This window comes from Falco biarmicus, chromosome 1 (assembly GCF_023638135.1).
Source record: "Falco biarmicus isolate bFalBia1 chromosome 1, bFalBia1.pri, whole genome shotgun sequence".
Classification (NCBI taxonomy): Eukaryota; Metazoa; Chordata; class Aves; order Falconiformes; family Falconidae; genus Falco; species Falco biarmicus.
The window spans coordinates 92863494-93007672 of record NC_079288.1 but is presented as its reverse complement, the minus strand read 5'-3'; the positions used below and the strand labels follow the sequence as shown (position 1 = coordinate 93007672).

Here is a 144179-nt window from a genome sequence, read left to right as displayed (position 1 = left end):
AATGGGAATAAAGACCGCTGAATAAGCATTGAATACCCTTGTGAATTTTGTTTGGTAGAATAGAAATACTCTCACTGTGCAAGCTACCCAATTCAGATGGGAGTCTAAGCACTTTCCACTGGAAGTGTTTTCTTTTATAGCCAATGGTAAGTGTATAGTAAGTGGTGATTCATAGAATCCGAGATAGAGACTTGAAGTCACACAGAATTATTTTTCTGTTAGTGATTGCTTACACCTTTGTTATTTTTAAACCATAATGAGTTGAAGCTGTTGCAGGGTTCTTTGTTCCCTATGTACAGAATCCCACCTCTGAGGTAGCTAACAGTATTTAGCTGCATCCTTTTTCCTTCCCCTTACACACAGCCAAACTTTCCTCCTCTTGACCATTACAGCTGCTTTTTTTTTTTTTTTTTTTTTTTTTAAGACCCTTTGAGTTAACCTTTATTGAATAAGGGTGACCAGAACTTAACTTTACACAGTATTAAATAAGGATTCACAATATCTGGCACATGGTTTTAGTTCTTGTATTTACTGGAAAGCTTCTTGCAGATATTAATAGGGTTGGATTTTCTACAGCTGAAACAACAAATATCTTGCTGTCATTCTGCAGTTGGCTGATATATCTTGATCTTTGAATAAAAAGCAAAGATCCAGTATTTGTAATGATTCTTTGACCAGTTCACTTTATAGAAAAAGCCTGTTGTGAAAAAATATTGCAGTGTTCTAGTGGAGTAGATGGTGACCTACCAGCCTCAGTATTCTCCACACAGAATTTAAGGCATGGTGTGGGCAGGGCAATATGTGAATAGAATAAATAATAAAAACCCCAAAACTAGCTGTTCTTATGACAAGAACTCATGTGATGCTAAAGAAGATGCAAATGCTAATAGCATTGTCCTCCTATAAACTATGCTTGCCAGATTTGTTGTACAGAAACCAGTAGGGAAGAAACGTCCTTCAGTGATCAGTGCCATTCAGAAATAAACATTCATAAGGTGCAAGAAAATGGGAAGGAGTTTCTTGACACTTTGAGACTGATTTTCTTCAAAAAAGGGGATAGGAACTCTACCCATTGTCTGAGACAAATATCTTGCCAAAATACAAAAACCACTAAGTAGCCATTCCAACCCTGCCCACCTCCATAGATCACATCTGAAGTAATTGTGTAAGTTCTCTGAAAGGAGAGGTCTAATGAAGTAACAGTTTTGAACATGTCTAAGAGGAATGAAAGGTGCTCAAAGTAAAGACTCAAGAGACTATGATTTCCTGAGATGAGTCAAATGTATTAATGAAGTATACCAGCAAGAAATATCCCAGGTGCAAAAGGAGTATACTGGGTATGGCACTCTGTAGACCCAGAGGAAGAAATTACTCCAGTCTGCTCACACCTGTGGTCTGGCCACTTTAATGCAATTTTACATAAGCAGAACTGGGATGCTTTCAAGAGAAGCCATGAGTAAAGACACTGCCTCCAGAACTGCACAGTCTTACATCAAAGCAGCTCCATCCAAAGACCATTAGGATATGTGATCATCAAAAGATGGGAAGAGGGAAGAAAAATAACTATGGGAAGCTGGGAGCAGCGGATTGTGGAATCCTACTATACGTTTGCTAATAATAATAGCAAATACTTAAATCAAGAGGTTAATTTTCATATCTTAAGATCATTTAAGTAGAAGCGTGTAAAATGATACCATATAAATTTGACTCTAAACTAAATGTTTTTCTATATGCATGTATACTTCCATTCACTATTCACAACTAGGAGCTCATTTTTATAATAAATTTAATGTGCAGGAGCTATTGAAACAACTAGAGAGAGACTACAGCAGTACCTATTCATATTTAATGGGTTAAAACTAAGCATCGCTTACGAGTACAGCTAGCTTATAGCTTCTGAACAGAAGTAACCTACCTGGATAAAATCTCCACCACTAGCCTGGATTCTTTAATTCAAGGGCATAAATCTACAAGTAAGAAATAATTTCCCCTGCCAAGTATGTAGCAGAAGACACCATAAGAAATCAGCATTAAAAAGCTTCTTCAGAAAACTGGAACCTTTTCTGCTGAATATTTTAACAAGTGAGACATAGCCTAAATATATACACTCCAGTCTTAAATGAGGTAGATGAAATTCAACATAAAACTAAATTTTTGTGCCAAAATGTATCTGGAGAAAACCAATACTAATTGTTCTAAAGTATCTGATGTAAGTAGGTAGGTTTCTATCACTAGCTACAGCTTCTCTTTGCTGAGGAAAGGACTCAAAGCTATCTTTGTGTTGGTACATTCACAGGCCATTCACCTCTCAGACACTACACTATAATTTTGTCCTATCTCCTCCTTCTTTCAGAATGGATTTACTGCATCTAAAAAAAAGTATGAGAACTGTAACAAGGACAATGAAAGACATACCATAGTCCCAATACAAGCAACGACTGGGATAGTGACACAAGAGGGTACCATGATAGTAATCTATAAAATCATTAAAATATAAAAATTGTAAACCTGAAAAAAGATCAAAATGAAGTGGAACCCAGAGAAATCATAAAGTAGCAAGTAAAAAAAAGGGGGGGGAAAGGAGTATTTTTTCACATAGTGTGTAAGTAAACTGTGGAATTTATTGTCCCAGAAAGGGAAAGACCAAAACTATGCGTGCAAAAGTAATTAGACTCATTTATTGAAGAAAAATAAGTCAGGAACTCCCTAAATTGCTTGAGCTGGAAGGTTATGTTTACTGTCTGTAAATAGAGCAACAGTATTACTCTTCCTTTTTTCAACTAAACGTTCGATATGGGTCATTTCCAGAAAGAGAATAGGGTTAGATCAAATCTTAATTTGACCTAAAGCAGCTGCTGGGCACATGCTACATGTAAATCAGGGTGGTTAACCTCATGGCCCAGCAAAAAAACTTCATAATTTCATCTCTGAGGTACTTCAGGTTTACTGTGTGGACCTATAAAGTACTCAGTACATTTCCATGGAACCTCATTTCACCAAGCCCCAAATCAACCCTTGTGTTTCAGTGGAAAATACGCAGCTCATACAAGTCCTAGGCTGTCATGGACTGTCATGGTTTAACCCCAGCTGGCAACTAAGTACCACACACCTGCTTGCTCACTCCCCCCACTGTGGGATAGGGGAGAACATTGGAAAACTGAATGTGAGAAAACTCACGGGTTGAGATAAAGACAGTTTAATAGGTAAAGCAAAAGCTGTGCATGCAAGCAAAGCAAAACCAGGAATTCATGCACCCCTTCCCATCAGTCCACATCTCCAGGAGAGCAGTGCTCCAGCACACATAATGTAACCATGACTTGGGAAGACAAATGCCATAACTCAGAATGTCCCCCCCTTCCTCCTCCTTCCCCAGCTCTACCCGCTGAGCATGGCGCCATACGGTACGGAATGTCCCTTTGGCCAGCCGGGGTCAGCTGTCCCGGCCGTGCCCCCTCCCAGCTGCTGGTGCCCCCCAGCCTGCTCGCTGCTGGGGGGTGAGGGGCAGACACGGCCTCGGCTCTGGGTCAGCGCTGCTCAGCAGCCACCGGCACCTCCCTGAGCCACCAGCGCTGGCTCCAGCACAGATCCAGAACATGGCCCCATACCTGCTACTAGGAAGAAAATTAACTCTATCCCAGCTAAAACCAGCACGTTTTTCACCCTTTATTCCATATCATTTATGTCATGCTCAGGTACCACACTATCCAATACAAGCTCATTAACCTCCACCTCCCTTTGCATGCTTGGATATAATACACAGATATCATTCCTTTAGTCTATGGGCCACCCCTGTGAAATATCTGTAAAATGTTTATAAATGTCAATAAATACCCACAACATGTCCACTGAGTTTATTTAGTCCGTGACTTCGGGTTCCATCTGTTATGGCGGTCACTCAGGACAGGAGAGATGGTGTGTGTCGCTACCCCAACCAGACCCAACACAATGAATTAACAAATTCCTACTGAACTGAATGGTTTCCTTCCAATTTGTGTAATTTTTGAGACCACTGAAATACTTTGTAAATCAGCTGTTCAGGGAAACTTGCCCTGTATATACATTTCAGAACTATTTTAAACTCTTGCCCATCTTTTGCATTGCTCAGTATCTGCACTGGTGTATAACATGATAGTGTTCAGGTATACTGCAATCATCAAACCACCATCAAATGCTTCTGATCTAGCTTTTTCCTTTACAGCTTTGCTAATCTTAAGGTTTCTGTAACAAAGGCTCAAGAGATTTTACAGGAAACCATATTTTCTTCCCTGCTCCCTGTCTTGTGCATTGCTTTGGGGACTGAGATGAGATAAGAGGATATCAGAAACAGCTGAAATCGTAAAAAAAAATTCAAGTGATTGGACAATTAAAACACCATGTGATTAATTTTATTTGATTTGGAAAACTGATTCCCTTGCATTCAATAATAAAATTCCCCATTGCGTTCATGTAGATCAGGAATTTACCTCTGATTTTCTGAGACAGAGATGAGCAGGTTTTATTACCAGGTTTGTGTAGCTGTTGAAAGGTTTTCCTAGTAGCTGACAAAATTAGGTATGCTTAGACTGTAGAAATTAATTCAATGTGAAACTTTGCAAAAGAAACAATGTCTGCCTATTTCCAACATTTTTTGCAACTAGATCTCTGCAAACCCATACCGATTTTCTGAAATAGGGTTTGTACCTAAAAGAGCCCAATTTTCCCAAGGTCAGATTGCTCTGTGAACTCGGATATGATTTATGCATGGTAACACAGATCAAAAGTGGTCAGAAGGACATAATTATATGAGACAAAATTGTGAAAAAATAATGAGGTCGTTTCCTATTCAGGTATCTGTATACAGGCCTTAATCCTTTCCAAGGAAAGGAAGATAAGAAACATGAGTGCAACAGGGTATTTCAGATCCAATTTCATGTCTTGTCTTCTTGATTCTGAAACAAGGGTTTTCTGCAAAAAAATAATTAAATTTTCGACAGCACTGACCTTTTTTCTCTGAGTTTAATAGGATATAAATTAAGCCATATATATACATATAATATAAAAGTATAAATATATGTAAGATGCAAATATAGACCCAATAGGATGTATTTGGATAAGCACAGCCTTGAGTACAGGAAGAGTTACTGAAATGTATGAAAACCTCAATTATATGTAATCATATGAGGATAAATAAGTAGACACCAAAGGATTTTGTTAACTCAGCTGAAATATATGCACTTTTTCATTCATAACAGTAAGTTACAGTGTAAGTATAGTGTAACTTTAAAATTAAGCTTTAATAACGCACTAAACCTTTAAAAAGAAGAAGCCAAGGACAAAGTCAGATTCAAGTTATAATAAGGCAAATATAACCTTTTAGTAAGACAAATCTGAAGAATTCCCAAATGTGATTAAAAGCTGAGTAATACTCAGTAATGTCACAGGTGAGAAGGAAACCCATAGTGGAATTGAATCGTGGGGTTTATTTAAAAGTGTGGGAGATTTATTTATAAGCCCCTCAGTTATCTCAGATACTTGCTCACTTGCTCCCACCACTACACTACATCCATGTCTTGAGTCCCCACCCAGGAAGTGGATGCTGACCATGGAAGCTGGGTAGAAAGTTGTATCAGTACATGCCATGCTGCTGCTTGCAGGTACCTGTCTTGGGCATCCCTCAGCATTTGTGTCCATGCAACTTTCTGATCTCCAGGACCTTTTTCATACTTCCCAGATCTTTCCTCCAGCCACAATCTTCACATTCTGCTTCTTGACCCACACCCGCACCCCTCCCCACCACCTCCCACCACCCCTTTTTTTTTTTTTTTTTTATTTTTCCAGAGACCACTTCCTTTTCAGAATCCCTCTTGTGAGCACCACCTCTTCTTTCCAGGACACTACACCCACAGTTTTCCCAATCTAGATAGTCTAGGTAAAGAAGAACAATACCTGACTGGACTTCTAATTGGTGGTTTCCACCCAAGTCTTTTACTCAACTGGAAGATTTGGGATGTGACAATTCTGTTTAGTCCAAGTGTTATAAAAATTTATAGCCAGTCCATAACAGCTGCAACTAGCAAGTAAGAAGCTTCTGCTCAAGAGTTCAAAAAATCAATTTTGGATACTTACTCTTCCCAAACATATACACCCAATTATCTTCTGCCTGGTAGCATTCACAATTTGAGCTATATTTTCACCTACGACCGCGCTCTTCAATTACTTTCCTGCTGAAGTTGAACAGCTAGTGCTTCTTTCCATAGTCATAAGACCTATCCAACTTAGAAGAAAGAACTGGAAGTAACAATAATATTTGGTATTGCAAGCATGTGCTATTCTATCATAACTGAATATATGGCACACCTAAGAGTTTGACTGTTATAGAATACATAAATCATATTAGACAGTATAAAATATATAGTCACAGAACATAAGACTTGGAAAGAAGGTTCATTTGTTTACCTAGTTCACCCTCACGGAAAGCAGAATTAAACCATATAGTCTCCTGAGCTTTATACAGACAGGTTTTTACATGTCTGTAATGATGAGATTTCCATTACTTTTCCTAATTATTTTTTTTCATAATCTAGTATCTTGGAATATACATCTGGCACTGATGAATTTTTTCCCCACATAAATACAGTGAAACCTATTGATAGTTGATGTTGCCCAGTAATCCACCTCTCAAAGCTTAGTTGGCTTTGGCTGATAGAATATATGATATTGAAAACTTAAATGTCTTTTTTTGAAGCAGATGCTCATTTTGCACTCAGACATAGCATAGCCAATTAGAATTGTCCTTTACAGAGTAAAGACTACAGAAATCTGTGAAAAAAATATAGTGGTTATCTTGCACAGTGAAGAGACAAGAACTGCAAGTGACTTGCTTTGTGCATAAATCACTCTTCAGACAGACTGAAATCATATAGGAAAGTTTGACAGACTAATTCTATCCTATCTGCTTATTACTGATAACTTAAAACATTAAAAATCTCAAAAAATAATTAAACTCTAAAAACTCTAATCACTGTCTGTCCTGGTTCCAGCTGGGGTAGAGCTTTTTGGATTTAGTATGAGAATAATGTTGACAAGACAGTGATGCTTTTAGCTGTTGCTAAGTAGTGCTTATACTAAGCCAAAGACTTTTCAGTTTCTTAGGCCCTGCCAGTGAGAGGGCTGGAGGACACAAGAAATGTGCAGGGGACACAACCAGGACAGCTGACCCAAACTAGCCGAAGGATATTCCATACCATTCCATTCCATACCATGCTCAGTATATAGACTGGGGGAAGTTGGACAGGGCTTGCCAATCACTGTTCAGGCACTGGCTGGGTACCAGTCAGTGGGTGGTGAGCAATTATATTGTATACCTCTTGTTTTTTCCCTTATCTTTGGATTTTAATCCTTTGGATTTCATTCCTCTCCCTTTCTCTCTTGTTGTTTTTGTTGTTGTTTTTATTATCAATAACTGTTCCTATTATTTCTTTTCTTTTCATTATTAAATTGTTCTTATCACAACCCATGAGTTTCACCTTTTTTGCAATTTTCCTCCTCATCCTGCTGGGGTGGGGCAGGGAGTGAGCGAGCGGCTGTGCGGTACATAGTTGCTGGCTGGGGTTAAACCAAAACACTGACAATATTTCATCTCTTACTATGAGCTACAGATAGTATCCAGTACACTTTTCTTTCATCACAAGGTCTTGAGATTCATGGAAGTTTTCATTGTGCCACTTATAGGTATCAATTCAGACATTTTAACATCTAAAAATTAGTCACCCAGCAGGAGACTTGGCATGCAAGCTAAATACTGCACACTGAGAAGGTAATTGCCTACAGCCAGGAAAAAGAAAATAATTTGCATAGGAGCTACTCTGAACTTTCACCCAAATTAGGGCTTCTCCACCCCTTGGAAATTCAAAACAAAGTTCAATTCTAAGAGTGCACATGTAGTAAAAGAGGAGATGACTTCTTGCATAATATCTACATAGTTAAAAAGATAGGAGAGCTTGCTTTCAGACAGCCTGCTCCTCCTAGAGATGTGAACTTGTAGTTTCTACTTCTCCAAAGCATCTCTTACTGATTATGATATTGAAAGTAGCCTGAACCAAGACTGACTGAGATCCTTGCAGCCAGTGAAAACTGCAAACATTTAAAAGCACTTCAAACATTTATTTCATGCCATTTACATATTTTTGACATATTGCCCAATTTGTAATGGAAAATAGTTTGGAAATCATAAACTTGGCTAGAAAGGAGTTTCAGTACTTTTCTTTCTAACAGTATGTTGTGTGTTACACAGAGGAGCCATCTTTTGACACATTATCTACAAATGTGTGCTGTCTTAATTCCTTCTCCAATGACTTCTGCCATCTGCCTGGAACTGCAAATATCATTTGGGACAGGAAAACAAGAAAAGAAGGAAAACCACTGAAATCAAAGTATCAAAAATTTAGATCATAATATCAATTTGAAAGAAGAAATTTTTAAAGAAATCAACAAACTTATTTCATTAGAAGAAATACATGAAACAAATTTAAGGAAAAATGAGATGCAATACAAGAGAAAAGAAATACTGAAACATCTAGTAGTGAAAAGAGCGAACAAGAAGTTAGGTAGGTGTACTTATATTATAGGGGCATTAAATTTACAATTAAAAAATCAGTTTCTGCCTTTTTTAAAAAAAAATGTAGTTCTTAAATCCAGGTAATTCTCCTTAGAGAAATGTTACCAGATCAATTTGAAACCTTATGGGAAGTCATCACAATAACTAAACAAAGTTGACAGCCTGCATCTTAAACCTTTCTGGAACTTCAAAAAAGCTCGTATGTTTGTAAAACAAGAACATATTGGCAATGGCTTTTTTTTTTAATCAAACATATCTTTGCAATTTCTGTGCCATAGCACATCACAGCTAATTATATCATATTACAGTATGTGTTGATGTAACCATAGCAATCATTAAATTCATTCTTGGAATTTGTAGGACACATGGATTCTCCAGACTGTTCAAACATTTGTTCTAAAAGTGCAACATTTTCTTTTTAAAAATTATTTATTTTTAAAGGAAATTCAGAGTTTTTATAGAAAGTTCAGATGCTAAATGAGTTGTTGTGCATATATAGTCCAGTCTAATATACTTATTTCATGCCTGCATTTTTCATTTGCTGTTAATCAATCTGAATTAAGTACAAACTACTGTGCTCGCTACACATGATGCCTGGCATTGATCAGTTCACTACACACTTACGTACTGTTTTAAATCTTGATCTGGAAGATATAAACAGTAATTTCCCAGGGAGCCAAGAGTCAGGACCCCTTCAAAGTACAACAGTAAGTGATAAATTAGATTGTTTAATTATAAACATGAGTACAGGTTATTTGTAATCTCAATAAATCATCCAACAATTTCTACACCTGGTAGAATTTTAATTCACCCTTTCAAGAGAGCCTGACCTATAATTTGCCTTTATTGAGCAGATAATGGAAAGACCAGATGATAAAGCTGGAAAGAGAATACTCAGATGTTAAGAATAAATCTTTTATTTTACTTTGCACTAAGAATTTTTACATGCCAGCATTTAGGATGTGTTGAACTGTGATACTAATCCATAGCAGTATAATTGTTGTAAGGAGTATAAGGACAAGTACGTAGGTACTTGTTAATTAGTGCTCAGAACCTCATATGGTAGCAGGCAAGATAACTACAAGACCTTTGGAAATGGAAATATGAGATAGCTTTCTAGAACATGCTTTAGTTTGGTGGGATAAGCAGAAGAGCAACCACAAAAGTTTTGGAGTCATTTCTCGTTTCTTTTTGTGGTTACAGCAAGTATCTCAAGCCGAATGTTAAACTGCATCTAATGATAATTCTTTTTATAAGCTTCTGTATGATCAGCAGCTGAAAAAAATTCTCGTCACATAAAGAATAACATGAAACTAGGTTTATTTATTCTGATCAAAGTTTACATGCAATTTATTACTTTCAAACGTAGCATTAGATAAGGAACACTTCAGAATGGGAAAGTATACAAGTTCTTTTGATCTTTTCTGTTTACTATCCAGACTGTGCATGAATCTCCAGGGTATTTTGATTAAAAACCCCTCTGGCCAAAATTTTCAAATTTCTTTTCTGAAGATCGGCTACTAAAATAATGGCCTAATTTTGACTAATTATAAATAATCCAAATTTCCCATTACCTTTCTTTGCAGTTTCAATGCTATTGATTTTTTTAACCACACTTCAAACAAAAACAACTCTATAAACTAAGTCTTGTAAAATATAGTAATGGCTTAGAGTATGTCACCCTCCAAGGAAGCTGTCTGAAATTCACAAGAGTAGCTTCCTTACACTCAATATCTGAGACATGGCCTTCATTATATAAATCATTTAAGTGGTTAAAAAGTGGTTTGCAGGCAGGGCAGAAAAATAAATAAATAATTCAGTGTTATTCTAAAGATAGTGCATCTTACAAGGCTAAGTAAAGGTGGTCTGTATCCATCACATAGTGACATTATAAATCTTTGTACCTTGCAGGGCAATGACATGAAAAATTAGACTGAAAAAAACAGAGATGCACTATTTGTAAGTCTCAAAGGAAAGGTTAATGCAAGTTAAATATTGACATGTCAGCAATAAGGATTATAGCAATTATAAATTTGCACTAATGCCAGCTGCTGTTTAATTATTATGTGACACTGACAGGTCAGACTGGTAGATTGACAGCTGAAGGCATTTGCCTTTTAAGAATTACTCAAAATCTTTGGAGTAGGCTCTGATCTCAGTTACATCAGTTTAATTTTACACACAAATCTCCTAGAGTCAGGGGAGTTAATTCATATTCCCAGTGGCAAGAGCAGAATCTGCTACTGTGTCACGTGTGGTATTCATTTTCCCTAGTGTCAGTAAAATGAATAATTAGCTATCATGTAAACATATAATAACACACATCCTCTTTTCTCTCCTTTAAGTCATTCTTCTAAGAACTAGACTAGAACATATGTAAATAACGTTAGCATCTGCCTGAGAAAAGGGGAAAGGGGGGGCGGAGGCAGGGGAGAAGTGGAATAAGAAATGTGAATTTCTGCTCTAAATGGGAATGTTTTCATTAATCTCAGTAATAATTATAAATCTTGAGCTTTTGAGAGGTGCTTAGAAAGAAAAAATATGTAGCTAGAGAAGGAGAATTTCATGTTTTCTAAGGAAAAATCAAGCACTGATTAAAACAGGAGTATTTGTGGTGTACAGGGAAAACAGTAGAATGAAGTTCTCTTCTGAAATATACTGGGTCTGATTAAATTACTCATCTGGGAAAATTCATTGACTGCCATTTTGCTGCACTTGTATTGTTCACTAAGAAATCTTGACATGTAAAAGCAAGCTGAAACTATGGCAGTAAAAGCCTGCAAATGACCAACACAAAGCCTGTGAATCAATTAAATTCTAATTAAACTTTAAACATACTGAATGAACAGGATTTAACTTGTGGAGAGATCTTAGTCCCTCCAAACACTGGTGAATTTCTAAAAGACTATATAAAACAGAAAATCAAGGCAGTCATACCTTTCCTCCTTTAAGTTGTATGAAAAAAACCCAAAACACTTACTGATTTCAAATGGAGAAGATTACAGCAAGTCTTGTGACTTTTGAAATTTCTAGATTGTACCTTTTCTATTTTAAGTATCTAAGTAAAACCAGGGACCTGTCCCAAAGCCCCGTAGAGTTATAAATTTAAAATTTTATGGAAAAGTATGTCTGGAGGCTTCTATATGCTTCTATTTCCATGTTTCCCCTCTTCTTACACCGAGTCTTATGAATTCACTAGTGGCGTGGAATCAAGGTTTAAACCTTCCATAGGATTCCACTATATAAGTTTAACTTAAATGTAAAATTAAATTTTTGGTAAGATGAAACACATAAGATCAGTGGCACATAACTAAACTGTAAAATATATGACCTGAAAAACTGTTTGCATTGTTCTTTCTTCATCAAAACCAGGATGTTTCACTTGTTAAAACATGTTAAAAGTAACCTCCAAGAAATTTCATATGCAAAACTATTTCATTCTAACATTTTACAGACACAGAAATAAAACAAATCAGAGGCAACCACTGCAGCACAAGAAGATTGTGGCTCCTTGCTCTGAACCAAAGCAGACTGAGTGGTGACAGTTAGTGGATTCCCTCAAAAACCACACTCCTGATCCAAATATGAAGAGAAATATTGGTAGGCACGTCCTGCAGCGTTCTTCACAATAAATGAACAGCTGAACTGAGACTACTTTATGGCAATATACTGAGGAGGCATACCATACTGCAGTAATTTTAAAACAGACCAAGGTGACCGAATTAGTGTCTTTTACCCAGAACTTTGTTGAGCTTTAGAGAGGAAATACTGGAGGTGTACCTACACTGCAGCAGTTTAACTGAGATTATTTTAAGAGCTTTCATGTGATCAAAATGTAACAGGCATTTGTATTATAAAAGTTTCAGTGTTAGTAATTAGCCTAATGTTTGCAAGTATGCTGATAGAATGAACTCAGAGTCCTCTCCAGATCAAAACCAGATTATTCAGATGGCAGCTCTTTTTCTCCTGCACCCAAACTAACAGCAGCAGCATTTGATTTAAAATAAATATATTTGTAAGTGTACTTTCAATTTAATAGGGCAGGGTGCATTTTAATTAGAATGCTTTCTCAACTTCAATCCACAAATCCAATTTCTGCAGAAAATGAAAGACATTTCTCCAGTTTGAGGGTGGAGTTGTAAGGGTATTATGGCACAAATTTCAAGGACAAAATCCTTTAAAAGATTGACCAATCTCAATTATGTTGTTAATTCCTGAGTGTGCTCATATGAAAAAAGTCATAACAAGATCCAAGGGGTTTGGCAACTGAGCGAGTGTTTCTGCACCTGGCATTGTACATGCTCTGCATCACAAGCAGGCAGAAAAATAGTATTCTGCATTTTTCTGGAGCACTTCAGTAGCAGTAAGAGTCATGATAAACTTTTCAGGGGAGGGAAGAGATTTCACTAATGTCCAGTTTGGAGAACAATTATTTAAAAAACTCAATTGTAAAAAAAACTGGTTACTGAATTTTGTTTGTTTGTTTGGGGTTTTTTTTTGTTTTTATTTTTATGTAAAGGTCATTAACCTCAAACAACCATAAGCACATCTTCACAGTTATTCTTTTAATCTTCACTCGGTTCCCCAAAGGTTAAATCTTTTTTCATTTGTTGATTAAAGACTTTCATGTTGTTTAAAGACTAAGCAGACCTCTGCTACCTGGTAGTTATAGGATTAATATAATTTCAAATCTACTTAAACAAATTCACACAGAGACAACATAACGATTTTTGCTGTCTTTGTGGTTTTAATTCCAAGTACACTTTTTTTTTTTAGAAAAGCATGAAAAGCTTTTAAAAACTACTAAAAATAATGGAATATATTTATAAATCTATAAAACACAAAAATGGGATTTGAAATGACCAGACACATTCCTTAAGATATTTTTTTTTTCTTTAGAAAAAGTGTTCTGCAGAAAGCTGGGAACTGCCAGTCTGGATCATACCTATCACATCTTTTATCTTGCATGTTGTCTGAAATAGTGTCCAACACCAGCTTGCAGATGTCGCATTATCTATTCTACTGCTATTTTCCTAAACAGACTAAATCTTCTCCTTCCCATTCAGACATCCCAACTCTGTGGGCTTTTTGAGGATGTGTCTCTGAGCAGAGACTCCCAGCACTCCTTCCTGAGTTGATACAATCCACATGTAATGTGCATAGGAAATTCAAGCAGTCCACTTCATTGTGGATTAATTAGTATTTTTTAGTTCTGTTTGCCGTTATGCTACCAAGTTACTATTCACATAATCCGCTAATATTTTCTTGTAGCTTTCTCTGGATTTAACTACTAACAAAATACTTTCTGATCTTCAATAAAAGTTTCATTGGTAATATTCACCCAATATTTAAAAACATTAACACTGGATTTGTCATGGAGACTAGAAACATTGTACTGTCAATCTGATGAGACAAAACTGGACCATTTACCATCTAGCTGGTTTCCTCTTGCCTTCTGTGAGAGAATTCTGGGTATAGACCTGTTCCTATATCCAATTATTACTTTACCAAAACATTCAAAGGACTCCAACAATGCATCACTTATCAAACTTTCTAGATCTGTTATCCTGGAAGAGATATTCTACTTCAAAAAGCAAAACTGTTAAAAACAAACTTCTTAAACTGACTTGCCTCCCAATAATGTGGATAGAAACCAGGTTCTTAGTTCCAGAGAGATTTTCAGCTTTATTGTGAGAAAAAATGAATATATTCCTGAAAATCCTTTGTGCTGTACAATGAGGTTAGAAAATCATTGAACTTCTCAGCAATATCCTTAACTTCCTCCAATGATCCCTCAATCACACTTAATGTACAAAAAAAGGCTCTGAACAATTTGGTCTGGCATTTACTGTGCAGTTAGAGTAATTGTTATGCACATGGCACTGAAATGATGAATAGAAGAGTTTTATTATCATTTACAACTTTGAACACAGCAGTTTAGTAATGTTAAAGATAAGAGCTGAGCCTGACAGGCAGCTGAAATCAATGAAAAGCAGAGGCAAACCATGAGCTGAAATGGGGTGGGGGGGGTGGGGGGGGTAGCTTTTCATGTCCCTTTATGTGTGAAAATCTCCCTCACACATATTATATGTTTGCAAATTATGGGATTCATAATGTTTCTGGGATCACTGTTGGAAAATGGAGAATAAGGCGGTGAGCAAATTTTCTCCTTTGTTGCATGATGTGGAGGCTTTCCTCAAGAGGGTAAGGAAAAGGTTCTGCATGCCCTTCTGCTTTCTTTCTAGCCTGTTAAGGCCTTGGGGACAAGGATTACCAAAAACTTATTTCTACCACAAAGGTATTTAAGGAAAATCCTCTTTCAGCATTCTCCTGTTAGGGTTCCCACCAAAGCAAGACAATAGTCAGTGGGGAGGTTCTATTACTGCCACTAAGTTCATCAATAAGCATGGAGTGGGTATTCTGTTTATTCCTAGCCACAGATTTTCACTGGTCAGACAGTATGTTTGTGAGGAGGGATTTATTCTGTGGGCATCAGAATGCCTGGATCACCAAGAGGTCTGGGTGGAGCATTTATTATCTATTTGCTATTTATTCTCTATTTATACTCAACAAAATAGGATTCTGTTTGCATGTCTAGAGTTCCTACATACTACAATAATCGTCATGATCACTGTTATAATGTCCCACTAATCTAAAAATAAAAGTAGGTTTGTTGAGCAATATATATTTCCCATAAATTCATGTTAATTGCCATGAACTGTTCTCCTCTATGTCAGTAAAACGGTAAAAGTTTATCCATTTTTTCATTATTAAGGATAGATGTTCTAGGCTTATAAATATCATACTCCTCATACCTGTAATTTCTGAGTATTGGCACACTGTAAACTGTCCTTCAGTCTTCTGGATTTTTTTCTGATATCTCTCAGATTTATTACAAATCAACACTAGCAAGCCAGAGATGTCATCAGCCAACTCTTTTGTATACAACTCTCCCAGCTTGATGATTTCAAATATGATTTTGAAAATGAGAAAGGGGAGAACTAGGCTGCATAACATCACAACCAGATGTTATTTAACATCTTTTTTTAGTTATTAATAAACAATATCTATCTATCTATACAACAGAAATATTAATTCTTTCCAAATGTAGGAGTGTTCCTAAACTCTTTGGCTTTTTTATTTCTTAAAACATCTTAAACTTCTCCATTTAGTGAATGACCTCTCTTTCCTAAGATTTCTGTTGTTCTAATGGACTTTTCTATATAAATCATAGCACAGAATATTTAATTTCACTATCAATAATGTACACTTAAAAATATCTATTTTTATTGGCTGAAACATGATTTAGCTTTTAACATTTTTTATATATTGTGTTTACCTTTTGAATTATGCTTTAACTTCATCACCATACAAAGATTAGGCATGCAGCCTAGTTGTCCACTTTCTCATTTTCAAAATCATATTTTGAATCATCAAGTAAACTCTGAAGCATTCTGAATTTTATTCAGATGGTCTTTTGTCTTCGGACTGCTGTCATATTTCTTACTGACAGTTTGCTTTCAGGTTTACTTAGACACTAGTAGGGCAGTATATACTAATGGGTTAACTTCTTTAAAAAGGAATAACACATTATTTAAATAAATTTAGAAGGGAAATGATTGATGTGATGTATAAAGGGAAATCACAGAGATGTGAAGGAAGGCAGTATCACCTGTCAGTTTTGACAATTATAATTCCCTAGTTTAAGTCAAACCTCATATGTTATTTGAATAAACCTTTTTCTGTGTATATCATAAATTTTTCCTGCCCAAGGCTAACAACTCAATAAATGTTGGACCTGGTCCATCTCTAGCATTCTGGAGCTGCTACTCCACAGTAGATTGTAAACTTCCGAGTGTTAAAACATGGAGTGAAAAGCAGCACATTCTATGAAGCACAATTACATCAAAATAAATATGGAATGGCTGCAGTGGTTATATCCTCTCCAAGGTGTTAAAAACTTAAAATTTTCTATGGTAGGGAGCCTGTATTTTTCTTTGATATTCTTAATATATTTTCCTGATCCTTATAAGCATGTATAAACTATGTAATTCATAGAGGCATGTGTGTGCATAGTCTTAAAGATCTGCTGAAACACTTCTGCAAGATGTCAAATTTGTAAATTACAATCTCATTCTTGCAGATATTTATGAGGATATTTAGTTTTACACTAAGTAAATAAACACTCTAAAGATAATAGGATCCATTACTGATTCTATTCACTGCACACTGAGACATATGTAACTTAATTTTTCATAAAGAAAGCATTACTGCTAATAGAGTTTTCTTTGATATTAGTCTTTCACACACAAGTGTTAGTTAAAGACTCTCCAATTTTTCTGACTGTCTAGGACACTCCTTTCAGACAGATGTGTTCTTAGAAATGTACACGTTCATCTTTTCTAGGCTAGAAACATGACAAAAAGTAGATGGGAGTGAATCTGGAAATGTGCAACAAAGTGTACCTTAAAATTCAGGAGAGTGCAGGTATTCAACATGAAAATTGAATACCTGGGCTGCAACCAGCATATCAGCTTTTTCTGTAGCTCTTCAGACTGCTGCCTTAAATCTCTCTTCCTAAGACAGTTGGAGGTGATAGAATTGCTCAGAATGAGAGAAATAATGGACAGTTCTGTTTATTAGGCAAAGTGGAGTGTTTTATTCTATCAGGATGGAAAGAATCTTCACCAGACTGATTCAAGAAAGCAAAAATTTCCAGAGTCTAAACCCCGTTTCAAACCCATTTTCTATGTCAATATGTGTTACGCTCAAAAATAAATTTACAAAATAATTAATAAAGAGAAAAAAAAAAAACAATTTCTCATTTTTTGCTAGAGTCTGTTTTAGGATGATTTAAGATAAATTATTCTTGGGGTGACCTACACAGATTTGGAGATAGACAGATCCCAACAGAAAAATAAGCAAATGTTACACACAACTTGGTAGTCTACATCAAACTTTCAAAACTTTTCTAGTAATTTATTGATGTGTGTACAAAGATTAAGTCATTCTAAATTGCTAACAGAGGAAACTCTGGTTTTAGATTAGTTTGGTTAATTTAAAAACAAGCAAAAAGAGTGGTAACCAGTCCCAAGACTATTTCAAATAGGTATACAGTCCATACTTCTGATCATGGATTTTAGCTGAAAACCAAAAGAGAATTAATTCCTGCTAGTATTATCAGGAAGGTAAAATACTAGCTTAGGACTCCTTCATAGTGTAAGCCCAAAGTCTGAGATTATTCTTACTTTTTAAACAGATAATACATACAAAATAGGAAGCTGAAGAGTTCCCTATACAATGCATATAGGCCTTTAATAACCTGTAAATTAACAAAATTGTTATAGTTACAGTAATTCACTCTGCTTGGAATGGGTTCCCTAAGACTAACAATGATATGTCCTCTCCCCTAGCATGAATGTGTATGGAAAGGCTCAGGGACACCAACATACCAGTCTACAAATCGAAACCTGCTTGCAGGTTTCTAATTTCTAATCCAACCACTAGTTTCTTGGCTGATGTCAATCAAGACAGTCCTGAGATGTTTATGGAGGGAGTATCCTGCTACTGGTGTTCAAGCACTGGTGGGGATCTCCAGCAGTGGTCCCGGGGCAAAAATGTGCTTCAGGAGTTCCAGACATTCAGGGCTGCTTAACACTTTCGTTTCAGAAGGGAAGTAAAGTTTTGCTTCAAAAGATCTCCTTTTCTAACAAAAAAGACATTGATTTTCCAAGATTCGTATTTTATGTGTTGATACAGAAGCTCATCCAGCCTTTCTCACTTCTCTGCAAATTAGCTTTAAGACTTTCATGCCAATGAACACAGAGAACAACTTCCTCTCTCAGTTACACACATCCACGCCTCAGCTAAGGTGTCCATACCTTATGTGGATTAGTGTTACCCTTTAGCCCAAGTGGGTGCTGAGAGGGAAAGACGAGAAACTTACAGCTGGAACTCCACCCGTCACCAGCCACTGTTGATCTGGAGATGAAGGTGTGTTTGTTCCCTCCATGAAATCTTTCTCATTTTACAAAATATAGGCTTTAAAATAAAAATAAAAATAAAATTTTAATTTAAATTTAAATTAAAACGAGTGCATATAGCATATGAACTCATGTAAACACGCATTTATAAATGTGTAGTGAAATGCCAATTCATCTGGCAAATGCAATTTTAACAGTAATATATTTTTTCTTATGAAAAGTTACATATTTTAAATATGTCTGGAGGACAACTCTTACTTTTCATTTCAGATCGATTATGCTATATAGAACATAATCTTTGCCATCTCATCCAACTCTGAAAATGCAGTGTGGCTTTTTAAAGAGGATAATTAATACCATGTTACTTCTAACAAAGTCAGAAACTAAGGGATTATATATATTCATGAGTATTTATAAGAAAACAATTTTCTTTGTAAAAGAACTTTTGACTATGTAGAATGCACATGAAAACTTCAGTATCCTACAATGAAAACATTTTTCTTTTTATGGGAATGCAGTGATTCTACTATTTCCCCAATGGGATTTGAATTAGTTTAGCAAAATGTAGTTTACCCATAACAGCTGCAGCCTGCACCTGTGCAGTATTTCAGAAAATCATTAGGAATTGTATATTACTTTTTCATTGCTGTGTTGTGGGGGAAACAAATGGGCAGAAAGTGGTTACTGAGACCTAATGAATAAGAAATTAATGCAGTATCAGTTTGAAAAGGTATTTATTTTTGGAGGTGTGCAACTAAATGTACAAAAGAATCTAGTTTGAGGAACAAAAATGCCATATTTTCACACTTTCTTCTGAACTGACACAGCAGCAAAGCTGGATATAGAATGTTTGATGCTCCTAATTTTTTTTTCAAAGTGAAACTGTAACCTTTTTTAAAAAAACATTTTTTTTCTTTTCAGAATCTGTGACAAAGGTCTTTACTTCATTCCAGATTTTAAAGGCATGGACATAGAGAAGCCTGATGTGTGGTAATTCAGTCAGTGAGTGAATTAAACTCCCACGATGCTGTATCAGCCCTCAGTGAATCAGACAGGGGAGGGTGCTACAAGGGATTTAAGCTTACTATTGCCAGATGCTGATCTCCCCAGCCTGCATTCAAAGTCATGGTGAGCTACAAGTACTCACTGCATTAAGTGAAATGCATTATGTATTTTAATATCTGTCAGGGTTGTAGTCACTGGTTTGAGAGGTGGGGACTTCCTCAGCATGAACCACAGCAGGTCAGAAAGTGCAGGGTGCACATTGCTGTTAAAAGAAGGGGACAAGAAGCAAACAAAGCCACTCTGTGCACCACGCCCCACACACACCCAGACAAATCCGTGTATGCCTGCTCTGTAACATGTTTTGTTAGCGACAATGTTAGATGGCACAAGCCATCTTGGAAATCCGATATTTTCCCTGAATTCCCAATCTCCCTTTTGGTGACAAAAACATGAGCCAATGACCATAAATTTCTAACAGTATTGTTGTAATTGCATTTACAGCATTTTAGCATTTCTTAAAGGCAGAAAATAAAAATAAATTAAATATACTTAGTTCCATCCATTTTTTAAAGAGGCCTATGGCAAGTTGCCCAGAAAATAAACATAAGTGCATCCCAGTTTAAAAAAAAAAAAAGAAGAAAAAAAGACAGTATATCTTCACATTACATGGAAATACAGTAACGATCTTATTTTAGTTTTTTTTCAAATAGCTACAAAGAAATCACTTAAATTAAAACATAAAAAGAATGAATGTTATTAGAGACTGTCACTAGGCTTGACAAGTTAATGAGGGTTAGATTATGAGAGTATTATTGTTTTAGCAGAGTATTATGTTCCACTCAGATTCTCCTCCTGACTTCATAGACAAAACTTGCTCAGAAATCTGTGCCAACTATTACATTAAGTTAATGGGACCCTGACATGCAAAACAAGGCAATGTAGCCCTGTTGACCTACCACATGGGAAAGGGATACTGTAGCTACAAAATTCAGGAGGGACACTAGACAGTTTTATTCTTTTTTTCTTTTGAAATGAGATAATGAGGGAAAGTGATTAAAATTATCTCTAATACAAGTAACAACAATTAATGAATTGTTGTACTCCAGCAAGGTACATCATTACACCTAAGTAAGATTTTTCCCCCCTTTAATTTTCTCGTACCTTTAAAAAAGGTAAAATACATCCTAGAAGACCAAGAAGCTGAGAAAGTCTCCTTAAGACAATATGTTCACTAGTAGTTTCCTAAGGATCCCAAAATGGATACCTTTGTTTTCCTTTCTCTTACCTTAAAAGATAAGTATAATGCTTTTGAGCCTAGGCACATGAACAGCACACCTAACACTTGCTAATTTGATTAAGTTCTGGACAAAACCGCCCCAATTACTTGAGCTTTACTTCAAAACCACACGTATGGCATTGTTGCTATGTTGTTAAATATAATTGTTCTGTGGCTAATGCATCCCCTTTTGTGCTGATTTTGGCTGGACTAGAATTAGTTTTCTTCCCAGTGGCCAGTTCGGGGCCATGTTCTGGATCTGTGCTGGAGCCAGCGCTGGTGGCTCAGGGAGGTGCCAGTGGCTGCTGAGCAGCGCTGACCCAGAGCCGAGGCCGTGTCTGCCCCTCACCCCCCAGCAGCGAGCAGGCTGGGGGGCACCAGCAGCTGGGAGGGGGCACGGCCGGGACAGCTGACCCTGGCTGGCCAAAGGGACATTCCGTACCGTATGGCGCCATGCTCAGCGGGTAGAGCTGGGGAAGGAGGAGGAAGGGGGCACGTTGGGCGTGATGGCGTTTGTCTTCCCCAGTCACGGTTACCCGTGCTGGAGCCCTGCTCTCCTGGGGGTGGATGGACCTGCTTCCAGTGGGGAGGGGGGAGTGAATTCCTGGTTTTGCTTTGCTTGCATACAAAGCTTTTGCTTTCCCTATTAAACTGCCTTTATTTCAACCCATGAGTTTTCTCACATTTACTCTTCCAATTCTCTCCCCCATCCTGTTGCAGGGGGTGGGAGCGTGTGAATGGCTGTGTGGTGCCTAGTTGCCAGCTGGGTTTAAACCGTGACACCCTTATACAGAATGCAGAAATTTACACTGAAATATCTTTAGCCTGATAGGATTTATAAGCACAATTTGAATTCCAGGAACTTTAAGCCTGAACTGTCTAGTCCAAGACCCACAGAACAGGCACAGCAAGTAACTCAGAACCAGGTATGTAGGAGGCATGTAGGACATCCTGGAAAGCAGTAGTAGACAGCAGATGACAGCATCACCAGACATGATCCTGTGGCAGGGATGGGCTGCACTGGGCATGCAGATGAGTTAAATGGGCAATTCCCTAAAGCAATTGCTAAAGCCCCTCCCAGCTCTCCTGCAGCTGCAGTGGATTCAGATCTCTCTTTGGTTTTGTTATACATATCCCATATCTAACTAAGATTTTTGACCCTTTTTTGAGCTTGCACTCAGCTGAAGAGTATCATCCAGGTCATATTTCTTTTGGCTATTTAGGAGGAAAAAAAATTATAAGGAAGTCGACCCCTCCCCCAGAAAAAAGGTCTGTGGGATCTGTCTTTATACATCCTATTGAGATTCATTGGCCCAGAAAGGAAAGACTCCCTAGCACTGCCAGTATGTCATTTGCACAGAAGAGGGAGACTGCTCTAAGTGGGGTTTCTGTATTTTATCATTTCTCTTTTCATTGTCACCTGGGTCTGTTTGTGGCTGCTGTTAGTGGGATGTTCTGCTTTTCTTAATGATTGCTTATAGCCTCTGTCCTATGCCTTCCCTCTATGTAGCTGCTCTTCTGCATAACTAATTAATAATACAATTTATATCCATCAATTCTGGTTTGGTCTTTACCTGGCTTAACCCCTTAATCATTAACCCTTCCAGCCTCTCTCTGGCACATAGCTTTACTTCTTTTACTTCTGTCTTGACTGCTGCACCTATTTGAACAGCTATTTCCTTCCCCCTTTTTGCCCGGCTATGCTCTCTGTCTCTCCTTTTCCCTCAGACACAAGTGGGCCTTTGTTGTCTTGTCATAGTTGAGATCAAGGGACCTGAGCCAATTCTGTCCTTAATCAATGACTTGCAGGACAGTTACTTGATTAAGGCGTGTGAACTTAGGATCTATAATGTCTGACAGCACATGTGAAGCTTGCCTGTATCCAGAAAGAAGGTTACACAATTCTTCCAGCTAACGTGACTGTTTTCTGATTACAAAATATATGTATTTTATCTATGCATCTTTTCCTACCCTTTTCCACATCCTGACAATTTTAAAATCTAATATAAGGAAATAAATTATAACTGTAATTTCCCTAAATAGTTAAATAAATTGAAGATCAGGTATGTAACCCTCTTCAGTTTACTTTACAATGATTTTGTACTGTACTGTATTTCTTCTGTGTACAGGAAGAGAATAATTCCTCTTTTGAAAAAGATTATTTTTATGAATGTATGCATATGGATATAGATTAAAGAGAGAGAAAAGTGACTTAGAATTGTAGAAAAAACTTTGGTAAAGGAGTATCATCTAACTTTTAGGTGAAGGCAATTATTAATGGAAAAAATTGACTGAACTACACTGAGCAAAGATTTATGAATGGAACTGTATGTGTGGCAAAACTAATTTCACCTGCCTTTGTAGGAGAGCTTAGACTTTCAAGCTGTGTCTGGGCCAAGAGCCATTTTGAAAGGCTTTTAAATCATGTTAACAGAATGCAAATCAAGCAAAAAATGTGAAACACTGGTATACTAGTTACAGCAAATGTTCAGGCTTGTGCAACATTCCATTTTATCATAACAGTAAATTTTTTCACTTACTGTTAGTATTTCAGAATGGTAGCACAAGTGCATGTGAACTTTTCTTATAAACTGCAGGTTGATCAGCTTTACCTCAGCAGCAGCATTTGTTTAATCAGCCTGCACTGACATTTTGTGAAAGATACTCATGCCATAGTGTCCTGAGAGCGTGGCCTCTCTGGATTTTATTCTTGTTTGATCATTCCTCAGATGTGGCCCCCACCCCATTACTCCTTAAGCTATGCTCTGTGGTTTTTTACTGATGGTATTTAAGCTGACATAGCAGCTGAAATGACAGGCAAACAAAGCCACAGAAGCCCCTCTGCTTACAGCCAGCCTCATCCTTGACAGTTTGACCTTGTCCTGCTAATTTTAACTGTCATGCCAATTGGATTTGAGAGCCAAAGCACAGATGAAATCAGTAATACAGAAATATTGTTTACATTTTATGTCCGTGCTCCTGTTCACAAGGAGAAAAGGCAGAAAGAAATCATGTTGCCCAGTCAAATTTGAGGATCTGGAGGTCATTTTGCCAATAGATGTATTCACATGGAAAAAATACTATTAAGTTTCAGTCTGTGAAATAAGCTTATCAGACTGCAAAGAATAGATCAAGGTCTTCTGTAGTAGAAAATGAGAACTGTAGTCCTATCAGCAGGAGCAGCTTCTACAAACCTCTCTGATGACTGAAACAATACACTTTAATTTGCTTCAGATAAACAATGTAGCAACTGTTTTCCGCTACATTTTTCTCATAAAGATTCTTATATAGATTTTGAAAGTTAATTTGGATATCATTTTTTTCTGGTCATTCCTATGGTTTCCCAGCAGTGCCTCTCAAAGGCATCATATTCTTTGCAAATACTTTTACACTCATTTAATTATATATGTGTATTATATACTTATATATATGTTTATACTTAAAATTCAATAACTTTTATATTTATTCTTATTTTAATATTTGCTCAAATCTGCAAACCCAGTCTGTTTTTTAATAAATTTGTCAGTTTTGTAAGAGCAATACAAATAAAATACTGAGTTTCAGGTAGGCAGATGAACAGTGGAACACAAGTACAATTTCTTCCTTGTTAAGGTTACTGTACTCAGGGAATTCAATAACTCTGTGCCATCTAACATGAAAGTGTCATTTGAGATCCTGTTACCAGAAGAAACAGGAAAATCACTATGGCCATAAGTGAAATTAGACAGGAAGAAAGGAAAAAAAATTTAATATGAAACAGAAAGTAATCACATTTCTCTATATTCTGTTCTGTCTCAGCTGCCAATTTCTTCTAATTAATCCGCTGAGTGAAGTGGTATTTATTCATGACATGAATTCATGGGGAAAAAAAAAAAAGGGTTCATGTCACTGGGGACTTCCATAGGAAAGTTCCTGGTTTTGCAGGAACTAGAAAATCTGTATCTGTTATTATGCTTAGAAGTTTTCACAAGGAATTAAAAAAGGAGGAGTTTTCTTTTTTTCTTTGACATTTTCTGATAGAACAGCTGTTGACCAAATCTAATACATCTTCCTCTGTGCTGTACTCCTATTGAGTTTGTGTTTACAGATGGTCTTTTGCTCCTCAGTAAAATATACGAAAGAAACAAAAACAAAACTCTTGAACAGTTCCTTCCTCTTCCCCATCTGTCCACAGAGCTGTCATCTCAATCAGTGACTGACATATTCATGTGTTTCTGAAGATGCAAGAACCATACTGACTGGTGATTGCAGGCACAATGGATATAAAAGACATTCAACATTTATCTGCATGATGGTTAACAATATTCAATTCAGATCTGAGCTTTTAGTAAAGGGCCTATCTTTGAGTTATTTGTTTGTACAGTTTCCTGATCCCTGCTGGAGACTCCTGAATGAGACCACTATAGAAATTAGAAATAATGATGCAACCAAAGGAAAGGTGCTTTGTTCTCATTCAGACACTCTTTTTAAAGGTACCATCAGTGCCTGGATTCAGTTATTTATGGCAGAGGTCTATAGAGCAAGCCATTGTATAAGTAATGGATTTTGAAGTGGCAAAGATACAAAGACAGAAAAATATGACAAATTATCCATTAGAAAGAAGGGTTATAAAAAGGCTATGACTTATATGAGCAAAATTCTAGTACGCTCATTGTGCTGGACAATTCTTTTCTTAATAATGTGGCAAATTAAGAGTCTAATACTCTTTCCTGTCTCCATGGACTTCACAACTACTGAAGTCAGTGGACTTGTAGAGGTATAACACTGGTGTAAGGGAGCAAAGAATCAGACTCTCATTTTCCAGTCTGTATATAAGACACAAAGTCTTCTTTGGTGATACTTTGACCATAATATACAAGGGAAGATACAGTCCTAACCACTTGAATAAAAGGATGTTGCAATTCAGCTGATAGTAATAACAGCTCAAACATTTCCTTTCAGCATTCTTGCAAGCAGATAATAACAAATAAAAACAATAATAACAAAGACACACAATAAAGAAAATCCAGGGACTTGTTATTTCTTACTATGATGTATTTGTGCAGAATAGCACACTTCCATAGAATAAAAGATTTTACCAACATGACTGAAGCACATTCATGTAAACTGTGTATGTATCTTTCTTTTAGAGATAAAAATATGCAAGTTGAGTGTTATGAAATTTCTCAGCTGCTCAGATAAGATTACTTCACTGAAATTTTCTCTTAAGGAATCTGATTTGATTTGTAAAAGAATAAAAAGTATTTTAACTAATCTCATTTATTTTTTTAATACTGTCTAGTTCTTGAAAACCTCATGAATTTCCTTTTAAACTCATAATAACTGGGTTAGCCTAGAGACACAACACAACTGCTGCCTTAAGTTCCACTTATATGGAGTGTCATAGTATGCATAACTAACACACCCTTCTACTACACGCACAAATAATATCAGAGACATCTAATACAGAAGTGTCTGAATTAGGGAAAGGAAGAGGGAAGCCTTGATACTGTTTTTTTTTTTGTAAGTACTTGTATAGAATTATAGAAACATAGAATATCTCAAGTTGGAAGGGACTTGTAAGGATCAAGTCCAACTCCAAGCTGCTAACAGAACTGCCCAAAATTAAACCATATGAGTAACAGCATCATCCAGATGTTTCTTGAACTCTGTCAGGCTTGGTGCCCTGACCACTTCCCTGGGGAGCCTGTTGCAGTGACCAACCACCTTCTCAGTGAAGAACCTTTTCCTAATGACCAATCTGAACTTCCCTGACGCAGCTTCATTCCATTTCCTTGTGTCCTATCTCTGGTCACCAGAGAGAGGAGATCAGCACCTCCCCCTCCACTGCCCCCTTCAGGAAGTTGTTGGCTGTGATGAGGTCACCCCTCAGCCTTCTCTTCTCCAAGTTGAATAAACTAATGCCCCTGAGTCCTTTCACCACCTTGGTTGCCCTCCTTTGGACAGAGATAGTTTGATGTCCTTCTTACATTCCACACCATACTCGAGGTGGGGCCGCACCGGTGCAGTGTAGAGTGCATTAACCATCTCCCTCAGCTGGCTAGCTGTGCTGTGCTAGATGCAGCCCAGGATGCCATTGGCCCTTTTGGCTGACAGGGCACACAGTTGACTAATATTCAACTTGCCATCAATCCAGACCCCTAGATCTCCTTCTACAGGGCCTAAGCAGAAAGCCTCTCATCCCACAGTTTGTATGTATAAAGTGGATTATCTCATCCCAGGTGGAGAACCCAGCACTTGCTCTTGTTAAATTTCACACAGCTAGTGAATGCTCAGCTCTCCAGTCTACCCAGATTTTTTTGTAAGATCTCTCTACACTGGAGGGAGTCCACAGCTCCTCCTAATTTAGTATCATTGGCAAATTTACTTAATGTATATTCAATTCCTGCATCCAGGTTATTTATAAAAACATTAAAGAGCACATACCCTAAAACTGAGCCCTGGGGAACCCCACTGGTGACTGGCCACCAGTCTGAGGTAACCTCATTTACTATATAGCTCTTTAAGCCCGACCCATCAGCCAATTGCTCACCCAACATATTATGGACTTGCCTAGCTGTGTGCCAGACAGTTATCCATGGTAGATTTTTATTAGATATTAGCAATACATTCTTTGCCGTGAGGGTGGTGAGGTTACCCAGAGAACTTATGGATGCCCCATCCCTGGAAGTGTTTAAGGCCATGTTGGATGGATCTTTGAGCAACCTGGTCTACGGGAAGGTGTCCTGCCCATGGCAGGGGGGATTGGAACTAGATGATCTTTAAAGTCCCTTCCAACCCGAACCGTTTTAAGATTCTGTGATTCTGTGATTATGGATAGTGAGAGACAGTGTAAAAACTTTGCTAAAAAAATAAAACCACCACATCTACTTTCTTCTCTTTGTCAACTAGATGGATGACCTTGACATAAACAGAAATTAAGTTGGTGAAGCAGGACTTTCCACTTGTGAACACGTGCTGGCTATGAGCAATGACTGCATTGTCACTCCAGTGTTGTTCGGTAACTCCAAGGGTAACCTTCTCCATAGTATTACCAGGCACTGAAGTGAGACTGACAGGTCTGTAATTATCAGGGTCTTCCTTCTTACCCTTCTTGAATATTGGGACAAGGTTTGCCCAGTTGACTAGGACCTCTCCAGACTCCCAGGATGATTAAAAAACAATGGAGAGAGGTCCCGCAATAACATCAGCCAGCTCTTTCTGTACCCTGGAACGAATCCCATCAGGTCACATAGATTTATGCATGTAAGTATAAATCTATGTATACATATGCTTATGTATACATATGCTATGTATAAATATGCTTATATAAGAAACATTTTTTCTGATCATATTTATCTACAGGTATGCATATATAAATCTGTATCAGCTTTGGCTAAAAATAGTCCTATTTCAGTAACTGCTTTACAGCATAAGTGACAATTGTCTCCTTACAAAATCAGTTGCTAGTGTTGCACATGGATGTATTTGGACATGTGAAAATACACACATGATGAAACACACAATGTAACTATCAGACAATTGCAGTGTTAAGAATCAGTGACTTAAGAGCGACAAAAAAAGGAACTGGGAAGAGACAAAAGGTCTCTCACAGTACATAATTTCTTCATAGTATCTAACCTAAAATTCTTCGTACAGAAGTGATCACATACCTTCTAAAGACCCTAGCTGTTCCAACAGTAGGTAACGTTTCAGGTTCTTAGTTGATGCAAATATTCATACTTCAGATGACAATAGTGAAACCATATAGATTTGTGATAGAGGGCAAATTCTCTTTTATACAGATTACACAGCTATGCACATTATAAAGTTATCCAAAATAAACTCTTCACCATAATGTTTTTTGGAACTAGCAATATTCAATCATCCCAAGATCTGTGAATTTGAACGGTAAGGCCAGAATATATCTTTAATTTTAAATACTTTATTACTGTTTCTTCTCCAAAATAGTCCAAAACTAGTGTGTTTTCTAGAAACATTATTTAATAGGAGGATTTTAATTCAAAATGTGATTTAATCATGATAGGACTGCACTGTAATTTCTGTATCGAGACTTTCCTGTGCAAAGAGAGTTAGATTACATAGATACTATAAAAAAAGAACAGATTCTACCCTGGAACAGATTCTCATTTACATTGTCTCTGCTAACTTGGTCTTATTTATCACCACTGGGGGTTTACTTAAACATTACTAGCATGATATGAAGTGGACTTCAGTGAAGACATGTTTACTTATCAAAGGCACCTTTCCCTGCAAGAACAGAAAGCAGATCTTAAATATATAAATTCACTTGACTCACAAAATTGAGACTGAAGGATGAACATTTGCCACCTATCCATGTTTAGTTCTGTAGTTTCTACTATAGCAGCCAAAAAGTACTTCACCTAACGCAAGTAGTGCAGCACCTCAGTACTTCAGGTTTAGTTCCAAAACTTTTAAGGTTTGGGGTGGGGTTTTTAGTTGTTTTTGAGGGGGGTGGGGAGTTAATTTACAGTAATTCATATCCTACCTATTACTTAAATATCGTTAACAGTCATTTAGTTCTCTTTGAGGGTTTTAGGTGAGAGGAGTCATTACATCAGTATCGAGGTAATTTGGAAGTATATATTAAGTACTTAATAGAATATAACAATCTATCACATCATGTCAATTAACAGTGTTAAACCACTGAAATATTGAGACATGAAAGCATTGGGATAATTCTTATGTACAGCAGTCAGCTTTCAAACATACACACACTCAAAGGAAAGAATTTTAAAGGCAGACTTAAAACAGCTGCAGTTTTGAGAAAATATTCCTTTTGCCTCATAAGAATACAGAATTGCCTTCATTCAGTTATATTTAATCCTGAAATAAGATTTACACAGTGCAGACAGCTTTTTTTAACAGCTTTGTTGGTGCATTGCCTATGTCAGAGCAAATTGAACAGGTATTTCTATGACATAGAGCAGAACAGTTTCATTTGATAAACATACATTTGGAGGAATATGAGGAGGCATTGCTAGAGGAAAGAACAAGATGCTAAAATATAGGACATAGACTGCAAATTTAAGTTTTGCAATTGCATTGATGTGCAAACTTAGACTTGTGCATGGTCAGGTGAATGAACTCAGTGAAACTACGAAGTGATCTGAATGAATACTGTCTGTAAGCTTTATAGAACTGGTGCATCAGATCGATAGAGATCCTACCTATTCTTTTTGTATCCTCGGGTAAAGTGTGCTTTGCAGAGTAACAATATTATTTTTACAAGGAAAGGCCATAGCCTGTATAAAGACTTTAAAAAGTTTCTTCACTTCCATTACTCACAGGCTGGACTCTAACACAAGACCCAGAGAACTACTGCTGCCACCTTCTTCCACTTTAGACTAGCTGTGACCAGTCTTGGCTCTACTGATCTCAGCCCAGCTACCAGGAAAATCTGAGTTCATCACTCTAATCCAGTGAAGAGTGTTTGCAAAGTAAGCCAATTATTTCCAGTGACACCAGTTACTACAGATGGTTTTATCTTAACACGTATTCTTGTAATTGACCATTAACTCCTTTCCCTAAAGCAAGTGCATAATCCAACAACAGTCCTGCCAGATGTTCAAGCTCTGAAAATACATTTCATGGACAGTGACCCATCCCTCCAATCCTACCTTGGGGAGCCATTCAGGATTCCCTGTTCTTTGAAAATAGCCTGGTATGGCCAGATTTCATACTCATTATACGAGCTCTCCTTTCTTAGACAAACTTGTCATAGCCATCTGAATAGTGCAGGAATCCAAGCTCCTTGTTACATAACATTTTCCTAACCAAATCTATAAGAGCAAAGAATAAAATAAGAATTAAAAACCACTGGAACAAAATCCTCTGTATCATGCAATAAGAAACTACTAGTTGGAAGGAATCAAATATTCATTCTTCTGATCTGCTTTACAGAAGTACTACACATAAAAGTCTATTTTCATTGTCGGAATCATTCTGGCCAATGTTTTTTCAGTAGTAAAATATCACGTCTCTTTTCTTATTATTTTTCCGTAACAACATTCTCAGTCTGTCAAATAGTTTTATGTACATACACTTTATAATAGACAATTCAACATTGTCTAGCTTTTTAACAGGGTCATCAATGTACTAACAAGATTTTAACTATTATGTAACCTGAAGTAACACCAAGAAAGGGTGGTAATAAGATGGATCTTAGCTGAGTAGTACTCCTAAGCCTTTTAAAATCATTTTGATGCAGTTATTCAAAGGACAAATATTTTCTTATTTCTACAGTTTTTACTATGTAAAGACTTTCTCACTACAAGTGCTGCAAGCTATCCACCATATCAATGCAATGTACAGTAATCATAAAGAACAATCTTCAAATAAAATCCTGTATGCTGAAATTGTAAAATACTTGTTATTCAAAAATTAATTTAAAATACCTGAAAGAAACAGGGCAGCAAAATAAAAAATACTGACCAAATTTTTAAAATATTAAACACAGCCAGCTCCAGAAGGAATACAGAATTATTGAAATGTCAACTTATTTAGTTTTGATACTCGTTTTTTTATAATCTTGGATATTCAGATTTCATGCCTATTTATAGCTCCAAATTAACATTTATTCATATGAAAACAGCAATAATGTAAGCCATTAAGAAAAAATTGGTAGCACTTATAGAATAATACATTACCTTTTATCATATTTCTCTCTGACCTGTCACATTAACTTCCTTTGCACAAGAATATTGTAAAAACCCAAGCGACTAAGGACCAAATCACCTCGTCCAACATGCAACAAGACCAAAGAAACTTAAGACTTAGGAACAATATTTCCACAAGTCACTTTGTCATAGACAGCACTTCACTGTGCAAGTAATGTGCATGTGGATTCAGTTCTCAGATCCATTAGTCTTTGGGAACCACTAGGAAACAGGGCCTTTTAAAAAAGGCTGATCTTCCTAATTAACTTTTCATTTTTCTTCCACGGTTCTGGACAACAAGAAAGACAAAGTTCTGCTTTGGACAGGCATTTGGACAGATTTTACTTAATAAAGATCATCTAGGCACACAGCAGCCCCAGGTGGCAGACGCCTCTGGAATCACAGACAAAGACAGCAGGGTCTAAACACAGCTCTGTCAGCCTAGAAGAAACCTGCAGAGGCAGACCACAGTAGATGGTTCTTGGGCCATGTTATCAAGCTGCCATTGCTAGAATTAAAAATGGGAATTAGTAAGTGGATGGAAAAGGCCAAGGTTTGCAAAGCTATGATCCATATAAAGCCAGACATTTCACTTCAGTTTTTAATAAATCTCTGGTAGTGGGACTATGAAAACTTTGCATTATACCATTGTCTTATATGGAACAACAGTTATACTGAGTCCCACAATGTGAAACCAATTTATACCAGTAGACAACTGGGTGTTCTACATATTTTCTTACTGTTAAAATAGTGCATTTTCCATATTGATAACTGCATCCTGAAGTCATCTGTTCTGCAACATTAGTAAGTAGGATTTTGGTATGTTTTACTTGAAAAACACATGACAAAATAATTAACAGATTTCAATGAGGTCCTGTTAACCATTTGAAATATCTTTTTAATTAATTTCTACAAACTGGCTACAAGAATAAGTAGTTTACAACTTCAGAATTTATAACAGATTTTTAACTGCTACCCAAAGGAGCAGAACTTAAAAAATGTATTTATTCTAATCCACTGAGAGTAGCACAGTTGTAGAATATTCATAAGCAGAATAATAGCAGCAAAGAATTGATGTCTGTGCTTATAAACACAACACCTTACTATAATCAAATGCTGACACATGGTGCATTCAAATGAAACACTGTTAACAGTTATACTGCAGACATAAATTTACCACAAAATTCTTCTAATTAGCCATGATAATTTCTCAAGTCACACAGTTTTCTTCAACAGGCACCAGGATTTTGAGTTTTGGGTTTTTTTTCTGATACAGGTTAAAATTGGAAATTTTCCCCATCTCTGCCTGCAGGAAACTTGCAATTTAGAAGGGAAGAAAGAGGGAAAGAAAGAGGGAAAATAAACACCAACAGTCACCAGGCTCTTCTGCAGGACAATTGTATCATTTATAGCAATCATGGTATTGATATCAGAACTACAAAGGTAAAAGTTATGCCCCAGAAGAGAAAAGTGCAGGCAGATTTTGTCAAGTCAATGTAATGCAGTGTTGCAGTCTAAGGTTATGAAAGATGGTTATCCAGGTGAGAGATTCTAAGGTACATTCTTTTTTCTTTGGTTTGGTTTTCTTTTTTTAACTTCTAAATGAACTTTATGGTTGTAGCATCAAGCATTTAATGTGGCTTGGTCTCTATAAGCCTTTATCTACCTAATTAAAAAATAACCAAAGGCTCCTCAAGATAATAAACAAGAGAAAGAGCACAGACAAAACAGGATGGCATTATCAGGTGAAGAAGACCACACACCACCTTCTAGCATTTACATTCAGCAGTACAATTTTCAATAAAGAACTGAAGAAAACAGATGTCACAAAAGATTGTGCATGAACTCTTGAAATCTTCAGAACATCTTCAAAATATTCTACAAGATTAGCAAAACAGCATGCTCATTCCTTTCCACCAGTCCCTCCCAATGAAAATGTACGTTAAACTTGGAAGACAGTGATAAGCATTTAGATTTTAAAGCATGAAAATGCTGGGCATGTTGTACAATTTTTAGTTTCTTCACACAAAGCTGCTTTTCTCTAATGCCATAGCCCATAGTCTCATCTTTGTGTTTTCAGAAACCTGTTTTTCAACGTATGTCTGTAAACTCTGTCTCAGTATTTCTGCCTGCACAACTCAGTAACAAAAGTCTGTTTTCCCACATGTGATGGTGCTGCATTAATTTTATTGTTTGTGTAAGTATTACCGTGCAAAATGCTTTTAAGTAAAACTAAACCCAGCAGAGTTATGATTCTCACTGACAATGGGTATTATCCAAAGATTGCTCCTGCCACTACCTATCAAAAGGATTAAAATGAGGATAATAACATAGATGGAACAGAAACAAATTACGATTTTGGTTACTATATTTCAGTATGCACTTTAACATAACTACGCTGATCTTCAGTCCCTAGGTAAGAAACAACACTGATAGGCTGAGCTTGGCCAGCTGCCAGACACCCACCTAGCTGCTCTCTCAGCCCCACTTCTTAACAGGTCAGGGGGAGCACATAAGACAGAAAACTCATGGACCAGGATAAGGACAGGGAGTTCACTTATCAATTACCACCACAGGCAAAACATATTTTACTTGGGGAAAGTTAATTTAATTAATTGCCAATTAAAATAGATTTGGGTAGTGGGAAACAAAGACCAAACCTAAAACCCTTTCCCCCAACCAGTCCCCCTTCCCCAGGCCCAAATACACACCTTCACTCCTGACTCCTCTGCCTCCCCCCTGCCCCAGCCAGTACAAGGAGATGGTGAGCTGGGGGTTGTGGTTAGTGTGTAATGGTTCCTCTTTGCTTCTCCTTCCTCCTCATACTTTTCCTCTGCTTCAGTGTGGTGTTGCCCCCATGGGCTGCAGTCCTTCAGGAAATATCATCCTGCTCTGGTGTGGGGTCCTCCACGGGCTGCACTGTGGGTATCTGTTCCGTCATGGTCACCCTGTGGGCTTCAGAGGAATCTCCGCTCCCCCCCCTCCTCCTCCTCTGACCTCGGCGCGCACAGGGTCCTTTCTCACATTGTTTGCCCACTCCTCCTGCCATGCTGTGTTTTGTCTTTCCTCGAGCACATTTTCCCAGAGGCGCTGGCAGGCTGGCTGTGGTGCCTGCGGCAGGCTCGTTAGGGCCGGCTGGAGCCGGCTGGAGCCGGCTGTGCCTGGCACAGGGCAGCCCGGCCCCCCCCGCAGCCCTGCCCTGCCGCCAACAGGGGCAGAGGCCTCACCCAGCGCACCCCCAGGGCGGGCGCGGTCCCTCTCCACTCTCACCACATAGCTCGCACGACTTTGGATGCTGGCCGTGTTGAAGAAATAATGAGCATTCTCTATCTGATACGGAGCCATAACATCAAGAGATGCTTAAGGTACTTTCCCCACCTCCTTCCTTTCTAATTTAAGGAGCGCAATCCACCTGACCCACGTGGCAGGAACAATCCCCAAACACCCCGTTCCTGGTTGGAGCTGGCAGTGTGTTTGAATGAAGGACCGTGATAGAGTTACTCTTGAGATATTTTTTTGATACCATACATTTTGAGACTAAAACCAAATACCTAACCAATAAAACCATGATCTATTAACCTCTCTTTTGATAGCATCCTGAACTTTGTGAGGTATTATTTTCCAGAGAAGCCAAAAGAGAAAAAAATTCTCTCCCTTTGAGTGCAACAGAAAGCAATTAGAGATGTAGCAAATGAAAAAGTACCTAAGCAGTAGGAACCATGATCTAATTAAGGTTTATAATTAGAATTAAATTGAGATTGAAAAGGGAAAAAAACCATCAGGATGCTTAACATCAGAAGGAAATAGTTGTCAGATTAGTTAATATATTCTCAGGGGTAAACAGGCTACCAAGCAACAGAGTAATACATGTACAATGCAGATGAGTGTTGCATTAAATGCAACCAAAGGCATAGAAGAGAGGAGTACCCTGCAGCTGTATAATCTCAAATATAAAAATGAATTGAAGACCATGCAAAATAATGAGGGGAAACAGGGAATGAAGGAAAATAACTCAGAAACCAGCAGTGGAAGACAAGATCAGAAAATTCAGCCTGATAATGTAGGACACACAATAAAGAAATTCCAGTGATGAGCAGCAGTAGAAAATTAAAAGCTTTCTAAAAGATCTCTGATGCACTCAGTGATCAGCTCTTATACTAAATCAATACAGCTTTCTTACTTTACTAGTATTTTAACTAAGATTAGACTCAGGCAAGGCTATTTTAGCTTTTTACACTTTTTATTTAGTTTTAAATTTCCCATGCTCAAATCTCTGTCTAATTCTATCTTGAAATTTAAATTATTCACCAATAAAGAAGATTTAGAGACATATGTCACAAAAGGCCTGTTATCCACACACTTCTTCTTAAGGTTGGGTGACATCTTTTTAAAAAATGCTTTTCCCTTCTCCAGTGCCAAATGCTGAGAATCAGTGTTCTGTGGAAACACAGTAATTTCACGGCAATGATCAGGAAGCCAAGCAGGCAGCCAGGCTGACCTTGAACTAACCAGCCTGGACAGGTTGACCATCCCGACCAGCCTTTGTCTTTTTAGACCAATGGGGTCCAACTTTCCTATGCTGCCTAACAGAATCTTATTTCCTGCACAGCTAGCTGTGTTTATATTTCTTTATTATCTGTTTATTTAGTAGAGCACAAAGGCTGCAATCCACCTAGTATACTATGGATCAGAAAAGCTGTGGATAAGTTGTGTTTTGAAGTAATTAAAATGAAAGGAAAGACAAAACTGATTCCTTCATGGAAACTGCCTCAGAAAGACAAGAAACACAACTGTTACAAGATATATAAGGATACAGTATAGTTGGGAGAAAATCTGGCTCATACTATATGACAGCGTGTCTAAGACTTGGTCCTAAATGTGAATGTGAGTGTACTGCAGAACTGTCCTGCAAGACAGCAGATGAGACAATATTAAGTGGTCTGTGACATGATGTAGGATCTCAGAATTGAACAAATGGTGTAAATGCTTACAATTACTATAAGTTTGAGAGTGGTTAGTCTGTTAGACACTTTCAGAAATATGTGACCAAAAAAAATTTGCATTTTTAGCAGTTCTTCAGTTCTAAAAATATTTTTTTTCCTTTAATATATTCTGCACATACCATTCCAGATTCTGGAGCCTGCAGTTCCAAGATGTACTGTCTCTAAAACAGAAGAATATATATGTTTTTTCTTCAAGGAACTTACTGAAAGTGAAATTGTAATATAGCAAATAATGGTGTAACCAAAAGGAATCATGCAGAAGAGAGACCTGAGAGAAGGGGAGGACATCAAAGTTGATGCAAGCCTGGGGAAGTAAAAACTCATTGCTTAAATATTTGTGAATTATATGATTTAGTCTGAAGCGATATCTCCAAATACAGTCCCCAAAACATGTTTAATATATAAGTAGGTTTTATTTAAGACTTAGTAATTTATATAACCTTATAGTGCATGTATATGTATGAAATACTGAATACATATAGATAAAATAAACTGGTGTAATAAAATAAATATCTGGAATTTTTTCTTTCAAATTTAGGAGTGGTTAACATAGTTAAATATTCCTAATACCTGCAGAAATACTGTTCATTCAGGAGTATGCTTTCTTCCTCTTGTATTTAGTACTTTTTTTATTAAATCTGTGTCTGCAAAGATCACAGTTGATCATATATCACTAGAACCAGGATTCAGACCTTCAGACCACTGGATGGGACTTGAAACAAGACTAATCAGCACAACCATGAACCAAGAGAAAAAAAAATCAAATTGACTTGAATTTATCTTAACCTGCTAATGGTGCAAATGAGTTTGGGTCTTAGTAAAAATAACAATAGCACCCTGAATATCACAATGCAAGTAAATTACTCTAATCCAAGTCAAGTGCAGCTGGTCTATGGAACTGCTGGGTGGGACTTTCATTCTCTCCTTCAATCTCTTAATCATAGTATCAACTCTCTTATTTCTAACATACTTATTAAATATTTTAATAATAGTATCAGTATTTAAAAATTATCAGATAGCTGTAACTCAGCTGAAAGGACTAATGGATATAAAGGACTTAATCCCAAAGCACTGGCTTGTGCATGACACATCCATCTGTCATGGTGATTGATCAGAATGTCCTTTCCACTAAGACAATCTATGGATCTTTCCAGGTAACACTAAATTTAGCTAATATGGGGAGATTTGCTCTTGTTCAAAATTGTGTATAGCACACTTGTGGGGACTGGGATGCAACTGAGCTGCAGCAGATTACTTGTACACCCTAGTCCATTTCTCCCTCTCTCATGATGCGGTTTGGACTATGCTTCTCATTAGGATGGAAAGTGTTTCTTTGATTAGCCTTCCTGAGCTTATCTTTGTTCTTTCCCAATGAGGAACTGAGAGCGAAAACAATAAGACAATTTGATTCAAAATAAATATTCTTCAGATGTACAGTGAAGGTAGAGTAAGAGCAAGCTCAGAATTAGTTTATTGGATCACTGGGTAGTAGACTATAATATCAGAGCAAAGAGAAAATCAAAGAAGAAAAACAAATCAGTATTTCTAAGTAGGAACTCTTACCCTGATAAACAGCATCTATGCTATTACAACAGAAAATGCCAGCCTTTTTCAACTAAAACTGTTCTTTCTATTTCTTTTCTTTTTATTTTAAAAGGGATTACAGATACTCAGGATGGGGAAAAAAATACACCAGTGAGAAATACTATTCTATCATATTTCAGTCATCATCTTGAATTATCTGTAACTGGACTAAACTTCTAGTTAGTATAAACTGAGTAAACTTCAGAAAGTTGAAACAACCTAAGCAATGGTCAGGGTCATCTTATCTAATATGAGTGGTATTTGGAGGTTGTCCAAGAACCTGAGGCTATGGCTGAGACTTATTCTTAAGAACAGTGCTGCTGTCATTCTTTAACCTCTTATCTCTCATGAGTCTTAAGGAAATCAAACCCAGTGTAACAGTTTTCCTTAAAGTGCTATTAATTGCAGGTTTAAGTCATGACTTGGAAATTCTTTAGAAAAATATCTTCATAAACACAGAATTTAAGGCCAGGCAAGAATATGATAATAATTTAATTTGACTTTCATAGCACAGGCCGTACCTTTCATTTCATGAAGCCTATATCAAACATAATTTCTGGTGAGTTTTGAGCATATGTATTTAAAAATCAAAACTTGACTTGAAAATCCAAGTAAATGCAAGCAAGTTTTTTTGAAAGTTACATTTACTACAATACGCACCTTACCTTCAACTTCGGAGGGTTTTTTTCTTCCAGTTTCTGCCTCCTGGCTCTCATTATGCTTTTTCTCTGTTATAGGTCCTCTATGGACAGAAATATTTTCCTCATGTAGATGCCATCAAATGTTTTTACATAGAGCATGCTGAGACTGTCTGATACCTTTAAGGCACTTTGATCTTTTTCACTCATAAGAGCCTGGTTATGCTTATTTCTGTCTTTGCCAAAAGTTATCCATTTTGCATAGCATATGTTTGACTGGGGATCAAAATTTTAGGGAAAATTCAGGCTTTCCTGAAAAAGGATGTAAGAAAATGAATGAAGTTTCACTGCATAAAAAGTCTGGCTGCTTACTCCACACTGTAGGAGTTTGCTGGATTATGCTGTATCCCTAGATGAGGTGAGGGTCTGAGGAATTGAACGGAAAGACTCATGACTAGGATGTATCATAGGATCACGGAATACTTGGCAGGGACATCTGGAGATCATCTAGTCCAATCTTCCTTCTTAAGCAAGGTCATCTAGAGTAAGTTGTTCAAGCCCATGTCCAGTTGGATTTGTAGTACCTCCAAGGATGGAATTGTTTCACAAATGCTTACTAATTATATAGTCCTCAATTTCTAAAGCTGTGGGGCCCAAATGCAGAAATGCTCGATATCTCCCTACACAACCAAAGACAATGAGATCAGTAATCTGAATATACAATTCTATATGTAAACACCGACACCCCAAGAACACCACGACACTGGAAACTTGAACTATAATATAACTTTGGAGCTTTGTTCATGTATTTAAAAGAGTATAGTACCACCCACTTCTGGTTTTACAGGGTTGTGAAATTAAATTAATTTTGTCAAGTACTCATACGCTACGTCGATGAGTTAAACATAAGTGCCTCCCATTAATGTCCATTAATTCAACTTTTAGTATAGAATTTGAAGAGTATGCAACAAAGCCACAATGTGGAAAAAGCTAAATATTTCTGTGTGTGTGAAATAAGCACTAATTAGCCTGTGCAATGAGTCAGGCAATTTTGAAGGGGAAAAATAGCATGTAACTGTCCAATTTAAACCATAACAGAATAACTCTGTAGATGGGAATTGAGTTAAATTAGCTCAGCAAAATCTTCATATCAGTATTTCCCATCAGCCGCTTTGGGGGAAGGGATAGTTTTATGAGTTTCTCTAGTTTTTAATGTTAGGCAGATTTAGAGGAGACAAATGTCTTCCAAGTATTTTCTGAAACATTTCCAATTCTTCAACAGTCTTTTTAAGTCTGGGCACCAGAACTGGACAAAATATTGCAGAAATATGGCCTTACTAAATCTATGCTATTATCCCTTTATATATGAGAAATGAAATCATTTCCAAGACAGGTTTAATTTTGAAGTTCTGTGGTTTGCGTGAACACACATGTGCTCAGACATTCAGTGCACTTTAACTTATTTTGTTCATAAATTGTCCCTAATGCACAAAAAGCAAGTCCAACGAACAAAACAACATACACAGCATTAAATGTATCTGCTAAATAAAAATCTTAATTAAAATAATCTCTGAAATAAGCATTTTGTTAGTAATGTCTATTGGTGTTTGGAATGCAGTAGACTGACTTTTTCAAATCACGTCCAGGAAATATTGAAAGAATTTTAAGTATATCAGACAACCTCAGGCTTTCCCCCCACCCCCACCCCCTGTTTTTTTGCCTCTATTATTATTTTGACACTAGGCATTTCAGAAACTATAGATCAATTTTTTGCCTAGGAAGTTGGTGAAATCTGGTGAGAGGAAAAAGCTTTGCTGGAATAATAAAAAGTCACGTCTTCCTGGGATCCCTAATGAGTCGTAAAATAATTTCTGTTTGAAAACAGACTTGCATAAATGCTATCATCCTTTCTCTGCATTAGCCCCCTCAAACATTAAATTTCCCTTGAAATTTTTGGTTTTCTTCAAACTTCTCTGTCTTCTTCAGTGATGACCTTAGAACAAGATGAAGGAGGTGGCCACCATCTGCTGGGAGTCAAGGACATGTTTACAAAAATGAAAAAATAATTATTCACCAAAGATAATGTTTAATAATAGCAATGAGTCTCAGATTATTTTAAGGAGGCAAGATGATGGTGGAAGAGCCTTTCTGCTTCTATCTTTCCACCACTTCTTATCAAATCTTTTGTGTTCTTTACCCCAATTGTGCCATATTTTTTCTCTTCTCATAAAAATTCTTATTCTCACATGGCTCTTCTCTCCCCAAAACCTTTCACTAATCTTGTTCTTTCTCATTCTCAGTTTTGTTCCTAAAAGTTCCATTGTATTTATATCCACATACCTTATCCATCTATGAGACAACAGACCCATCAAACTTCTGTGATTTCTCACCCTTTTTATCAGTATTTCCTAGGGAATTTGCTCGTGAATTTGTAAAAGCCCTGGAAGTAAGCAAAAGAAACCAGAAGCTTCACCTCCTTACCACAGTGGCAGGGCTCATCTGGTCCAAGCCCACCCTGGCCACAGACCTATAGCATTTCCAAGAAAGGAATTAAAATGAAATAGGAGCTGAGACAGCAGCAGGCAGGTGCTGGTGAAAAGCTTCCTGGCCTGATGGTCATATAACTCCTCTGCTGGGAGATGGTTCTCTGTGCTTTCTATTCAACCACTGAGTACATCTGAACATTAAGAGATATTTTGACAGTGGGAGAGTGAACGAGTACAGATTGCTATTGCATTGTAAGCAGGTTCAGGCTTTCCTTTCACCACCTAACACAGGGTCCCTCACCCCTCTGAGTCAGCCAGAATTTGCAAGGCAGCATTGTTGTCCTGTTCCAAGCTGCCAGTGACATGAGATGCCAATCTTCTCAATTGCTCCATACTTAACACCTAGTATAGAAGGTTTTCCATGTAGAAGGACATAGATAGACCTATACCTATAGATTGCCTTGATCAATCTATAAAATAAAGCTGTTTCAATAAGGAGCTAATTATATGTATTGGAAGAAGGAGTCAGTGCTACTAGTATATATTAGTTTACAAAATACATTCCTCACATTTTTTGTATGAAAGAAGATAGGAATTTTTATTCAATTAATGAAATAATAGTTTCTCTTGTGATTATCATAGATATATTTTCTTCCAACACAGTAGAATTATCTGTTGTTAAAATTTCAGGAATCCTGTAAACATCAGCACTGTTTGCTTTCTCTCTGTTCTTTTTAAAATCAACAAGAAATTCCAGCAATACATAATCAGCTAGGTCATTTTCCATTATCAGTAAAACACCAATAACTGAATCCTTACCCTTTTTCAATACTCCACAGGGGAAAAAATATTTTAATAACTATATATTTTAGTGCCTATTTAGTAAAGAAACCCTGAAATATCTATCTTTGTTTCCTAGATTTTCTAGGGCTTGGTCTAAAAGCTATTCAGGTCAGCAGAATTCTTATCATCAACTTCATTCAGGCCCCAGTGAACAAAAATATACAACAGTAAATAAAATACACATGTTCATCTGCATTTGCAATGAACCCAGAAACAGAAAGAAAAAAAACCCCAATGTCCTGCAAACAGCAGATTTCTAGGTAATAGCATATTGTTGCACTGTAACTCCAATGTGGTTTTTTATTATTATTATTATTATTATTATTTGAGGTATCTTAAAATACATATCTATGTTTTTCTTCTAAGTTTTTAAGTTATCTTTCATCTAGTCTGCTTACTAAGGGAATACATTTGATGACACTCTATGCTAACTTACCTAAGCGATAGGACTTTGCCGCCAGAGGCACATAAAAAGAGTGCCATCAGTATTGTCTGTATAAGCAAGTAGTCTACACAAGACTTCAGAAGTTTCCAGATCAATTTTTTAATACTTGAGAGAGCCTCCATGGTACAAAAGATATGTAGAATATTTGGCTGCTTTTCCTGTTGGGAACTATATTTTTTAACATACATATTTTGATACCTTCACTGTATCTGAATATGGCCATACCTCTCAGGATAGTGATAAAATAAGAAGAAAGAGATGCAAACCCCCTTTATTCAGTCATTTTCATTTTACTGCAAGCCTATGGGATATTCTTGACTGATGTATCTAGACTAGATTTAAATTATTCAACAAATTGAGCTAATTGTCAGTCTAAATTTTTTCTTTGCGTAGTGTATCACATCACTCTCAGCTATGTCCCATTTGATTAGCCAAAACAGTTCTTTTTTGTCTTTTATTCTTATGCCCTTCAAGACTCCTAAATGCTTGTTACAATCTCTCTTAAATGTTCCTAGCCAAAGAATGTGAGATGTGTTCAGAATAGTGTCTGCCATCATGGGAGCAATGAAATAAATCATTAATAATATAGCTTAGGGCATTGTTTTTTTCCATGAATTTTATCTAGTTGTGTTATTTTAATCATGAATAGGGAAAAAATCAATAGACTATGAAGATCACATTTTCCTGCACTCTTTTTCTCTCAGAAAGCTTAATGGGGACCTAATAACAGCCTTTCAATACCTTTGAGGAGTTTATTGAGATGCACCTTTATGGTGGTGTCTGGCAGGAGGGTGACAATAAACTGAAACAAACTTCTGGCTGGATATCAGTAAAAGCTTTTTCCCTATGAGAACAGTCCAGCAGGGGAGATGGTTGCCCAGAGACTTGGTATCATCTCCATCCTTGGGAATTTTCAAGACCCAGATGGATAAAGTTCTGAACAACCTGGTTTGATCTCATAGCTGACCCTGTTTTGAGCAAGAGGTTGAACTAAAGACTTTCTGAGGTCACTTCCAGTCTCAGAATTATTGTGTCATTCTACATGAAATTATGAGGAAGTACCCAAGTGAGGAAATAAGAAACTGAAGTAAATAGAAAAAGAAATAATGTGCTTGCCCAGAATTTCTGGAAATACTATTGGCTTTTTACCATACATTTGAATTTAAGAAGTAAATATATGAAAAAAAACCTTTCATTCCTTATATAATTATATAATATAGATAAAAAATATATAATTTAAATGTTGTCTCACAGTTGCTAAATTACAGATTAAAACCACATTCAGGTATTGGGGGAGAGGAAAAAAATTAAGATGTTTCTCATAATTAACAAACTCATGGAAGATTTCTTGGTAGGACATTAATAAAAGTAATTCATTGGAAGAATAAAGATGTACATTAATATATACATCTATATGACTCAACAGAGCATTCAACTCTCAGCCCCACCTATTGCCAAAGCCTGTTTCAAGAATTGCAGTGTTGGGCTATTAGGAACTTGCTGTAAGTCACCATTATGCCTGAACTTAGTATTCTAAAATATGCAGCATACATTCCTGTTTATGTGCTGTGCATTTTAACCTAGTCTGCCTCTGTGCTTGATCAGCTATTTAAACAATACTAATCCCTACATGGATTCAACAAATGACAGTTTTATTCTGAGAAGGAATTGTTCTATTTCTTTCCAGATACATTCCACTGAAATAAATGTTTAATTTTTTAATTCCAGTGATAAACGTGTTCAAGAAAATCCACAATAACTTTAAAAATATAGGGAACTATTTTAGTTAATGGTCCACCACTTTTCCAATAATGTCTGAATACAAATAAAACCAAATTATAACATATGCAATTATAGTGTTTAAAATTTTAAAATTACTTATCAGCCTAAAATAAAAAGCTTCCTATAGTACTATGCTTGTGGTTACATGAACATTTCCATATCCTCTTAGTTTACCTGTCCAAACAAACTCTATATGATTATAAAGGTCAAGCTGGCTTCTTTCTCTTATTCAGCTTTCAGTCACACACATAACACTCTTCTGTCTGGCTACATGGCTAAAACTGGGATGATACTTCTGCTGATACATCAGCAGGGACAGAATCTCCCAGTCGGGGCTCTGGGTCATAGGCAAGGAATACTGAAAACTTATTTTTTTCATTAGTCAAATATGACTCTGAATATACCTATGCAATAGCCTTGTGGATCAAATATTTTAGAGAGGAGAAGATACTTCTTCATACGTATGCATGCTTCTAAAGTTCAATAACAGATCTTCTTAGAATGCTTGGTTCAACAGTTTCCAAAAGGCCTTGCTTGTCAAATGCATTAACTGATCTTCACGAAAAAAAATATACAGGGTAGTACATCTGTCATTACACCACATACTTCCTTAGCTCACTAATAAACTGAGAGTCAGACTGAGAAACAGTCACACTGATTGATGGCTCACTTTAAAGCAGTGTTCTGCTAATCAGTCTGCCATGGCACTGAAAGAGTGAATGCCAGGAATGTGCAAGAATTTTTACCAGTGCCATCCTCAGCTCACTGCTATGAAAATGCTTCTTTAGGGGGCTGATCCTCACAAGGTGCAGAGGAAACCACTCTGGAGTTCCCAGTTTCTGCAACTTGCATTTGCTCAGAAGGGAATTTGGAGCGTTAAGTCCTTGGAAGGCAAGCTCCCACTCACTGATGTTGAAGCTTTGAGAGATAATGTGTGCATTAAATGTATTGTTTCAGAACCTTTTATGGATTTAAAGATAAATGCCTTTAACTCAGAACTGATGCCATATGATTATCTCCAAGGAAAAGAATAGACACTGTGATTATTTCAAACTTATCACAACATGAATTCACCGGGGAAAAAATGTTTATGTGCTTTTTCAATTCTAAACTAAAATTATATTGCTAAAAAGAGGTAAAAAATGTGATAGCTTCTTACATTTCTAACTTGCGCAAAGATTTACATGTTTTGATGGTGCAATTATTTACTATGAAGGATCTGTGCAGAGACTAGAATGTTTGCTTCATTTTGTGCTTTAGTTTGGAATTGAAACGTAAATATGTCAAAGGCCAAAGCTCTCTCCTCCGAGCCCCCCTCCCCCCTCCCCAGCCCTCTTGACAGCATCATAAGCCTATACAATAGTTCTCATTTATTAAGAATTTATGAATAGCTGCCATGAATACCAATAGGTGTAATGCAAAACTGTTTGATTGCTGCACTGCAATTTAATAACCAAGGTATAAAAGCTATTATAGAACATGACCTACTGGCCAGGCACAAATAAATATTTAATCAGGAGTCAAGATTTCCTTAAACTTGCTCTTAACAGAACTGCTTCTTAAAGTAAGAGAAATGGAGATTTTTCAAAGTGTGTGTTGTAAAATACTTATTAAGTGAAGGGTTGTTAAAGAATGGATTTTTTTGTTGTTGTTTTAAAAGTATTTACATACATATATAGAAATATTATATGCAAAAAGAAAACAAAGATGTAAATAATTTTAAAGTGTTCAATTCAATAAGGTTAATCATCTAATTGAAAAATAACTACATTATAGTAAAGCAACTATATCAGCCAAGATTTTCACTATATTTCCTTAAGGAAAAGTCAGTGTGATCCTAGCAATAGCATGTTTTCTCATGTTATCCAAACCCCACTCTTAAGCAATATAAATGCTCAGCTCCAGGGCTCCTCCGGGACATGGAGCTATACAACTGGAACAGTTGTTACGCTGTCATAGACTGTAAAAGAGAAATCATCTCTCTAATTTACATGCAGTAAATGGGAATTGAAAATTTGTAAGAAAATGGAGGAAAAATGGAATGTCAATAAAATGTATATTGAATGGAAAAATACAGACTTTGTCACAGCCTCTGATTTTGTTTAGTAATATTTGTTTTTTGTACTCTACTGAAGTGCTATAGCAATCTCAGGACACTCTAGGCAGAAAGAACTAGCTTTGGTCTTTCAACACCTCTTCCTTTTATTATGGAATGTGAGTTAGAGCAGTTAGGTAGTATAAACAAGCTCTAAATCTCATTAATCTTGCTGCCCTTTCTGTTCCCAGTTGTGCAGGGTCCAATATGGCAATCATATTTTGCACTTAGTCAGCCACCATTTACTCAGAAAGAACAATGTCTATCTTTAAGAATATTTGCCCAGATCATAGCAAGTGCCATATTGTCTTTAGCATCCAGCATCTATAAATTACCATAGTTAGGGTTGCGTTTCTTTTCTTATCTTCACACATAATGAGGAAGGGGTGGGGAAAAAAATGCATGGTATATAAATTTTTCTCTTTCTAGAGATCAAATACATTTTCAAATTTTTCATTTAGCCCAGATTAGAGATGGGGCAAACAGAACCTCCCATCCAACTGTTCCAAATGTCAGCAAGGGGTTGTTGAATTCATGTATCTCCATGGCTATGAATAGAAAAGAACTGTGCTTCCCTTCTCTCCTTTGAATATGACAGCAATCATGTAAGAAGAATCATACTAACAGGATTTCAGACCAAACTGGCAGTCACGTCATAGGAAACACTAATCTCAAGAGATTTCCCACCATTTATGGCCAATAAACAGTGAGAAATATTTACAAGCTTCTACCTAATATTTGTGAGTCTAAATCTGAACCTTGACCTGAGTAAGAGCACTGCTACCCTAGCCAGTTTCCATGGGTATATGCACATGCCATGGCTATTTCATGGTACCAGGATTATAATAAAGCAAAATACAGTGGAATGGTAAAGACTTCACTGAAGTTTAAAATAACGCCTGTTAGGCTGTCTTGGGCACTTCAGAACAAATTTCTAAAGCTACAAAGGAAAAGTGTTGTTGAATAAATAAGTCATAGGATGTGCTGCAATATTGAAAGAAAATGAATGTATAACAAATTATACTATATAATATGTTTGAAAATACTGTGTTTGCTTTCAGACAAGGTGAACATTAACAATAAATTTCTTTGTAATTCTTTGTAAATAAAGTTATCTTAAAAATTCATGTCATGTGCAATATGTGCAGTGATGTACAGTCAGATAAAAAACACACATTTCTACTATCAAAAAAAACCCTAATGAATTATTGGATAGAGATATGTGGCTAAGAATCTTAATTAGCAAACTGCTTAATTCCACGTAAGTAGAGAAAAATTAGAGGAAATTAATTCTTAATAAAGGTCTCTTTTTCCTCAGGCTGATATGTCCGAGGTAGCTGTCAGAGGGTTTTCCTCATCTTTCTTGCCATATATACAGATCTCCAGACTGTCAGGTCATAAGTACAGCCCCGCTCCTCTGAAACCCTTGAGCTTATTCTATTTGACTTGCTGAATAGTCAGCATCAGATGGGTAAAAGGTTTTGTTTTGTTTTAAAGAAACAACAACAAAGAAAAGCACGCACCAGCACACAAAGGGCTGTCTCAAAATTATGTGACCTAATTAGAGTCTCTTTATTTTCCAAGACAGTTATGGTAAATCAAGTTTGAATGCTGTTCAACTGACTTCTAGCCTAGGTGTGGTACAAAAACTTCTCTAAAAGAGTATATGTGAGAGGAATGAGGACAGAAAATTGAACTATGGGTATCCTAAAATTAAACAGTTGTCAGAAATAAAAATCAGATTGTTTTTCTGTCGTTTGGAAGAAGTGAAGGCATGGACCCAGCCCACTCAGAGTACAGGCTGGTATCATCAACACAACTGCACTCAGCTTGACTGGCACACCATTCAGCTACCACAGAATTTTTTTTCTCTACCAGGCAATAAAAAAAATCAGAATCAGTATTGTCATACCTATGTAGGCCAAAATCTCTGCTTGGCGTGTTTCTCATGCACGAATTAATTTTTAATAAGTTTTAAATCTATTAGATTAGATGCACAAAGACACTTGAACAAGTTCAGTAGTTAACAGTCGTCTGAGTTAGATCATCCCATACTTGTTCAAGTCTCCCTGCTCTGCAGTTAATACCACAGCTACAAACAGGGAATATGGTCTCATCTGTGGAGGATTAACACATGGCATTGTTGTAATGAGCAGAGAAGCAGCTAAACCGTGAGAAGAATATTTACTCTAAACAACTACTGACTCTCTTTACTAATATCAAAAGAGCACAGGAATATAAAAATATCTATATTTGGCTTTGCTATTTTTTTTCTTTTTTTTTTTTTTTTTCTTTTTGTCTTGCTGTAGTGTAAGCCTATCTGGCTTCACCCAGTTATTGAAATCTCTTTGGGAAAAGTAATATGAAACATGCAAGATAATCCACAATTAGAAACACAGGTACAACATAACCAAACAGTAATTCTAAAGTAATTTAACTTCACTTACCCTGCTGGAGCTAGAACATTTCATCTGTACATTCACTAGCTACTGTTGTGTATACAGGGTATGAAAATTAAATACATATGCTCTAGCCAATATGAACAAAATTAATCAACTACCCTAAGGACCCCTGAGTTTCAGAAAAAATAGTGCTAAAGGACAATCTAAATCAACTAAAAATCAAAAAGTAACCAAAAGTTGTAGCTTCTCTTAGTGTATGTAGATATAAGCATTACAGTCTTCCTCCAAGTTTCTACATTTTACTTGAGGCTCACAATTGCTCTAACATACATATCCAATCTAAGATGTGTCAGCTGTCTCATTATAAACAAAACACATGAATTAAACTGAGGGATGTATTTCTTCACCGTTTCTAGTCCTGCCCTTAAGTCTCTAAACCTATGCTGATCTTTTTTTTTCTTTTTTTCTAAAAAATGTGTTAAAGGAGTTTATATATGTTTATATATCTTTATATGCTTGTTGCATATTTATGGCCATTTCATATACCTTGCAATAAAGCATAAAATAAAGCATAAAACAGGATTGTCCAGATACCCCATACAGCATAGCTAAATGTTTGGACATTTGTAAAAGTTAAATAAGATTCAAATCTTCTCAGAAAAAAACTAGAAAAAACAGCATCCTCAGCCAGGGAATGCTTTGAGTTACCTGTAGTCATGTAAAGTGTAAAGATGCCAAATGCTGCTAGATGAATATGAAAATTAGGCTAATAACATTACCTTCTCTTGGTCTAAAGACCTGTGTCTCTGTATCCAAAGGACATCTTGCAGTCCTGATCTTCCAACTGACCAATGCAAGCAATATGCTAGAACACGTTCTCCTCATTTCTGAACCATGTGCCTTATCTCCTTTCCCTTGCAACAAGGCCCCAGGATACAGGTGGACTATGCTTGAATCTTTTGCTAAATCACAGTCATGAAAAATAGCAGGGGCATTTGTCCATGGTGCTCAGAATTCTGTTGCCTCTGTTGATCTGTCTGTAAGCTATTGTGTTCCTGCATGGTACATCCCTCTTTCAATGTCTGGATCTAACCTTTAATGCAAGGATTCATCTTTTTCTTTTAAAATACACCATCAAAAAAGGAACGGGGGCAGAAGAGAAAGATGAACATTTTTATATCCCAAGGCAAGGGAGCTCACATTCAGTTCCTTTTCCTGTCTGAGAAGACCAGCATCTTCCTTACCTCTCTCCCTGCCTGCTGAAAAGACTGAAATACTATGGTATCCTGTATTTAAGCACTTGCCACCACGTGCAGAAGAATTTCCAGAAGTCATTGCTTTATAAGTAGGCAATAATTAACACCTGATTTTATAGCCTGATATTTGCAGAATCTCCTGAAATTTTTAGCCTTGAGATAAAAGTTCCTTCCCTCAAGGAAGGCTTTAAATTGAGAGAAGGGCTCGACTCTTGTGCCTCCACTGTCAAAACAGAGATTTTGATGCACTTTTGTAAAAATGTGGGGAATGTAAGGTAAAAACATATAGAGTCCTTGGAACTTGGGCAATCTTGTCATTAGGAGTCAGCTAATCAGGGGCTTTCAGAAAGCCAGGTTTAGTCTTAAGCATCTAACAGTTGCCTGCATCTCTTGTTGGATCTGGTCCATAGTTTTGTCAAGGAAGCTCATATAGGCTTGACTGTAGCTTTTATTTGAAGACAAATCCTGGGAGAGACCTCTAGTTCTTAAGTAAGTTCTAACCTTTTCCTGTGTAAGCAAATGTGCTTCATTCTTAAATGTGTTTCTGTACATACACTGTGTGAATCTTCTACTGCAGAGTATTAATGTCAACAAAAGGTTAATAAAAAATAAGGCTTCCAGGCCTTTTTTCATGCTTATCTGCTCCCACGTGATTTGCTTTATTACTGAAGCTGATGGTTTTCAATAACGCTTACAGCAGCGGAGTTTAACTCTCACTTCTTATTGAAAAAGACAAATCAAGAGTTGAGTAATATCTGGAACTTATCTGTTCCTTTAAAAATAAAAAGTGAAAGTTAAAAGCTGGCAGGGTCACAGGTAAGTGTTATTGAAAGTCACAGCCAGCAGGCCATTTGCAGCTGGAAGAAAAAAGGTCTTTCCCTTCCTTTTCTGTGGTTGGTCATGGCATTGCTACTCTTCAGTGTTTGTTTTATTCTTTTCTTCCCATGCTCTTTAGTCAACACCGATGGTCTGTCTTAAAATAAAATTCACCTCTCTTATTTTTAGATAAAATGTAGCATGATCCAAAGAATTCTGCAATCTGGACTTTAAATCTCAAATTTCTACTGAATCACCATGCTACTCAGTTTTATATCCCTTCCTTCTTTAATTTCCCCATTTTAAAACAAGATATAATGGATAACAGTTCTAGTAAAGTACTTTGAGATCTATAAAAAGAAAGGGTTAAAAATTATTTCTTCAGCTCACATATAAGTACTGCAGTCCATAGGGAAGCTAGAAGACAAGCTGTGAGGAACATTTGGGTGTTCAGAGATCATTTGAAAAATTGCAACCTCCTTTATAATAAAGAAAATCTGCCAAACCTAAAACATGAAAGAATAGATCTGATGAAAATGCATTCCCTCACTCTTACTATTAATGGGTATTAATGCTAACACATGTAAACATCACATAGGATAACATGAACTGTAGAGTTCATAAGAAGAGAGAAAGAGAGAGATCCAAATACTAAGAAGATATGGACCTTTCCCTTTTAGGAAAACTGAATGTTTTAGCAGAACACTGTTCAAATGATTTGCTGTAACAGTAGCTAAATTATCAACTACTACATGAAAGATTTTTATCTGATCTTGATTTTTAGTTCATCTCCCAAGGTCATCAATGAAAAATCTTTCTATGTACTGAGCATTGTAGGAGATCCTAAATTTTAGACCTATACAGGGCTTTGACAAACCAGTAGTCATTGGTAAATGACATTTCATCAAATCAAATGAGTTATATAGAATTATGTATTTCAAGAAAAACCTATCTGGGATAAAAGCTAGGTCCATAATGGAATGTATGGACAACATAAAATATAAACTTGGGTAGTCAGCTGATAACAATTAAAACTAGCCAGTCAGTTAAGACACTTTTAGTGATATGAGTCCAAGTTTCAGAAGAAATGGACATCCATGTTGCTTTCCCTTATTCCAGGAAATTGATTTGGCCAAACAAAATACAGTAAAGGCAGAACTGTACTCTGAAATCTTGTTTCATTGAAGAAATGTTAAAAGAACTTATTTTCATTGTGCGGTGGAAAAGGACACTACTATTATCTCAGATTATGATCTCAGAAATTTTCTGATAATAAAAAAAACACTTCCCACCTTTCTTTCCCACATTTATACCTTGCTAACTACATCATTGTTAAAACCAGAGTTTGCCTTCATTTATTTTTTACAGATTGAGCCTGAAAATATTGGAATAGGCAAACTCCCTGCTACTGGCAAAACATGAAAATAGAATATTGATATTCTACTCACAATTGTTTTCAGAACATCAGTTACATGTGTTTAGCATCCTCCTCTTTGATTGTACAGTTCTTTTTCAAAAGAATCATGCTGTTGCCTTCACAACTTTCTGCTTAACAAGGTTGCAAAGCATAATGTTACAGTTTGTTACCCTCCTGGCAGACAGAAATGCCAAAATAGCATTCTATCTTTCTTAAATTCATTGGACTATCAGTCTCTGTCCTGTTCCCCTTTTCCGTTTACACAACAAAATGAAATTATATTTACAGAAGAGACATCATTGTTCACATTACAATTTAATTAATGTTGAATTAACAAATAATTTTATTAACAAGCTTTGAATCAACATGCTTCTTGTGCCCTGGTGGAAATCCTCCAGAATTGATTAAAGCAAGCTAAGGATTAAGCTGGTGATTTATTGACAAGAAAAATGTCACCTTTATCTACAGGCAGGGATGTTTGTCTCAGCTGGAGAGTTGCCAGTGCATTTCATGTCTCTTTTCCCCATTACCTTTTTGCTCACTTCCCCCATTTTCAGACACACAAAAAAAGTATTCTTAAATTTGGGGATTATCTGGGGCAACTGTAGGAGTAGGAACTACATCTACCTGCTGGTTCACACATTTTCTTGGGCTGATGGAAACAAAGCTTAAAACAAACAGAAAAACAGCCAACCAGAAAAAGCCCAACAGAACAGAAAAACTAATTTTAAAATATTTTTAAATTTTCTTTTCTATGATGAACTCAAAAGCCAGAAGTACAAACAGAAAATTTATTCAACCAGACAAAGAGTAAGTTGATGCCATCTGTCTTTATTCAGCTAATACACATTGCATTGTCTTATATAGCTCTGGTGGACCATTGGTCCTGAAAGATGTACTTTAATAACATGTGTTTGTACATCACTTAATACACAGCAGTGGTGATTCATCAAAATGCAAATCAGACAACAAGAAAACTGTAATAACAGCATAGAGGAAAGTGATTATAAGCTCCTATGAATCACAGAACTAGGTATTTCACTTGAGATATTTTATACAATGATCAGTTTGACTGCACTTTGCACTGGGCTAGCTCATTTCCCACAGGCTGTGTTTCAAGGCAATATCCAATATAACCTGCACAAAAAGAAAACAGATATGAAGGTCATTTCAAGCAGACTAGAGAGAAATTGCAAAAATGTGCCAGCAGAGCAAGCTGACCTCTCTTTATAATTCATAAAATTAAGCTTCCTCAGCTGATGAGGATAGCTTACTTAAATTTTAAAATTTTCCTATACTGTGGGATGAATATCTTTACACATTAAAACTTATTTTCACACTTTCTCCATTCAAAAAAGTCCTTGCTACAATCAAAATGCTGAAATACTATATAGACAGGGTTTAAAATTTTCCTTCCTCCATTCATTTTCAGTCCCAGATTTATTTGAAATTCAAATTTCGTAGCTATTCTTAAAGGAAAGCACAATATCAGTATCCAAAGAGTCTAGCTAAACATACTAAACATTATCTTTTCTAACAATTTCTAGTAGACCCCATGATTGTGGTGCAGACTACCAACAAATAATTGTACTACCAAAACCAAATCATACTACAATTAACAGGAACATTATTCATGCTCTTCTCTAATAAAGAACAGGACCAGACCCATTATTTGAGGCAACAATCTATCTGCAACAATAGATCTGATCAGCAGGAATAGGCAGATGTCTCTGGTCTCCACAGTGTTGCACCTTAAAAGTTAGATTCTTATTTCAGCTATATAACTGTAAAGGTGGTCAAGCAATGCCATGGATTTCACAAAATGTTCCTCAGGATAATCCTGGTCCCACTCTGCAGTGTAGTCTGGCATCAGTCTTAGATGTTCAAGAGCCTTTTTGTTCACTTTATTAGAAATATTTGATGAGCAAAGTCTTGTATATCTGATTTCTGAGATCCAGAGATCTTTCAGAGGGGCACTAGAAAGGATTAGAGATAATATTAGCTCTGAGGCTTGCAATCAAGAGCTTCTTGTGAACATAACACCCAAATAGTGATAAAATATGACAGCAGGGAAGAAGGATTCCAAACGGTTTCACACTTCCCGTCTTTACTATTATGCTTTGGAAACAAGACTACAACAGTTTTTTTCCTCAGAGAATGTTTAAAGCGCTCAGTCAGGAAAATCAGATGGACAAGCAGACTCTCACTCCAGGGAACTGTAACAATGAATTACTTCTGAAATCTTTTGACAGACAGAAAAATGTAGGCTTGTGCTGTGTTTTTGGCCACTGAGTCCTCTACATAGCTCATTTCTGCAGTGACAGGTGTGAAGTGTTTGACCCTTGCTGTTTGTAATTCCACACTCTGCAGCAATGGCAATAGTCTCCACCCACTGATCATCCAGGTTAATTGCCCCTTTTCCACAATGACATCATTTGCAATAACTCAGCCTTCAAAGGATGTATCCAGGACTTCAACAAACGCACTACCCTCAAGGTAGACTACCTTTGATCTAGTCTACTCAATACAGGAGTCAAGTTTTGTGAGTTGTGTGAGGGCCATTTGTTCAAGACACTTGAAAACAGGAAAAGGAAAAGGAAAAGGAAAAATATCTGTCTTCTGACTGTTTCCTAACTCTCAAAATGTCAAATTCTGGAAATGCTGCTTCTGGTCTATAACCTAAAAGAAGTGTTAACAATTATGATATTTTAAAATAAATTACATTAAAAGCTTAGCCATACACTCTCCTGGACCTTCTGAATTAAATATAAATTGCTCTCTGTGTTCCTGTTTATGCCATAGAGTTTTGGTCTTCCTGACAATCAGGACTGAATTTTCATTTGCTTAGACTCTTTGGAAATGGGTGGTTTGTACTTTATGCAAACTGCCGGGGAAAAAACGTTGTACCTCAGGACAGTAAGTTTAAAATACTTGATTTCAGCCATGAAGGCACAAGGCTGTTCAAGCTTGCAAAGGAATAGCAAGTTACATTACAGCCTGCTTACTCCCTTGGACTTCAGGGCACATTTATTCATTTCCCTCACAGGTTTTGCCTGCACTGCAACGAAAATGTCAGGGGTACTTTATTCAATAGTTCTCTGCATTGGACTGACAGTCCTGGCCCCCTGAGGTGGCTTCTGGTCGCCATGCCAGGGCCTTGACCACATCCTATATCTTATACATGTAGGACTAATCAAGCAGTAGTACAAATAAGGAAGAATAGTCTGAGGTAGGAAGAGAATGGACGAGTACGCAGAAGTGAAGGGTGATCCCATTTTCTTGTCAGATGGAATGTTCTTAATTTGACTTTTAAAGGACATATCACAATGAAAATGTGTTTCTATTTTCATTACCTTTAAAACCACTGATAAGGTTTAGCAGAAAAGGTTTGGGGTGGTGGAACAGAAGGCAATATGGTCAATTCCTTGCTTTCTAGCTCGCTACTCAAAATATTTGAGTTCTTCCTGAACAATCATGACATGTGAGAACACACAAAATAAAATACCAGAGGTCTTTACTCAGGTAGTTTAGCAGAAGTCAGCGCCTTTATTGTCCTTAAGGTCATATGACTTGAAGGCACACCGCTAACCTACAACAGTAGTGAAAAAAATTGGAAAACTGAGACATCTATGGCTGTAAAAGCTGGTACTCTGGCAAAATATTTGGTTTATGCATGTCACTAAAATATTTCAGTAATTTTTTAACTTTCTAAAGAATAAGCTATATTTTATTTCTCTCTGTAGTTACATATGTATCTGCTTGAAACACATTTTCCCTGTGTCCTGAAAAAAAGACAAAAAACGTTCTATAGAGCAATTGATTTAAATGTGATCATGCAAGTCAAAAAGGCTTGCAAGTTTTCCTGATTATGAGTCCTTTCATTATTTTTTTACTAACACAGTATTTTGAAAAAATAAGTTCTTTGAAACTTTACAGATTTCTAAGAAAGAATTGAATGTCAGACAGACACTTCAGCAAAGATGAGCAATATGCGACAATTACTGAACTAATAAACTACAATTTTACTTTGCTAATTAAAACTAGAATAATGCAATAATTAAATTCAGGTCTCCACTAAAATTGAATCAATATACCAATGGATTGAATGATTAAATCACCAAATTAATACAGCAAAAAATCAGATCAAATTAACAGATTGGCACCACAATGACTTAATATGCATTGGTCTTTTCTGTGAAGATTTTAAGGCAAATATACTTCCTCAGTGAAAATCAGATTGTTTTTTCCTCTCAGAAGCTGAAAAAAAGATTGGAGAGGATGATTTACAGGATTTTTTGCCAAGAAAATGTGCTCAACCTCTTGGCTGATGTAAAAGCTTTCAGAACAACAATCAGAAAAACACTCTTTTATAAGATAGCTCATGATCAATTGGACACATTTTTTCCATACTTGCATTGTTAAAGGCAATTACCTCACTGCTCTCAGCATTTTAAAAATATCCTGGACTTTTTAATGTCAAGGAATTGGACAACTAGTATGAGCTCATATATGAGCTCATAAGTCATTCTAATGTCTGTTGACATGAGCTGCTTTTACATTTATCAGAAATCTACTCATAATTAAGCAATTGTCCCAGCTGTACTCATATTTCTGCCTAAATTCTTCACATGATTAATCACCTTAGTTCTTTCAGTATCTTTTGTTAATTCCAGGCAAATATTCCCCGGAGTCCCAGTTTGTGGTAAACCCCCAGTTATTTAGTTTTCTGATTCAGAGACATTGTTTATTTCAAAGCACTTCCTCTTCAAGTACTTATTTTCTTCCTTTAAATCACAAGATGAGAAACCCTGCTGCTCTTGCTGCCTGAAGGTCAAAGGGTTGTGTGGGAGAGAATTTGCCATGGAAGAAACAATTCAGCTTTACCTGGGTGACAGCAATTATGCAGAACAACAAAAGGAGAAGTTAAGTTACAAGATGAAAACTCTAATACATTCTCCCCAGGGTCTGCCACTCACTCAGCCGTGAGAAAAACAATGTCAGACTTCATTTTAGTAGTTACATCTCTATAATGCGGAGACAGTAAAGCCTATCATACACACAGCATACTTTGTTGTTTTACTTTCCGGGTGTCTGCTCTTCAGGTTACCTCCTCTTAGGTTGTCATTCCTTGGAAGAAAACAAAGAACAGAAGTAGCGCAATCAATTTTTAATTTAAGAGTCCACATGAATAGATAGTGGAGTCATAACTTGCTCCAAAAGGCCAAACCTGGACACGCCTTTAACCTGCAGTGAAAGAGAAATGTGGGAAAACGTATGGAACCACATTCACAGTGTATTAATATCCAAATCAAGAAATAGAAATCTCACTGGGGAGAGAACTGTGGAGGGCATGGACTCTTCAACCCTCACAACAGGAGAGGTGCAGCAGGGGGGAAGACACGTTGTCTTGATTTGGGTTGGCGCTTCAGGAGGAAATACTTCGAAGAGGTACTCACCCACACACATTCCCCACAGTCATTTCCAGTAAGCCCTGAATGTAACTGAAAAGTGAACTACACATGAAAAATAAATGCACCTTTACCTCTTGTGTGTTGTGTATGAAATATATCCAAAGGTCAAATTTATTTATTTTCTTATGTCATCATTTGAATTCTTTTTCCCACACTCAGGCATTTTTGATCATTTAAAGTCTAGGTAATTTTTGCCATTCATCCCAAGTCACCTCCCACCCTGAGTGTATTTTAAACACTCTAGAAATATTGATTAATATCACATGTAATAATATTAACAATCATTGTCACTATTTCTAAGCTTGAAAAATTGAGACTCAGAAAGATCAAGACATTGCCCACAAAATTTGCTGTTTCCATGAAGTAAACTTCAGTGGCCCATGAAAGAAACTGAAGAGTTCTGATGCCTAATCTTGTCTCTAAACAACAAAAAAAGCCCACTCATTCTCTGAAAATCACATTTACACAATTACTCAGACTATTAATTTATCCCTTTATTAACAATTATTGACTGAAGCACAAACTAAAGACAATGGGAAATCTAAGAAAAAGAACTTCCAGGCGTTTATGTCTCAGTTAAACACTGTTGTTGTTTTTTTTTTTTTTAACACACTGATTAAAATAATAATCTCTATTTTCAAGTAAACAAAAAAATGCAAATATGGAAATAAATTCCCTATCATAGTATATATTTATATGGTTAATCTATAGAAGTCTTCTATAAAATACACCTCTGTCAAAAACATTTTTCTATAGTAAGTGATTAAATAATACTGCCTAGTGGATAATATTAGTACTTAAATTCAGATCACCTTCCTTTAACAAAAAGCTTTCTCTATACTTGTTAGTATGTACAGAAATATACAAATTAATATTATAGTACCAGACAAATTTCAAAAGGCTAATACTCTGGAACTGAGCAAATTTATTAGTTTCACTGTTGTTTGATTTTTTTATAATTCTATGGATAAAAATATTTATATTGATTATATGGATAGAAATAGTGTACTGCAAATCCTATATTTTTATCCAGATTTTTTTATTTTGGGGGTCGCCTTCTGATAAGTACTATTAAAGTACGTTTGACTTCTACATTGTGAAAATGGAAAGCATGTCTTTTTCTAAAGGATATTTGCTCCGTCATTTTGTAAGTGGTAAGTCAAATGCAGCCCAGTGGCATAAACATGCGGCCTTATTTGAGGTCTGGTGAAAAGCCACTGAAGACCTCAGTTGGCTTCCTTCAAGTCCAGCAGAAAGCTCTTGGAAACAGACATGCTTCCTGTAACTATACTGTATGAAAAAATCCTCTCCTATAACATCTTATGTCTTAGTTAAATTTCCATCATTCTGCTAAACTTTGCTATCTTGTTTTTGTAACATCATGCACATTTTACAAAGCTAATAAATATTTTTATTTTATTGTTCTTATTCTTCCTGGTCCTGCTACTTATTTTCAGCAAATGGAATTGCATATTTTATGTGGATTTCCTTCTTTTCTCTCCTTTCCCGCTCTCTTTTGTTTTGTAGGTGTTTATATATGGAGATTGAAAACTTTCCATGCTTTCATTCTCAAATAGAAACTTTTCTTAATGACATTTGCACCTGTGTCATGAGTCATTAGAGAAATCCTGACCACAAACATCAATAACCTGAAAGACAAGCAGAAAACACCTGAGGTAAAGCCACATTCTTAGCTTTCATTAGAAACTTATGTTTAGACCTTCCAGTGAATGCTTCAGAGGGAATGAAAAAAGGATTTCTCAATGTTTTGCAATACATGTTACATTTAAGAAACACATTTATGCATGTGTTATGTGTATATATATGTCCAAAATTGAGTTACATAATATGTATAGGTAGCATATCCATAACATGAAAACTTGCTAGTCACCAAATACCCTGTGGGTTTACAAGCACCTGGCAGCAGCACTGTAATATTATTCATCTAACATCAAGTGGCATCCTCAAGTTCAAGCCTGCTGATAGAGCAAGACACACTCAAGAGCACACAGTCCCTGCTAGAATATGGTCTTAGCAGCTACTAAAACTGGAAATCAGTTAACTTGTCACTACCAAGTTAATTTGGTGTCTCCAGGACTGGGATAAATGAGTTGGGACTCAAACTATGTCATTAGGATGTTTAAGTTACCTATGAGAGTTTAAACCATGTACACAGTAGAAATATGCTTTCTGGAACCCATATGGTTATGGTAAACACAAAACCGTAATGAAGTTATTTGCCTTTTTCTATAACAGCTGCACTGCATTACTAACCTTTGTCCCACTTTACCCTCTGAGCAGTGTAAAACAATGGGTCATTTCTCAGCAGATGTAAGCAATGTTTACCATTGATTTAATGAATAAATAGCTAAGCAGTGGAACCAAACAGACGTACACCAAGGATCTGGTGTATGCCTCATTTTTGAAGTCATCTTACTACAGAAACAGTCTCCTCATTCCAATCTCAACAAAGAATTGTAGTATTTTCTTCAAAGTTATTATCTTCTGCTGAGCAAAATGGACAAATGTTATAGCTCAGAAGAAATCTCTCAAGATCTCCCATGCCTGAGAGAAAACCATGGATCCTTGGGAAAAAAAAATGCAGCTGCTGTTTTCTGAAAGGTCTGTTTATAGCAAAATTTATATTATCAACTATAAGGATCCAGTATGAGATACCCATCCCTCTATTGTCCCTATACATTTAATAAAGCAGGAGAGAAATTTCTCCGGGGGGTAAATAATTTCTAAACTTAACTGCTATTCTGAATCATCCTCTGCAAGACACATAAGTGCACAAATATTTTTGGTCCCTATGATTTCCCCTTCTCTACCCACAATATTTCAAAACTAGAGGATGTACTCTCTTAACAGAGACATCGGAACTAGATGTCTAAAGAGCAAGACAGCTGGAATATCCGCTATTGTTTCTATACCTGAAAGGTCCCAAAATATTGCACATTACAGTTGGAGATATAAAAAAATACCATATAGGTAAATAATTTCAGGCCATTCATAAAAATGGTGTTTTCTTGCAGCACCTTTTAGGAATTTTTGTATGTGTAATTGAGTGAGAAAGAGGTTACAAGTCAAAAGCCATGACTTGGAAAATGAGGGGAAGAATATTTTAACCTGTAGGTAATAGTATATATTGTTCTTGTTTTGTGATTATTTTTTTTTTAAGATAACATTCTCAACTACCCTTTTCCTTGAAGGCACATTTATATAATTACTATGTTTGTAATAAAGATATGCACAGCAAGCACTTTCAGTGATATATTGAATAGAAGAAAACCATCCTTGCAAGGTTATTTGCTTTCCCGGAAACAGCTAAGACTGTGTAAATATTTAACTATAATTATGCTAAAGCACTATTCTTTTATGCCACAGTCACTCACAAAATACAATCCTATAAATGCCTTTCTTGAGATTTGTTACATGCTGGCTTTTGGTCTTATGGGAACAAATCTCTCTCACTTCTATTGATCTGTTCTTTAAATTATTCTCCCATGAGGCTTTCAGCTAAGAGCATCTTTTTGTTGAATCTCTTTGTATTTTTAATTGGCTTATGTTTGTTTAAACAAAATCACACCAGTGCCTTAGGCTGCAGCCGTCAACTCATTGCATTCAAACCCAGACACACTGTACTCTAGCAGCCTTTACTTCTGTCCTCTTCTGGGCTCATCTCTTCAGGATGGAATCTGTCACAAGGAAAAAAAAGGCATAAAAAATTGCCTTTGGACTGGGTTGCTAGGGACATAGCTGGGATTTGCATAATGCTGTTAAGAGTACTAAAGATGAAAGGAAGGGTAGATTGTGCCATTTGTCTGCAGGTTCTGGCTAGCGGGTGGTGAGGAGCCACTGCCCTAGGAGGAACACTGGAGAGATGGTGCCTCGGGCAGGCCCCAGACCTCCCATCCCGCATGGTCGCCCGGCTGTGAGGAGAGACTCTGTGCAGTCTGCTTTTGTCTCTCCCGTGGCACAGAGCACTCTCTGCACTCCACCGGTCCTGCTCCCCTAGGTGAGGTGAGACTGTCAGTGCTGCAGACTCAGCTTTTCCCTGAACCTCGTCCATCAGCAGATACCAGTGTGAGTCGTTTCCAAGCTCCCCTCGCTGAAGGGAGCCCAGGAACCGCTATTGTGTGCTGCCCTTGTGCCACCGTACAAAAAGGAAAAGGTTCTTATTTCTCCTCTACCCCTCCTTGGCTGAGCAAACAGGGTTCAGAGCCAGAACCCGAAATAAGATAGACAGTATGAGTGGGGAAAGCAATAGAGAGAAGCATTTCTTGTCATTCAATTTTATTCTTACGCACTTTGATCCCAGATTATTTTTGAATAGTGTGAAGTGAGGCATATTCAAGGATTTTTAACTTTTTCCTGTTCTTTTAACTATCTCCAGTCAATTACCAGCTGCTAAAGCACTTTTCTTCTTCTGTGGCATGAATACAAAAGGAGGGAAATGAAATTCTGCTCATATTCTATTATGTTTCAGTTTAATTCAGTATGAAACCAAGTTTTTTTACAGGCCACATGGGCACGCTAACTGTACAGTCAGGCTTGGGCTGTATAGCTCACCTCTGTGGAACACAGCCTCACACAGCATTGCCTCTGCATCACACTGTGTCTGGAAAGAATTAGTCCCTAAACCCTGTTTCTCCTGAGTGTAAACCTCTAGTGCAGATGCTTTTACTCTGCTCTCATGATTCTATCCTCTCCATGTAGTGTGGATGCTTCACAGTGGGGTAGGTATTGTAGGAAGTACACCTACTCCCACGTGTCCCCTTATCAAGGTTTATGTGACCCCTTGAGTGCTCACTCAGTAACGTACAAGCAGATGGACACAGAAGTAGAGATAGTAATATATTTCAAGAAAAATAAAAGGACACCTGTCATACACTTCTAGAAGGCACACACATTTTGCACTGTAGGCAAGGACTGACACACAATGCTGATAACCAGTGTTGTCTGAACCAACGATTTTTGTGGCAAGGTTCCAGATCCTCTATGGTACCATCCTCCTGGTTAGCTCCATTCAGTCTAAGCTTAAGAATGCTCAAGCTACCCACCCTTAAATGAACTAACCACTGAAGTTTGTTATGGAACTATTCATCTCAAATAGTTAAGCTTATGAAAAGGAATGAGAGATACTGAGCTCCTAGATTAGGGGAAGAGACATTGCTGGGCTGTGTGAGCGCTGCACTGTAATTTCCTACACTGGAATTTATACAATTGGCATGATAAAGTCATCAGCCGTTAAATAAATAGTGAATAGGGCAAATATGAAATTTTTGTTCACTGAAGCCCATAATAGTAGAAATGAACAGCACTCAGTTAAACTAATAGATTGACTTATAGCTAAATAGCTAAAGGAACACACTTCCTTGTGCAGTCAGTGGTGAACTGGTAGAATTTGCTTCCACCGCGGTTGGGGAAGGATTTCAAAGCAGATCTACAATAAAGAGAGAGTCACAAAAGCAAACAACAGAAGGTATCGTCTATAGTCCTTAGCCCACCAGCTGTGGGGGCTGGGGCAGGACGGGAAGAGTGTGCTGCAGAGAGCAGCCAGGCTCACATGCTCTCCCTAAATAGAGTGTGCTGCAGCCATGTCTGGAGACAGAGCACTGAGCTACACAGATTGCTGCTCTAACCCAGTTGGGCATTGCATCTGTTCTCATATCCTTAGGTTATGCCTGCAAGCAGCAAGTAGCATTAATATTTCCCTTGAAATCATGCCTAAAATATCCAAAGTTACACACTACACAAGTGTGAAACTCAGAGCAGCCCTATAAACCAGGGAGTTAGTCTAAATCCCGAAACATTGCCATAACCCAGAATATTCAGAGGAAATGCAAGAACTCTAGAATGTTTGCAGATCAGTCAGGTTTGCATGCATGGAAGGATGACAAAGTACTTTTCACAAATCACAAAATCACAACTGATGATGCAAACTCACCATCAAAAATAAAATTAATTGGAACAAGGTGACAGACATTTAAGTATAAGAAAAAAATGAATTGTTTTGATAAGGTGTTTTGCAAGCTATGAGATTTTAATTAAATCACACAAATCAACAATATCCTTGGAGAATTACATTCAAAGATTGTCCTTGGTTTTTACGAGCTCAGGTGACATGAAGAATTAAAAATTTTACATGTCCCATTTACTCATTCCAGACTGAAAACCAGGATAAACAGATCACCAATAATTTCCAATGAACAATGCAATGCAATATAAAATAAATTTTATCTCAGAGCCCTAGACATAAAATATCTGATGCAAAACCCTCCTCATTACTACCTTGATCTCATAATCTTTTGTTATCTTTCTTCATATGCCATCCTTTAAATAAAATAATTCCAAATTTTTGTGCTGACAATAAGGTTGATAAAAATATTCAGTTAGTGTCAGATGTCAAAACTCAAAAGTGAAGATTTAATTGAACTTTGTATCTTAAGAAGGCTTGGAATCTGTTTTCCCAATGGTAGTGGTAGTGGCTCCCAAGATGCAAAAATCACGTATGGTATTTGAAAGAAGCATCCAAGAGGAGAACATTCCGTAGTTTAATTTACAAAGGAAGTGGCAAATATGAATAATTCAATGTAAAGTCTGAATTCAGGTAAGCTTTTGGAATTTACAGTGTCAAGCCACTCTATTACACCATCTCCAGCTGCATTCCCCAGCTGCAGAACTCTCTGTAAGACTGATTACTAACTAAAGTGTGATTTCTTCCTTTGAAGAAAAGTAACCATCCTCATGATACAAAGCTTTAAAAAATTATTACTGGAAAAGACTATGCAAAATTTTCAGTGTTGTCATCTTAAAAATTATACAGATGGCACTGAAAATACCTATGGCTCTGAAAGAATTGTAATACTACTATCGCTTCATTCATGGTTTTTATTTACTACCTAAGAAAATGGTTTCTAATACACTTATAAACAAACAAAAAAACCCCAACAAACAAACCAATCCATAATGGTAAGTTTTACGTACTAATAATATAAGTGATACCTACAGAGGAAAAGTGTTTTACAGAAGTGTGGGCCGTGGAAGTGTTTTAGTTAGGCTTAAACAGTGCTGCTTATCACTTGATGAGTATTGAGCTGGATGCAGACACTTCCAGTGACAAGCGGCTGCCTAGGGATATGGCTGCCTCCCAGTGAAGTGACTCAGAGGGCATACCACAAGCAGAAACAGTAATGCAAGGGAAAGAAAAGGCAAGCCCTCTGGTAAATCTGTCACTGACCATTGTCATGTTCTGTGCATGTTACTCTCTCTACCCAATTTTATTTCCTTTTTCAGTTTCTGTTCTTATTTGTACTGATGTTTACCCTTGGAATTTCGCTCTACCAGATCAATGGCCATTGATGTAAAAGGACATATCAATGTGGTGAAAATGTGCCTTAGCATTTTTGTTGGACCTAAGAAGCAAATGGCCAATATCATAGGTCATACTGGAAATTCAGTGGGCTAATCAGCTCACCTGGGATGTGGTATAAACAAAGGAGCTAAAGCTTTAGACTGATTTCTTCATGACTATGTCCTTATATTGGGCATTATCTTAAACAAATGAATGAATCAAGACCAGGTAATTTTTAGCACGCTGAGCTCCAGAGACCACAAAATACATCTGAAACAAAGGCAAAGGGTTCAGAGGTTGAACTAAGGGACCAGACCAGCAAATTACTATCACACATTTTACTGTTAGTTCAGTGTCACCCAATGCAGGCCATGTGTTGCAACTTTTACTCCACTTTCCACAACGTTTTGCACTTGCTCTGTTACTAGCTTATGCATTCATATTGCATACGCTAAGTGAATTTTTGGTGTAATACTTGGTTGCTAAAAGTGTATATGTGCTACAACGTGATTAAAAGAACAGCAAACTGCTGGATGATGTTTGCAGCAAAGGAGTCCTGGTTCAGAAGTTTTCTACATACCTAGCCTCCCCTAATCAGTATTTTTTTCAAATCTAACATAATTGAATTTCAACATGAATAGCAGCTAAAATTGGACTGACTCCAAATTTAGAGAAAAATCTTTCTCTTCCTAGGATCCAATTTTTTTAATTTTTCTGTTCATAAGTGATACTTTTAAATAAATACTACAGTAATGTAAACAAAAACCATAATTTTAACCAGAATTACATTCAAAAATTAACTGGCAGAAAGTAAGACTAGGAGCTACACAAAAACCTTGTGGAAAATTTAGATTTCATAAATACCATGAAAATTTAAACTAAAGATGCAGTCATTTCTGACAAATATATATCCCATTGAAACCAATGCAGATGAAATCACTATTCATTGCTTCATAGTGCTGTTCAGTTATAAATGCATTAAATATTTTTCCTCCTAATCAAATATTTTTCTTCCCTGGATCAATCTGCTTATTTTCATTGGGAGGTATAGGAGAGTTAAACAACAACAACAACCCACAGCACCAGCATCTTATGCCTACAAATATCATGGACATTTAGAAAAACAACTTCATCTATTCTGTTCTTGTGAAAACTATTGCCTTCTGAAGCAAAGCATCTACAGAAACCAAGGAACATGAGATAACCTAAACCAGAGTTTAAAAAAAAAATAAATATTATCAGTTTTTAGGGTTGAGTACTGCCCATTCAACATGTATAACAATTAAGTCTTTCAACTCAAATGAAATTACAGTCAATGGTCATCATCTAGTTTATATTTTCCTAACTCTTGCTTTGAAGTGGTTTCAATTACGTACTTTTAATAAAAGCAAGTTTTAAGCACCTTCTTGTTATGTCTGCTGTAAAAGAAAAGCAGATGGAAACTGAATGTTTAAAGATAAATGAGTAGGAATATTTGTATAGAGAATTATTTTTTTCTTAATGGTTAATTAAACCTATTGAAAGTGCTAAGGAAGTTGAATGTCATTCTTGGGTTAATATTCATATCTCTTTGTTATTTAGGATTTCTAGTGTTCTGATCACTGGATTCAGTCACTAAGAGCACAATTCACTGATGGTACTGAAGGATGCTGCACACTCAAATCTTCCAGAGGGTTTACACAAGGTGACAGCATCATAGAAGTGACCTGTGCCTTCTTTGCATGTTATATAAGGAGCTCCCCTTCGGTCCACTGGAGTTTGCACAGGGGTCTGGGGGTGCAGTGGCATCCTGTGTTCTGGATGATGTTCTGCAACTGTCATAAAGGGAACAAACATGTCTGGCAGCACAGCTGTCCTGCAGTATGTGGATCATGAGGCCTTAGTTACAGGTAACTGTGGCCACATGGAACATAGATATGGAATAAGACAGTGGCTAAGGGATGAGGTGGGAAAGGTTGTGGGGAGGTTATTGTGGAAGGTGACAGAGTGCTGAGGGCAGAAGATTTTAGGGTGAACTATAAGGCAGAGAGCAATGACAGGCAATTCACAGCTTAAGAGTTCATTCAGGAGGAGGAGTAAAAATTTTTAGACAAACTCATATAAGAGAATTATGGTTAAGCTGAGGAAGTGAGTTTATTCCAGATGTGTTTGACAGCATGAGAACAGAAGTGGAAGTAGTGCTTTTGGTAAGGAGCCAGTACTGGGGATTAGTCAGGTGGAGAGCCCTGAGAGGGGAGTGAGAAGCTGAGAGCACAAGGGTAAGAATTGAAAATACAGGCTCTGGCATCAAGCAAAGGGAACGAAAACAAAGAGGGAAGGAAAGGAATTAGAGAAGCTGAGAAATCAAAGGGAGGTTTAAGAGCAAAGCCAGCTTCGGTAGAGATCACAAGGAAAGAAAAAAAACAAGAAGGAAGGGAGAATAAGAGCTACTGAGGGAGGGATGCTGGTGTTTATGGGGAGGAAATAAAGGGACTGAGATAATTTGGGGCTAGATTTCAACAAGTGAAGATGAAGCTCTCAGACTTTCCCACGTTATGCCCCGCAGAAGGGGTTTTATGATCACTGTTGATCTGTGCATATATGTAGTCAGTTCTGTCAGTCTATCTGATTTTGTATTCTTTTTTTCTTCCCTTTTCTCTCCAAAATCTGCCATCTAAGGCCTTTATTTTTGTAAGAGTGTCATTCTCTTAAGTAGTCTTCCTTGTTCCTACTTTTTAGCATATGGCACTGTATTGTTCACACTTTTTCTGCCAGCCTACTGCTACGTAGACATCCCTGAGAGGCATTTAGAGAAGCAGCAAGCTCTCTGCCACAGAAAAGACCTGTGATCAGAAATATTTCTTAAGGCAGAGATGGCTGACCTTGGCAATGGAATACATACAAAGTTTGTAAAAGAGGAATCGGTATGTCATTGAGTACCTTTTTAAAAAGGCTGTTTAATTTAGGCAACTCATCTACCTACACCCATATCCATCTTCAGACAGATTACAGGACTATATTTTAAAGTGTCTCTATCAGCTTGTATGCATGCACATGCGATATATAGGCTATAAACATGCATTAAGTAGATAAAACTTCAAGCACATGTCAAATCAAGGCCCAATTGCTTTTTGCTTTTCCACAGAGAAGTAAACTCTCTGGGCTGAGAATGAATACTTTTACTGAGCAGAAAAATTATAGTAATATTGAAATGAGGTTCTGTTGCCAGAAAAAGGGATAATGCACCCTTACCTTGGTATCTGGACACCTTGATGTCTGCACAGAAACATTGAAAACATGGGAGATTGAATCTCAGGAAAGGTAAGCCTCAGCACTCATTGGTTTAGACAGCGGTTGACATCAAAAATGAAATAGCTTGTGAGCCCTCTGGTGGTATTTATTTTTTTATTTCTCAAATGGTAGCAGGATCCTGCCATAGCAACAACATGTAAATGTACTTGGATATATATGCAGTGGTGTATAAGTATTGCTGTGCAAATTTATATACACATACTTACATATGGATACATATGCGTATAAATACATAAACAAACATAATATAAATATAAAGGATTAATTAACAGCAGAGAAGAATACCTCGGTACATTGTAAGAGTCACTGCCAAAGCAAGGAAAGAACAAATCACTTGCCATCAGATCTGAGTATTTATGTAAGTGTCCCACTCACACATGACAGTAACAGCACTATCTGTCTGGAAGAGGAAATATGATCATACGCTAACAACACTAAGAAATTTAGAAAGATGTTTGCCTTTCCACATCACAAGCTCTATCTATAATATAGTGCCACCTGGTAAAGGTGAAAGAAGTCTCTGCTATGATCCCAAGGAAGAAAATTAATTCCCTATAAGGTTCCAGCTGGATTTGACAAATATAAATCTGTAAAAATAACACAAATTAGAAATATTTTATAATTGTTATAGATCACAGCAAGTAACTGATTAACTTCATAATAATAACAGCTTTCCAGTCAGGACTAAAAGACAGTTCTCATTTTCTTTATACTTGCAAAACCGAAATATATCAAAAAATCTTTTCCTATATTGAACAATTTTATATTATCACCATGCTACAGACATCCAGATATTGTAAACTTAAGAAAAAGAAACAAAGAAGAACCTAACAGAATGGCATCTTGTGCTGAAATTGACTTCCAATGAATGTCATTTATGTTAATAAAACTCCATGCCTGCTACAGTAATTCATTATTAGATTGTCATTATCGTCCCTTTATCTAACTTATGGGGTAGATTTTACAATTTAGGTGTTACTCATTGACAAGGATAATAACCAAGTTTCATTTTCAAAATATTCTTTGGTGTTACAAGTGTTTGGGGATTCCTGGTTTAAATTTGAATTGTAATACTAAATTATTATTGACAGTAGATATAGAAACTCTGCCATAAGGGATTTTTCATAATCCCTCTCTTTTGGATATATTTAAGTATCATTTCTCTTTAGGAGGAGCTTTAAGGGGTAAGAATTTTCAAATTCTTTCATATTTTCACTTCATTAAAAAAAAACCAGTACATTAATCAAAAAAACAGGTGACTAAAAGAGTGTAACTAAGTTGTTACATACACATCAGGTTTGGAGGGATTTTCACTGCCATAGTCTTTCATTTATGGCTTTCATTTGTAGAATCTTGAGTAAAGTATCATGCTTAAAAATTGACAAATTTACTTGACTCTAAACATTCACTTCCTATTGTCCAGTGCAGGTGTTGCATTTTCTGGCATGAAGAAGGTTTGAAATGTCGGTGCTGTGTATTTCATTCAATGCTCCACTATGTTTCATGTCAGCTGGGAGTCAGGGGTGGTGAACAGCTACACCTCCCCAAAGAGCTCTAGGAAAAAGTGACATCTCATGAGGACGCCCCTGAACTTCTGCAGTACATTGCACTGTGGTGCAGCTGTGTATTTTTCTGTTTCTTTGGATGGGAAGAAAATAAATGAATTCCTGGAACTGCAGTGCCTTTGGAGCTCCCGTTCTGTTCCAGGAGGGAATATTTTGTATCAGACCATCAATACAAGCAGACCCCTTTCCCCACCCATGCCCTACACTGTTTATGGTGTGCTATTGTTCCTGAATACAGTGGACTGTAATTGCAAAATTAATTCAAAGAAGTTTTATTATTGGAATATGGGGTACTGAAATCAACATTTCTGGGTGCCATTTTTAGCCTTTTCAATGTGCTAATCAGTGCCTTTGGGAAATTACTAGGCATTGATCTAAAAGTTTAATTGGACCTTGTTTCACGGTCTTTACTCTCTGTGCATTAATCAATGCATCTACAAAATAAGTTTAATAATACCTGGATTATATCCCAGAAAAGGCTTTAAAGTTTAGATCACTGTTATTTCAGAGCACCATGTCCTTTGTTAGTCAAGTATCAACCAGAAAAGTAAAATGTGACTGCGATCATGACAACTCACATAGGGCATATCCATGTTGAGCAATAAAGTTAGAAGAACCTTAGAACAGTAGTAATAGACCTGACCTTTGAATTTGAACTTTTGACTGATGATTTCACTGACCTCATGGTTCAACCACTCTTTGTGCAATGATAATTCTGTTCCAGTTTTTAAAAAACTCACACCTATCTTCTCAGCCCTACCTCATACAACCTAAATGTTTAAGAGTTAAAAATATGTCAAAAATTAAGAACTATACTAAAAGCATTGAGCAAATTTCATTAAAATACTACCCAAATTACCAGTGTACTCTATGTGACTTGTTCACAAATGATTTAGAGTTATTTGGAAATCCATTTGTGAAATAAATAGTCATGGGCTTAATTTAGTAAAGTAGTCATTTGTCTTCCACAACTCCAAATTGGAAATCAAAATACAATAAAATTTAAAATGGTTATTAAATCCAGATGGATCTTCAAATGAAAGCAAGACCTATGGTAACGACAGCCTTTAAAGGGCACTGTCAACTCAAAAAACATAAAGCAACTGAGAAAAAATTTATCTCCTTTTGTTGCAAGTAACAATTCTATTAACTTTAAAAAGGCAAAACAAATTAGTTTCCTTAACTTTCCTATAATTTTCTTTTTTTGTAGATTTCTTAAAAACCATTTTTACTGTTCCTTCTTTACAGTAACTTAACAGAATTTTATTTTCCTAATTTCAAATTCTCTCTACTGGCATCCAGTGGGACTTACATAAATACCTTAATATATTTACAGATGTACCTAAGCCTAATGGTATTTAGGCCTGTAATTATTTTGTTTAAAAAAAAAAAAATGTCTTGTGGAAGTTCATAGATCAAATTTTCCCAAATAACTTAATTTGTCCCACTGTACTTACAGAGCTGCAGCAATATTATTTACAGCAACCATAAAAGATAGATACTCCAGGTATTAATTCCTTCTTGGGATTGCAAGGTACGTTAATCCACCATTAAATTCTGCCCAAAATGTTCTGTATTAGCTTGTTTTTGAGAGATTACATTGTTAGGCTTATTTATTTTGATTTTGTTGTGAGTTGTGTGCTGCTGGAAGTGTCAGAAGACTACATTTTGCTTTCATACGACACTACATTTGTATCCATAACACAGTGACAGAAAGCAAATCAGGGACAGTGGCATGGCTGAAGATGGCACAATATAAACAGCTTTTGAAAGCATATAGCGTTTTATTTGTGTACATTGCATTCTCTATGGGAACATTTGTGTTTGGAATGGGTTGCTATAAAATCTTCAGGACATCCAGAGGTAAGTCCTCCATAGCAAAGGATTTAGCAGTACTAATGATTAGGTTACCTCTGCACACAAAGAAACCATCAAAACACTTCCTTTGATATTTTAACGTAGAACCCTCTAGGTTCCTCCTGAGTTACAGCATTGGGTGTTTTGTCATTTCAGGAACAGTAGAGGTACATGAGATTATCACAAGCAGATGGCAACCAATCAGCCACATGACATCAGTCCTTCCTGTTCATTTGTTGGGATAGTACTCCAGTAAAGAAGTCACAACTGGCACTTTCTAGGAACTTATATATATCGTCCTCAAATGAAATTTCAGAAGCCAAAAAAAGAGAGTAACATAAAGATCAGGCAGATTGAACATTCTCCCTGCCACGCCACTCATCAAAACTCTTTCTTTCTTTGTGTATGTATTTCTATTGCTAGCAGGAGAGGAACATATTAGTTACACAGAACATCCATTTTGGTTTCTACCTTGTCTAGCTGAGGAAGTGTTTGAGCCATATGTGGTAGACCACATCCTTTCTCTTATGCTAGCAGGATGACGAAGGAGCACATCTGGATTCAAAATTTCATTTTCACCCTCAACATTTCTGTATTAACACACTGTCATACTTAATATAAATTGGAAAACACTTAGTCCCATAGTATTTGATTTTCTGGAAGAAGACAAAGCATGACATTGTGGAGTCCATAAACAGCAGGGGGTATAATTCATAGTAAAGCTATATAATATGTTCCATATACATTGCAGCTGTTGATAGATTTTATTACATTTCAGTTAAGGGCCTTATTACATTTGCAGGCAAGATTTATTATACTTGGTTGTATTACTTCTAAAGTTCAGGATATTTTCACATTTGTAGCTGGCTTATTTCATCTATGATCACTGAGTTTATATCATAACCTTGTTATAACTGTAGGTTATGAATAATGTCACCTGTTGTTATGACGCTTGCAGTCAGTTTTCATTACAACTGTTCCTAATGCTTCACAATATTTTGCAGGTGCTGGATATTAGGTTGTGGTTTTTAAAGACATATTTTGAAGTCAACAGAACATAACAGAGTAACGTCTGAAGTAAAGGCTCCTGCATGACAGAAATGAGGAAGCTGGCCAGCAGCATGAAAAGACAGGTGGGGAGATACCTGCTTATTCACATGCAGATTACTTTAGCCACATAGTTATAAACTGGAAAGTACTCTATTCTCAGATATTTCAGATATAATAATTTAGCATAAGAATAGTATCCTATTCTAAAAAGAAGAATCACTTTTTTTTCTTTTAATCTTCCTAGTCAAAAGTTCACCCATACCTCAATGTCCCCTGGCCTTTGTGTGGTGAAGATGTGCTGGGTTTTTTGGAACATCACGTGAACATGTCTGATGTTGTAAATGTTTATGCCCATCTTTACTTACCAGGTCCCACCATTTTTCACCATTAACACCTAACACCTTCCAGTGCTAAACAAACATTGTGTTATTCTGAAGTCCTTTCTTTCATCCTTTCTCTCCTTGCTCCTAAATCCATGAATTTTAATAGAAAAAAAAACCACTTATGAAATTATTGTTGTAAATTGACATAATGACCAGTGAAAAATATTGAACTAGCTGCACTAAAACTAACTTCTGATTAATGTGATTAATTAAAATGTATTTACATTGTTGCAGTATAAAATAAAGGTTCAAAGCATCCAAGCTGCTTTCTTCTGGTTACTCATTTATATGCTAAGACCCCTTCTCTACTGTTTATAATTTCATCTGCCGTAAGATGGAAACATGCTTGCCACAAAAGGAGGAAGTAAAAGGTCACATTGATTCATGAAAAAATGTCAGTGGTTTAACAAGACAGTAATTGTATAGTTTTAAAAAACATTAATTCAAACTAATGAAACCACTAAGTTTGACACCCATCAGTTGTTTAACTGTGTTTTAGGAAACACTTTAAACTGTGTCTAAGAGATTCTGTTCTGGTTTCACGTATTTTAAATTGTTACTATCTTGTGTGTAGATATCTCCTGCAAGTCAATACAGACATATATAGTCTAATATATGAAATAGCTCTTTTCCTTTGTAAATTCTACTTTTCATTCTCCATTTTGAATCAGGTGTGTCCTCAGCATAGGAGCTTTTTTCTCCCCAATCACTGGGGTGGAAGCTGTTCACCAGAAAGAGTTCTTAAAAACAGTTTTCACAGGAATCTGTAAGAACTCCTCCTGCATGAGCTTCGGTTATGTCTTATGCAGTATATAAAAGCAGAAAGGGAACTGTGTGTGCTAGATTACTGAAACTAAAGTTCACATGACATTTGAATTCTATCCAGAAGATTGTACAATTAAGATCATCTTTCTGTACTCTTAGCCCCATGTATAGCCCTTGGCCTAAAGTGATTGCAAACACTATTTCTATGCCATTGTCATGGGTTTTAATCATGTGATTAGACTTCAACCAAAGAGAAAGGAATTAAACTAACTTTTTGAGACAAATACTTCTCTAGTTTTCTTACCTCTTTACTTACCTAAACATGGTTAACAAACTAGTCCTGCTTGTAATCCAGGTACACCTTCTTTGCAGAAGACTTCACTAGAAAGAAATTATTTAAAAGAAAAGGGTTGTCAGTGCTCACAAAGACAAAAGACATTCATAAAGGAAAGAGACAATGAAAGGCACAGAGAAGCTGTGATCAGGAAAGGGAATCTGAAATTCTGAAATGACACTGACTCAAATGCTGTAGGACACTGAGAAACAATGAAACTTAGTAAGGGAACTACATAGAGGTGTTCTATTGATTTATCTAAGTTCTGTTCATTTCCTGTATTAAGGAAAAATTTTGTAATGTTGGTGCTATTCTTGGAATATGTTACATGCTTGATCTAGCATTTCCCTCTTGAGATATTTACTAGAAATTAAAATGTCTCCTTCCTGGCTTTAAACTGACAGTCTGCACCCAGAACTATGGTGAAAAGATCAGAAAAAAGAATCTACATTGTTCTGGGGAAGCTTAAAATACTTGGGTCTAATATGACCTGCACAAAAGGCCTACCATATATTTGTCCAGAACTGAAAGTTCAGCAAATGCCATGAAATACATTTATACTTTCTGTACATTGCCTTTTAAATGCAAAGCATTATTGTTGCAGTCTGGCCCTGAAAAAGCCCTGAGATGAGGCAATTAAAACCAACCCCTATGAAATGAGTGCAGTTATGCTTGTTAGTTTTCATCAGAATTGTTTTGCTCCATTTTTTCTTTTTTTTCCCTTCACAAAACCAGAATAATCCTGATTGTGAGCACAAGTTGCAGTTTTTATACTTAGAAAAACATGATTCACTAAGAACCACTAGGTAGAAGCTCTTCAGTATGTCACAAGCAAAGCAACTTTGCAGATCAGGCCCTTTGCTGATTAATTTCATTCACCTAATTAGTGATGCTTCTTGAAAGAATACTTTTTTTTTTGTCCTTTTGCATTGATGGTTAAAGTTGGAACAGGCTTATGTTTTCCAGTTACATGTTCTCCAACAAGCGTAACAACAGAATTTACATCTGAAAAGTTCACAAAGCACTGTGTTGTAGAGTGAATTATCAGTGACCTTTCACTACCAGAAGTGTGCATGTCCTGATAATGTAGCGGAAAGCTGTTTTAGAGGCAGGAGCAGGGGAAATAAAGAACACTGTGAATTAAAGGAGATTGTTACTGGGAGTCTCATTTTCTGTCTTCTGAGTTTAGAGACTACTATTTCTCACCTTAAAGACTAGTCTTAGCAGGCAATTATTCACCATGTCCAACATATTTACATGACATAATTGACAACATTTGTTCAAAGGACTGGAGAAGCTGGGATGATAAAAGACTTTCTTGCATGACTAGGGTTTGGTCATTCTAGGTCAGGGTTTGGTCATTCTAGGTCAGGGTTCAGGTAGCATGACAGGGAGTCTGGCACCCAAACTGAATAAATGTAACAAATTTCAGCTGGGGTGTGTCAGGTCTTTAAATACGAGATTCCACTCTCTATCATTTTGCCAGTATTTTGTGTATGGTAGCATTGAAAGTACAGCTGCATATTTCCAAGCAATGAGGGAAGTAATTGATGTTAATTATAAGAATTCAAGATTAAATTATTTTGCATAGTGTCTACAGACTGGATCAATGTTGTTAGTCCAAAGTGGTCAGAAAAATTTAATATTACCAAGCGCTGAAGCAAACTTAGGACTTCATCCCTAAGCTGTAGTGTTATTGACATACTGTGGCTGTTCCTTTGAAACTATAAATGGATGGTTTTATTGTGCCACAGTGCTTAAACTTTTTAGAGACACACAGGCTTGTGGATTTTAATTCACACATACATATCTGGGAGGGAGCAAACAAAGCTTTTTTTTCCCCCACTTGAGTTATTTGGCCTCATCTTTTCAATTTTAATTTACTTAGGAAAAGCAACTAATAAAAGATTCTCAGGACTTACTAAGTCCATTTCTCAGCTGTAGTGAGACAATTACTTTCCAAGTGATTGCAGCATCCTCAAAGATCACATTTTGCAGAATACAAGAATATCAGGAAAAATTTGCTACTATACGCATTCTACGTTCACTTTTACAAAATGACTGAGAAAAATTAAAAGTAGATCATCTTCTATCTGTGGGGCCACAGTACAATGGCATTAATACTGACACATTGGGATTACCCTCCAAGATATATGTACAAACCACACTAGCCTTCCTGACATTTATATCACATTTCTTATTAATACCATAAATCATAGAATCATAGAATACCAAGTTGGAAGGGACTACAAGGATCATCTGGTCCAATCTGTCTTGGCAAAAGCACGATCTAGACAAGATCGCCCAGCACCTTGTCCAGCTAGACGTTAAGAGTGTCCAGTGTTGGGGAATTCATCACTTTCCCAGGAAGATTATTCTAATGGCTGATGGTTCTCATTGTGAAAAATTTTCCTCGTGTCCAGTCAGAATCTCTTCAGGAGTAACTTGAACCCATTACCCCTCATCTCTTCCACATTACTTTTTGTAAAAAGGGAGTGTCCATCCTCTTTGTAACCACCCTTTAATTACTGGAACATGGTAATAAGGTCTCCCCTAGACATTTTTTTCTCAAGGCTGAACAAACCCTGTTCTCTCAGCCTTTCCTCAGGCTTCCCAGTCCTTTGTTCATCTTCGTGGCCCTTCTCTGAACCCTCTCCAGCCTGTCTACATTTTTTTAATAGCTGGGATAAAAACTGAACACAGTATTCCAGGTGTGGCCTGACAAGCACTGAGTAGAGTGGGATAACTTCTTTATCTCTGCTGGTGATGCCCTTGTTGATATAATCCAGCATCCTGTTGGCTTTCTTTGCCACAGCAGCACACTGTTCACTAACGTTGAGGTCCTTCTCCTTTGTCATATAGGTGCAATTCTCCATCTTAGTCTCCAACAATACTATTCTCACTAAAATTTGTTGTTTTGTTCAAGATTTTGATTTCAGAATCCGGATTTCCTTCAGAAGGAAGTGAAACAACAGAGGTCAACTCAAAACCTAAATTAATCATTCATTTGTATTTCATGTATTTGATTTATTCCTGTTGTTCTAAGCTGCAAGCACATTCAGGTCTTCTCAAATTCTTTTCTATATTGATTCCCGACTACTTGTCAAGACATATTTTAGTAGAACTCTCCTTCCTTTTCTGTCAAGGTGATTAACAAAACTAGATTGCCCTAAAATTATTCCTATTTGCTTTAAACCTTCAGTACATTATGCAGTTGGCTGTGAATTTCCTATGTACAACCATATCAAATGCTTCATAGAAATCCAGATGACTTAGTTCTACTGTATTTTCTCTGTCTAGATTACTATCTTATCAAGAAACGTATTTTCTTTTATTTGTTTTTTCTTTTGGCACAACCTGTCTTTTCTATTTCATAATCTATTTCTTTCTTTTTTCTTTTAACCATGTGTCCATAGAACCTCTGAGTAGTACTTTTAATATCCTTTGCAAGGTCTACCCCACCTTGAATTCTTGCATTTTTTTCACTTTATCTCCAAACCTCTATAATATATCTTTTTTTTGCCATTCTTTTCCCATTCTTTATAGCCTGAATACCCTTTCTGAGAGTATTAGGTCATCCAAGCAGATCTGGATCTCATAGTCTTCTTTTTTTCTTCATTCTTTAGAGTACATTTGAGCTAGTTTATGCCCTTCTACATTAAGAAAATGTGAATTTTTTCAGTTGGGTGTTGCAACAAGCTTCTCAAATGAATTGACTTCAGTAACTTTCTTACATTGTCAAATTTATTCCCATGACATTGTGAAGCACCGTTTGACGGTCTGCTTTTAGTTTTCCATTTAATTTTGGCTGAGTTGGCCTTGGCTTGCTCAGTCCAAGCCCAGTGGGGGAGAGAGTTGTTTACAAAGTTATTCATAATTTTCTTTATCATTTACATAAACCATCAAAGTTTACTAGTTTGACAGTTATTTCATAAAATTACAGCAGTAACCCCTAGGAATAAGTATGAGCTAGCATTATTCTTACTATTTTTCCAACCTATATCCAGGAATTTTTGAAATATTCCAAATAATACTGTACAAGAAACATCACATCTCTTCAATAGCCTTACTTCTCACATGATCCAAACCATGAGTCCACAACAGATCTGCAGTCAGACCTTACTTGATACTAAATGCAAAAACTAAGGTACCAGTTTCCCTACATACAGCAGTCTCCAAGAGAACTAGAACTTGCTGTTCTACACAATTTCCTCACACATTGAGCTCTCTCTCTTTCAGTAATTCTAGAGTTAAGACCTTGCTACTCTAATGAAACTTTGATTATTTTATACATCTAATATTCAATCCACAAAACATTTGTTTTTATTTTTGTTGGAGATTGTTTATCTCAGTAATATATTAAAAATCCTCAGAAATGTAAACTATAAAGAGCAAAGTCGTCTTAATTGTAAAGTCCAACCAATCCATCTAGTTTTCCTTCTCTTAGCCTGATCTCCACATGTTTTACCTCACAGATCATTGACTTAGAGAAGTAATTTAGCTAATCATTATCTGCTACACCTATTCTTAATGATTCATGGAAAGTTACTGCATTCAGCTCCATGGATGACTGACCTGCTCAGGAAAAGGGCTATGTGAATCGGGGTTCTGATGATCCTCAAGGGAAGGAGGAGGCCAAGTTACCTCCTTGTCTGCTTAGGTTCACTTTAAAGCCAATACTCATAAAAGGCACAAAACAATTTCTACTTCCATCCTCAATTTTTCTCTTGGCTTTCCTAAAGAAACATCTGCAAATTCTCCATCAAGGATATGTATAAAAAGTTTGAACTTACTACACAGTTGAACTTACTACACATCCATTGGACAGAGTCATTATTAGTCTGGGGATGTGGGCACCAAGTTCTAAGTGCCAGAAAATGTTAGAGTGGTGAAAAATATTCTATCCACTCGGTCACTCAGGCAGAGGCTTCAGACTTCTACAAGTAATATAATGCAAAGCCTCAGGGTGGGATGCCAGCCTATATGAGGGCTGATTCCTTTCCTGGTCCTAAAATGTCTACCTGCTCTGTTCGTGTTTGGTAAATAGAGAATCTGCAATTGGATCCTTCATGTGCCAGTTTTAGGATCAGTACTGAACACTACATTTTTACAGAGATTTCTTTTCAGTTACTGTTTTAAAATGGTTCTGCCACTAGTCTGTCTTTCAGGTAAGTAGTTGTTTGTTTCAGTTTTCTCCAGTGACAGATTTTTTGATCAACAGGCTCAGCAGGGAAAACGGTAACTTTTAACATTCAAAATCAAACACATTATTTTTCCCAGTGATCATTACACATGTCCTATTCACTATTCAACTAGTGAAAGAAAAGTAGGGCAATTTTGGCATGACAGGAAGCCATAACCCTTCGCTATTATTTTTAAGGCTTTAGACCCTCTCTTAACATCAACAGATGAAAGCATGTTTTTATACATCAGCATTATGGATTCCAGTCAACTTACCTGCTCTATCTACTTCAAAAAAATTATATTATTCTAAACTGTCTTTTCTTTTATCTCCAAGGCATCATAAAAAGATAGTTTGGTGCAACTGCTTACCTACATGGAATGCTTTCTCAAGCTACAGGTATGCAAGAGTATTGAAGGAGGCAGAAGACAAGATGCATTACAATTCAGTATGATGATAATTTATTAATTTTAAGATTAATATAGGTAGTTATTAACCATTCATAATAGTCCCTTTGGTATGAATCCCCTCACAACCTTCAGGTTAATATAGCAGTAATAGTTTTGTTTCTTCCTTATAGTCATCCCTTTAAGAAATTCAGCACAGGTTTCTTTTTATCTGCCTCCACAAAAAGGAGAGGATAAAATTAACATGTTCATTTCTTTCATGAGAAACGTGACATTGGAGATCTAAGATGAAGTTTATTTAAAGTGTTTAAAAACTTTGAAAGCACCATGCACTTCCAACTGAATTAATAGGCTAGCAGCTTCTGGGACATATATATATACACACAGAGCTATACAAGCATGTGCATGTGTGTGTGTGTGTGTGTGTGTGTATGTATATATGAACATACAAATATCAAAACCTGTGGTGTGTATATATATTACATACATATATATGTTTGTTATTCCTGTATTATTTAACTCAGACCATTAGAAATTTGAGGGAATGGTTTACAATACTTCAAAATTCATATTAAAATCTCATTTATTTTCACTTGTCTTTTAATAGTAATATGTGGTGATACACATCTTGTAGTCAAGGTAAGCCACTAAAAGATTTGTTGAGTGGAGAGCTGCTGTGGTGATTTCATTCAGTTCTCAAAAATGATATCAAGGCAATCTTTAATCTAAACTTTCTTATCCTTTCTTTCTTTTCTTTGTTATTATCCCTGTCTTTCTTCTCATCAGATAGCAAAGGTTTTCGCAAAACCGGATCACAAGTTACTGCTGTATCAAGTTTTCACTTATCCACATAATCTGTACCTGGATTAAACAATAGCGGAAGTTTTAGTGCAGCCAAGTCTTCACAAAAGCTACTGTCCTGGAAAGTGATGACAGTAATTAAAATCAGCCTTAGCTTGCTGTCTTATAGAGACAGTAATTTCAGGAATAGGGTGAATTAACTCTTGAAATTCACCTGGAGTGAAACTTGCTGTTAAAAGTACAAGTTTTGTTCCAGAAATACTAAATGAAAAGGGAAGAATATCTTAGTCTAGAAGGAACAAAGACCACTCTCCCTGAATGAAAATTGTCAATGTGAGAATTAGGAGATATCATATTAATTCAAAATTTAGTACTTTAGATTAGAGTTCTTTCAAAGCAGATAACTAAGTAATTTAGAAAACATACTTTAGATCAGTCTAAAAAATTAAATCTCCTTTAAGCAAAATCTCCTGTTTAACAACAACATAATCAGACACACACAAATATACAGTCTGATCTTAAAAAATGTGTTTTTTGTAGAATTGTCAAAATCTGGATTATCACCTGTATGTTATATACTTCACTTTAAATATTGAAACCAGCCCATGGAATGAAGAGTACAAATTACTTATGTGAAAATTGCAAGACAACAACTTGTACTGCAGTTTGTATGAAGAAAAACAACTTTATCACTATGATGCTTACTCTACTGACTTTTTTTCCTCTTCAAGGACATATTGAAAGTCACCCTGCAGATCAGTAAACTCAATTAACTTCTTTTTTATTATTATTATTACTATTACTATTATTATTATTATTACTATTACTATTATTATTATTATTAGGCTGTACTTAGTGTACTTCTGGATAAGGACCACCCTTGCCCAGTGTTGTAAGCCTGCCTCCTAGGTTCTGGAAACGCAAGTTAGGTCAGAGCTGTTCGACAACAAATGGCATGGAAAAGTCCAAGGCTGAAAAAATTATTTCCTGCCAATTCGGGAAAACTGCTTGAAATTCCCCATGAAGACACTATTCCATAGGAGCTTTTTAAAAAAATAAATACTTTTACTTTGAAAATTCTGAGTTGGTTTCATTGCAGAATGGGGTTAAATATTTCTTTGGTAATTTGAAAAAAGTATGAAAAGTTGTACAATTAAATTTACTGATATGTTTTGGCTTAAAAATCAAAACAATAAATTTTTAAAAAATTTAACAAAAGTAATCAGTGCACAATTAAAGCAAAGCATACTCACAATGAAGCAAGACATGAGATGTTTTGACTTTCTTACATCAAAGATTTATGGTCAACACTTGCTAGATGCAAGATAATTTGTTTTTGACATAAAAAAATATTTTCCTTTCAACAACTCTACCTTTGCTCCCAGCCAAGACAAAGCAATAGGGAAGGCAGCTGTACCTCCACTGAAAAGCAACTTAATCTGCAACTTTGACAGAGCTGACCCTGATTAGTTAGTCTAGCTTCCTGTGAACAGGAACTATGGCAATACAGTATAGACATAAAATTGTTATAATCAGTAAGACCAGTAATTCTTTTAACAAATGGAATTATAAAACCAGTTCCTTAACAGTATCAAATAATGTAGCTCCACTGATACAACTACTTTGATTTACATGGACAGCCTAGCCAATACCTTTTATAGCCAGTTTACTTTCCAATAAACCCCTTGAAACCTAATAAAAATCGTTAGTTCCCCCTAAAAGTGTACATTCTGTGAAACCATTTACACTTTAGTAGCATAAATGTAATCACTTTGGAAGAAATTCAGGCCACAATACCTTATGTATCTCAAACCAATGTGTATGTAACTCTATCAAAGCAGGATGTCACCAGGTGACTTTGCTGGTCATATATTTCTCAGAGCTATGCACCACTGAAATATAATCCTATAGTACAATAAAAATTGGATGGTCTACAGGAAAAGAAAAAGAATTGTGGATAAACTTAGATATCAGACAAGGGATAGAAGTATCGTTAATACCCACTGATTTGTGTTTGATCGTATTTTTAAACTTTTTTCCATCACTTGTAGGAGAGCAAGGTATAGAAAAATAGGTAGATACAAATATCCACCGGTTCATCCTGTGAATTCAGAATTCACAGATTTCCAGATGTTTCCACCAGTATCAGTTCTACTCAGATCTGTGCATAAAGGGCAACATCTGAGACAGCGGACTCCTCTTTCTCAGTGATACTCTCTTCCCAGTCCATTGGATGCCATACTGTGCTTTGGTGGGAAAAGTATCAGTGACTGTTTAGTTGTCCTGAATCACCTTCTGGGTAAGAAAAGCCTAGGATCATCACTCCAGCAGCTGTAGCAGAAGTTCCCCTACAGAATACCAAGGCACTTATTTGCCAAGCTTGCCAGAAGGCAGCTGGATGAGGTAGACACACTATGCCTTCTTTAGCCCCCAAAACCAGAGCTGGCACTGCCTCCCACCAGGCAGTCTAAGTAAAAATTAGAGCTAAAGAGCGTAGCTCCAGAGCTGATGCAGTGCAAATTTGTTTCTGAGGGTGTCTCAACTAGACACCTGAAAATCTGTTAGAACAGGGATCAGATCTTGCAGCTGATTTTACAAGCCAGTAATCATCCTCCCCATGGTATGTTACAGTGGAGACTTTCTTGTCCGAAATTACTCCCTTCCTAGTTTTTACCATAGGAGGGTCACTAGTCCTATGTTATGCCACCCCCTAGAAAACTGCTAGTCACCACCCTGGATATGAAACACAAGAATTTGCCTCTCTCAAACCCAGAACATGTGTTGCAATGAAAGATCTTGCACTGGGAATAGCTACCATGAGCCCATTTGCTTCCCATACCTCTCCTACAGGAGAGAGGGGCTGGCACTGTAGATACTTTAGTACTATGAAATGTCGCAAAGAGAAGTTACAGTAAGAGGAGAATAGGAAGGAATAATTACAGATGGAAAATAATAGAATTAACTAAGAACTAATGCCAAAATAAAAAAAAAAAAAAACAACACCTTTTTATATGAAAGATAAAGCTTGAATTTAGTGGCTGTATATAAAAAAAAGAGTTTAAAATACAAGTATTTTAAAAAAGTATTATAAGAAAAATAAAGTCTAAACCAATGGAAGCTGTGCCATCCAGAAAATGAAATGAGGACTTTACCCGAAAATGTTGAATAAAACAAATTAATTATTTCTATGTTTTGCAAACTTCTAGAGAAAATTTGAATTGTAGTCAAAATTGACTACAAAGAAACAAAATATTTTGGCAGCAGTGATAGCATCCGTAGTTTGAGAGACTTGTCTGGAGACCCAAAACTCAGCAACTGAATTGAAGAGATTATTTATTAAGATACAAAGAAATGATAATAGATCAAACATTTTCTATACTGAAAGTGGAAATATATATAGGAAATTTATGTTTTAAATAAAAATATTCTAAATAATTGCTGTTGAATTGTTTAATGTTGTTAAAATTGTTCCCTCAAACATAATTACAATTCTGAATGTTGTAGAAACTTAATAGTTTGCAAAAATAAAAATAAATAAGATGACATTTCAGTGAAAAATCACCTTCCCTAAATAACACCCATCAGAATTTTCAAGTGTTAGCCTAAAATATAGAGCACCTGTGACTTCCTAGATGCTTTACCTTCAATAGGTAGGAATAAACCAAGCAACTCAGGATTCTGAGCTTCACCCTGCAAATTTTCATGTCTAAAAATTACATTTCCAAATGCTTTTAACTGCTGAAAGATGTGCATAAGTATTTAAAAAAAGCCTGTTAAAATCTTTTAATTGGGTTGGACAACCCAAACATTAATTTTAAGAAATTTGTCTGCTGAAAATCTCAAGAAATGTATATTTTGATCATTAACTGCCTATAAAACTATTAAAATTTAGTTTCAACTGTACTTTCAAATTTTTATTTACCTGCTTTTGAAAAATAAGCTCCTAGGGCCATCTCTAGACACACATTTAATGGTGAGGAAAATAAAATAGTTATTTACAGTAATAAAGTTAAAATTCTGGTCTGATGTTTGATTTTTCCAAGTTTTTCATGACATAAAACTTTATTTCAAGGAAGAATAACAAAGATGTTTACTCACTCAAGCAACCATTTTTTTTTAAGCTTTAAGCAATGGATTTTGATGTGGTAAGAGTGTTCTTTTGTTTCCTATGTCCATTTTTGGTATAACTTGCATGTCTCAGCTGTAAAAGGGCAAATTTGGAGTCCTGTAGGCAAGCTCTTCGTTGCAAGCAGGGCAGGCACATTCTGTTTCAGATGACAGATATGATTTCAGACTTCTAAAGACTAGCAAGTTTCATTTTGTCATACTGCAACCACTGTGCCCACATTATTATGTAAATTAAAACATTTTAGACAGGTCAGAAAGGCATAGTAAGGACTGTCATGTTCAGAAAGCAATGTCATTGCTAACCTCTAAGGTCATACTAGTCTATTATCGAAGTGTCAGATAACACTGTGTTGATAAGTAGATTAGACAAAGTATTACTTTATTATTTTATGAAAAAATGTCAGTCTTATCTGAATGACTTTTACATGAATTACATTTTCCTCTTTTTTTGATGTATTGTTTCTTTAAATCAGCCAAGAATACTAAGGAGAAAAACAGACACTTTTGTTATTGTTGTTGCATGAACTAATAAAAACACTTTAATCAATCTCTCCTTTTGTGTAGGACGCAGCATCAAATTAATTGTTTCTATCCTGATGCAATGGAATGCAGTGAAACAGTGTTGTATATTTATTGAGTTTAATCTAGAATTAAAGTACTATTACATAAAAATAGAAAATCCTGTTATAGATATTTTATTCCCTTCCAATGCCTTTATTGCCAAGGACCAGGTGAAAGCTGAAACTTGTCCCTGAAAACGTAGGATAGTACATGCTGTGTGGTAAATGTTCAAAGGAGTATGCTAGAAACCAGTTCTCTGGTTTCTGGTATCATTAGAAGAGCTTACCATCTTAATTCACAATAAATTGTGTTACGATATTATATCCATTTATAGTAAAAGCTAAATGTGTAATACCCATAGAATTGTATCTCACTAGCAATTATTTCTGCTATGTGTTATGACATATTTTTCCTTTACTTAGAGCAGGATAAAGCACACTGCGTGGGCACTTTCCTGTGATACATTTGTGTTATAGAGGTATTTGCCACCTAAGTAAAACCTCCTAGTAGCAACAACCAAATAGAAAAGCGTTGTCAGGGAAACAACAAAGGCAGCAAAAAAAATCCTACATACGAAAGCATATACAAAAAAATATGCTGGACAGTATAAGAGCTTGTTTATACATTCACTGAAATCTTAAATATTCTTTCCTCTAATGTCAGTGAATTTGGACCATGGTTAAGAGATGCTATATCTTGCACTAGACTAAAGTAAAGTTGAGAAGAAAGGCTAACAGTAAATTTAATCACTTTTATCTTTTTTACTTTTTCTTTTTTTTTCTACTTTTCTCTTTTCCAAGACAGAAGGAAAGCAACTTTTATTTTTTCTGTTGGCCATTGCTTCTTCTAGATCTGTATTCCATCTCTGATGCAGGCTTGTGTCAGGGGACTTAGAAAAATGTAGAGTAAATCTCACAACAGGTACTTCCAAAACAGTGTGATCACAAGAACATTGGTTGTTTTTTTCCCGTTTGCTATCCTTTCTTAGTTGGAAACCAACTTATTACTTGATGGAAAAGGTGAACCAATAGTAATGCATTTAAAAGGACTCACTGTGGATCCAGACTGATAACAGTGGGCCTTGTTCCACCCACCAGACAAGGCTGATCACAAGATACGCACCCATATGTAAATGGACACTTGATCATTACAGGTCACCAAATAAGTGTAGCCACAGATGATACCAGTCAAATTACTTGTGTGATGCTTCTTCTGGAAAATAGGATGCCCCAAGCAATAATCATGCCTTTCTGTCTCCTACTGCCTGATTTACCTCAAAAAAACCCATCTTTTTTCCCATGTGCCCCTGTCTCTACAGTTCTATAAAAGGGGTGTGATCGACGCAGGAAGGCAGATACAAAAAAATAAAAGCTCTTATAGAATACCTCCTTTTCCATTTTAGTGAAGACTGAACTTCAGAAAACCCAAGATTAAATATAAGAAGCTTAACTTCCAATTATTCTTGTGTTTGACCTAAGGCTGGAAAGGAGAAACCACCATATTTTTCAAGCATCTTTGCCGTATTCACATTCAGGTCAGGATTTCAAGTTGCTTGTACTTCTATTCTAGCTTCTGGGGCCTCTTAGGGGTCCTGCAGAGTGGGCAATAACTAGAATGCAATGTAGTCTGCCCCACCCCCCATCTATGGCACACTACTATTTTTCCTGGTCACTCTGGGGAGCAGAAATTTTCCAATTAGAAGTATTTTTCAAGTCCATACTCCCATTCAGCCAGGAGTATTTTTGTGCAGTAAGATTCCAATAGGGGTTTTTTGTCATTTTATAAAGGTCTCTTATATTACCAGTACAAAATTAAATTAGTCTAAACAAGCAAGATTAAGACCCACACGATTATGAAATTTTCCTGCTTAGAACAAATATATTGGGTTTGACTTTGCTAGTTGTACAACTCCATGTGTACTCGATGAGTCATTTTCTGGGGAGGTGATAAAAGGGAAAAAGCTTGGGAAAAATACTGTAATATCTACCACAGATATTTAGCTTCATTACTACTCTGATTCTCTGTGATGATTAGGCTTTAGTGCCTGCATAGGATAAGTCTCCTATTTTTGAATAGATTAAGGCTGTAATGGTTACCTGTTTATTTATTTTACTTATATTGAGAATTTTATTCCCTAAACTTCCTTGGAGCTCTAATGTAACATGTAACCTGTTTCCCTTAAAAAAGGGACTGCTGTTTGGTCCCTGGTAAGTGTGTCCTGCCATTTCCTATAAGTGTGAGGAAAAACTCTTATTTTAAACTGAATTTCTGGCTTTGGTCATAGTTGAAACTTTTGACCTATCCATCAGTCAATGCTGAGGAAACCACAGCACAAACAAAAGCATCAGTTTTGCAGAATCAGATGAGGAAGAAAGTAACTGCATTATGGAGGACAGAATGTATCAGACATTTTTTGCTTAAATATATATATATATATAAATTTAGTATTGCAAGGCATCTGCTACCTAAAATGTGCTGCCTTATTTCTACTCCTTTTTTAATTTCCTACAGACGAGAGCAAAATACAATCTTATAAATTAGTCCATCAATGCTCCTAATTGTATTAACCAGAAACAAAATGCTTCTTGCAATATCTAGAGTTTAATCAGCTTTATTCATAGAGAAAATAATCTCGTAGGCTGAGATTTCTATAAAAAACTCCTACTGTGCTGGCAATATTAATCTCCAAACACAAAACCTCACTTTAAAAAAGCACAATTCTTGGACATTCTGATGACTAAGTTATCATCTCTTTAGGGTCAGAGCTGGATCAACACCCTACAAATGTTTTCTTTAATCTGAGATTTTTTGTAGCCTTTCATATGTTTTGTTTTGATAGTTCATAATCATGAAAAAACAGATAGTTGAGCTTAGAGTTAGAACAGACTGAAATCAAAGTCATTCAGGTGATTCAAAGACAATTGGAAGCAAATCCAGACAGACTAGCAGAAGTTGCCAGGTGTGGGAAAGTTCTCTGGCAGCATCAAGCTAGTGGAGACAGCTTCTGATGTAATTTCCCCTCCTGGGTTCCCAGTGGTGGGGAAAGAAAGAACAATATTCCTGCTCCTAGTTGGCTAATGCATGGCGGGACAAGCACTGGGATATTTGCAGCTCAGCAGTGAAACACTCCTGGAATGGTGGAGACAACCTCATTCACTTACTGACTGCCAAATGATTTGTTAAAATCTGTTATTCTTCTTTATCATAGACATTATAAGTACAAGTGTGTTTGCTGTATCTATATCAAATCCTTTAGTTGTCCATTTTTGATCTCTACCAATAATAATAATAATAATAATAATAATAGATGCATAAGTAGAATGATAAAAAAGATTAAGGAAGCAACTGGAAGATTATTACAGAAATTTTAATCCAGTGTTTACCACTGAAAGGCAGAGCAATATTTCTGAATTAGTTTCTCTCCTTAATTCTTGCTTGTTCTCAAATAATTTTCATACTTCAGGGCTCCTGGTAGTGGCATCCGCCACCTACCTATCCAATCCTCTGAGGAATTGACAAAAAAAGTAAAAAAAGTCACCAGCTTCTCAGAATCTGGTACCGCAAAGGTCTAAGAAAAAGGGACACAGCACACCAGCTGGGTTAAGAGAATGGCTCAGGGTCAAGAGATCTTCTAAATATTAGAAGCTCTCTTCTGTTTTTCAGAAAGACAGTCATGTTTTAAGCAATAAGTATTAATGCAAAATGAAAGTAATATGCAGGATAATGTGTTTATAAATAAAAATTTAAAAAAGAAAAAATAAAACAACAATGAACATTGCTATATACTATTATTTTCGCAAATCTTTTAAGTGCAAGGGTTAGTTTTGTCAAAATGCATTTCTTATAAGGACAGCTTGCAGATGACATGTGAGCATCATAGATGACAATAATAAAACCATCATTGTGGCCTTCCCTTCAACAAATGGAGGCTCCATTTCATTGAAAAGTCTAGCTCTGCACAGCTTGACAGGAGCCTGGGTGAAGGCTTACCAGTCACTGTACTGATCTCAGGCCTCAGCTGCTTCATATGACCTGTTATGATGAAAGTCATGAGAATGCTCCAAGCACTCACAGAACTTGTTTAGTACATTTTAATTATGACTATACAGAGCAAAACCTTTAGTAATATGGTCTCCTTACCACAATAGTTAAGATAGGGACATCGTAATCTTAGCACACTTTATTGCTGTGAGGAAAGGCAAAGTAATGCTTATCGTCATAACTTCTCCCAATTAATGAAACCTGTCTGGAGTCAAGTTTCATTTTGTGAGCTATAGGTCTTAAATGCTCAGTGCATACATTTCAGTTCTCAAGGGTCCTTTTCAAAGAGTCAAAGTATGAATTTAGTCAAGCTTTTCAATTTTCAGATCAAGGTTTTCCATGTTGGTATTTCCTGTCTGGGGACTGTGGTGCAAAGGATTTGATAAAGGAGTTTCATTTTAAGACAATTTCCAAATATTGGTACTTGGGAGAGGACATACTTCTAGTCTAGACTATACAGGAATGTTGCAAGAGCCAAGACACAAGCACGGCACCAATTTTTTTCCTTATAATCCAGGAAACATAAATCTATGTAAATTTCATCATTTTTGCCCTACTGTTCTGGTCACTGTATTATTAAATACCTTACCAAAAATGTATATATTCCCTTTACTCATCTGATGGAAAAAGGAGTAAAATCTAATACACTCTACCAAACAAAATCCATATTATTGCGATCATAATCCTAAACATCACTGTTTTTCAGCTACAGTTATGGTAGCATAACACTAAAAAGGTAAGTGATCGTCACTGGGCAACCACACATAAAAACCCCTGAAGCTGCAGGCATGTAAGTAAGCAGTCTGTATCACTGTTTAAACCACCTGCTGCCTAAGAATACCAAAGTTATCTACAAACATTAACCTTTTTCTCACAACAATTTTTTTGGAAAATCAAATGCTGTTAACCTCCCTGTATACAGATAGGAAATGAAGCACAAGTGAAGGACTTGACTAGAGAATCTTTGGCAGCTGTCACAACATAGTCAATTTTCTAAGCCCTTTTTAGCTGGAAAACTTGACCCATATATATGGCCAGAATATTTATATTTATATTGATATTGCATGCATAGCTTTTTTTTTTTTTTTTTTTTTTTTTGCTACTATAAAATTAACTGGCCATAGCACATACCACATATATGGTGATTTATGGAAAGAATGAAAGAAAAGGCAATCATGACATAACAAGAGATGCTCCCATCACGAAGTTCTGGAATCCCACCTCAGTCTGAGCTTCCCCAAAATGCGTTTGGACTCAAGTGTCCACTGATCTTTCAGAGGCACATCTAATCTGACCCTGCACAAAGACTGGCTACTCATGGCTTACATGGGTATGCTCTGTGCTGGGTAAAAAGCTGGCTGGACAGCCAAGCCCTGACAGTGGTGATGAATGCAGTTACAACCAGTTGGCAGACGGTCACAAGTGGTGTTCTCCAGGGCTCAGTACTGGGGTCAGTTCTGTTTAATATCTTTATCAATGATCTGGATGAGGGGATTGACTGCACCCTCAGTAAGCTTGCAGACAACACCAAACTGGGCAGGAGTGTTGATCTGCTTGAGGGCAGAAGGCTCTGCAGAGGGATCTGGACAGGCTGGACGAACGGCCTGAGGCCAACTGCGTGTGGTTCAACAAGGCTCAGTGCCAGGGCCTGCACTTGTGTCACACTAACCCCACACAGTGCTACAGGCTGGGGGCAGAGCAGCTGAAAAGCTGCCCAGCAGAAAAGGGCCTGGGAGTGCTGGTTGATAGGTGACTGAACATGAACCAGCAGTGTGCCCAGGTGGCCAAAAAGGCCACCAACATCCTGGATGTTATCCAAAACAGTGTGGCCAGCAGGACAAGGGAAGTGGTTGTCCCCCTGTACTCAGCCCTGGTGAGTCCACACCTCAAGTACTGTGTTCAGTTTTGGGCCCCTCACTCCAAGAAAGACACTGGGGTGCTGGAGGGTATCCAAAGAAGGTCAACAAATCTGGTGAAGGTCTGGAGAACAAGTCTGATGAGGACCATCTGAGGGAACTAGGGCTGTTTAGTCTTGAGAGGAGGTGGCTTGGGAGGACCCTATTGCTCTCTACAACTCCTGAAAGGAGGCTGTGGGCAGGTGGGAGCTGATCTCTTCTGCCAGATAAGTAGCAACAGGACAAGAAGAAACAGCCTCAGGTTGGGCCAGGGGAGGTTTAGATTGAATACTAGGAAAAATTTCTTCACTGAAAGGGTGGTCAAGCATTGAAATAAGCTGGGTGGAATCACTGCCTCTAGAAACATTCAAGAAATGTGTAGATGTGGTGCTTAGGAACATGGTTTAGTGGTGGAGTTGGCAGTCCTGGGTTAATGGTTGGACTTGGTGATCTTAAAGGTCTTTTCCAGCCTCTAGGATTCTATCATTCTATGATTCCAGGAAAAGAAATTGAAGACATTAGAAAAAAATCTTACTAATTATACATTCTCCTGTGCATAACTCTTGATGTCTTATCTGTATAATTACTTAGTTTTTCTCTCTCATTCTAATTGCTGTTTTCCTGTTTTGTATTGGCTTTTTCATATATTTATTAGATTTCAATGTTCTGAGTGGATCATAATTTCAAAAATTATTTTTACTCTGGAAGAATATGGGGGTCTAACTGAGAGCTCAACACACCTGTGTTCTCAGTCGTGGGTTTCCACTGAGATACTGCATAGCATTAGCAAAGACACAGCCCCTTCTCTATACAGTTATATTTCATAATTCTCATATTTTGAACAGCCATGTCCTGGTGGTTCCAGCTGATACTAGAGCCCAGCAGTGTTAGGCACTGTATTCATGAGCAGAAGATGACAATCCAGATCTTGGTACTATTCAGAAGGACAAGACACAGGAGTATAAGCAGAAACAGTACAGGGAAGTGTCTGTCTCAGGACCTCATGGTGCCAAGTTCAATGCTGTTTAAAGCAGACAATATGACAGCTCAGAGACCTTGTTTCAGAATTTTCACAGTACATATTTTGGCTTACAGATTTATTTTCTCATTTCTAAAGGCCAGTTCCTGAAATGTGTGGAAAACTTTCTGTGGGTTAAGGTCATTCAGTGCCTTGCAAGACTGACCCTGATTTTCAGAGGTGCTGAGCACACACAGCTTCTGTCGACTAGACTAAGAGTTCACAGTACCTCTGAAAATCAATTCGTGTCTAATGGCCTTTTCACCTGTCAGAAATAATTGCTGTTTCACAGAAGCAGGCTAATTCAGTCACCATTTTGTTTTTAAAGGAGACTATTTCTTTTTAGCCTCATTGGAAACTGATCTGCTAGGAAGATCAGGAACAAATTGTGTCCCAAAAGAAAAATAGATTTTATATGAAACACTTGTTCTGCTGACTGCCAGTCATAAAAAATACATATTTTAATAGTTGTTTCCCTTGCAGAAAAATCTGTTTAACTAATCCGATCATATATAAAAATGTTTCTTCTTACATTAGATAGTTAGCTGGGTATTCTCTGCTGGGATATATCCTTTACAGTATGAGAAAAGTCCTGAATACCAGTAGGAGCAGATTAACATGTACTGGGGGGTGTCCTTTCTTTAGTTGGATCTGTGCCCAGGCCTTGGAGAGCTTTTTCACTGAAAGGTATTATCTTCAGATTATCTCCTGATACCTTCCTGGCTTTAATGTTCTCAAGGACAGCACCATAACGTATTTTTCTGCTGTTGTACGACAAGTTTGGAAATTAAAGCAAAGCTTTTGAATGAGTAAAATGTATACATTTGAAAGGATGTGGCAGCAGGGCCACATCCTAAAGTGCAGGTCTTTTCAATGGAAATTAAAATGCACATTGGGAAATGCAGTAAGCTGCGTGCTTTGGCTATAATAGTTAACAGACAGCTCTATTGGGATAGCATCATGCGTACAAACTCAACAGAAAGTTCTAGATTTCATGTCCCTGCAAACCTTTCCTCACAAGGTTAAACTTCGGCATGGTTACAGACCTGTCTTTTCAATGGCAGCACCAAGGGGGCTTTTGTCTTGTCTCTAGACAGGTCTTCAGTTCCCTTATCTGCTAAAACTATATTTCAAGGACAAAGTGAAATTTCAGTTTGAGAATTTAACAAAGAGCTGTGAACACTTGGTTCTTATTTAAAGCTTTTTAGCCCAATATATCTTCATATCTATTATATATATATATATATATATATATATATAAATGTATATGAGAACAATCTGAGTGATTTTGACAAACTATGCAATGCAAAAACTCCAAGTACATGGTTTTGATGTATAGAAAATATTTCCATATGGCCCTGTTTAACATGTACCCCTGGGTAAATGCCATTGGTATTCAGATTTTTAAAGATAGAATGGTAAATCAATAGTGTGCATATATCATAAGACTTATTGGCCCCTAATGTCTCCTAGCAGTCCAGGGACATATTATAGCTCAATCCTATTTTCAGGGAAGTCAATGACTAAACAGTATCAAGGACCAGAGCTCCCTCCCTCATGCAGGTGTTGGAAATTGAAATTAAAAATTACTACTCTTTGTACCCTGGAGGTTGGAAGCCCCAGACCAGTAGGGCTGAATCCCAGGGAAAACAGCTGGAGGCTACTGTGATGAACACTGTGGGGGAAAAAGAGAAAACAACCTCAATTGTTAGTGAAGTAATTATTTCCTCGTGCCTGTTCTAACAAAGTGCATCACCAGCATTCTGCATAGGCATCTTTTCTAACTTAAGAGAGTCTAGATGTTTCTGGAGAAAATATACATTACCCTTTTAATCTTTCACTTTGACAGAAGTAATAAAAGATCACTTAATCCACATAGTCCATCCTTTGCTGCAGTTACAAAATAAAAACTGCACTTGACAGTCTGGACATGCAGTTAATGTGAGCTGTAAATGGGTATTTCCCATGACTAATCTTGATATTTTTATTTTAGTTATGACCTGTTCTTTTGTTGGGTGTTTGGGTTTTTTCCAGCCTACATAGTATTGCAGTGTATAACTTTCCTCCCCATACCTTATTGCTATAATTTTTATTTTGTTTCCATCTGGAAAGGAAAACTATGCCGTACTATACAATCATGCTCTCTTTTCTTCCTGACCTGTGCTCTTCTGCTCCCATTGCTTTGCAGCCCTTACTTTAACAAAACACTTCTTTGGCTGAATTAGGAGGTTACTTGTTTCATTGTTTTGCTATCTGGATATCATTCTCATTGAAAATATTAATCCGTACAGAAATTAAAATTGTAAGTGTTATTGACTAAGAACTTCATTGTTATTGACCAAATTACATGTCAGCGTATGTCACTTCAGTTCCTGATTTAAGCCAATGAACTGATATATACAGTAAAAAATTAATATGTTCAGAATGTTCTTTTCCACAGTACCTGCATGCACTGCATTGCCATATTTACAGCCATGTTTATATCACAGACCATATGTATCTCTTCAGCATATATTATGATAAATATATTAAAATATGCATTTGTTGGTGATAAAATCTATTTTCCTAATTCCCTTACTTTCTTGGAAATCAAAGCTTAGATATGCTGGGAACAAGCTAATAATCCTGGCAGAAAAGTATGATGAAATAGACAAACGTTTGGTGTAATTATATTATTTAGTGATTTTGTTCAGCTGCAATGCTTCATCTTATCCACTATCTCTTTTCAAACATGAAAGGTATATCAATTTGTGTGATATGATAAGATTTTGCAGTAAGGCTAAATAAGCCTTGGTGATATACCCAACATCATCTTTTCATTCTACTGCAGAGCTACAATGCTGGTCCACCTAAAAGTACTGTTAAAGTACACAAATTCTGTGTATAGATGGGATATGTAACAGTACAATGTACTTTGAAATTTGAATCAAAGGAGTTAAACTAAGGATTAAAAAAAAAAAAAAGGGAGAAAAAAAAAAGAAACTAAACATCCTCAGTAGTTATGCTTCAGTACTCTGGTCTTCAAATGTCCTCGTTTAATAGAAGGCAAATGTTCCTCCCATGATCTCCATCATAACATTTCAACAGCAGCTTAATAACATTTTTTCAAGTGAAATAAAATTTTCAACCATTTCTTCACATGCTCCCAAATATCCATTTGCAATTCTGTGCTAAAGAACATTAACAGCAAGCTGACTTCTGCTGAAGATGTAGTGATCAGGCAACAATCTATATTTCAGGTCACTGGAAAGGCCCTGTAGAGGAAGCATTATAGACATTTGCTGGATGATGTGAAGCTGAGAGTGTCTCACTTTAGATCACAATTTATTGCACTCCATCTGTCAACAAAAGTGACAAATTACTGCAGCTGGGGAAGCTCTTCCCTTCCCAACAAACAATATATTGGAGAGGCCCGTTAATTAGTCATCCATCTTTAGTTCAACATTTCAGTTAATACAATCGTAATTAAATTTGTATCTTGGAAAATAAAATCTTAAAACATGGATTTCTGACTTAAGAAAAATGTTTTCCATTTTTACAGTTTTGTTGATTTTCTTTTGACTACTGATCTGATATAAAAAAGAGACAATTCCATTCCAGCTCACTGTTCTTATTTTAATAAAATCATGAAAGTATTGACTTTAAATGGATTTAAGTTTCCATTGAAGCCATGCTTGCAATGCAGCTTGTATTGACAAAAAAGGGCTATATTTTGTCTTCCAACAAGTGGCATGCTATAATAATTAAATAAAATTAATTGACATGGAGTCATAATGCTATAAGTGGCTTAGATTTTGATGAAGGTCAAACACTTTAGACTTCAGTGCAAACTCATTTGGCTCAAGGTGAGCAAAAAGATGTGATGACTGGTTTCCAAAGTCCCAGAAGTAAATTCATCAAAGATACATATCTGCAGATTTAGGGTAAATAATATAAATCATTAAAGACAAAAAAAAGAAAAAGGAAAGGGAAAAGGAAAGGAAAGACCAAATGCAAGCTTTCATTAAAAAGAGCCTTTAGGAGTTCACCTCAAATTCTTGTTGCCTACCAGGGGTGTTAAGGTGTGGTGACTTTGTCTAAACTGTTTATAAGGAATGCAATCCACCCAGGAGACTTACACAAGAAGAGGCCTTTTCTTAACAAGACTTTTCAAGTGGACAGTGTTAATGAAGCACAGCTCAGCACACAAAGGAAAGGGGAGAGACACACTCTCTGAGAGGCCTGGAGTCACTTTCCCATCTGTCCTAAGGGTATAGCACAGATAAGAAAGGAAGTTTCTTAATGGCACTGCTAATCTTTTTCAGGACAAGGACATTACATGGCTCTTTACCTTTTCAGTGTGAGCTTTATCCCCCATGTACAAATGCCATTTCCTGCACCGAAATGTACAGCTGTAATGTTACCTAGTAAGGAACAGATTTTTACAGCACCACATCGTCCTCCAGCAGTGCACTCCCCCCACAAAGGAGACATGTTCAAATCCCATTCCTGAAAGCAGCTCCTGAGTTTTGTTTAGACTGCTCTTAGCCATGGAGAGCTACACAGGGCAGAATAAACCCTATGCTCCTCAGCGGCTCAAACCCAGCACAGCTGAGCCCACTGGAGAAGCAGTTTCTCATACCATTCCCAGTGTCTTTCTCATGGAAGTAAGCACTGATTACCTAACTGTAACTGTGCCAATACACATGCGCAAGAGCACTCAGTACCTCGTGTGTGTGTGTGGGGGGGGGGGGGGGGGTGGGGGGGGTGGGGGGTGCTATAAATGCCACAGGATTTCTGTCTCCAAGATGAAAATAGTAGATGGAGAGCTGTAGGGACCAAATCATCGTCTGAGCTCCTCACAAATTTTCAGTTGGTACTCGGAAGGAACTCAGAAACGTGCTTCATTGCTTAAGCAGCATTTGTCATTTGCCTCAGGATTGAAATAAGCAATGTATGTAAAGTTTTCATGCAAAGAACATAGCAGTACAATGCAGTCCAAAGCTCCCTTTATTCTAAAATTAAACTTTTCTATTAAAATCTACAAAATCTCTTGATACAGAAGTGTTTGTTCCTTGATAAAGCTCTGATTAATGCCAGTGACTAAAACCTGAGCAGGAAAATCAATGTAACTGCTGATTATCTGTCCCCAGGTGTTATTTACAAAGATTATACCTGTTCTTAATACTGCCTATCTAAGCATGAATTTAAGTGCCACATGTATAATTCAATCTCTTTGGTTATGATGATGCTTAAAAATCAAAAGATTGAAAGACAAGGATGGAATTAAAATAAAGATCTCAGGTTTTCATTTTCAGAACTATTTGGGAACATTTTTAGTTGTAGAAAGGACCCATTCAGATGTTGTTATATAATTCCGATTACAGATTTCATCATGGTAACTAGGGACACATTTAGGTGCACGTGATTATAGCAATTTGGCTTTGGACACATGCCTTAATTTTTTTTTCGAACTGATGGAATTCTTCACAATTGGATAGGAACGGTTCATTCAATCTTTCTTGAGAGGATTTCACCTTCCCACTTTTTTTCAGTCTTGAAATCTCATATGAATAGGCTATCCCAGGTATATTTCGAAAATACGGTAGTGCATAACATAAAAATCAGCTAACAAGAATTCTTATTCTATCTCCAAACTATGCGGTGTTTCAGACAAAAAGTCTTCCAATGACTTTAATTTATCTTACTACATCCTATAATGCATTCTCTCTTTGCACAACAATCAAAAACTTTGAAGTTTCTTAAGCCAAAGATAAATTTTTATGTTGTCACTCAGATACCTTTCTTAGTTTATTGTAATCTTTTTGCTGATATACCAAGTGGGCAATTCCTGGTAAAAATAAGGGATCACAGGATTTGCCTGAGACCCATGGTTTTCTTTTCTTGGAACTTCTGCAATCACCTACTTGTATAACATTATTACTCAGTTACAATTATTCATTTCTCATGATACAAAAAATAAATCCTTATCCAGTTCAAATTTAGTAACAGTGAACATCTACAACTCATTGAAATTAATGGTACTTGGGAACACCCTGCCCACATAAACACTAAGGAAGCCCTAACATTCTACCTATGAAAAATCAAACTGCCACACAAAAATGAAACATCTGGGTAGGTTTGTGTAAGGGTCTTTTCTGAAATCTGTGCAGGCTTTTCCTGCTTGCTCCCAAGCCCTGGATGTGGAGATAAAGAAAAGGCTTTGTTCATTGTCTGGATGCCAGGCTGCAGAGTCATTATGCCTTAAAATATAGTGAGGAAGCAACTAGCTCTATATCTGGCTATCTGAGCTCACCTGCAAATCAATTCTGTGCACACCTGTCTGCAGTGAGGGGCATGCCTCCCACATCTTAAGTATCTGGGAAGAAATCTCCTCAGATGAGCATGGAGGAAGATAAACAGCTCAGTGGAGTGTGAACTGGCTGTAAAGGTGTTTTGGTGCACATAGGCACATTTGGGGACCAAACTTGGATGGATAAGTGATTGTATATAACTAGCACTTATGTATGCAATAACGGATCTCTCTTGTGGTCCGTGCCTTTGTATGTTACAGGTTTGAGTCTTTTCTGTTTGTACATATGTACTGTAGACACAAATGCTTACTTCTGACAAATTAAAATACTTATTAGATCCAAGGCTCCTGAAAACAGATTTGTAAGAAACATGAGTAGTATGTTTCCACAAATAATAAATTCAGAATATCTGTTACACTCCTTCAGTGTGGTCATGAATGTTGGGCTTTTTCAAACTAGTTCTTGTGAATTAGAAGATAACTCTTAAAAACGTCCAAATTGATGATAAAAAAAGAAAAACCCTGAAGTAATGGAAAGGGCACAGCAAGACATGGTAAATTGTTTCAGTGGGCTACTTTCTAAATCTTTCTAATATCTTTCCATCTTCATTGCTAGACCATACAGCTGCTTTTCATCAAGTTTGTGCTCTTCTTTACTGGAGAAGCTATGCAGACTTTATCTCCTACATTAGCACTGCAGATAGGGTGCACAGATCCATATCCTGCAAGGTGATTGTGTTTATGCACCACCCGCACTTGGATCGTAGATACTTCTACCCTTAGTTATCACCGAGGCCCTCCTTAACTGTAGCTGTGTGAGCTAAACAGATCTAGCTTCTCACAATTCGTACCACCAGTAACATTTTTTTCAAATCTTTGGTCTTTCTTGCGGGTCTTATCTGAAGGCTTTCTAATTTAACAGGATATATATTGCTCTGTTATGAGACTGGATAATAATTCTCACAGAGGTCAAATTTCAGTGCTAATATAGAAGCAATATAACACTACTTCATATTTAGTTTAAATTTAAACTATCTAGTTTAAATAATAGTTGTAGGGGTTTTTTTAAATAGCAAATAATAGTTTAATCCAAATAGCTTAATTTAATGGTTTAAGCTATTAAACTGCTTCCAAGAATACTACCTCCTCTTCAGTTACCATTCTATATTAGAAGTCTGCACTTCACTGAAGTCCTGAAATCACAGTTACTTGATTGAATCCGCAGCAACAGCTGCAAGTGAAGACCTGTCAGCTAGTTTGCAATCTGTTCAGTGCCTGCCATGTTGATTTTGATCACGTCGGTTGAACTACACTAACCACAGTATGAAAGTTTTTTGGGACAAGTTCTTCCTACAGTTATTCCCATAGGTCTTACTAATGAAGACAGATTTTTTTCCCTCTGGTTTCTGCAACCTTTTTCACTGGTTGTTCCTTGTTTTGGTGTACCTACTCCTGTCAGAGGGCCTTGTTACCTGCAAAGATCCCCTAAAAAAATCTCAAATTCTTTCAGAGAAAGATGCAATATACAAACAAAATAAGTGAAAAGACATTACAGAGAATGGCCATGTGTTTGATATGAATCCCCAAAACCCACATGATGACCCTTAGAGAAAATGTGGTGAACATAACAATACATAAACAGCACTTTTATGGACTTTTAGTTAACTTTTATGTTGGAGCTAACCTCCAACCTGGTTATGCTGTGAGAATTTTAGTATTTTAAAATATTTCCCAGTGATTCCATAAATGCATCATTGAAATCTATGTAAAAACATGGATTGAAAACAGGGGGACGAAGTTCGTGCCTGACATTTGCATCATAAATCCAGCCAGTAATCAGAGTGCAATAGCCCACTGAAAGCTGGAGAACTCTCATGATAAACAAGCACATTGGGAGGCACAGCATTATCGCTAAATGGATTATTTATGCTAGTTCTCGAAACAAGGAAGGGAGGTGAATAATCCTCTTCAAATCTCAAGACTGCTGATCAAATAAAAATTTCCAAGTACAATAAAAAATTTGGCTCCTAGAAATATATTGGAACTCATTGAGCTTTTCTTCCCTCAATTCAGGAAAGAAAAAATTGTTCCACAGCTGCAAAGAATCAGTTTTTGGTACTCCTGAATTAGGATTTAAGTTCCCCATGGGACTGCTTAAGCTTTCCATCCCCTTTGGCTCTCTGTGGGAGGCACCCACGGTTCTGAGGAAAAACACTTCTGAGGCCAGGCCAAGTTTTGAGCTAGACAGCATAGCCAGGTGTTGAAGCCAAGTCTGTGAACCTCCATGGCACAGAGGTCCTCCAGACTCAGAAGTCGGGTGGGGTAGTGGGAAGATTCACATCCAGAAACTTTTTCTTTTCCTCCCACTTTGTGGCAGATTTGGCACGATTCTGTCTCAGGTACACAGAGGGAAACATGTTTTTCACTTAACTCCCAGTTATGTATAACTTTGAAAAATTAGGCAGGTCACAAACCAAGTGGGTTTGCACAAGATTTAAAGGTGAAATTAACATCACATGTACAGGCGGTGATCGAAAGCCCAGTGGAATCATTGGGCAATTTTCCACCGAGATCAATGGGATCTGGATTACACCCATAAAGCCTGACTAATGAGGTGTTATGTGGGTTAAAAACACAGGTTAAACTAGGAAATACAGTACCTCTGTGCCAATAGGATTCTGGATCTCTTTGGCTTCACTTAGAGGTGAATAGCATAAAGAGAACAGACAGTCCCTTGCAAAGTTATTGCGTGCAGTCAGACTCCATGCTCTCACAGAGCCCATGGGCCCCAGGCCTACAGGAATAAGGACTTAGCTTGCAAGCTCACTGAGAGAACCTTGGTGTCATATATGTTACCAGAGTTTCATGAATTCATGAAGCATAACGCTAACAGTGAGCATTTCCTTTTTTTCCCCCTCTTGCATGTATTTGCATCTGTTGTGCATGGAAAGGTGAGGTTATATCCATTTTAAAATGTATATATATATATATATATATATCAGGCACAAAGAAAGCAGTGTTAGACATGTTAAAAATCTGAGTCAATACCTGAAAGATTTGCAGAACAAATTTATGACCAGACTGGTTTCCACAGTCATATATCTTGTACAAAGTATATAGAGAGATGCAATAATCTATTGTAGGAAGATTCTTACTGCTTTATGTTTAAATTAATTTTGCTCATCACAAAGCAATGCTACACTATTTTTCTACAAATTTGCTATTACCAGCACTGCCAAAACATTGATACGCTTCTCCTCACTGCATCTCTGCAAATACATACTTTGTTACGGATGTATTTTGTTAGGGAACAAAATGACTGATATGGTATCTGGGACCTGTGAACTCACCATCTTTATCAACCGAGATTTTAGTCATGGAAGTGGTCAGCAGGAGCAATGGTTAGGCATCCAAAAGTATCCTAATTCAGAGAAATGAAAAATACAGCTTGCAGTGCCAACCAAAAAGAGGAAAGTAAGCACTCCTGCTATCTGCAGAGGTAAAGTATTGCCTTTTAGCTCTTCCCACCAAAGCTACAACACACAGCATGAATCGTAAACTTGCAAGTGGATAATTTTCCCTTCCTCTGGAGGACACCATAAATCCCACGCAGACCTGCAGGGACTCAGAATTCTGCTCATTTAAAAAAGTACCAGTAAGTTGCTGTTTTATATGCTGTTCTACACAGACTGCTGGTGCTGAGTCTGTTCTTTTCCTTTCCTTCCTTCTTTCTTAAAGTGTAGCTTGGGGAGCTGCTACTTCACTTAAACTGGTTAACCAAGCTTTAAACATTATGACAGGAAATGTCAATACAATGAAAAATATCATATCTATCAGCTAGATAAGATTTAATTGAGATTGTGAGTCTTAATGTTTCAATGCTTATGGAGAAGTTCCATAGCATAATGTATACCATAAGGTGCATTAAAACACCAGCCATCCCCCATCATCCTCACACCATGGTCTATGGAACTCCACTGTCCTGGTTTAACCCCAGCTGGGAACTGAGCCCCATGGAGCCACTCGCTTACTGCCCCTGCAGCAGGATGGGAAAGATAATTAGAAGAGTAAAAGTGAAGAAAAACTCACGGGTTGAGATGAAGACAATTTAACAGGTAAAGCAAAAGCCACCCATACAACCAAAGCAAACCAGGGGGATTCATTCCCCCCTTCCCACTGGAAGCAGGTCCATCCACCCCCAGGAGAGCAGGGCTCCAGCACGAGTAACCGTGACTGGGCAAGACAAACGCCATCACGCCCAACGTGCCCCCTTCCTCCTCCTTCCCCAGCTCTACCCGCTGAGCATGGCGCCATACGGTACGGAATGTCCCTTTGGCCAGCCGGGGTCAGCTGTCCCGGCCGTGCCCCCTCCCAGCTGCTGGTGCCCCCCAGCCTGCTCGCTGCTGGGGGGTGAGGGGCAGACACGGCCTCGGCTCTGGGTCAGCGCTGCTCAGCAGCCACCGGCACCTCCCTGAGCCACCAGCGCTGGCTCCAGCACAGATCCAGAACATGGCCCCGAACTGGCCACTGGGAAGAAAACTAATTCTAGCCCAGCCAAAATCAGCACAATACTGAAAAAAAGTGTGACAGAAGCACAAATGATCACAGAAACCACAGAGCCATCACATAGAACTAAGGACTGCGCCTAAGCCATTTTGCATTTGAAGCATCTCATGAAGGTTATATGCCTTTTCAGTGCAGTCACAAAGCTGCAGCAACAAAAAAAGGCTGCCAGTACAAAATAGTGCAGAGATAAACATAGCAGAACTCATTTGTCTATTCAAACTACATTTCTGCTCTAAACATTATGAAAATTGTTTAGTTTCAGTATTCTCATACATCAAATTATTTTAAATAACACTGACTTTATACAATAAAAAAAATTCCAACTACATAGAATATAAAAATATAAGTAACATAGGTCTGTGTTGTAAATGGAGCTGCTGGTCAAAACACAGATCCTGGAGGCAGCGGCTTAAATAAGTCAGACAGAAGTGGCCTACATAGTCTGCATTTCTGAGTCTGTATCAAATTATTAAAATCTTATTGTCTTTAATTATTCAAACAGCATTTGCAAATATGGCAACATTGATTCCATGAGGAAACTCATAAGTAACCCTGTAACAAGAGTTATCAACATAAATTACTCGAGAGATGATTTATTTATAACATCGAACAACTTAATTTTCCTAATTTTGTTACAGTCACTGATCACTTGTAATCAATACTGTGCAAAACCTGCCCAGAAAACAACTACTTGCAGTGTTCCTTGGCCTCTTTCCTAACTGAGCTATGTGCTCTTGACTGCATTCAGCATGGAGTACGTCACAGCGTGGGTGTACAGTTCCCAGCCCTGAAGTCAGGAGCTGCCGTTGAACTTGGCAAGGTTTGGGATCCAGCAGCAGCTGCTTCTCACAGAGGTGATGCGATCCCTCCCACATTAGGCAAAGCTACCTGCTTCTTCACTCCCTCTGGGTGTTTGATGCAGCAGAACCTGAGAGGTCCCAGTATGCAGAGAAGAAACGCCTTGCATCCCTGACTGGGCAGGTGTCTGCCCTCCTGCTGAGGTCGGAGCTCAGTAGAAGATGTGAAACAGGTCCCACTGCTCCTCCCAGCAGGCAGTACTGCGGTCATGCCTGAAGAAGCATGGGGGCTGGTGCCAGATTACTCTATTGGAAATGCCCAGGTGACTCAGCTGAACAAGTGGGTCTCACTGACTTTCCCATAGGCAGGCCTGACACTCACCCTGGGAACGGAGGGGCCCATTCCCACCGAGCTTTACAAACTTCACTAAAATCTTTATTTTCCTTTCTTAACAGCAGCGTGCAGTCACAGTGTAAGGCAACAGAGGCGTAAGAGAACAAAATAAGAAATCAAGAAATACTCATCAAGACAATATGAACAATATGAGTATATTTAGTTGTTAAACATTGAAAAACAGAAAAAAAAAAAGTGTTATTATGTGTTAAGAGTTTCCCCACACATTTCTTTTTATAAGTGCTTAAACAGGTTACAGGGTTAGTGCACCTGCACAGTACCCTCAGAGGTTTTGTAGGTTGCCCCCCAGCTTGCAAAAGCAGCATGTGGCAACTCAGTGTAAAGAGGGCAATCCTGAAGAAGTAAGTTATATGCTTCTTTACAAAGTAATGATGCCTTTATCTGCAGTTCTTCTTCCTAATTTGAACAGTGTGTACATATAAACTCTAGTCATAAACAAGGATCTTTACTTCATTCAAAATCAAGCCATAAGAAGGGAGAAGCATGTCTAGTGTCATGCATAGCACAGACAGGACACCCAAGTAAGCACCATTTCAAAGCTTAGTTCTGAGTAAACTTGCCCCAGGTTCTTGCATGCTCTTATCCAGAATGGAGCTACAATCTCAGACCAATTTGATGTTTTTATTGTCTGTACCCACTGGTTTTCATGTTCAGTATTCTGTAGATTTTCACATTAAATTATCATCTTCTACAGCAAATTTCTATTCCCCAGGAATGGAAAATAAAAATAGCAGATGTCTCTGCTCAAGCATATTGCGATTCCTGTTCTGAAAGAATATAATTATTTTTTTTTATTATTTAAACAACCTCCATGCATTCTCTAAGAAAAACAGACTTAAGCTGTTTCTTTAAAAAAAAAAAAAGTTCAAGCTTTGATGTGATGGATGCATTGAACATGTCAGGAAGAGTATTATCAAAAGGAGAAGTTTAAAGCCATTCCCTGGGGTATATATGTTTTGAAGTCCTACTGTCCTTGTCATACATGAAAGTATTTGGCCTATCCAGAAATTCATTTGACCCAGAAAAAACAAATTGTTCAGAGTTAAGAGGGGAAAAAAACCACTCACAGAACAAGGACTGGGACTATGGTATGCTCAGTATTACACTGCACTTTCTGAAGTCTACCACGAAGAAACAGTAACAAGTAATCAAAATGTGTCCCGTTGGCCTTGTACTACTATCCAAAAATTTCTGTAATACAAAAAATATAATCAAAGGACCCTAACTCCCAGATGTTTTGAATGGGTTTCTTCAGGTCTCTACCTGGGCATTCATTCAGATGGCACAAGCTTCCTAGGTCACAATATACCTGGAAAACATATTTTAATGGAGGGTATAAGTAGTCTAAGGGCAGAATCAGCCTAAATTTCTTCTGAATGAAAATATAGCCATTAATACTCAATTCAGATGACAGAAAAACAAAGGTTGCATCAAATGTGATGATACCAACCTCCCTAAGATTATATGATATTATTTATTATTTTTTAAAAAATAGATTTAAAATTACTCTTAAGCCTTTGGCAAATGTGACTGCTCAAAAGACATCTTACAAAATGCAAGCTCAAGAATTCTTCCCTCAGCTTCAGAGTATTTGTAGAAAAAGCAGGCAGCTCAATAGCAAAAATTCAGTGCAGATTCCAGGACAGCTTCTGTTGCCCTACAAGAGTGTAAGAAGAGGAGTTATTTGCCACATGTTTCTGGAAGTCTTGATTCAGTTCTCTTTATAGTTAGCAGACAGAGTACTACAGACTTCAACACTAGTTGGGTCACAACTTCATAGAGTAATGTCACTTCCTGAATGCCTATTATGTCATAAACTGCTTCACAAATGAGACAACATGAGTGTTAGAGCAAGCTGTAGCGAAAGTCAGTGACTTAAGTAAAGAATTCATGACAGGTTTATTCATAGCAGGGAACTAGCAATAAACTGTTAAAAAAGCTTTTTGCCTATGCAAGAGTGAACAGTATCTCTAGCAAAACAACAGCTGACCAAGGTTAAGAAGTATTACCAGTTCAGTAACCTCAGAGTGATTTTCTTAAAATAGCAGAATAGAAAAAGGAGAGCCACCTTGCCTTGTGGGCTTCACCAGCTCTCCTATTTTGTGTTTTGGCAGAATGATGGTACCAGTGAAAAAGACTCAAAACTGAAGTAAATCATAGAGATGCCCCTAGATCTCATACAACACATGTCTAAGGAATGATAAATTACAGCCCTTTGGAAAGGACCAGTGTATTGAAAAAAGTGACCTTGAATGCTGGTGATGACAGTCCACCCAGGAGTGACTACTCTTACCCAACAGTGAAAGCCAGTCTGCTGTAACCTTATCATCTTGAAATTCATGGTTCACTGCTGGAAAGAATTTGAAAAAGACAGAGCTGCAAACTTTAAAGCAGCTCCAAATCTATCCCCTGGCTCTAGGCTTTCTGAACACTTGCCTACTGTAACACACTAAAACACAGTTTTGGCGAGGGGAAACCTCACTGTTTCAAACAGGTCCTGCTTTCGGAATGAAGAGCATGAATGAATATATATAGAAAATTCCACAAGACCATCACAGATGTGTCCTAGTGTGTACAAAATGCACACTGACACACTAGACAGACTCCTTCCCACACCAAAAATGGTTTACTACTATGTAGAGAGTCCTACATTACAGATTTATTAGCATATGTACGAAACCAACATTCACATGAAAATATTTATTTTAAATACAGTAAAGTCTGCCTTATTAATTCTTTTTATCACTTTTCCTTTATCTACAGATGACAGCACAGACTTGAACATGAGGTACATGACTAAAAAGTTGAAAATTGTGGTAATATATGAGTATATTGCTGACTTGTGTAATGATAAAATGTTCTGACATAGTATAAAATGCAAATCATGTGTTATTGCCTTAAATTGTTCCAGTTCATTTATCTTGCTATGAGCATTCATTACAGCTAATTATTGCAACAGATTTTTATTATTCATAATTACTTTTTCACATTGTAATGATCATAAATTTTGAAAATTCCGGTCATCATCTGTCACCATTCATGCTTGTCAGGTCTTTTTTTGTACAGAACATTTTGCATACTCGTTATCATTAATACGTTTGTAGGCTGTTATTATTCAAATCTAGTAAGGATCTTTTAAAGGAAATGCAATACTGTTTCTTAAATACATCCTTTTAGACCTAATGACAGCCTGATGCTGATCCTAACTTAGAAAATGAAATGAAATGCCACTAATTAAATGTACAGTTTACTGCTTGCACTCACTCCGTCAGGCTCATGAATGCACCTACAGTTAGAGAGAAATTATTTCACTGTTATTATCACCCAGGCAGAAAGGCATTTTAAAGACCAATTTGTGAAATGAAAAGGTTGAAAACATAAAGCATTCCTTCCCAGCAAAAATGGAGAATGAGAGAAACAGCAAAAGAGAGAAAGAAAACTGCCTACACAGCTGTAAGCAACAAAATGCCCACAGAAGCAAGAAACACTCAATAACTTAAGCTCATCAATCTGCTCCCATTTTATGAGGTAGCTGTAGATGCCAGATAGCTGTTTCATCAGACAGAATAAACACAGAGATTTTATTGTGGGGACTGCCGCTGTTCTGCAGTTGCACTTGGCTTGCTGCTTCTGATTAAGCCAAAATACAAAGACAGTACTTCCCTCAGAAGGGATTCTGATTTACTGTTTCCAGAACAGCAGATATTACTTGGTATTTTCATAAAAAGTCACAAAATGGTTTAGGTAACCCCAACTGGCAGATGAAGCAAGTTCACAGAAAGAAAAGAAATAACCCAACCAAAACCAGTACCATCTTGATTCACTGTGTCATTCAGCACCATCAGAAGTTCTGGATTCATTGGTTCCTTATTAAGTGATGCAAAGCGCAGTAATGATGGCACCATGCTATCACATACTGCAGTCAATAGAGAAAAGGAAAGAATACACTACATATCAGAAACAAGAGGGCTCTTTTATTAATGTTGTCAAGTCTCTGAGGAAGTTACTGTGGATTGAAGCTCACTAAATATACTTACTATTTAGTGACAGACAAAAGACGGCAATTATGAATTTCACATTTTCATTGAGTTTGTGCATAAAATATGACATCAGCACAGTTACAGTAAATCTCTCAAAACCATTTGGACAGAACACAGTTTGGCAACTTTAAAAGAAAATAACTGCACATGTGTTGATAAAACTATTGTAGCTCTGACACAAAAAGCAGAAGATAAGAAGGTTACCAGTCATGGTTGACTAAATAAAGCCTTCAACAGAACTTGACATTTGATGATCCAACCTGAAAGGTTATGGAACACATTCCAGGCTGATTAAATGGGTCAGAGCTTTTCCTATGGACCATAGCCAGCAGGTTAAAGTCAATTGTGTCCCCTCCAATTGGCAACTGATTAATGGAGATGTCTCCCCAGGGCACTAAATTGGGACCTTTACTCTTTCTACTAATGATTAATGACCTGGTATACGATGCAGCAATAAAGACTAAGCACGTGATGCTTCCCTCGTGCAGTTTTCTAAATCACTGCATCGGAGGTCTCAAACTTCAGGAAAAAGGTAATATAAACAGTTGGGTATGATTTTAAGAGTTACTAACCATTAAGAACAGTACCCTCTGTTCTTAGCTGAGCAATACAAATGCAGAATGATTCCACCCAGTTACTTGCCTTACACAATAAAGTTGAGATCAGTATCTGGACTTTTTCATCACAGTTCTAGGAGAAATATGTTAGAACAGTATGCAAATATAATTAGGAATACATGAAAATATTCCTAGGTATTTTTTCCTATTAAAAAATTAAGCTTGAAAAAAATCAAATCTCTATCAGCAAATATCTTAAGACATCTTTAAGGAGAAGTTCCATCACTTAAAGATGCTGTGGTCCACATCAGGACCACTTTTTGAAAATTCATATACTGTCATTTGGTCACACTTCAGAAGATGAACCTATAGATATAAAAACCTTTCCATTACAGTTAAGGAAAGAGAGCTGAAGATAGCCAGCTTATATGTTGCAAATGGAAACCAGCATCAGTGCTTTAGAAGAAAATCAATTATTTGTTAAATTAATAAGAAGACAGAAGAATCTGATTTGCACAATTATCTGAAAGTAGTTTTTTACACTGGTTCTTCACTAATTTTGTTCATAGCTAACCACATCTTCATTTGTCATGATTCAAGCAAAATGTACCTTTATTCCCATAAGCTCCCTTCAAACTTCTAGACAGCTTTTAAAGCTATATTCAGGGAGGTGGGATGGGTGGGTGGTGAGTGTCTTTTTCATTACTAGAAACAGAATTTGACTGAGCTATTTCAAATAAAGCAAGATATATTGAGAAAAGCTTCAGACGAAATCAGTCTGAGGTTCAAAGGACATCAGATTTAACTATGTTCATCAGTTTGGGGAGAGATCAGAGGATGAGCTTATGGCTGACCCTGAGCTGAGCTAATGTCCCCACTTTTTTGAGCACATCAAAATGAAATCACCACAGATAAAATATGTGGGAAACCTCATCAGAAGAAAGAAAAGGGGAAAGATTACATGGAAAAACAAATCATGGTATGTTTTTCAAAATGAGATGTGACTCTGAAAGGAAGTACTTAGGTAAAAAAACCAAAAAAGCAAACATTAAGATTGGAAAAGATTAATGGATAGGTCTACATAGGGTTGTGAACAGTGAATGATTATCAGAAGATTCTATGTCTAATGAGGAATATATGGGATAGGATCTCAGATTTATGTTAATTGATATATTTATCAATGGAGAATATAAAGAAACATCAAATCGCTGATGATAATGTCTGAATTAATTTGATGAGTGAGGAAATGTAAAGACTGAAAAGACATGGTCACTGTTGCAATTACGTCTTACAAGTTCGCTGGAAATGCCATATTGCATTTGAAACTTTTTCTAAATGATGTGTCTAGTTCACACAAGTAATAATTTGAAAAATCCTTGCAGTCAGGTGGTTAGATTAGATGCTGACAGCTGCCCTTCACGGCATCACAGTCTATGAATCTCTAAGTCTAGTATATTTATGTCTTCCTATTTGTAGAGCTGTACTTGACAACAAAAGAAAAGTTTTGAGTTGGTGTCATGAGATGACTATGTGAAATAGTGAGAAGATAGAAACCTTGTCATTAGTAGGTTAAAGCTCAGAATTTTAATACAGTTATTTGACAAAATATAACAAGAAGGTAACACTGTATTAAACCATATAATAATTTGGTATGGTGCATTTCCTCTTCTTAGAAGCACAGAAACGTTGGTCAGAAGGGACCTATGTCAGCCCTTCGGCTCAGAGCAAGGCAACTTAAATGTCCCAAAGTGCAGCCTGCAGCTGTTGCCCCTGATTATCTCATCTGGTGCTACTTGAGAAGAGTACAACTTGTGTCAGCTCTGTGACTGCCTTTCAAACTGCTGTAAGCTCTCAGATCCCCCCTTAGCCTCCTTGCTACCCAGCCTTATCACTACTCAGGTACTTGTCAAACTCTAAAAACAATGCTGTCAAACACCACAGTGCATATACCATTGAAGAGGGACACTTTATTCTTTTTCTCAGAAGTGAAGAAAAGACTTAGTTTGCACCTTTCCTGTGCTAGGACATAGAACATTCCTTCTCAAAAACAAAAATGTACCCTTCCCAAGTTGCCATGGCAAACTTTTCTGGTTCCTTTGAAGCATGAGGCTACTCTAGGTTAAAATTATTTCTTGTTGTTTGCTTCCTGGTCTAAATACCCAGTAATCTGAGGACCTAAATATGCAAGAGTACAATATAAATTTATGTATGTGTAACATACATATTGAAGCTCTGAAAGGAAACATTTAGTAGCCTTGAAGGTTCTTTCAGACTGTCAGCAGCCCTCTTCAAGTTATTTCTTCTACCGTCTGTATCACACCCCATTTCAGAATGACAAAAGTGGGAAGATGTATGGCACAAAATGCACACTACAGAATTAAACCTAACTAATATCCTTTTTTTGTTGTCAAAGTACTGAAATTGAAAAGATAAATCTAGAATTTTCTTCAAACCAAGTCTAAAACTTCGGTGGGTATGTAACATTAACCTCCAAGCACCTTAGAAGATTTCTTGAAAGCTAGAAATTTAGGAATTGACAACTGGTACTGTAATCAGTGGCAGGAAACAAACAAAGAAATCAACCCAAAAACCACGCAGGGAGTGGTTCATCTCTTTCATTACTACTTTTGACTGATATACTATTTGAAACTAAGATAACTCATTTGAATGAACAGAGGTTTACATCTAATATGCATATTAAATGATGATGAACTGCATGGCAATTTTTTAGTATCTAGTCATAGCATCTGTCTTGAAGCCAGCTCTAAATTACTATTATTCCAAGTCATCCCATGTCTGGACTATTGGGAAGAACATGCAATCTAAGATACATATAGCCCAAATATTTAAAGTGTTATCGTCCAACATATTTGACGGCTCAGATAATGAATTAAAAGGTAATAAAGGCTGTGAGGCTCAAGTGAAAGCACAACACAAACATGGTGCTACAGTCTGAACTAGGACTTCTAAATGAAAATTAAATTAAACTTAAAACAAACATACAGTAACTCTTTTTTTCTGTAAGTTCATATAGAATAAGTTACTAGATCTTCCCATTTAAATAGGAATATTGTCCTTGTTTATCAGGTGCTGTTGGTTAGAGTAGTAGGAAAGTAACACACAGCTTCCATCAAATACCCAAGATAACCCTGAAAGATGACCATTACTAGTCTTTAAGATCCTGTATTGTTCATCTAATGATGTAAGCACATTTATTTTGCCAATGTTACAAGTTACGTACAGCATAAATGGATGTCAGTTCTAGCCCTGCTGCCAGTTTTCACCCATGATGTATGTTCTCTGATGTTAGTTTGCACTCACAATGACCAGGATTGGTAATAGCCTTCATTAAAAAACACCCAAGAAAATACATAGGTTGGCAAGCAAAGTGTGCAGGGTGCTGTGGACAAGTGAGACCTCGTAACCAAGAAACCAGGGCTGAAAGGAGGCCACCCCAAGATTATACACACAAATAAAGAAATGCAGACAGGACAGCATGATGGTGAATATGTTCACACTTTTCCTGGGAAATCAGCATGAGCGGAGCCCATCTGAAGTGCCTGTACGCTAATGCACACACAGCATGGGCAATGAACAGGAGGAATTGAAGATCTGCTTGGTATTGCAGGGCTACGATCTCTTTGGGATCACAGAGACGTGGTGGGATGGCTTACAACAGCTGGAGTGCTGCCATAGCTGGATACAGACACTTTAGGAAAAGTAGACCAGAACAGCAAGGGTGGGAAGTTGCCATTCATGTGACAGAGCACCAGGGATGCATGGCGCCCTGCCTAGGGATGAGTGATGAGCCAGCCCTGAGCTTATGGCTTGGGGTTAGACAGTGGACCAACCAGAGTGATGTTGTAATGAGTGCCTGCTACTGACTGTAAGTATATTAGCTGACTTAATACAAATTAGTAGCTCTTCTGACAGACCTTGCCCCATGTATATCTTTAGACCACATAACACCATTACTGTTTGGAGTCCCAGCCTCCTTTCAGAATAGTTAGGCATTAACACCTTGGCCATAGTGAAATGGTTCATTTTCTCAAGCAATCTAGTTTTTGTCTTGATGATAAATGAACCAATTGTTGAAATGTTACTTTCTGTTTGAGGAACAAAATTCTCATTTTCTGAACATGGACCAATAAATTTGAAATAGTCAGCAGACAAACCTAACTTTTGCTGATTGTTTAAGCAGACAATGAACAAGACAACCAGCAAAGCCCACCAAAAAGAAAGGCTGGAAGGTAAAAGGAGTTACATGCCAAAGATGATCAAACAGAAGCCTATAAAAAATGTTCACTGGGAAAGGAAAACTACATATTTATTTCTCAGGCTAGGTTAAACACATGGGGAGGTTTAATCTATAATGTTTATCCTTAATGTTAAGCTTATGACCAAATCTGGAGTCTGAGTCTTAACTGAGTCTATGTGCAGTGAGCATGTAATTAAATTAACTAGCCCCAGACACTCTAGTTTATCTAACCTCTTTGTGAGGTACTGGAAGGATGCATTATTCTGAATTTGTTCTACTTCACAATGGCACAATACACCTTTGAGTTTACGTATACTTGTTTGCCATTTAACAAGCTTTCAAATGTCACCTTAAGCACTAAACACCAAAAAAAAGGCAAATTATGATAATTAAGTTAAATTTGGGGCAATTGTTCTCAGCCTGTACTCACTTCGAAATTTGCTGTTTCTGCTGCAGACACGAACTACTTGTGTGCATAATTCTAACAATGATTCCAACAGAAGGTAATTTTTCTCACTACAATCCCTTCCTTACTCTAAAGAAAAAATAAAAAAAAGATAAAATGTGCATAGAGTTCTAAATATTTAGAGATAGATGAAAATGCGAATTGTTATTTCTAACCATTGACTTCATTGTCTGTCCCTAACTTCTCCCCAGCTGTGGCTAGCAATAGCTTACAGCATTTTTGCTTTCCACCTGAATTTCCCTTTTTCAAAGCAAACTGAAAATATAAATATAATTGTAGACAGTAAATATTGGTGTCTAACTCGAACAGCTGGAATTCAAGATTTTAATCTCCTTTTTGAAAGATGTTGCCCATGTACAGAAATATGTTTCATGTGGCTTTTACCCTCCTGCACAGTATATACACAGACTAAATAACTGAATTGACTAATTTCATGCAGGCAACACAACTTTTCTTGAAAACAGCCTGAAGAAAAATTTAGTCTTTATACGTTTTCAAGGAACATGAGATGTTACAGGTGCTCTGGAGAAACAATTGAAGAAGTTGTGACTAGATGCTTAGCCAAGTTAAATGAACACAAACAACGACTGTAAATGTGAGCAGGATGTCCAGAGGTTAACACAGCACTGCATCCTGAAGGCTCGAGAGACCATTCATTTATTATGGTAACCATTTTTTGTTAGTTGAGGTTGTGGACTCCATTCTCTAACCTGCTGACTCTAAACTGCTGAAAGCCACTTTGTTGGAGCCACGATGCCAGCTGATCCACTACCACCTCATTAAATCATCATCATATGACCAGCGTAGCAGTTCTAACAAAGCAGAGATGCTTCCAAATACATTATAAAGAAATGAAACATGAAAAGACATCTGCTTCCTCAGCCAGAGATACTTCATGTAAGAAACCTAGGTACTTGTATGGTGGTTTTCACTTGGTTCACAAAGATGTTAACATGCTGAACATTTTTTCTTATTACTATACCACATTCTGCTAGTTTCCATCAGGCATTGACATGGCATAGCTCCATCTATCATGCCTGATGACATGAAACTCCATGTGACACAATATGACTGGACAGTAGATCTGACAATGTTGCAAATACAGTGATCATGTGTTCAAACCAGTGAAGGCTTAGCACTAAAAGTTCAGGTGAACTTTAAGTTCAGATGCTTATCCAAAGCTTCTTGGAAGTTATAAAAATATGATTTGGGTTTCATGCTCTTTCTTCAGATCCCAAGTCAGCAAGATTTCTTTCAAATTATTGTCCTGGTTTCAGCTGGGATGGAGTTAATTTCCTTCTTAGTATCTTCTCCAAACTAGTAAAATTCTTACCCTGAAGTCATAGAATTTTCTTGTAAATTATTTCCGTGAAACAAAAATAGATTTGCACCTTCACCTATTTTATCCTCTTCTAAGCCATTTTTTTTCTTCCCTGATACACAGTTTGCTGATACGCTCCCTCTGAGCTCTGTGTCTTCAAGAGGTACAGTATTTTGTGCTCAGCCCAACCGCTGTACTCAGATCTTTGAGATCTGCCTGGACCAGGGATGCATAGTACAGATGTTGCTGCAACCGTCAACCTCTCAACGATTCAGAACTGTGTGTCACAACATTTTGACGAGCCAGAAATGGTCTGAGTAATTTCTCAGTTTCTGATTTAGATTTCTATCATCTTGCCCCTTCTAACTTCTTTTTGACGAGCCAGAAATGGTCTGAGTAATTTCTCAGTTTCTGATTTAGATTTCTATCATCTTGCCCCTTCTAACTTCTATCACTGATATTTCTCTACTGCCTCAGGCACACTACCTCTGTGTAGTAGGGAGGAGCAGGAACCAAACCCGGGACCCAAAATAAGTGGTGTGTTGTGTCAACACAGAATACAGAACTGCTTAGCAATTAATCTAAATGACTGTGTGTTTGTAAAGGGTAGCCAGACAAGTAACCCACAGAGAATGCACACAATATAATTCTGGTTCTGCCTACAGCAAAATGTCAGCTGCTCTAATTGTGGCACATCCCAGCAAATATTGAAGGTGAGATGATAAATACAGATCAGTTTGACATCAGCTGTCACAAGGAAAACAAATGAACTTACAATGATGGGAAAGGTGGAGAATACCAATAGCACAGACAAACTGAAAGGAAGTAACAGAATTAGATCTTGCCTAGTTTTTTTTTAATTGATGATTAGACAGAAATGCCATGTCTAAAGAAGGGTATATAAGGAACTCTAGAACAACTACAGCATAAGTTTATCGAGCCTAGAAACCTGTAAACAGAGTAAATATACTGCAGCATCTCTCCAGCATATGCCTACAACCTCCAACAGACAGTTAAATTATATGTCATGTAATTAAAATACATGGGGTCTGTGTTCCCAACCTTTGGTGTCATTTATAAAGCACCATTTCTTGGTGTTTCAGGCTTCGGCAGAAATATTGACTTCTTTGAGGTTATCCACTCCTGTCTGTGGACCATATTAACCTTACAGTTCTTCCAGCAGAACCACTCCTATGCCTCTGCTGGGAGCAAATCTGGCCAATTGCTCTGGCTTGAAGTTTACCTGGGAGAAAAGAGAGAGAGAGAGAGAGAGAGAGAGAAGGAGACAGGAAAAAGTGTTTTCAAAGCCCAATAAGTTCACTGCCAGATGACAGTGTGGATGCACAGACATCTGTGCCAGCACAGCTAAGAGCACCATTCATCACAGTATGATGAACAAGCAACTGAGAATGTTTCTACCTCTTGTGATTGTTGACAAAACCTTGACAACAGAGGGAATAGAGGGAAAGAGACTAAAGTCTGTTATTTTAAAATCTTTCCCTTACAGACCAGGAGATACCAGCTAACTCACAGAACAGAAGCTGTTGCAGGAATTGGAAGTGCCAGTGAAGGTGGCAGTTTCAAAAGCCAAGGGAATCATTAAAACAAAAGCTGCTGAAGTAATTCCTTACTGAAAATTGGAATGAGCACTTGCAACTGTGGATCCTTCTCATAGCAGTTGGTCTGGAACCACTTTTCTTACTTTTTATCGAACTTTCCAGCCCATCTTTACCCTGTCTGTTCCTTACATTGGTTGAATACTGCCTCAGTCATAAAACAGACACAAAGCAGGTACACTGCAGCACTGAAGCTGTGCCTGCGTTCAGTCTGTAGTTTTCAATTTTTCATACAATAAGTGAGTACCCTTTCCTACTGAGATACTTTCAGTTATAAATGCCTCCATTGTAGAGGGTGCTCTGGAGGGAGCTGGTTCAGATAATGCAATGCTGAAAGGCAGGGGAACGTTTTTCCTAATTGGACTCTTGAGTTTGGAAAATCTTTCTTTACTGGCTGGAGGAAATACTTCAGACTGAATGTCAGGACAAGAGATGATATATAAGAAAGGGAGACAGAAGGAATGTAAGGTAGAGCCTAATTTATGACTCCTGAATAAATCTCTTTTGATTGATTGCATTCAGTCTGTTTCTATGTTCAGTTGAAACTCCCTTAAAGAGCAGCCCTGTCTCTTTCATTTGCAAAGATTTTAGAAATATGCCTCTCTGTCTTATCTTTGGTGTTCAAATGACTGTAAGCATTTTTCATGCTAAGAATACTGGTCCATATTAATTCCTGGTTTAATACTGTGGCTTTGTGCCAGAGATCATTTTGACCCATTATATATAACAAAAGGAGCACTGTAGAAGGAAAGAAGTTTTAAAGAGCATAATGAAGACTTGAGCATTAGCAAAAGATAAAAACCGTTGGGTAAAAAAAAAAAAACAACCAAAAACAACAAAACAGAAAGGAAGGTAAAAGACCTAGAGAGAATGAGAAGAGAACTGCATGACAATAGCCCCACTATTACAACAGTAAACAACCATTCTCTTTCATTTAAAACACTTAGCAAAAACCTGAGAAAGATAAGCTGACAAAGTTCAAGAAAGGGTGGAATTTCTCTTCTCTTACTAAAAATAATATGCACAAGATAGTAGAACTAACATCAGACATAAACTATTTGTTCCTTCTAACTCCTTAGTGTCTTTATATATGGGAGGTCTGTGTCAATTCCAAACTTAACTGGATACACTTTAACTAAGTCTAAGAAAATGACCCCAGAAGTCTCTATTTCTGTGACCACCATTGCCAGTCTTAGGAAAACTCAGAAGTCAGTTGGCACCTGCCTGAAAAACATCTAAATGACATATCCAAGTGTGCACATTTTCCTGGTGGTTTTTTTTTTTTTTTTTTTTTACATTCTGTACAAAGTAGTCAGGACAAGTTAACTTGGAAGAGAGAATGGCAGGAGCAAAGCACATGGAAAGAAATTAACTAGTGAATGGTACAGTGCAGAGGATAAGAAATAATACTTACTGAGTGTATTACTTGTATTAAAAGAATGAAGGGGTCCTTAAAGTGAGGATATTGTGTGTGAATCAATCAAATCATAATTCATATAGTTCAGTTGTACAACTCTTCATAACAAGATGTTGTAAAGGCCAAAAAGGTAAACAGGTTCAAAACAGGGTTATGCAAGTCATTGATTATTTTACATTTACTGGTGGTTATTAAATACAACCTTTGAAAAGCAATCGTCCAGACTGCTAGAAGTATACCATGGGATGATCACTCTATATTGATGACCACTATTGATCTAGATGGAGACAGTATATTGGGTTAACAACTCATATGTTGGAGTCTTCTTTCCTTTTGACTGTTTTATAATTTGATGATTAGTCTACTGTGAAGGGAAACGCTGACAGCAAACCCCTCACAATGAGCCAGAAAATCCTTCCAACATTTCTGCTTCTAGGTAAATGATCTAAACATTAGTAATACATATATGTACAGTATTACCTATAGTTGCAGGTATCTTTTAAAAAGAAGGCCAAACTACACCAGTTTAGGACCCTGAGCTTCCTACTGGGCAACACCATGAGGAAATATTCTAGTGAATTACAGGAAATATTCTAGTGAAAATTATGCAGACAGCCCAGATATATAGATCACAAAACTTCCCATTTAAAAACTAAGTTTAATTCTATGAGCCTTATGTGCTTTTCAGGTGAGTTCCTCTTTCATTTTGTTTTCTGACTGTGAATTTTGGATTCTTTTTTACATAATGTTCATTTTTCCAACCTTACTATCATTTTGCTCCTTTTCGTTGCTCCTAATCTTATTTTTTGTTCTGGCTACTGTCTGATACATGTTTAAAGTTCTTTCTGTTTTTTTTTTTAATAGTCTTTTGCAAAGGAATAACAATAATTAAAATCACTCTTGTCAAACATGGGAAGTTTTTAGTTTCCTCTTCATATGACAGCATTTCTGTCCAAAGCAATTTAGAGTAGGTGCTCCAGTGATATAATGCATAAAGACATTAAATGTAATGTATATATTGAATGCTTCTGTCTACTAATTTTATACAAATCCTGTTGCCTACATTTTTTTCTTTATTGAGACCTTGGTGAAATGACATTAAAATCAATATCTTCATTTGTCAACTACTTATTCAAACAAAATTTGTGTATTTAGTACAAGAACATAGCCAGTGAAAAATTTTTAGCAATACTGTGTCATACAATATTATTGTTATTCGGGTTCCATAGCTAACACACACCAGTGAACAACGCACATGGCTTTATTATTATTTTACTCTGACCAAAGACTGGCAAGAGATGCAAACTGAACACAATTATTAAAACTTTCTGTCAAAAATTAACTGCTAGTTAATGGAAATGGAGTAAAATGTTCATCCGTTTCAAGCCTAAAGTGAAGCCAAAAAGGAGGCTGGACATATGGCAGAAATTTAACTGTGCAGTGGGTCATAAATAATAAGCTGAATTACTTGGTTAAAGAAATCCTAAAGCAGCCCAAATTACGGTTCTCCATCTGGAAACCAAGAATGCAAGCTATACCTCAAGAGTGGTTAAAATGGCCTTTGGAAAGCAGTGATTCAAAGGAAGGTATATGGGTCATTGTAGATAGTTACATCAGCATAGCTGTCAGAGTAATCTGCAGCAAAGAAAGCTCATGTAACAATTATGAGCATAAACTGAAGAACATCAAGTAGGGAAAGTTTTACCTCTTGTGCAATTTAGTAGAGGAAACTACCTCTCTGTTGAATTTTGTGGTCCACATTTGAAGGATGTGGAAGACACCGGTCAGAAATGGACTGAGGAGCAGAGGTTGGGATGATGAACAGAAAAACAAGCATTTCATAATAGGATTTATGAAGTCAGTGTAGCAGGATAAGGAAAATAATGGCATTCTAGACTCATTCCTGAAAATACAGAAAGAAAATTTTGAGTATTTAGTATGCATGGTATTAGCCAAATTACATTGGTGTTAACTTGTCTGAAGCTACTGAAGAGTTCTGGGAATTAATTTTTTCCAATTCTTTTGATGCAGACAGAATTCAAAAACAGATATTTCACAAAGATGTAAGACTCTATCAAATTGTGCACTTTTTGGACTCTGAGCAATGAGCAGTCAGCAATGTAGTTATATGATCACTCACTAATGGACATGAGGATATCCTCAAGAGCTAAGATGTTGAGTGAATGCATGGTTTTTGTGTGCCATAGGTCAACAGAGAATGACACAGCAAAAAATAGGCAAAATAGATTTTTCCAAATAAGAGCTAAATAGAAAGTACAGAAGAACACAACCACTGCAGAATGTCTGGGTTGGTAATTCTGCTGTGCTACTGGTGAAGCAGTCACCCTATTGAGAAGAGATCTAGAAAATTCAAAACATCATTTAATCTTATTTTTTGCAAAAATCTGTGCAAGTCTAGAACAGCAAAATGAAGATGAAGTTGGGTATAAAGCGTAGTGATACTGTCTCTCATTAGCCTATTTGCTTCATGTAGGAACAGTGACAGCACCCAGAAAACTGTGGTTCATATTAGCTAACATTTGCAGTGAATCGACAGGTATCTAGATGCGACATGTGAAGCAGAGAAACCCAGTGCCAAACAGAGCACAAAAAGAATCAGCTAAATGCAGGCTTGAGAATAAAGAACCTAAAATTATATCCAAGTTGAAATTGCATGGCAGTTCTTCTGTAATGTCCTATAATAACATGCAAACAAATGCAGTACAAAAGGACCATTTTCAAAGTTGGTCTGCCTGCTATTTACTTCAATAGCACAGTAACTAAGGCAAGAAACCTTCACCCTTCCCTCATTATTGACCTAGAGCTGTCACTTGTCAGTATCCTTGTACTTCTATAATATGTTTTTAATGTCAACTCACCTAGCAGTATTCAGGAAATCAGTAAAAAAATAATCTTTTGCAGTGGACTTGTCACACTAAAGTGCTACTCTTAGAAATTAAAACTGAAGGTATGCCTAGCAACCCCTGGCTTGATTAAGCACCAAAGCATGTTCAGCATCAATGGGAACAGAGTGGAACTACAGACACTGAGAATAAAGAGTTCAAAGTTATATTTTATTTTTTTTAAAATGTGCTTACACATTCTTTTTTGCATATGTACACATATCACATGTATTTGTGCATCTTAGACATGCAGCTCTGACACAAATGTACTGTCTGACTAACTATGTATATTTCACAAGCTTCTGATGAAATGCTCTGAATCTGTAGTGCCATGACCAGTAGAATCATGGCTCTGTGAGTTTACTAACTAATAAAGGAGAAAAATGAATATACCTTATGCATTTAATATTTTGTCTTACCTCTTTCAAAATCAAAGCTTAACACTCCAGAAGAAGGTGCTGCAATCATCAGCAGTGTGCTATACTGACACTTGACATATGTACACTGATACTGAATCATCAGTAAACTCTGTGATGTTTTGGAATTTAATGTTTTAAAATGTTTCTTCTTGACATCACATTGCCTACAATAATCCATAAGCATTATTTCACATTTTTTCTAGACAACATAATACTGTTGTTTAAAGAACTCTACTCTCTGATGAAACACAAATACTTTGAAAAAAATTTGCATAGCAATGCTGCCCACACAGAAAGAAGATGAATTTGGGAAACTTTATTATCTTAGACAATCATGTTACCTCAAGACAAAGTTGGAATCCAAAGAACAGGAAGGAACGGAATGAATCCAGGAGAGTCATAACCAGACAATACTTCAAGAGATTTGCCTCTTGCTAATGGGGCAGCATCAATGTAAGTGAGGTTCCCTGGAAGAAAACTTTTGTTAGTAATTTAAGACCACACCTACTCACAGAAATAGCACTTATTGGCATTATGTAGGTTAAATTACAGAAATAGATTGACATCGATCAGTCTTCCTCTTGATTTTTTCTTGAGATTGAGTTCAAATTGTCTTTGAATCTCCCCCTGTGGCAGGAAACCGTGTGTCCACTGCACTAAGTAATGCAAAACAGGCCCATAGCTGTACTGTCTTAGGCTGTGATCCTGCCAGATTTCATAAGGCGAGTAATACCAGGCATTGAAGAGGAGGCCTCTTCAAAGCAAAACCAGATAGTGCAGGGGGTGGTGCTGGCGACTCAGTGATTGACATGCTTCATTTCAAGTCAGTGCTGAGCTAAAGACAAGCTGAGCTAAAAGCCTAACATGGTGCTAGGGGTACTGTCAAGAATCCTGTCTTTCAAATTTACTGTAAATCAAAATCTGTGGCTAGTCCTCCTCCCTAACGGTATTACTAAAAATCTGAGGACTGTCAGGACAGAGAAGGAACTAGTTACTGTCAAGAACAAAGGAGGACGTGTGCTTTTCCAGATTAGGGAGTGGATTTCATAGGTCAATATTCCTGTGCATCTGCTGAGACTCCATACTCTGTGCAAGTCAGAAGGCACAGGGATTTTACACAAAATGTAAAATGTGAGTTTCATTAAATACAATGAACTCTTGGTACTAGTCCCCCTTCTGTTGTAGAACCACTATATTTCTATTCAAGTTATTTTTAGACATGTTTCCTACAATTTTATTTTTTTTTTGGTGTATGAATGTAATCTGGCTTGTTAGGAGTAAAGTATTACAAAAAATGTACACCCTGAAAAGGCTTGTGACCCAGACAGTTTTCAACACAACAGTTTCACAGAGTCCAGCTGTAATTGCCCTGCAGAATGGACATTGCAGACAACAGCTTGGAAGCATAGCAAACCCTGGTGGCACGTATAAAAGATTTTTGCTACAAAACATTCATGACTTAGATGCCCTCAACCCTTTTCTACCAACTGAAGTAAGAAACCAATCCTTATCCATTCGTCATGTTCTTTCTGGTGACCATCTACAGTGAAAGATGCCACAGATGGCAGCCTGGATGGGAAAACAATGCCTTTTCATTTCTTTTACCAAGCCCACCAAGCTGTCCAGAAGCCTGAACACCAGAAGAAATCTCAAGCAGTGAGCAAATACAAAGCCTTGGAGACACATAGTTAGAAAGTGAACAGATTAGTCAAGAAAGGTCCAGTATTCTTAGATACAGCACATGTGCCACTCTTCAAAAGTTGCTATTTTTTTAAGAAAGAGTTTATAGTATGTTCCTGACATCATTGCAGCTGGGTTAGCACAGAGTACCATAGACAATAGAAGTGAAAGTGCTTCCCCTACTAAGAAAGCTCCTTGTCCGGTGCCCCTTTGTCTTACTTATATCACAAGTCTTCAGACTGGAGCCATTTTTTATGTGATTTAAAGAACATGTCATTAAGAATTGACTAGCCAGCTATATTCGTGGATAACACTTTCCTCTAGTAAGGGCATATATAAATATCACAAATGTGGTCCTAAGCATACTACTGTTGTTAAAGCTAAAGGTAGTTAGCACTTCAAAGCAACACGGAGTATGGTTTTTAAAACATCTGTAATAAAGTCTTTCCTTTTCAGCTTCCTATAGTGTGCTTTTCGGGAACCACAAACAAGCAGTATGAATGAAATAGTGGTGAAAGATGCGCTAAAATCTGCTATGGATTTGTTAGCTTTTTTTTCCCCACAGTGTTCCTTCTTTGCATATGGGTCCCAACTGTGTATTGAGTGGAAAATTATTCCCACCTAGAGAGCTAAGCCTATCAGCCTTCTAAATTGTTTCTTATAACAGTTTGTTTTCTTGCTTCTACCCTCATGAGAGCCTAACAAGCCGTGCACTCTCATCATATGATGATTACAATTAGTGTGTAAGACTGGAAAGGCAGTATGAGTAATGCATCATGTTCTGTGTTAAACAAATCTTCTATTGAAAACTAGAAGAAAAATGCTATCCCAAATATTAAAAATAAGCAAAATGTTAGTAGATTAATTGATAGATTAGGTCCTTCCTGCAATTAGCTAATTCACTCCTGATTTTTATCTTGTGAAAGGGCACAGTATCTTTCAGTCATCATTTTTTAATCTGACACAGTAAAGTTTCCAGTTTTCATCGACTTGGATTTTACTGAAAACAAAAGGAAACAAATTCTGTCTGAATAATAAAAGAGATGGAAAAAATGCCAATGAAGTATTCAGTCTGAAAGCATTTTTCTAAATTTCCATTCTGAATGTCAAGATTTGGAACAGGGATGAGTGAGATGAGTTTTATAACTTTGAAATTCTCTTTGACACCACTGCTGCTTCTGGAATTTTATGCTGGTGCCAGTGTTCTGGGCATTTACGGACTTTTGCTCTTCTTACAGTAGCATTTTTAGAGTCACTCCTTAATTTCCCTTTGTCCTCTTCTCTGAAACAGTTAAGAGGACACAGGCTTTGTGTTATATATTATATCTTAAACTTTGAAAGAGAGGAAAGGTAGAGTATAAGTAATTTGAGAGTATGTCTTTAGCTTATATATCATATATTATATAATATCATATAGTATATTATATAGTATAATATATAGTTACTATATTAACATTATATACTTCTGGTCTAAATGTTTACATGTCAGATGTATTATTATGCTAATGATTTCCTTGTGCTGTAACTAAGAAATGGTCCTCACATCAAAGTATGACCTGTCAATATACTCTCCAGATATTAAGATTTAAAAGCCTGTTGTATTCACCCCCCATAAATCCACTAATCTCCAAAACTAAGGGCTTTAGCTGGTAACTAAGCCCCACGCAGCCACTCACTCACTCCCCCTCACCCAGGTGGATAGGAAGGAGAATTGGGAAGGAATGTAAAATTCAGAGGTTGAGATAAGAACAATTTAATAATTTAAATACCATTTAAAAAAAAAAAAAACAGTAGTAATAATAATAACAAATAACAATTATAATGAAAAGGAGGCAGAAAGGAAGAGGAATAAAATCCAAAAGGAAGGGAGAAAAGAAAACAAGTGATGCACAACATAGTTGCTCCCCACCCACTGACCAATTCCCAGCCAGTCCCCAAGCAGCGATCGGCCAGACCTGGCCAGCTCCCCCCAGTTTATATACTGAGCGTGACGTCACATGGTATGGAACATCCCTTTGGCCAGTTCAGGTGGGCTGTCCCACTTGTGTCCCCTCCCAACTTCTTGTGCCCCTCCAGCCCTCTTGCTGGCAGGGCCTGAGGAACTGAAAAGTCCCTGACTTGGTATAAGCATTACCCAGCATCAACCAGAAACATCCATGTGTTATCAACGTGGTTCTCACACCAAATCCAAAACACAGCCCTGCGCTATCTACTAAGAACAAAATTAATCCTATCCCAGCTGAAACCAGGACATTTGCACGAAAAACATAAATATAGCTTTGGGAAATTCAGCTCCACAGGATTTCCAGAGAAAGCTAAACATAATTTAATGTCAATGAAAGAAACATTAAGACTTCCATTTTCTTTTTTAAACAATTAATGATTACATTTCATAGGAAAGGTGCCCTTCAGCTGTGGGTTTTATTTATCTGTTCATTTTACTAATACATTAGAAGAGCAACAATAGTATATTCTTTCCAATAAATCTATCCATTTGACAAATATTTTATACCACTGGTTGACTACTCAGCATGCCTGCCTTTTGTTAACATCATTGACAAAGGAATAGACACACGTCTGGGGTACCCAACAGTGTATTATCTACAGTACAAATCACCTGTCCTCACTTGTTAGCTCCTGCATTGAAACACACAAGGGAGCTCAGGTGTTCATATCACCGAGGCATGAATTCTTAAAACTGTTTTTCCTTAAACTGGCTGGTGAACTGTCATGGGTGAATGGGAAAGCAAAAATAAGAACTGGTGCATTTGAAACAGAAGTTGACACTTTTACAAAAACAGAGAGTGAAAGCCTAGCCACAATGCTGTTGTGCCATATCTGGAGTCACAGAGAAGATAGAATGTGAGCTGACATCTTCACTTCATTTATGCTTAAGGGCAGAGGACAAACTCCTCTAATAGTGTAATTTTTTTGATTCCATCATCTTGCGGAAGCTCTGCAGGACTTTGGATGTACCTCTATCTAGAAATGTATTTTGGTTTTCATTTTTTAAGTATGTTGCTTTGAAAAACCATCCTGTAACTCCAGTACCTGTATTGACACCACCGTACCCTGTTAAGATTTCAAGAACATTTGAAAAAAGCACTATTTTCTCTTTCACTAATAACAATCATGTATGTCTTTTCTAAGTGGTGTACACAGTAGGTAAATAACAATATAAGGCTCATTGTCATCTTACAAGCCTTGATTTCACATGTGACATTCAAATGTACAGGTTAGGTTTATGGTATTAATCAAATTACTTGTTAGGTAATTGCCTTCTGGTACTTCTTCCTTACAAACCCCGTACCCTACCATTTCTCAAATAACTGTAAATAGTCAGTAATAATAGACCTCCTATCACTCCCCATAGTAGTTGATTAATGACTGAATTAGATAGTTGAACAACATACACCATAACTGCATTTGATGCTATCGTATTTGCAACCTATATACTTTTCTCAAGCCTCTTTGTAATCTTTAAAATACTTGGAATTTTTTCTATCAAAGTCAACGACAATAAAATCAAGTCCATCATATTTTAAAAATAACTTAATATGCTGAAAAACAGTAGATGTCAACTCACACGGTACACCTGATAACTTGGATATCACATATTTAACTTAATGAATAAAAGAATGTCTACAATGTCCTTTATATAACACAGATGTAAAGCAATTCTAGTTTTGTGTGAAATTCAAGTGACTTTTCCCTGGGCTGCAATGGAAACTGAGAGGAAGCTTATGGCATTGCCTGAGAAAATTGATTCTGCTTGGGAACTGCCTTTCTCTCTCCCTTTGTGGAGCAGCTCTTAGAAACACAGCTATAGGCTCTTTTTGTCCACAAAGGCCATAGGCCATACAAGAAAACTCACACCAGTTTGCGGAATATCATATTAACTTAAATCATTCTTCATTTGAGCATTTAGGTTTTCCTGGATGTCATCTACAAGGCAACACTAAAACACCAAAACATATGTTTAACCTTGAGCGTGTATGCGGTTCTGCTGAAGCCTTCCAGATCACTCACATGCTTAAACTTAATTAACTGCCTAACAGCTTAATTAAAGGAAAGCCAAAAGAATAGATTTCCTTTATTATTTCTGATGGTCTTCCACAAAGAAGACCAAAAAAAAAACCAAAAAAAAAAAACCACCAAGCAGAAAGAAACTGTCATTATATAACCAAAAAGATCTGGGAAGATAAATTCAGAGCAGATTTGGGTTTTTTTAATTTATAGTTTGATATTGACAATATTTCAGTTGGTTTCTGCCTTTCTAGCTCTAACAGTTCAGTTAAAGTTTTGTTTTCTTTGCTTGTTTACAAAAAATTAAACTGGTTATCCAGTTGTCATGAGCTTACGTTTTCACGCAAACTCACATAGGCATCCCTGTTTGCAAGCTGAAAAACTGTTGTGTTGTATCTGGATTGGAATCACACACTGTACCTTTACACAGAACAGCAGAGAGACAGCAGTTACCTGACACGCAGTTCTTCAATACGTTCTCTGGGCTTTCAATATGTATTTATAGGCCTTATTTATTGGTCAGTATTCAATTCCTCCTTGTGGACTGAATCACACAGATTTTCTCAGGGGCTTTTCAATCAGGGTCTTGGTACTCTAGAATCTGAATACTTTCCAAACCTTAATTAATCTATTGTTGCACGCTCCTGTGAGAAAATAGGATTATACTCTCCAATTAACAAAAAGGGAAGAGAGAAAATGTAAGGTAAAAACATCCATTACATCAAATGCCTATTCCAATATACTTGTATCTGATTTTCCCACAGTACTGAATGTTAGATAGGACTTTATATTTTTAAGATAGAAGTCCCTTGGATTTAGCTATAGCTGAGAATGCAAAATAGAATGTTTTAAAAACAAATATGACATGTTCTAGAAAATTAAAATTAATATGTGACAATAGTGGTTTAAAAGGCACACTTGCCATTGCAAAAATTCAGAGATAGTTAGAATTTTTTTTTCATGGCAGCATATTCATTTGCTTCAATGTGAAGATTTCCTTTCCACTGGATTTTTCCTTCAGTCATGGTAAATCTACCTATTTCTGCAGTAAATCGGGCAGACATTATACAGACAACAGCTCCTCTTGTTTCATGAACTTTACTAAGCTGCAGAGAATCATTATCCAGTGAGGCAGGAGGAAAAATTATTAAGTCAATTGATAATGATACAAAATGTTTGGCATATGTAAAAGTCTGGACAGTGAAAGGAACTCCTTATGTGATATATACTGTAATGACATAGATTTTCATTTCAAATAGATCGAAATATGTCTCATAAGCATATCATAAGATTGATTTCCAAGATACTCAATGCTAATAAGTAGTCCTATCATAAGATTTCATCAGAGAAATGCAATTAAATGACATTATCAAGGACTTTGGCAATATGGGTCAAGTGTAAATGTATTATTGTATTATCACAACCTAATTTCTGGATTTCATTGTTGTCTGACTTTGCCCAAGTTTCAGAGTCTAAACAGATAGGAAGATAGGTGAGGCAAGGGAGGAGACAAGGGGGTTGTATCTATTAATTGCCTAAATAAATTAGAAACAGAGATCACTGCCAGTATGCAGAAGTTGTAGGAATTAATTGGTCTGAATGGCTCTTGTGTGTTCTTTTTGCTGAGCAGGAAGGTTTTCTCATTGTTTGGGAGCTATGAAGAGGAGGAAAGGACTGTTCCTTCGCCAAGAACAAAAGACTCATTGATGTAGGAATAGAATAAAATGATAACCCAGGAAAAAATTGCAGATCTGGGGGCTCCAGCTATGTTATAGTAGATGCACTGTTAACTACATCCTCAGAATATTAAACTTCTTAGGTTTTAAGAAAAAAAGAAAGATATTCTGATCTCATATGCCTGGAAAATGGCCACCAGAGAAAATATTACTATGCATTTCAGCTAACTCTTGTAACCCAGAGAGTAAATGGCACCAGAATTTAACAAAACAGTTTTTTCCTCTAAATTCTTTGGCTTTTTTGTTCCCCCCTATTTGTTCCTAATGTTGTGAACTATTTTTTATAAATAAAATATAACTGAAACATAGTAAAAATGAGGAAACGGGTAGAATACTTTATTTCTTACTTTCCTGTTGGCAACTTTAGCACGAATTCTGATATTTTTCTCAGGCTGAATCAGAAAATAAAAAGCAGTCTCTATGGCCATTACCAGGATATATTCCAAAATCAGTTCCTTTGAATCATGAAAATTATTTGCATATCAAAACAAAAGCAAATTATGTTGCTTTTCTCTGAAGTATTGTATCACTATTTTGTAAACAACATAATTCTCATTAGACTGACAGGGTGGGAAGGATTTGTATATTTATACTCTGTGTGGTACAAGTACCAATATTGTAAATGTGTACAGTTCAGTAATCCGTGTCTATTGACCTTGTCATTCTGATTCCACTGAGAAAGTGGGAACTGTATTTTCACATCTTTTATTTATTTACAGGCTGAAATTAGTTCTATGGCCTGTGGGCTCCCTGAAGCTACTTCTGTGATTCACTGAATTGCTTCTGCTGTGTTATTGCACATTAGAAATGAAATAACTGCCAACAGCAGTTGCTTTCTGACCGATACTGCAGGCCAGATATACTTGTATTAAAACATTTTACAAGAGGTATCTTCAGAATAAAATGAATATAACAATGTTTAACTAGCCATTATGGATGAGAGCAAACTGCACTTGAGCTGTGTTTAATTCCAAGCCAAGGAGAATGTTCCAACTAAGCTTTAAAACTGTTTTTATTAACTGTGTCAACATTATTTGCCTGTATCTTACTGGAAGATTAAACTACTTTAGCCTGAAGCAATTTTAAGACATACTTGAATAAAAATGTAATTCACATCTGCTCTTTAGAATCCATTTTAGAATCAAAGTGATCAAAATCAGAGCATACTAATCCTATGGGATCCAAGATTGTTCTTGAACTCTCAGCCAAGGTGCGCTCTCCGTCACACCCCCGCTGTGTGTTAGGATGAGACCTGAACATGAAATACAGGAAAAGGAGCACAGCTGAAGAGTGTCCCAAGGTGGACAGCCATGCAATTAGCATGACAAGAGCACATATGCCTCTCTACACATAACTGCAGAAAAACATCCTAATTAAAATCTCTCAAAAGTTGTAAATCAGAAAAATATTTAAATGTTTGCTTAGAGACAACTGAAGGGTGCATAAAAAGGCTTTTCCAGATAAAGAATTCCATTGATATTTACACAATTTCTCAATTAAATCTGCACTAATGGAAGTAGGTTTTCACCTGTATGTTGTCACGGACTTTCCAATGTCATGTCATTAAAGATTTCCATGACAGGATGGTGCATTTCTTATCATTTTTGTATCAGTTTATAGTAATTATTCATTTAAAAATCTGCCCGTGGTAAGCATGTTTGTAGTAATAATCATCATCTTCATAGTTATCATCATCAAAAAAATTATTTGGTTAAATTCATTTTTAGCACTCTGGAGCTTCTAGAATCTTCTGTGCACACACAGATGAATAAAATATCATAGGATGCATCCACAACATAATCATTTGTATAAGCATTTATACATATAAAGCATGAGGCAAACATTAAGTGGTCTGTACCCCTTTACGATATTATCTTCACTCTAATCAATATTTTCACAAGTCACAGGGCACCAAGAAAATACACTGATATCCAAGGCCATAATCTTTGGAGCCAGATACATTTCTGCTTGTGCCCATGCTTGCAGTAATTGCATGCCAGTCTAACACTGTGCACTCTGAACACTTTGAAGTGAAATCCTAGCAAAATATTTCATGTCATTTCAAATTGAGAAAGACAATACAGCTTTCTTGAATCAGTACGGCCATTTTCCAATGTTAATAAAATCTCATTTCTGTAACACATAATCCTGAGGCCCACAGCCCCTTAAGTTCCAAATTATTTCATGACAAATTTTACATACTGATTTTTATAGGCCTAACACAATTTTAAACACAAAAGAAATAACAGTGCACCATGCACTGTTATTATTTTTAGAAACACTTAACACAACCACAGCTGTTTAGCTCTTGTCCTGCTTGCAAAGAGCTTTATTTTTCAAATTTAGTCCAACAATCATGGAAAATATCAATACACAGTAATATTAGTGAAGGTATTACATTAGTATATAATACATTTACGTCACATTTGCTTCTCGGTGATAGTAAATCCACCAACACCATCAAAATGAAACAAATATTAAGATATTATCAGTTTACAGGCATTGTAAGTTTAAAAGAACTAAACCTGGGAGAAAAGCATTATCATGAAGAATCTATTCCCCATTGAAAGGTGACTACCTATAGACACTGATAAACACAATAATCATGTTTGTGAGATGCTACTGCATGATTAGATATCAAAAGCAAAAGTATTAGAGTAACTACAGATAGAAAAGCAGGTTTTTTCCTAAATTTTAAAATTATTTTGTCTTCCATAGTGACTTATCGCTCTAACTGTACATGAAAGAAGGGTAAATGTTATGCTTCCATCTCAGAAAAATTATTCAGTATTCTAAAGAAAAAATACTTGTGGTATTTTTGGCAAAACAACAAGCATATTCTAAAGTATTGAATCAAAGCTCTCATCATATGATTCACTAAAAATGTGAATGAGCAAACACTAAAATTGGAAAAATAATTGACGGAAGTTTATGCATCCCTAAGATTCTAGCAGTAATAAAGGTTGTCTGTGTATGAAAAAAGCTTTGTGTAAATGAAAATATCTATAGTGGCAAACTTCATACGAATCCATCAGATCTTATTCTCAATTCATTAGGAAAAAAAGTAATTTAAAACATTTTTATAATTTTATAAGTGCTTATTTATGACTTCCATATACTGAAAAACAACACCCTCGAGAAATATTTGTTAACCTACTAGCCCAGATCCTTTGGCATCTCTGGTCATTTCATAGCTCAGAATTATGTACAGAGTTCCTCTGTTGTGCTCCAGCTCTCCTGATTTCATCTGTGAAGATCTGAAAGCCACATAAAAATTGAAGGATCAACTCACTGCCCTCAGGACCTTCTACATAGATCTTAAATAGCTATGGACCCTCTTTCCCCTTTGTCAGCTTACTGTGGAAAGTGGCATAAAGGTCTTTTTAAACACCTCAGCTTTCTGGAGGATCAGTCTTAACATACAGTAAGACAAATTGTAAAGTCAAATTCTAACAGCGAGGCAAGATTACTCGTTGCCAGAAAACATGCAGAAGTCTGAAGAGAGGTTCTGAAGGAATCAGAAATGGATACAATAATGTTCACACACCTCAATTTGTCATCCCGCAAACAGCAAATCACCTCCAAGCCTACATACACAATCTCTATATATGTCTGGAAGACAGCATGCTTACCTGGTTCTTTGTCAGGACAACGTGATGTCTTGTATGCTGTTTTCAGTGTTATCAGAGAACCTGACTATCATACTGAAATTAATACAAGAGTAAGGCATCATTAGACCTGGTATTACAATAAATTACACAGAAATAAGCAGTTTTCCAATGAACATTTCTTCATTATTCCACTGACTGATGAAACTTTACATAAAAAGCCCAACTTTCTAGGCAGCTTAGAAAACTCTGTTTTGGTATTTTAAACATACCACTAACATTCGGCCTACTCCAACATCTCTGCCACCGATTACTCTCAACAGCCAAATGTTTGCTCATGAGACAAGTGAAGGAGAAGTGTTATGGTAGGGAGGAGGTTATTCCAAACTCCCAAGGAAACAACGTAAGAAGGAATGCCTACAGGAGACATAGGAATAATATAATTTCTTGGCAGTCTGGAGGAAAGATCACTTCAGAAGGGGCATGCAGGACAAAAAAAATGGAATATTGCAGTAAAGTATTCTAATGGCACTGAGGATCTTCACCAAAACCTTGCTGTAAAGTCCAAGGGATTTCCAACTGTTTTGTTAACGAGCTCAAGTTTTCAAGTGAATCCTCACTGAAATACGTCTTGTTTCACAGTATGTGTATTGACCTGTAAAGATCAGAGGTAAATGCAATATAGTGATAAAAAACACATGGCAGTTTTCTGCCGGTAGACATTGAAGTATTCATTCCTCTGTTATTTCTTTTTTAGCCCTGTATCTCTTCCCATATAGGAGAAAACAGTCCCCCCCAATAAGGAAGAGTTGTAGGGGGGATGATAAGTTGTAAAAAAGAAAATAGACCCAAGGAACTCAGCTTCAAAGCTAGGTTTATAAGGCCTGGAAAAAAATCAGTTTGGGTCACACCTCAGTGCAGGCAAGAGTTTGGATCAAACAATTTGCGCAGAGATGCCTGACTGTTAGGTCAATGAAAATGCTGAGCTCTTTTGTACCAGGCTTATGAATGTTTATTGTTTCTAAATATAGAAAATACTTTATTTTTGGTTATTCACAAACTTCTCACTTCTTTATTCTTCTAACTAAACTAAATGACTCTAGTGTCTTGCCCTGGTTTCAGCTGGGATAGGATTAATTTTGTTCTTAGTAGATAGCGCAGGGCTGTGTTTTGGATTTGGTGTGAGAACCACGTTGACAACACATGGATGTTTCTGGTTGATGCTGGGTAATGCTTATACCAAGTCAGGGACTTTTCAGTTCCTCAGGCCCTGCCAGCAAGAGGGCTGGAGGGGCACAAGAAGTTGGGAGGGGACACAAGTGGGACAGCCGACCCGAACTTGCCAAAGGGATATTCCATACCATGTGACGTCACGCTCAGTATATAAACTGGGGGGAGCTGGCCAGGTCTGGCCGATCGCTGCTTGGGGACTGGCTGGGCATCGGTCAGCGGGTGCAGAGCAACTATATTGTGCATCACTTGTTTTCTTTTCTCCCTTCCTTTTGGATTTTATTCCTCTTCCTTTCTGCCTCCTTTTCATTATAATTGTTATTTGTTATTATTATTATTACTGGGTTTTTTTTTAAATGGTATTTAAATTTTTAAATTGTTCTTATCTCAACCTCTGAATTTTACATTCCTTCCCAATTCTCCTCCTCATCCCTCAGGGGAGAGGTGGAAGGAGTGAGCGAGCAGCTGCATGGTATTTAGTTACCAGATGGGTTTAACCCACAGCAGCCCCATAACTGCAATGGTATAGGTATGATAATACAATGACACATACAGGTGCTTCAAATTCTTGTTAGAATTTTTTTTTACACTTTAAATAATAATGTTGTTGCATCAGCTGTTTGATTTAAGCATCACCCTGTATCTTCCTTTTCAGGAGTTTAGTAACACAGGTAGGTTAGCAGATTGGAAATAAAGTGGGAAGGATCTGAAATATGTCCAAAGCATCTAGTAAAGTTTCATTTCATCTGATTTTAAGCTCAAAATACATTTGCTATTCCAAAGTCAATATATTTACAGGAATATAAACATCCTTTTCTCTTTTTATAGTGGCTGGAAAGAACTAGAAGAAAGCAGCATCTCTCCTCCTCCCCTTGAAAATTCCACTTCATCTTTTGAACCAATAAAAAGGTTGGTATTCCCTTATCTGAATAGAAGGCATTTTGCTGTAAAATGGCAGAAGCTGATGGCAAACTTCAGAACAGGCAGGCAGAAAACTGAAATTTTATTGACATATACAGATAACAAGGAATAGAAAAGGAAGAAACACCCTCCAGCAAGTAAATCTCAACAATTTGGACATACAAAACAGGTAATACTTTGCATAGTGCAGCTATCACAGTAGACACTCTGCTGTTAATCATATATGGTTTTATATAATTATATATATTATAAATACATATATTATATATTTATTATGACAATTCTCATTCAAGCTGTACTAATAGCCCTGGTAGCACTGGTCTAAGGTGCATTAGCAAATGGGACTTACACCTCCCTTTTCTCATTGCCCTATGCCTGTCATTTGCTCAGCAAACTACTCAATCCACTGTCCTTCAAACCCACCCTTGCTGTCAATGCATTGCCTGGAGGAAAGCAGGGGGCTAGTAAAGATGGAAAAAAATTCTGCAGTAACCAGACAGCACTCTGGAGAGTAAGTATCAAGTTGTATGTTCACATCCTAGATTTGGATGCGCTGATAAATTCTCCGCATCTCCAATTGGATTTAGTTCGGTTGATACAAAATAGCTCCCCATCTAAATTCCAGTGAACTATGTTTTTCTTAAACAAAATCTATATTTTTCTGAGTTATGCTACTAACACACAACGTGAGTAATTGTCTTTATCCTAGTTCATAGTAACAGCAAGGTTTGCAGACTGATTTTCAGCATATATCTTGGTACAGTGCCTGCACCCCCCAGGCAATTGCACAGAGAATGCTGGACACTTAAATCATCACAGAAGTAGTGAAACTGAATGGTGATCTCAATACCCGAGAAGTGGGACTTTTTTCACCTCCAAGAGGTGGAAGAGTGTCCAGATGTGCCAGACATGGTCTGCAGAAAGTCTCCAATAAGGATATTGGAAATGTCTCTGCAGCTAGTAATGATAGTTGGAGCATGTTCATCTGTGGATGAGTGCAGTGCCTGTGATGGCATTGAGAGGCAGTTTGAACACCAGGCGATGAACACCTCCATTCATGAAAATATTTCATTAACATAATGAATAGGAAATGAAGCAGAACATTTTGAAGATATTCATCACTATGGCACTGGCAAAGTCTTCTCTATTTCATGTTACCAAAAATTGCATGAATAAGACCTGATAGATTAGCAAACACAAAACTTTATGTCAAAGTCCTGAATTATTTAAAAAGTTTTTCTCCAGGAAAGAAATGAAATCAGCATACTAAAGTAAGTCACATATACTATCTGCATGAGTCCTAGTAAAATAAGCAAATCTTTCTGGGTAAAAAAGAAGGCAAGGAGGGGGCAACCAGGGAAAAATAATCAGTTGTATCTTTGTCAAAACCAGGAAACAGACTTTTCCAGTATATAATTACTCAACGTAAAACATAGGGTTTGCTCCTTGAGGTCCTAGATATACTGGACTACACTGAGGTTTGCAATATTACATCAGAATACTTAGTTTCTCTGTGTACATGTGTGTTGACTTGCTTATGTTAATATTAATCTTTCCTATAGATGGTCTACAGGACCAGGAAGCAGAATACAGAACAGCAATATGTCTCCAAATCATTTAAATCATACAAATTTTGAGAATGTAAACAGATATTCTTTGAAACAGTAGCAAAATCATACACTTGATTTTACTTCATTGGATTAAAACAGCACCCTAAAATAAAGAACCTTCGTTTGGCATCTGGTTAATTACCTGGAGGCACAGTTCTTAAAAAATTAAATCCAGCTTTTGGTATGATTACAACAATTATTATAAAACTGCATCCTTAGGTTGTATCTCAAAATCAACAGTTCCGGCATCATACCTCAGATCTTAATTTTGTGCCTCCAAAGATTTGGAGAAAATACAGGAATAACACTGCATAGTTCCAGCAGCAGCAAAACAAAACTGAAATTCACACACACTAGTACTGAAGTTAGGGGCTGGCAGTACAACTATATATACCATCAGTATACTTTTAATACAGTTCACTATCAAAAAAAAAAGAATGTATTCCTCACCTTTTTGTCATGAGAAAATAAAATCATTCAAAAAATTTTATTCATACAAACAACAGAAGATGCCATTAAAAAAAAATACAACAGTTGTGGAATAAGTTTAAAAAAAGAACTTCGTTAAATTGTTGCTAGCATAAAGTCAGCTTTCAGAAATTAATTTTTTGTGTGAATGTGGAAATTAGAAAAGAGTGTAAGTCTAGAAAGTGAAATATAAAGCCATAAAAAATCTGAAAAGATTTTAAGGAACTTTTAATAAAGATATAAAAACTAATAATAAAATCTTTTTGGCATCAAAAGCAGGCAGTCTGCCAAAGACTCTAGCACCAATAGATGATTGAGGAGCTGTAAAAGTAGATAAGGCAACAGCTGAGCAGTTAAATTAATTCTTCATATTGGTGTTTTCTGTAGAAGAGATTAGACTGGTTTCCACATAGGAATCTTTTTTATAGAGGGAGAGTTGTAGGAATTGTCTGCAATTGGACTCTCAGTTAAAAAATTCTTAGAACAAATCAATAAAATGAATAGTAACAAATCACCACAAGACATGATATTCACCAAAGAGTCAAAGAAACTCAAATATGAAATTGCCGGATGATTAGTACAACTGAAAGTTATCTCAGTGCTGAGAGAATCAATGGCAACAAAAGTAAACCAGTTCTACTGACAGGTTTCAGCTGGAGTAGAAGAAAATATATATGAGTAAATCTGATGTCTTTATCAGGAAAAAAAACAAAGGAAACTAAATTTTAAAAACTGGCAGACCTACAGATAAATATGATATAATGAGGAAAGCTAATTCAGCTTTTATAATGTATTATTGTGCCTTGTAAACGTATTGGAGCTCTTTGAAAAATTCAAGAGTATAGTGGCATGGGAGATGTGGCTGGCATAATGTACTTGAAGTCCAAAAATCTTTTAACAAAGTTACTCACCAAGGGGTCTTATAGACAATAAGTTACTTGGAATAACTGGAAAAATATTCCTTAAGATTCTTGATTTGTTAAGTGATAAAAAATAAAGAATTATAATTCTTAAAAAAATTCTCTGAAGGGAGTTTTGCAGAAAAGCTCAAAAAGGATTTGGATATCTCTTCTATTCAGAGTCTAGATGCAGGATCCAGGGATGCTGATGAAGAGATGAGAAATTTTGCCGACAATGTTAAATTATTTAGTGATTTGAAAAAAAACCTAGCTGCAAAAAGCTACAGAAGGTTATCATATATCATATCATATCATATATATCATAATAATGAGTGTCTGGACAAGAAAATATCTGACTAATATCAACATTCATTAATACAAAACAACTATTACTATAATGAGTCTAAATTAGCTATGTCCACTCTAACCAGAATTTTGGGAGCCTTTATGAACACGTCTATATAAACTTCAGCCCAATACTCACAAGAGATCATGAAAGCAGCAGAATGGTAGGCACAGTTGGAATACAGAATAAAACTTGCTGAATATTGAACAGAGCTCTACTCCCTACCTCTGAAAATGGACTCTGGAGAACTAGAGAAGATACAGAAAAGTGTACCCAGGGTGATAAAAAGTTGTTATTTAATGAGGAGGCGTGAAAAAAGACTAGGGGGAAAAGAAACACCCATGAGATAAATATGATGAAATCCTGTAAAATATTAACTGGAATAAAGTACACGGAGAACTGTTCCCTGGTTCCCACTATGAAGAAACTTTGGAGACTTGGTTATCAAGTGGCAGGCTCAAAGCAAACAAAAGGAAACACTTTTCACAAAGCATGTAATTAAATTGTAGAGCCCATAGCTACAGGATGTCGGAGATGTCAAAAGCTTAGGTGGGTTAACAAGCAATTAGAAAAACATACAGAAGAAAAAAAAAATATCAAAGGCTATTATGTAACACACACACCAAAAAAGAAATTTTTCACATTCACAGAGTCCCTAAGCTGTGGTTTGACAGACGTTAGAAGCAACAGCAGGAAAGGTTTTACTTTCTGCTTGCCCTGTTCGGCTATTCTCTCCCAATTCTTTAGCTACTGGCCACTGCCAGAATACTGGTCTACTTACATCTTTGTATGTGTTCTTATATTTATGCTCATCACTTCATTTCCCAGGGGATTTGCCTTTGATCTGTGAGATCATTACTTCATAAGAATTAAACTTACTAAAGTAAGAGCAATGATTACTCTGCAAATGTATTTTTTCTATAGATGCTTGGTGAGCTAGTGTTTTACCCAAATTAAATGTCTATCCTAATTTGCAGGGAACACCATTATTGTCTGTGGCAGTCTCAAGACAGCTTTATCTAACAACCTGTAGCAAATAGGGTTTATTGCCCCTGTGGCCTCTAAGCCACATTCTTCTGCAATCTGCTTCTAGGTGCATCTCTAGACACTGACTCATTGTTTTACAACAAAGGAGTTTTGATCATTTGGGGAACTCCAGCTGATAAACTTGAATTTAAATAGACAGCTGCTCTGAGGGAGCAGCCCCCAACTCCTGAAGAACTTTCAGGAGTACTGTATTTCCACGTTTTCTGAGCTGACAGTAAACAGTTGAGCCTTATTAGGACCTTATTAGGTATTTCTCTCTTAAGGTCAATGAATTGTCATTTTTAAGTTAAAAAAATAAACCTATAAAGCTCTATGGCTGGCCTTTAAAAAAAGCAGTTAATGTCACCTGCTATTGTTGGGCTTCTCCAGATTTCCCAGGAGAGGGTACAGTTAATGAAATTCATAGTCAATTTGCATACCTTTCACAAAAGGCCACTTTTTGTATGAATTTAAAACATTTTACTAGTACTTGTTTAACAACAAACATTATGAAAGAGTATGATTCCTAAGGTTTTTCTGAGCTGTTAGACCAAAGCTATCTTATACCAGAGTAGCATTACATAGCACGGGCCAGTATTCAGTTGATATAAATCAGGAATAATTCACGCTACAGAACTACACCATTTGCACTCAGAGAGGATGTAACTCAGTCATTAGCCTAATAATACATGTTTAAATTCATCCTTTTATATTCGATCACATGATTAATAAAGGTATTGTTACCGAGTTGCTTTGAAGCTATTTCTTCCCAGAAGGATATTATAACATGTCTTGTCTCAGCAGCACACCAGAGCTTTTAAATCAATGCAAACCTGACAGTGGGGGACATTTGAAGGAAGCTGCTATCCCAAGCAGCACTGAGGCATGGACTAGAAATAAAACTCAGTCTGTTCACCTGGTTTGTTCTTGAGTAAATAATTTCAGGAAATCCAGTCTATACTATTGCATATGGTGACTTTTCAGACTTTGCTTATTTAACAACGTACACAAAAAGCCCATTGCAGCTCTGCTGTATTATCTATGCTGATCTGAAAACTTTCTGGTGCCATTTTAAGTTGGTTTAAATCGCTAAGAGTTTCTGAAATGCACTGGTATTAATTTATTTACAGTCTTGACTCATTTTCTTAATTTAATTTCTTCTGTCCATTCTTGAAGTAATACATTATTTATGTCAATTCTTGATTTTCTGGACTTCAGGCGTTAGGGATTCAAAAAAGCATATGGGTGCTCTCTTTAGACTCTGCTACTAAGTGGAGGGAATAAGAACAAATAATTCAGAGCCCATACCCCTCTAAAGCAACTGTATTTTAAACAATGAAATTAAACATGTATAAATCACATCTAAATTAAACTGACTGCCATCTTTGCTATTAGTTTCTAATTATAGTGGTAAAGACAAAAAAAAAAAAAAAAAAAAAAGCCTTCTACATCTTTACTAGAACAGCTACAACCTATACTGATACATTGCCAAGGGCAGGGTCCTAAGCAGAGAGATACTATTTTGCAGAATTTATGTATGCCCATTTATTTATGCTTATGAATATATAAGAACCTGCAACTTTACTTCATCACCCCCAGAAAGTGATGCCTCTAAAAAGCACTCCATGTCCTTTAAAATCAAAAAGCTTAATGATAGCAGCAAAACCTACAAATGAAAAACAGTTGATATCAATCCCCAAATGGGTCAGATCTATGCTAACACACATGAACAGCAGGGACCACGGACACAGTGAGGGCCTTCCTGATCTCATGCAAACAGAAATGGATTCAGAGCATCTTCTACAACAGCAATAAACTCCAGAAAGTGTGAGTCACGCCATATGTTAGACAAACTCATCCTACTTAGAGGTACTAATTTTTGCCTGCTGAAACTGAAAATCCACTTAGAAATGAAATGCACCTACACCTGAGTATAACAGCAAATGATTTTCGTGATAACATAAAAATATCTGTTGGCAGACAGGCCCTATCTACTCATTAATTTCTCTCCAGCCATTGCTTCTGATGACTTTCCCTAACCATTAAAGAAAAAATGCAAATACTGCAAATGTTCTGCTCTAGTTATATTGATTGTCATTATTGGTAGGAAAAATCTCATTTCATTAGCCTTATATTATCAAAATAAAATGAAATGAACTTCATCAGGTAGTAGCTGGCATAACTCCAGTGAAATCATGATAGCTTATTCTACATTCCCTAGGTTTTTTTCTCCATGGATTATACAGCATCTAAATTCTAAAAAAAGAAAATTAAGTATATTAGATGTCATTTCAACTTTATAGCACTTTGAAAAAATGTCGAATTAGATCTCAAATTTCTTCTGAAGTTTGTTTTTATTACTGACATTTGATTTATTAACACACTATCATTTCTTATATGTATAATAACATTCAATTTTAAGCACGTGAATATTTTTTATCAAACTCGGATTGCATTTGAACTTATGCGCATACAAAAAAGAAGATTTAAAATAATTATCATTACTTCTTACTATAAATTATTTATGTCTCACAAGTATAAAAAACATACTTTTTTTAAAATAGATGTTACAGATTTACATCTATGAATCAGTCCAGCTGGAAGCCAACAGGTTTTTATATATCAGGGATCTGTTAATCACATCTAATGCCCTTAGTTTTGATCCTGTAAATCATTGTTCAAGTACATTTTCCTACTGATCAGCCGTACTTGCAAAGTGCCACATACCATGAAAAAGTAAACCAAATGAGTAGACAAAGGTGTCAATGAAGAAGTCAAATACAAAAAGGCAATTAAAAAATGTTATGTCTTATAACAGGTTGAATATTCTAATATGAACACCTCAGTCTTGACAGGGTTCTGTTTCCATGAAGACGGCTCTTAATTTTCTGCTACGTGGTCATTTGATTTTTATTCAATGTAGGACTCTCTTCAATCTGCAAAATAAAGGCTTTCCTTGGGAACAGCAGCAGATTCATGTGCAATGCAGCAAGTACCAGAGTCAACACACCTTCAGTAACCAAACGCCCCTTGGAAGAACATCAGGCAGAGCAATGCTTCAACTGCCTGTTGATGCCTATTTCTAATTTAACATCTCCCTTTTTCTCTCACTCCTATAACATTGGAATAGATATCACTGTTTTACACACCACATGTGCATGTTTATGTACATCAGTCTTTCAAGAAAGGCTTTTAGCTATTTGGATAACTGATCTTCCCACAGATACAAGCTGTCTACAAATAACCTGCAGCATGATTACTACATATGGCAAAATTTCTAGGAAGTCTTATTGAACACTGAATATCCTTGGGGAAACAAGTTAATGATTTCAGACATTGCATTACCTAACTTGCACCTTTCTCTACAACCCTTTCAGACATGTAAGTGACATATAAAGTATTATAAAGCAGAGGAAAAAAACTCCATAACTTAAAATACTGAGGACTTTCTGCTACCTGCTCTAGTTCCTGTATATTGCTATGACACCTCAGAGAAAGCCTGGATCTAAAGTGAGTAGAAAGAATACTGTCTGTAATTTTTACTATTTTGCAATCATGAACAATTTTGAATTGTTTTGTTCATTAGCTGTTTGTCTTCTCTTCTTGTCTCCTTTGGCATGAAGTGCGATTTTTAGGCTGAAACCTGCATTGAGGATATGCAGAACCTGAACTATTCAACAGTGGATTGAATTCAAGATATCCAGCAAGATTAAGATAGCCAGGCTAGCAAGGAGATGAAAAGATCACAAGCAGTGCACAAAATCACAAGCATAATAATAGCAATGTTCTTAGCAGAGTGCTCATACAGAGCTCATTTGTAAGCTGCAGACAAGTGTTCATCTAGCAGAGAGCAGTGACCATTGAAGATATTAGCAACTCTAAGAGTTTCTTCCTGTCTCTTCCCAAGAGGCTGCCAATTCTGCAGCTTGTTGGCAGAATGGGTCATATGAGAACTCCATATGGAGTCATGGCAGTATTAATCAGCTGATGAAGGCAGTTTGAAAAAAGAACTGACTTTGCCTGAAGTGGATAAGGCAAAGCTCTCAGACTCCTTTGTCTGGCAGAGCTATGGGAACGGCAACTTCCAGCTGGCGGATTACAGGTTTGGAGAGCTGAGTATAGTAACATCCTCATTCGGCACTGCTAGATCTAGAAGAGATCTTCTCGTGACCCTATTTAGATTAGACATTCTAAATTATTTAGAGGCTTTCTTTCTTTTTTTACCACAAAGTCACACATAAAAAAAAAAAAAAGCCTATAAATGATTCCAAAATAAAATGGTATCACTTTTTCTATGTTTAACAATATTTAAAGGGGCAGAACGATATTTGGATGTATGCCTTTTTGCCCCTTCATGATATGAAAAGAAAGCTTGAAGGTTTTTTTCTTTTCCCTCTTCTTTTAAAATGAGAAAATTCAGTCTTTGCTTATAGAATATTCTGTAACTAGAAGGAATAGTAAAACAATGATTTCACAGAAGTTGGGAAGGTGACAAGAGAACAGAAAGCATTTTCATTGCAAAAGCTAGTATTTCAATATTTTAGATAAAAATATGTTTATTAAAGCTTAAGAAATTACTCCTACAGCTGAAGGCACATAACAGGTTAAAGACTTCAAAAAGGTTTCTAACAAAAATAGGTAAGGTTCGATATTACCATTAAACATAAGTAAGATAGCAAAAAGTAATTAAAAAAAAAAAAAAAAAGACCTGCTTGTTTTCATGAATTCTTTGTAAATCACAAAGACTTAATCTCTTGGTTTTCTCCCACACCTCCTTCGTTATCCAGCCTCTGCAATAAATGTCAAAAAATTCTAATGAATTTGCTTAACAACATTTGGCCAATGCCTGTTATCCCATTATAAAACTGAAGTATCTCAGGAAAAAACAGTTTCTTTTACAGTAGTACGAGTTGTACTAGTCCTAAAGTTTTTTTATACTTAACCTTCAAGCCATCATGCTCTAAGATATAAACCAATCATCACTGACAGAGATTAACAAGAAATTTCCTCTACAGGCAGAATATTTCATAAGTCTTCACTGCAGGGTTACTTGCACTTTCCTCTAAAGCATCTGGTAACGGCCATTGTCAGATGAAATAATAGCATAAGAAAGCTGCTAGTCTGTTCTGGAAAGGCTCCTCTTCTACACT

General features: G+C 36.7%; 1 long non-coding RNA gene across 10 annotated transcripts; it reads right to left on the bottom strand.

Annotated features, from left to right (window-relative positions):
• Positions 1–53117: 53117 nt before the first annotated feature.
• Positions 53118–138296, bottom strand: LOC130141732 (uncharacterized). 10 transcript variants are annotated; one of them, XR_008819153.1, is made up of 9 exons: positions 138142–138296; positions 135531–135684; positions 132554–132625; positions 132079–132178; positions 121821–121946; positions 74362–74426; positions 68366–68543; positions 57374–61475; positions 53118–53443 (listed from the first exon to the last, which is right to left on the bottom strand). It is a non-coding gene; the product is annotated as an uncharacterized LOC130141732 (long non-coding RNA). The 10 variants fall into 10 exon arrangements; XR_008819157.1 differs by lacking the exon at positions 135531–135684 and adding an exon at positions 55812–55895; XR_008819150.1 differs by lacking the exon at positions 135531–135684.
• Positions 138297–144179: the final 5883 nt, after the last annotated feature.